This window comes from Plecotus auritus, assembly GCF_963455305.1.
Source record: "Plecotus auritus genome assembly, chromosome: 8".
Lineage (NCBI taxonomy): Eukaryota > Metazoa > Chordata > Mammalia > Chiroptera > Vespertilionidae > Plecotus > Plecotus auritus.
In genome coordinates this window covers 127504631-127648809 of record NC_137782.1, presented here as the reverse complement: position 1 = coordinate 127648809, position 144179 = coordinate 127504631, and the positions used below count along the sequence as shown (strand labels likewise).

The following is a 144179-nucleotide window of genomic DNA, read 5'->3' as shown; positions in this document are numbered from 1 at the left end:
AGAGAGATATGGAGAAAAAGTCATTGCTAGATCAATAGGGGCATACTAGGAACCAGGAGAAGTATTAATTTGCTCAAGCAATGAAATCACATCTAGTACAGCAGCTGCGATTGGAGTCACCACCTGGTTTCCCTTATGACAATCCACAGTCATTGTCCAAGATCCGTCTGTCTTCTGCACAGGCTAAACAAGCGAGTTGAATGGGCATGTGTTGGGAATCAGCACCCCTGTGTCTTTCTAATCTCTGCAGTGCCTCTAGGAATGCAGTATTGCTTTCCCCCCCTGTTTTCCTAGTAGAGTCAGTTCTAATGGCTTCCACTTGGCCTTTCCCACCATATTAGCTCTTCTGCCACAGGTCAGAGAACCAGTGTGGGAATTCTGCCAGCTGCTAAGTATGCCTATTCCAATTATGCATCTGGAACTGGAGAAACACCACAGGATGTGTTCGGGACCCACTGGACCCACTGTAAGATGGACCTGAGCAAAACTCCATTGATCACCTGACCTCTACATGCCCCTCCTCTGACTGCTGGGCCACTGTGATATTTTGGGTTTCTTGAAATTCGTGTTAATTCAGAACCAGTGTCCAATAATATCTGAAAGTTCTGATTATTTTTTTTCTCAAAATTTCAGTTACCCTGGTAAAGACCATAGGTCCCTTTGGTCTGAGACCTTGTAGACAGATATGATGCTCCCATCTTTTTAAGTTATTGGATTCCTTTACACAGGGAGAAAGATTAACAGTATACATATTTCATAGTGTATCAGGTCCTTCCTCAAGGACACCCAGCCTCATAACTATAAATAAGAAAAAGACAGGCATATCAATGGAAAACCAGGCAAAGTCTTAAACAGACACTTAAAAAGAGGGCATCCAAGTATCCAATAAGCAAATGAAAGGTGCTCAACATCATCAGATAAAGGCAAATTAAAGCCACAATGAGATACCTTTATGCATTCATGGGCTTGACTAAAATTAAAAAGACAACTAACAGCAGGCATGCATATGTACATATGTGTATCAAAAGATATGTACAAGTGCATTCACAACAGCAACATGTGAATACTCAAAAACTGGAAACAACACAAATGATATAACAATAAAATATGGTAAAGTGCTTAAAATAAAGTACTATACAGCAATGAAAAAGAACCAACCACAACACAACAATATGGATGAATCTCACAGACACACTGTTAAGCAGAAGAAGGCAAATATAAAAGTGTATAATTTCTCATTAAAATTTCAAAATCAGGCAAACTTATTCTGTCATGGTGAAAGTTTAAAGATAGTCATTAACTTTGCAGAAGGTTTAATGACTGTGAGACACCATGAAGGAGTTTCTGATGTGTGTATTAATATTCTGGTTAACATAAGGCTTATAAGGGTGTGTTCACTTTGTAAAATTCATGGGACTATACACATATACATTTTACTCTCTACGTATGTTATACTTCAATTAAAGTTTTACTTATAGAAAAGCCTGGGGAATATGTATGGGAATGAATTTTAAGACTATTAGAACAGAAAAGAAGTCATTTAATTTTAGATTGGGCTGGTTTTTATGGGCATACTTACTATATAGTTTGAATTTAAGGTACTAACTTGAGCAAATGAGACTGGTTTAAATTGTTTGAGCAATAATTTAAAATTCAATGTAGGCCACTATTGAAATCTAGACTCAGTAGTGGCCTACCTTAAATGAAGTTTGGATTCTATAAATTCATTTTGCAGTTGCATTGTGGAATTAACTGGGGAAGTTTGAGAAATACTTACATACTTATGCCTGGGTCTCACTTCTAGAGAGTCTTGGACAGGGATACAGCCTGGGCAACAGGATTTTTAAGAACTCCCCACCTGATTCTAGTGAGCAGTCAAGGTTGAGATGTAGAGAAAGGAATCCAATAACTTAAAAAGATGGGAGCATAGGATACGTTAGATTCATCCCCTAACTAAAACCCCCTCTTTTTCAAGAGGCCCCAGAAGATCTTCACTTCACAAGTGCTTGGAGAAATATACTTTAACAAAAGCTTTAGTGACTGTTTACTATTGATCAAGGATGTGGGTAGGTGATGCCACCATTGAAATAGACTTCATAAGCTTAATGGGGATGGTGAGATCCTGGAGAAGAAGAGATCAAAGAGTAGCACTTACTGCACTAAGACAAGAAGGAAATGGTTATCAGAATAGGTCCCAGGGATAAAGTTAACAAAATAATGAAATCCACACAGATCTCTAGTGGTAATTAATTAATTGATCATGAGACAATTAGAACTAAACCAGATGGATAATCTACTAAGGTACTAATTGATCTGTATAATAAATAAAATTTTAAGAACATCTATATCTAGCAACAGAGGTCTAATTTGAGCTGTGATAACAGTGAGTTTTTCACTGAATTCTCAGACTTGCATTGGTTCAGACACTCAGAGTCCCTTGAATGAATGGAAGCCTAGTATATTTGAGGCAATAACACAAGTTTGTATCACAATTTTCTCTCTGTCCTTCCCTAAAGGACCTGTGGCCATTTGCCTGTACACAGGGAAAAGGAAAACACGCAGCTATTTTGAGAAAATTTGAACCCTGACTTTGAGCTAACTGTTTGATTCCTGGTACCCAGGATGCCACTCCGGTCTAATAGTTATGTGAGTCAGATAATGAATGTTTAAGTTTTGTCCAGGGACCACACCATACTGTGAGTCTATTTGTCTAAGAGGTTTGCCTAGTAATTGGGAGAAGGGCCATATTAGCTCCCTGATCCATGGCAAGATTATAAACCAGGGGAGAACAAAGGAATTAGTGATATTGTCGATGGTCTGAAAGATTTAAAGGTGCTGATTCCTAGCACATCCCTATCTAATCTATACTGAACCAGAAATTCTTGAGGTGTTGTCTAACATGCTAGGCTTTAATGAGCCTCCTAAGTGATTCTGATGAACAGTTAAAGTTAGAGAATGGATATAAAGAGAGTGCTTATTGCTCTATCCCAAAAATGAGAGAACACAAGAAGCACATTGCTTTAAACTGGAAGGAACAGTACATTCTTAAGTAACCTGAGAGCTACACCAGTTCTTCAGATCTGTACCACTGTTTAGTCCCAGATACCTTGTTCATCTCAATAGTACCACAGGACATCAGCTGGTTCCCGTATTGGTGGTATTATGCTTGTAGGAACTGCAGCAAAATATAATGGAACTCTGGGTAATGTTATGAGTTACATGTCATCAGAAGACAAGACATAGTTCCCATAGAACTACAGACTTGAACCACTGCAGTGGAGTTTGTAGAAATCCTCAAAACCTAAATATAAAGGCATAATGTTACTGGATCTCTGGGTGTTGAAGTTAACAATGTAATTGTGTGTGTTGTTTCAATCTATTTACCAAGACTCAGAGGAAGAGGTGGGTCTCTAACTGATCCAGGTGGATATTTGGTGCTCAGGACCCTGCAGATTACCTATGGAAGGTCAGTGTGTTGGATAGAGTGCGTGACAAATCAAAGCAGAAAAATGAAAGCAGAGTTTTCTGATGGGTTAGGTATGCCTTCTTAAACAAATAACTATATTCCTCTTGAGAAACAGCCACTGGCTTGCTACTGAACCCTGGTAGACTGAACATCTAACCATGAAACACTTGGTGATCATGCCATTTGAGTGGCCCATAGGGTGCAGCTGCGGTTTTATGTGATTTCTCAAGTCATATATCCCCAGTGTGGGGCCAGCAGGAGATAGCTGATCAGTGATTCTCTCTCATCATTGATGTTTCTCTCTCTCTCTCTCTCTCTCTCTCTCTCTCTCTCTCTCTCTTTCTCTCCCCCCCATCCTTTCTGAAATCAATAAAAATATATTTTAAAAACAAAAACAAAAAAGTGAGTTCAAGCAAATCCTGGAGGTTCAAGTAAATTGCATAAGTATGTGAATTACATCCTGGTGTGCCTGTCCTACAACACTGCCATCTCTTCCAGTTGGCCGCTTTCCCCAGTTCTCTGTGTTTGTCCAATGTACTCAGTAACAAAACATTCATCGTACAGGGATGGAGGCTAAGTATGGACTCAGTCTTAAGAACTTCCCCTCACCAAGGCTGACCTGACCATCAGCACAGCTGAGTCCTCATCAGACCAGCAGCAATGACCACCCTTAGACTTTGCAAGGCTGCCAAAGCCTTGGGGGGTCAGCCAGCTGCCCCAGTGGTAGGTTGATTACATTGGACTCATTCCATCATGAGGTGGGAAATGATTTTCCCTCACTGAACAAACATTCATTCTTGATATTTATTTTTTCCTGCTTGCCAATTTTACATGCCAGCTAGGCCATCTGCAGACTTACTGATCATCTTATTCATCATTGTGAGATTTCACATGGCATTACGTCTAACAAGAGAATTCACTTAATGATCAGGAAGAAAGTCAGCAGGCTTATGCCTATGGGATTCACTGGTTTTAACACTTACACTGTTTCCCCAAACAGCTGGCCTTAGTGAATAGTGGAATGGTCTATTGAAGAGTGTCAGTCAGAGTGTCAGTGGGAGACCACACTCAGGGAGGATGGCATGCTGTTCTATATGGTATTTGTTCTTTCATAGTCAGAAAAAGTGGTTCCAGAGACACAGAAGAGGAAGTGGGGTGAAGCAGTAACTCTCACCATTTTACCAAATAAATCACTTTCAAAGCTTTTTTTTCTCCTCTCTCTAAGATGCCCAGCTCTAGAGGTCTAAGTATCAAGGAAGGAAACCCAATCTGGTAAACCAATATTACTTCAGGCTGTTTTCAGATTTCATTTTACCAGGCAAAAGGTAAACGTTAGAGGTAAGTAATCCTGACTATTACTAGAGGGTCTGGAAGAAGATGATGAAACCATTTGAACTTCTCTAATAAAAATTTTAAATGTTCAAAAGACTTGAAAAGATGCTTCACAAAAAGAGACATTTTAAAATTAATCAATAGCAGATGACAAGATGTTCCACATCTTTAGTCATGCAATGTAAATTAAAACCACAATACTCAGTGTTGGGGAGGATTTGGGGCAACTGGAACTCTCAGACATTGTTGCTAAGAATGTCAGATAGTACAACAAGCTTAGAAAAGAGCCTGGCCGATTCTCCTGAGGGAGAGCATGGGAGTTGACTGTAAAGGAAGGAGCCCAAAAGAACTTTCTGGGGTAATTGATATGTTCCATATTCTCCAAAACTCATAGAACTGTTCACTTAAAATGTGTGATAAGTAAAAAATAAATTGGATGTGCATTTTATTACATACTAGAGGCCCGGTGCACAAAATTTGTGCACAGGTGGAGTCCCTCTGCCTGCTGGCAATCGAGGCCGATCAGGGCCATCTTGCCCAGTCCCAATTGGGGCCAATCGGGGCCAGTGACTGGGGAGGGACTGTGGGAGGGTTCAAGGGCATGTCTGGCCCCATCTCGCCCAGTCCCGATCAGCCGGACCCCAGCAGCAAGCTGACCTACCTGTTGGAGCATCTGCCCCCTGGTGGTCAGTGCACGTCATAGTGACGAGTTGGTCCACTGCTTGGTCGAACACTTAGCATATTAGGCTTTTATATATATAAATGTTATGTTATACATCATTGATTTTTAAATTGAAAAAATAAAATATTTTTTGTTTGCCTCATAATTTTAATATTTTTTGCAAGTATGTTAGTAGTAGTTAACACTTTGGTCCAAAGCTTATGAAATATTAAAGCATGGAATGTGCCAAACCTGGAGGAGTAATAAACACAACCAGAGGTTCGGGACTTGAAACCCAAATTCAATATCTGGGTTAACCTCATTGAGGGAAGTGGCAAGTGAGTTGTTCTTGTTGTTGTTATTTCATAAATATTTGTATTGATGTCAGAGAAGAAGGGAGAGGGAGAAATAGAAACATCAATGATGAGAGAGAATCATTGATTGGCTGCCTCTTGCATGCCCCACACTGGGGATCTAGCCTGCAACCAGGTGCCCTGACCAGGAATCTGCGACCTCCTGGTTGATAGGTCAATGCTCAGCCACTGAGTCATACCAGCCAGGCAGTTTTTTAATGTTATGAGGAATTGTTGCATTAAGCTAGATGGTAGCATTTTTTAAATGTAAGAATAAAAGTATAAATTGTTGTTGGAAAGTCAGACAAATGAAATGTAGTGGAATTTTAAAAAATATCTTTTTGACCACTCACCACTTGGACCCTTTCTTTTGTTTGGGAAATTCTCCTAGCTTATACATATGAAAGTCCTTCAGTTATATGTTATTTTTCCCAGCCTGCTTTGCAGGTAGGTCATGGACATATGATGTAACTTAGGCTCCTCCAATTGGTGTGCTCTGCTCAGGCTTGGAATATGAAGGTGATGAGGAGGAGAGAATGCCAAAAGAATTCTCTCTTGGGCTGGGGTAGTAAGCAGTAAGTGCAGAAATGTCAAGTCCCCTTGCCAGTAGTAGCAAAGGTGTTAATCTGGATCCTGTGTCCAGCAGAAGTGAATTTGGTAGTGTCATCTCCAACATCTGGACCATTACCACATGCTATAAACTGAATTGTGTCTCCCCAGATTTCATATGTTGAAGCCCTAATCCAGTGAGATGGCATTTGGAAGTGGATCCTTTGTAAATAATTAAGTTTAGACAAATTTGTGAGAGGAGGGGGCTGTCATAATGGGGCCTTAGAAGAAAAGACACCAGAGAGCTTGCTCTCTCTCTCTTAACCATGTGAGGACACAGTGAGAACATAGCCATCTGCAATTCAGAAAGAGAGTTCTCAGTAGAAATCAAATCAGCAGAACCTTTATCTTGACTTCCCAGCCTCCAGATCTGTGAGAATAAACGTCTGTTTCAGCCACCAAATCTCTGGTATTTTGATGACAAACTGAGAAGATGAAGATGTTTCAGCAGCAGTGTTTTCCTCACTGAACCTTTATTTATTTATTTATTTATTTATTTATTTATTTATTTATTTATTGCTTTTTTTTTTTCTATTGTTCTTGACCATGTAGCCCTGAATCTGATTCTCAGAATCCTGGAGATTCCATAAGACACCAAACATTCATTAAATAAACTTTCTTCTTAAATGAGCTACATTTGATTTCCATTTATTGCACCTAAAACCATGCCTGATCAAAAGGGATTTGGAGAAGTATCCCAGTGAAGGTAGAACACAGCCTGAATTGTGTCTGAAAATATTAAATTTACAGAATAAAAATAGGAGATACAAGGCAGAAAATGATGCGAGGTAAGAAGAATGGCAAGCATTTGGGTGTGGGTGGGACATACATTTCAAAGTAGAGAGTCACTAAAGTTTAAGCTTCAGTGATCAGCGGGAGACAGATAATGTAGGAACTTCCATATTATATTAAGGAGCTTGAACTATATCCCACAGCTGATAGAATGCCATTAAATGTTTTCAGCAGGGGGCTGACATGGTCTCATTTGCATTTTAAATAGATCGCACTGGCAACTGTGTGGAGAATGGATTTGACTGAGATATAATTGGAAACAGCTAGAACTGTGAGTAGGTTCTTTCAGTAGTCCACACGAGAAAGGATGAGGTCCTCAACAGAGCAATGTTCACCTGGATAGAATGAGAAGGCACATTTAAGAGATTAGTAAAGGGGAAAATCACCAAAACTAGATGTTTGAAAGTGAGACAGTCAAGATTATGAAGAAATAAGGGGTAATAGCCAGTTTCCCCAAATGGCTATTGGAAATATCAACTGAAATAGAATATATCAGTGGAGGGTTAAAAGATGATAAAGTCTTTTGAATCTAATTGAGACTGAGGTATCTACGGTACATGTAGATATAAATTCCCAACAAATATCTGGGAAAATGCATCTGAATGCAAGATAGATGCCTGGGCTTGATCTGCTGACATAAGAACAGTGTGTTGATACAACTACAGGCTCAACCCATAATTGTAGGCTAAATCACAAAGAAAAGCATGTAGGGAGTAGGACCACAACATAGAGTCATGCAGGTTGTACAAGGTAGTACTGGTAGTAAGAAGACTTGTGGAATGAGGACAAAAATACTTTGCTCCTACATTTAAAAGACAGACATATTGAAGCTCGCAAAAAAGAGAAGAAATGGCACGAGAGGCATAAGGACCTTTGAAATGTTTTGCCCAGTGGGTTAGAGAAATGCTTATGTTATTTACATTTGACTGCAAATGATAATAAAATCTACTACAATGGCTTAAATAGATAGGGACTTAGTTGATCTCATGCAACAAGAAGTCTAGGAGAGCTTGGCCAGCATGGCTCAGTGGTTGAGGGTTGACTTATGATCCAGGAGATTCCGAGTCAGGGCACAAGCCTGGGTTGAAGGCTTGATCCCCAGTAGGGGCATGCAGGAGGCAGCTGATCCCTAATTCTCTCTCATCATTGATGTTTCTATCTCTCTCTCCTGCTCCTTTCCTCTCTGAAATAAATAAATATATTTTAAAATAAGTCAGGGAGAATGCAGTTCTAGATTATCACAGTTTCCCTCTACCCTTTTAAAAATATATTTATTTTTATTGATTTCAGAGAGGAAGGGAGAGGGAGAAAGAGCTAGAAACATCACTGATGAGAGAGAATCATTGATCCGCTGCCTCCTGCACACCCTCTACTGAGGGTCAAGCCCACATCCCGGGCCTGTGCCCTTGACTAGAATCGAACCCCAGACCCTTCAGTCTGCAGGCTGACGCTCTATCCACTGAGCAAAACCAGCTAAGGCTCTCTCTACCTTTCTTATCATGAAGCTTTTGTCCTTAAGGTTATAAGATGATTATTGTATATTCAGAAATAAAATCCTCATTTTAATCAGAAAAAGGAAGGAAATTGAAAGATAGGAGACTGAAAAGTACATGCCAACTATGGTAGATTGATTGCAAAAAAAGTTCCCCAATTATTTACCTCTCTCTAAATCCATATCTTTATAATATGACTATGAGTTTGTAAATAGTCTCATTAAGAGGTGGACTCTTGAATCTAACCTGGTCTTGTGATTTGCTTCAGACAACAGAATACAGCAGAACTGGTGACGTGCCAGTTCCCAGTGTAAGCCTCAGGCATTCTTTGTGCTTCCACTGCCTTAGGAACACCCCAGGCCAGCCTGCTGGAAGACGAGATCCCATGCCTCAGCCAAAGCCAGCCAACTCCCCAAAGCAGACTCATCTAATTGACCCTAACATCTATATATATAAAAGCCTAAGCGATCGTTACAACTGGATGACTGGATGACCGGACAGTAGCTGTGATGTGCACTGACCACCAGGGGGCAGATGCTCAACTCAGGAGCTACCCCCTGATGGTCAATGTGCTCCCACAGCCAACCTCCCACAGCTGGCCAACCTCCTCCATCCTCTCCCCAACCCCACCCCCACCCCGGCCGGTCTTGATCGGCCCTGATCGCTGGCCTGGCTGAGGGACCCCACCCATGCACAAATTTGTGCACCAGGCCTCTAGTAACTACATAAAGGAGTGCAACCTACCAGAACTGCTCAGCTGAGCTCAGCCTACATTGCTGCCCTACAGAATCATGAGCTCAATAAATGGTGTTGTTTTAAGCCACTAAGTTGTGATGTAGTTTATTTTGTTCTGTTGATAATTGGTATATAAAATGAGTCAAATCCTTTTAGAAATCTTTCCAAGGAAACTTCCAGGTAAAGACAGTGGATTGAACATACACATTTACTTTTATTTCCTCCTACACCCCCAATAAATGAAAATTTTAGAAGGGCATAAATCCACAAGGATAAGAAAAATAAGCAAGATGCAAACTTTTGGAAGCTGAAAAGCAAACAGTATAGGACATTATACTGAATCTCAAACCAGAATCAGGAAAATTTAAGAATCACTAATTTTTTAAACACAGTACAGGGTACAGACGATGTGTTGTGAAATTGTGCACCTGAAACCTGTATAATTTTGGTAATCAGTATCACCCCAATAAATTTAAGAAAAATGAAAAAATAAATACCTTAGACTTGCATTTTCTTTTTGTGCTATTTTTGTCACATTTTAGTATCTAATATCATACTAAAAAATCCCTCTGCAGCCCTAGCAGTTATAATGGATCTCTAGTTAGAACAACAAACAAATTGGGGTTTGGCTCAGTGGCTAGAGCGTCGGCCTGACTGAAGGGTCCCGGGTTCAATTTTGGTCAAGGGCACATGCCTGGGTTGCAGGCTCAATCCCCAGGAGTGGGTGTGCAGGAGTCAGTGGATTGATGATTCTCTTTCATCATTGGTGTTTCTGTCTCTCTCTCTCTCTCCCTCTCCCTTCCTCTCTGAAATCAATAAAAATATACTTCAAAAAATCCCTCTGCAGCTCTTTGAGTCTTCTATGTTAATCAGTCTCTTTAACTTTGTAATTTCTTTGTGGCCAATTTTTATATTTTTCTCATCAATATCTCCTACAAATGTGGGTTTTATTTGAACAAAGTTGCATTAAGTAGTCTCATAGTGTTTTCTCTACATCTCTTACTCCCCTTTTATTTTGAATGTATCTACTTTCCTCTTCTCTTATTAAACTTATTAAATCTGTAATTCTGCATTGTCATCATTATTTTAGCATTATTTTTCTAACTTCATTTAGACACCTTGCCATTTATTTTTATGCTCTCTTAATTAGTAATGTGAAGATTTAAGTCTATGAAATTTGCTGTGAGAATAACATTAGCAATATCTTATTGATTTTGATTTTTTATTTTATTGTTGTAAATTTGTATTTGTTTTTCCATTTCAATTTTTTTAAAATATATTTTATTGATATTTTTACAGAGAGGAAGGGAGAGGGATAGAAAGCCAGAAACATCGATGAGAGAGAATTATCAATCAGCTGCCTCCTGCACACCTCCTACTGGGGATGTGCCCGCAACCAAGGTACATGCCCTTGACTGGAATCAAACCTGGGATCTTTCAGTCCGAAGGCTGACGCTCTATCCACTGAGCCAAACCAGTCAGGCCCCATTTCAATTTTTTATTTATTCTTTGACCCCAGAGTTCATTAAGAGGGTTTTTTTTTCCACTTTCCAAGTAGCGTGATGTTTTTTGTTTTGTTATTAATGTCTAATTTTACTGAATTGCAAAAACCCCTTTTCCAATTAGTTACCCAGGGGTTAGGACTTCAACATATAAATTTTGGGGAGACACAATTCAACCCATTACACTGCCCTTTCAGCTTCTTTGTCTTTTGTCTTTTCTACTTTTCCCCTGAGGTCTGCCCTCATTCTTAATCTTATTTGGTTGTCTCTTCATTTCTTTCTTAAGCTCTTTTATTTCTGCTTTTAGTCTTGTTTTAGAAAGGTAATATTTCCTTAATATTTTTATGCTTTTGGTCATAATTTAATTTACAACATGGGGATGTTTTTCTCATGTGTGTTCTTCATCTGTCTTTTGTTGTTATTGTCACTCTCCTACTAATTTTTTCTTTTTTATTTAATTTATTAAGGTAACATTAGTTAATAAAATGAGACAGCTTTTAGGTGTACAATGCAATAATACATCAATTGTATATTATATTGTGAGTTTACTACCCCAAAACAAGTCTCCTTTCATCATCATTTATCCCCCCTATATGCTCTTCTACCTGCCCACCCCTTTTCCGCTCCTACTATTTTATAATATTTTTGTGTAGCTCTGATACTGGCTTACTATTATTATTGCTCAGGTGGTGATATCTTCCTGGAATATCTGTTACGAGGTTCATGTGGGTGACAACTAAGTCAGTGTTTTGGTTTAATTGTCTTGCAATCAATTTTATGTGGCACTCAGTTTGGGGTTGTGTATTTAGCTTTTGTTTTTTTCACTTAGTAGAAATTAGCAGCTGCAAAGCCTTACAATTCCATTTTTGCTCCATGCTACCTAACAGTTTGCATATATGACATATATTTATGTCTCCACGTTCAGCCCTGTATTCTCTCCTATAGAAGTTCCCGTAGGTAGGCCTCACAACCTGACCCCTTAGGTCTAAATGACAGTGTGCTGCTGCTTTCTGCTGAGTGTGCTCTTGACTGTGGAGAATTCTGCCCTCTACTGGTTCTTCCTTAAAACTGCAGCAACTTTCTCTGTACATTGTGCTCTGCAAATAGAACTTTCCACCTAGTGGAGTAAATTCCCCAAATTCCTTATGGCTATTTGAATACATAAAAGGATATAATAAAATAGGTTGTGGAAGTGTATCTTATATATCATACTACTATAGTCCAATGGTTCTGGACCTTTCATTCATGTAATAAAATAATATATATAAAATTAGACTATATCTTCTAATTAATAGAGTCTTGCAATTGTTATTGGTACTGTGGCATGGTTGTCATTAGCTGTGCAAGCATCAACTTGGACTTTGCTCACAGTGTCATCACTTCTGTGGAATTATGCTCACTGCTGGTGTTCTATGCAATGAATTGAATTAAAACATAGAATGTCCTCAAAAAGAACACCCTCTGACTTGGCACTGAAACAATGAATTAAGTCCACAGAAAGGTATAGAAACAGTGTACCAGGGCATAAGTTTGTAAATACTCATCATTGTAAGGAAAACTGCAGTTTCTTATTTTCTTACAAAGCAACAATTCTTTATAAGGCCTAAAAAGGATGCTATCCAGAACTTAGTCTACCTATCACTGACTAAGCAGTACAGCTGAAGGCAGAAAAAATTGCTTCAAAATAGGGGTAATGTAATACTCTCAACAATAAAGATAAATTTAAAAAATAAATATTTTATTGTACTGATTGAAGAACTATTGTACGACTTCCAATGAAGCAGAGCTATTGGAATATGAAATAATGATGTTTTATTATCCTATCTAATAAAGAGGGAATATGCTAATTGACCCACACGCCATCACAAAGATGGCAGTGCCCACAGCCAATAAGGAGTGAATATGCTAATTGACTGTCACACCCTCAAAGATGGTGGCGCTCACAGCCAATAAGAAGGGAATATGCTAATTGACTGTCCTGCCCTCAAGGATGGCAGTGCTCACAAGATGGCGGCGCCCAGTCCCCTCAGCCCTGCCATGGTGGCAGGCATGCAGCAAGGCTGGGCCCGCCCCCAGGTGGGCCCGGCTGCTCCGCACACCTGCCTCTAGAGTCCCCCAGTCCCTCAGCCCCCCAGCCACCCAGGGCCGGCCCGAGGCACAGGCAAGCCTCGGATGGTGGCTGCCCAGCTGCCCAGGGCCACTGGAGGCTTAGGTAACCAGGGCCTGCCAAGGCTTGTGCTGCTGGCAGTGGCAACAGCAGAGGTGTGATGGGGCATCACCTTCCCCTGATCGCAGGTCTCCTCCTGCCCCTGAGGGTTCCCAGACTGTGAGAGGGGGTAGGCCGGGCTGAGGGACCCCCCTGCCCCCCAGTGCAGGAATTTTCATGCACCGGGCCTCTAGTTAAATATAATTTTTTAATTGATTTCAGACAGGAAGGGAGAGGGAGAGAGAAAGAGAAACATCAATGATGAGAGAGAATCACTAATCATCTGTCTCCTCCACGCCCCCCACTGGGTATTGAGCCTGCAACCCGGGCATGTGCCCTGACCAGGAATTGAACCATGACCTCCTGGTTCATAGGTTGACACTCAACCACTGAGCCAAGCCACCCAGGCCAATGTTTTATTATTAAAAGGATTGCCTATCACTGACTAAGCAGTACAGCTGAAGGCAGAAAAAATTGCTTCAAATTAGGAGTAATGGGAGACATCTGTAATACTCTCAACAATAAAGATAAATTTAAAAAATAAATATTTTATTGTACTGGTTGAAGAACGATTGGAAGACTTCCAATAAAGCAGAGCTAAAGCTCTAGAGTTACGTTTCAGCATAGATTATTACCTTAGCAGTTCCATTCCTGTTGCTTTGCAAATCACATGCTCACATTACACAGCCCAGTGTTTTTTCATATATAAACTTACTTGAAATTAAATGGCCAAAAACATTTGAAATCATGTTGATATTTACATATATCTGTACTATTTTTCAGCTTGAAAAGTATTTTAAACACAATGGTTTCATTTTGTTTACTAAACAAATCAAGCTATGTGGTAGTATAGAATTTCCTGCATACTTTAAATATTTTTTACTATTGCCGATTTGGGATATATAGCTTCCTTGCTCTGTCCCACCCTGGTAATGTTTTTTATTCATATCTTAATGAAAAAATACAGAAAAATACCTTCATCATGCCTAGTAAAGCAATTCATAGGAATGAATCACTGACATTCTCAAGTCTATTTTTATCTATGTTAGCTTTGCTCACTAATGGTGTTGAAAAGTCTTAAAACTATGAATAATAAGCAATCCATTCAAAATATTCATATAAATAGATAAATGCAAAAAAAAAAGATGAAAATCATTTCTAATTAGGGAGAGGCTGTGTGACCTACTCAAGCCTTGCATAAGACTATTATTAAGGCATCAAACATCATTTGTTAGAAGTTTCCTACTGTCACATTTATAACACAATTTACTTTACTAGACAGCTAAAGAGCTTTCATCCATCACGAGTCTCTCCTCTCTCTCTCTGTCTGCCTCTCTTTGTCTCTCTCTCTCTCTCTCATTTGAAATATAAGCCTCTTCTCCTTTTTCTAGGCTAAGGCATACTCTTCTCTCTTCTCATGTGTGTCATGACCCTTTCTCTAGAATATGTGTATATTACAAGCTTTATCTATCAAATTATTGTTCTTCTTTCCAAAAAGTCTCCCTTCGTCTTGATTTAAATTATTTTTATTGGGCATTCTGCTCTGTCCTGAGGTTTCCAAATGTTATTGTCAACATATAGTGTAATTATAGAGGATTGTCATTAAAATAAAATGTAATGAACTATACAAACATGCAGAAAAATATTAGAATTCCACCCACTCATCCACCATTTATTTCCAAGGATTTTAATACCATCTTAAGGCAGAATAATTGGAATGCTTATCTGCATGTAGCTTTTCCTTTTATGTTTTGCACTTTTTCTAGAAAATTGTTTTAGAATATTCCTGCTAATTACCATATGTCTCTGCCTTGTGTGTTTTTGGCTCCTATGAAAACTCATGAACATATTTTATCCTATGGAAATGTTAAACACATTGAGATCTGCAGAAGGAGAATATCATCTTGACCCTGGAAAAGCTGGAGTTTGTCTTTCAGATTTTGTGTCTGTGTAAACCTAGGTCAAAATGAAATACTTTGACATGAACTTAATTAAGGTCTCTCATTACCCTTTCCTGTGGAGTCTCTTGTCTTTATCATCTATACTAATAATAGCCTAGGGTCATCACGACCAGACAGATGACCGGTAACCAAGAAGTGAATGGAGCACCTCTTGGTCCCTCCCCCCCACTCCCAGCTACTCCCTGCCCGCGGGCTCCCATCAGGCTGGATGGCCAACGGAGAGCCATGGGGAACCAAGCTGGGTGGCAGCGAAGTGGGACTGCGGATTGGTCAGCAGGCGCAAGGCAGACCTCCTGGTCCCTCCCCCGAGCCAGCATTCTTTTGGAAGGCACGTGGCGCCTTCACTGTGCAGCCTCCCTGGACGCAGACTCACCGCTGTGAGAGGCTCCAGAGCGGAGACTTCAACAAGGACTTCAGCGCTTTCAGCGCGGGGGGTGGGGGGGTGGAGGGGGGCAGGGGGGAACCACCACCTCTCTACTCCACAGCTGCTTCTGAGTCTACAAGTAAATGTGCATGCTCCACCCTGTGAGATGGGCGGGGCCAGAGCCTGAGTTGCACAGTTCCGAGATGGCGGCTGGGCCAGTGCAGGGATGGAGGAAGGGAGGGCGGGGCAGGAGCAAGGGGGAAGCCTTGGTTCCCTGCACCTCCTCCCACAGGCATAGCCCTTCCAGGTGTTATGATAAAAAGAGTTGTGTTTTTCTAAATCTGTCCAGGTAAAGGAAACAAGTGTCTGTTGACTTCCGATCTTACTCTCCAAGCTGCCAGTTAATCCCGCTGGATGCATCATATCCAACCTCCAAAGGATCCGAGGCAGGAGGAGAGAGGGGGCTGGGTGAGAGGAAGTGTATGGAAAGGCCTGGCAGTAGGAACAAGAGGGTGATATGTGGAAGGTGGGCCCCACCGGGTGATGACAAGGGGCAAGCCTGCAGGAGGTGGCCAAGTGCCCCCACCTCTGCTGAGGGGTGCATGCGTCTGTCCTGGGAGCTGCGGCTGATGGAGGAGGAGGCTATGGCTCTATGTGGATGAGTTGCCAATGAGAGCCTCCCTGCAGCCACAGTACTTTGTGTTCTCAACACGGGGGGAATGACATAACGAAAGAAAAAGCATCCTATTCCCAACTTATTCACAGACTTCTATTTCTGGTATCTATATTCCCAATGTGTCCACAAGTACATTTGGAAAAAGAAAAAAGATTTATACATGATATGACTGCATCTTTAGAAAACCCAAGTGATCACAACCAGAGCACTTTTAATACCTAATGAGCCAAATACACTAATGAACAAAAATAGATGCAGAGACACAGACGCATGAACAGACTGTGGAACCTCAGAGGGAAGGTGGGGGAGGGTGGGAAGAGATCAACCAATGGCCTATGTACATATATGCATCACCCCTGGACACAGACAATGGGGTGGTGAGGGCCTGGGGGGGTGGGGAGTAGGCTGGAAAAGGTTAATGGGGGGAAAGGGGACCTATGTAAACCTCTCAACAATAAAGATTTAATAAAAAGAGTAAAAAATAAAATAAAAAAGTAAAAGAAAAGAAAAGAAAAGCCAAGAATAACTGCCCTGGCCAGGTGGTTCCGTTGGTTGGAGCTTCGTCTTGCACATTGAAAGGTTGCAGGTTTGAACCCATGTCGGGGTGTGTGTGGGAGACCACTGAGCAAGTGGGCCTGGAGGAGGGAGGCTCCTCGGACCTAAACACAGTCCAGGCCTTGCCCGTGATCCCAGGCCGGTCCTCTGCTGAGTGAGACCGGACCTCCCAGCTTCCTGTCAAGTCCTTGGTCCCTGAGTCATAAGGCCGCTTCCCCATGTTCCCCAGAATGCACTGCTCAGTAACCATCTATACTAATAAAAGGGTAATATGCTAATTAGACCAGGTGACTGGACATCTTCTGAATGTCCAACTTCCTTCCAGACAAAGCCACAGTGGTGGGGGCTGAAGCAGAGGCAGTTAGGGGTGATCAGGCGGGCAGGGGAGGGCAGTTGGGGGCCATCAGGCAGGCATGGGAGGGCAGTTGGGGGCAATCAGGCCAGCAGGGGAGCAGTTAGGCGGCAATCAGGTCGGCAGGCAGGTAAGCAGTTAGGAACAGTGGTCCCGGATTGCGAGAGGGATGTCCAACTGCTGCTGCCCTTCGGGATGGAGCCTAAACTGGCAGTTGGACATCCCCCGAGGGGTCCCAGATTGGAGAGGGTGCAGGCCAGGCTGAGGGACCCCACCTCCTCCCATGCACGAATTTCGTGCACTGGGCCTCTAGTAGTCATATACTTACTCAGTTATTATAATCAAGCCTTACTTTGTCTTTTTTGTTGTTGTTATTGTTGTTAATCCTCACCCGAGATTTTTCTCCCTATTGATATTTTTCTAGAGAGAGTGGAAGGGAGGGAGAGAGAGAGAGAAACATCAGTGTGAAAGAGACACATTGGTTGGTCGCCTCCTTCATACACCCTGACCAGGGCCAGGGATTGAACCTGCAACCCAAGTATGTGCCCTTGACCAGGAATCAAATCCATAACCCTTTGGGGCACTCGGCCGACACTCTAATCACTGAGTGACACCGGCCAGGACTACTTTGTCTTTTTTTTTTTTTTTAACTCACCTAGGATCCTAAAGGCATCCCACATTCTATAGTTCATTACAGTTATATTCCCTAAGTATTTATCACCACTCCCATATGTGTGAGAATTCTCTCCTGAGTATGGCATTGTCCTCTTTTATTCCATTCAAGACTTTACAGAAAAACTCCTGCCTTTTTACTCTTACCATCTGGGGTGTCAGCCTAACCTGACAATAGTGTGGAATCTGTGTAAGATGGCTCAGCTTTTTGTGCTGTAGACACCCTTTCAAAAGGACTCTACAGGCAAAAAGGTCAGCATACCTTCAAAATGTCCCTGCCTCTCATTCACGTCAGTCACTGTCATAGTACAGAGAAGACCCTTTCATAGTTTAGAAGTTGAGTTTGTAGAAATGTGCATCACACTTCAGTTGCTGCCTTTTTGCTTCTTCATCCATTTTCTGTACCAATAATTCATTACCACCTGTCCTTTCATCATAAAGAAAAATTCACATTGTGAGAATGACATGAGGGTAGTGACATAGTTCCTTACACTGATGGGAACGCTCTCCCAGGGGGCGAGGAATCTCCACTCCGTGTCTCTGGGCACCAGAGACACCCTCCCCACGGGCGGTGCTCTGATGCACACTGCGATGCCTCACACCCTCTTCTAGTTTCCTTTCTTTCATTGACTTTATAGGAAATGGAAACTTCTCACTATATCTAAAGGTACTTAAAAATAAAGATTTTATTTTGATCATTTTTTAAAATGTACAGAAGGAGCTCTTTCTAAATGAATTTTCTACATATTTCTAACAAAAATTATAAAGAGTAAATGAGAATGTTTGAAATTTGTTAAAGGTTTTGTTTTTACTCTTAAAGCCTAGACTAGGTACAAATTTATATGCCTCACTGAATTTTCTAAAATTACATAAGCATTTTATTTAGCAACAAACCTCCATCTCTCAGCTACAAATGTAAACTAGTGACTTAAAATTTTCAGGTCTTCCTGACCTTAATGGAAGGTGCCTACAAAAGTAGTTTAGAGCTTTTTAAGTTCACAGATTGCCTGGCTGTAAGAGCCAGTGGGATTTTCATTCATGGTATCCTAGCAAGCAAAGAAGTAGTTGTTAACAGGGGCAGCAGCACCCCTGTGCAGCTAGCACCTTAGCCCAGCACAGAGGCAGCAAACAAAAACACCGTCTTCCAGTTTCTCCCTGAGAGAAATTAACTGCGTACTTTCCCAGCGGCTGTTTGAGGGTCCAGAATCAGCCTGCGGCTAGGTGCTGACCACCATCCTCCCTTTTGGGACATTGCTGGATCTTGGAACACCCTTAGCTAGAGGGAACCACTCAGAACAAAGGAGGCTGGGACCATCACAACGGTCTGAGGGACAACCAGGAGCTCAGGCCTAGCTGATCAACAAAGTTCACCTCCCACATGCGACCATAATGCCAAGACTTGGAAAGGTGGCTCTTTTATCTAATGCATAGAACCCATACGGAGAGTGAAGAAAAAGGAAGAAATAGGAGTATTTTCCAAACCGAAAAAATAAAACTCCAGAAACAGATCTTAATAAAATGAAAATAAGTGATTTACCTGATAGAGATTTCAAAGTAGGGATGATAAAAATGTTTACAAAGATCAGGAGAACCATGAAGGAATGAAGTGAAAACTTCAACACCACCTCCTGGATGCCTGCAGGCATTCTGGCATTCCAATCTATGAATGAGCCAAGAAGCAAAAGGGTTGTCTTCCCACTGGGCCTTGACCAATGGGGGATAGAAGTTGCTTGATAAATATTTGCCTCTAAATTCCTGGAGTGAATAATTCTTAAGATGAATTCTAAACATTTCCTCAGATGCTCCTAAGTGAATAAATCCCCAACTGTTCATAGTGGTGAAAACTTTGATAACACACCCTTGGATTATTTTTTCTTCCTCCCTTATCTTTTACTTTTAGCCTTCTGATAATTTCCCCACATAAACCATCTACATACAAGATCTTCTCTTAGATTTGACATATTGGGAAAATCTAAGTCAACTTGTACTTAGAATAATGGAGATACTTTACTCCTTTTAAAAATAAAGAATTTCAGGTATTAATTTAGCTGCTTTTTCTGCTTATAAGGCCAATTCAACTGTAGAATTGACATTTAAAAACACATGCCCACAAAAAACTTGTATGCATGTATGCATAACCCATGGATACAGACAATAGCATGGTGAAGGCCTGGGATGGGGGGTAGGGGTGGGCTGGGAGAGATCAATTCTTCAACAATTATCAGACTGTCAAACCTCAGAGGGAAGGTAGGGGAGGGTAGGGGGAGAGATCAACCAAAGGAGTTGTATGCATGCATATAAGCCTAACCAGTGGTCACGGACAACAGGGGGGTGGAGGCATGCATGGGGAGGGGTTTGGGATGGGAATGGGGGGATGAGGACAAATATGTGATACCTTAATCAATAAAGAAATTAAAAAAAAAGAATTAAAGAATAATAAATAAATAATAAAAACACACGCCCAGCCCGTGTGGCTCAGTGGTTGAGCTTCAACCTATGAACCAGGAGACCGTGGTTCGATTCCTGGTCAGGGCCCATGCCCAGGTTGCAGGCTCGATCCCCAGTGTGGAGCATGCAGGAGGCAGCTGATCAATGATTCTCACTCATCACTGATGTTTCTATCTCTCTCTCCCTCTCTCTTCCTCTCTGAAATCAATAAAAATACATTTTTAAAAACCACACTGTTAGTAAGAACTGAGCATTGGCCTCTTCCCTTAGCTATGTTCCCTTACAGAAACTGTCAGAATGACATCAGTGCAACTCTGAGCAATGGAGCACTTATTCCTGGCCGAATTGGAAAGCATACGACACAGTCCCCCTTAGAAATGCTTGTAGTACAGGGAGCAGAGTTAGTGAGAGAGCCAAGAAATAAAGCCGATTTGAGGTTGAGAAGAAACTGATCTCATCAGGGAACCACGTACCCCCTGAATTTTTAAAAAGCAAAACATCTATTTGTTTGTCTTAAAATCTCATATCATAAGCCCTGAGTAATTTATGCAATTATAATATTCTACATCCTAAATGAGATTTCACAGCCCCTCATCCAAGAGAAACAAGTCTTGGAATAATTTTACTCTGAAGTCCCTAAATAACATAAAATGCAGTTCACAGAACCACATTATTACTGGGAGAATCAATAATTTTTCCAACAAATGAGTTTAACGAAAAGATTTAATTTAATCTCCAAGTATATGAGGGTAAAGCTTGCTTGTTTTTTTGGTAACTATTACCATACTTATTTCAGGTTAACTGCATGAATAATGTCATCTAAGCTGCTTCTAATGATTGATCTGTGTAATAAAAAAAATTCGTGTATGCGCCTTTCCTTGGAAGATATTAAAGAACTTTGCCGGCATTCATCAAAGTCCCACAATTTGTACCACGAAATGCTCAGAGCAGTCAGCTCTGGATCCACATGAGAACACACAGTTTGTACAAAACCCCAACACTCTGTGTAGGCACAGGTGTGGCAAGATTTCTCATTAGACCTTCTGACCTCTCCTTTTCCTTCCTGCAGGTCCTGTGCTCTCAGGCTCTTTCCCTGGCTTTTCTAGTCTATTTCATCTCCTCCTCCTCTACCTTCTTCCCTCCTCCCCACTCCACCTCCTAACACTACTTGTCTGTGCTGCATACTGTCATCAGCTGTGATTGTGTAGGAGGGCAATCTGCTTAAACAAAGGCACCAATTTCCTCCTTCCAACAGAAAAAAAAAAAAGAAAAGAAAAAGAAAGTCCATGATCCCAAGGTCAGTATTTTTTTAAATGTTTTTTTAAAATATATTTTTATTAATTTCAGAGAGGAAGGAAGAGGGAGAGAGATAGAAACATCAAGGATGAGAGAGAATCATTGATTGGCTGCCTCCTGCATGCTCCCCACTGCGGATCCAGCCCACAGCCTGGGCATGTGCCCGTGTCCAGAATCAAACCTGGGACCCTTTAGTCTGCAGGTCAATGCTCTATCCACTGAGCCAAACCGGCTAGGACCAAGGTCAGCATTTTTGAAGGAACCACTGTTCTTTGGCAAAAAAAACAACACATGCACAAAAAGTGTCAGAATTTTCTGTGAAGCCTTCTGTTTAGGACTGTGTGAGCCTGTGGTAGAACCAGTGCAAAATGCACTTCCATTGTTGTCAGTCTATTTCTTGTTTAAGAAGCTGTAAGAGTGCGCGGGGCCCCAGGAAAATGGCAAAGCATGAGGTTATAGATAGCAGAGCTGACGTCTTCCATCATTGCTTCTTGACATCACAGCCGATGGCTGTGGAAGAAAAGTGGCTGCAATTTGCAATCTCTTTCCCATTCCCCCTTTGCTAAACATTAACCAATTCAAACACTCTCGAGCGGAAATAAGAAAGCAAGATCCAGTCCTCAAATATTGGGAAGGGAAACCTATTCAACTTGCTCAACTTGATAACTGCCCCACATTACTAAGAGCAAACGATCATTTCTCCTCCTGACAGGGATGAAGAAGCCTTGACATTTTGGCACTGAATCGAGTTTCTGTTTCTGTTAGGAGAGATTTTCTGCTCATGGGGATGCTTAAAACCGGTCAGTGACTTGGCAAGCCACAATTCACTTTTATTACTATCAACCTACATAATCTTACTATTTTTATTTTAAAATAAACCTTTCAGGAAAACCATCTGCTTGTTTTTCACTCATCTTGGAATCAAAAGATGTGAGGTATAGCTGAGACTCTCAAAAAGACATAATCACCTGCCTGTTTACTGCCAGGAAGACAGAGCCTGTGAATCCTAAACCCCAGCTGGCTTGAGCTCACATAGCAAGGTGTGGGCAATAAGAGAACATATGGTGTGGACAGTTCTATGTGAGCTTAGTGACAGCTCTATACACACAAGCTGTCTTCCTTTTTTTTCTTTATTTATATTTTTAGTGATTTCAGGGGGGAAAGGAGAAGGAGAGAGAGATAGAAACATCAGTGATGAAAAATCATTGATCGGCTGCCTCCTGCGCGCGCGCACACACACACTCACACACACGCAAACACACACACACACACATTCCCCATCCATCACCCACTACTGGGGATAGAGCCCACAACCCCGGGCATGTGCCCTGACTGGGAATCAAACCGTGACCTCTTGGTTCATAGATCAACGCTCAACCGCTGAACCACACCAGCAGTCTGCCTTTCTTATTGATGAGAACCCTTAGCAGAAAAATCGAGTATATTTTACTTCCATCCATCAGTGAAAGGCCTTGACATTTGCATGTTTCTCCTTAACCCTTACTCTTAAACTATCTCCATGCGCCTATAAAAACTCTTATTTAGGTCTTTTACTGGGACATTGGAACAGTAAGAATTGGCTTTTAGATTGTGAGATGCCCTCTTTGGCCCTGTTCATTTCTTCATATAATAAAAATTAAAATAGAAAAGTATACATGCTACAGTCTAGTGGGAGTTATCGACATGTAAACAATAATTTTAATTAGAAGGGGTAAGTGCTATAAGAAAGATATTATTGGTGTCACGTTGCCATGGGAAGCATACCTTTCTCCCCAGTGGGGTTTCTCCACCTTTCTCATTCTAAGGCGTTGTCATTGCTAGGACTTAAAATTCCATTCAAAGTTACTGAGCAAAAGCCAGCCAGATTAACTTCTAAGGACATGGGGTTTTTTAAGAGTTAGAGGACTATGTTTCAACTAGATAATCTTTAAAGTCCTCACAAGATATATAAATAAAATGAATTGGTTTTGTAAGAGTGAGGTCCAGGTCCTACGCCTGCCTTATGAGACTAAGATAGTATGTGAAAATGGCCTAGTTTCTTTCCCTTCCTTTGGTTTAGATTGTTAAAAAAATCATACATAAACAATTGCAGAACCTAAACACACACACACACACAAAACCTGAAAAATGTTAGAACCAAATAATAGCGCAATCTCACTTTCAATAAAACACTAGCAACTTAAATTCAAGTACATTTAAATGTGTATGCACCATCATGTAGTATTTTACTGCAATAATGCAAAGTACTTTGCTATGAGAATATCCTGAAACATAAAATATGATACAAAAAGGTCTAATATGAAAATTTATTTGAAAATCTCAAGAGATACTGAAAAGCATCTGATAACTTTTATTTTACAATTTTTGAGGGGAAAAACATGTTAGAAAAGTAGGAATAAATATGTAATTTTTCAATATGACTTCTAAAAATTCTACCAGTGGTTATATATAAGATGTATGTCTATTAAAATTAGGAACAAGGAAATTACCCATCTCATCACCATTATAAGGAAAATTTTCCTATTGAAGTTTATGGCTAATTCAGTAAGACATGATATATATAGCTAGCAGGCCCAAATACAACCTTTTTCAACTTTCCACTTAAACATCTATGAGGGCACAGGTGGAAGAAAAGATAAAATTTTACAGAGTTAAAACTATAAAACTCTAGCCCATCTGATCAACCTATGAACCAGGAGATCATGGTTCAATTCCAGGTCATGGTTTTGGGCTTGATCCCCAGTGTGGGGCAGATATAGATGATTCTGTCTCATCATGATGTTTCTATCTCTCTCTTCCTCTCCCTTCCTCTCTCTGAAATCAATAAAAACATATCTTTTTTTAAAAAAAACTATAAAACTCTTAGAATAAAAAGTAGGATTCAATTGTTATAACATCCAAATGTCAAATAAAATATTAGCAAATTAAACTTTTAAAAATAGTTCCAAGGACCAGATGAGAAAATAAACATATAATCATCTGATTTGATGCCAAAAAAATAAAAACAAACAAACAAATAAAAAACAATTTGAAACATTCAAGAGAAAGAATAGGTGAAAATTTGGAAATAGCAAGTGGAAACTGTTTTGTCAACCAATTTGATTGTTCAAGGAAAGATAGATGGTATAATAGTTGAAGGAGGACACAGGATCCAGGAGGAACGTGTGGGGTGTGTGTGTGTGTGTATGTGTGTGTGTGTGTGTGCATTTTAAAGATGGGATGCCCTTGAACATGTTTATAGGTTGATTTGGAAGGAGCAATAGATAGAGGAAGGCGAAAGAGAGGAGCTTTTGATGGAGTGAGATTCCAGAGGAAATGGGGAAATGGGAGGGAGTGGTATCAAGTATGGAACTTTGAACAAAAGATGGGCTCAATCCACAGGGAAGAAAGAATGGATGATTTTAGGATAGTAAGTTGAGAAAAGTCAAGTTGGTTCATATATATTTCCCTCTGAAATAAGATGTGAGATCAGAGGGCTGAAAGTGTGCAGGGTTAATTCAGCCATTAGGAATTCAACGGTGACCTCTGAAGTGATGGTGACACAGGATCCAGTGAGCAAAGGGGTGATTGGGTGTGGGAATGTGACAGCAGGTGCAGATTTTTCTTTCAGAGACCAAGACTGAAAGGGGATTAGGGAAATAGAGTGGCAGCTAGATTTTCAAAGAAAAGCCCTCAAATTTTAAAATAATTTTTCAGTATTCAAGAATCACCATACACTATGGGCGAGGATATGTCATTAGCTGACATTTGATGCAATTTGGGGGTTTTGTTGTTAACGGAGACACCAGGCACTGCATTATGAAAGCACAATCAACTAAAAATTACCTGTCTCTCATCCAAAGGAAATGAAAATTGGCACCAGAATTCCAGCAAGTACATAAATGTAAAAAGCTAAAGGTTTCTGAGCTTTCCTTTCAAATCAGAATTTTTTTCTAAGAAGAAAGATAAGTACTGGATGAAGCTCTTCATTCTCTATAATAATCACTTCCATTTAGCCCTCTTCTACAATCCATAAAATGGGCTTGTCTGAATAGACAAACATTGCGGGGGGAGGGAATCAAAGACAACAAAACAGGGTTTTGAAAGCTACAAAATTTCAATTTAGCAAGCGATATGGATCGCTAGCAGGCCCAAATACAGCCTTTTTCCACTTTCCACTTAACGCCTATGAGGACACAGGTGGGAGAAAAGATAAAATTTCATCAACTTGGATTGAAAATCAATCTATCCCAAAGATTTTAGAAGGATAGAATTTGATGGGGCAGCCCACATAAGCTTTATCAGAAATAGAGCAAACCTGCTGGCAACAGAAAAAGTCGTGGGAAGGGAGTTGTGGCCTCTCTCGCCACGGCCTGTGTCTGTATTGGAAAGCTCCAGGTGAGGATCTGAAAACCTAAATTGCTTTACCTCTGCAGAGCTGGGCTGATTTTTGAGGCTCCTGGAATGCTGTATTCCCCTCCACCCCACAACTCCACCAATCCCCAAACAGAGTCTTCAGAGTCCACGATTCCCTGAAAACAACAGTCTAAATGTATGACAGGGGCCAATTATGGAGAAGAAATCCTGAATGGTAGGTCCATGGAAGCCTAGTGAAAGGCTTTTGAAATACCAAACGGTGTAGTTACAAGACTATACCCTAGTCCCACAGAGACACCCGGAGTGGAGAGGGCAATGCTATGAGCTGGCACCTGACAGTGCCCTTGTGCCAGCTTCTTATGGTTGTTAGAAAAGGTTGCTCCCATCATGCAAACTGGGCAGAGGAGCAATGACATTAGCATGTCAATTCTGAAGTCTCCCAGTCTCACCAGGGCGGGGCTATGGGAGAGGAGCCTTGGAAGACCTGAGGCTTGCGAGGAAAGCTGTTATGCTGCAATATGCCTATGCCGCCATACTTCAGGGTTGTATAAAGAGGAAGTGTGGGGAAGGGGTGGGCAGAGAGCCTAAGATGATGCTTATACCTGTGAAAAAGGAAGCTCTCTAGAGCAGCAATTTTCAACCCGTGTGCAGCGGCAGACACACTAGCGTGCCGTAAGAATTTTTAAAACATGCAATACCTGGCTATTTAGTTAGGGGCACTGACCTCTTTTCCCTTTGATTTTGAAATTTAAAGAATGACCACAGCCAACAGTAATAGCCATCCAGTGTATATGAATCAAAATTATACCTACTTTTTTGTCAAATCAACAAACAACATATCTTTTTTGGATGTGCCGCAGAATTTTAGTAATTAATTAATGTGTGCCATGAGATGAAAAAGGTTGCGAATCGCTGCTCTAGAGTAAAGCAAACAGGCACCTTAAATAGAGAGCCCCAGATCTGAAATTGAAAACATCTCCCAAAAAAGGCAATTTTGGCAAAATGCTGGGAACCACACACAAGGCTTGATTCGTGTCCTCATAGGTACATGCTCCCTGCCTTACCTGGAGCCTCTGGCCAAATGTTTCAGGGGCCTCAGCAACATTGATAGGTCATATCGGTGACACTGTTGAGCTTGGAAAACAAAGCAGCTCAGCAGACTTGGCAGTGAGCCCAGCCAAGACTCTGACCAAATGGTGCCCACCAGCCCAAGAGCAGTCCACTCACACAGGCAGGTGGAGGAGGTATCCCTGTCTTCCTTAAGTCAATGTACATGTGAATGCTGCCCGGTGGAGCAGTCCTGTCTGTCCCACAGTGGACAGACATCTCCTGTTGAGCACACCAGGATTACAAGTAAAACAGAAATGGGCTGATTGCAATTCCAACTCTTTTTTTAAGTTAACTATATTCTAACCACAAATGCTAAATACTCAAACTTAGGAAGCACAAAAAGGCACGGAGAAGCTGTGTCTGTGGGAAGCTCCACCATTGACCATCTTGTCATTTTCCAGCTCGTACTCTCACCTCCCATTGTTACAGAAGACCAAAGAAAACCAAGGACGCTTCAAAGAAGAGGAGGGACACTGTTTAATATACCGGTGGACTCAGGGAACAGCCTTCCAAATCTGAGTGAAGGAACATGCATGGGGCTTTCCTTTATATCTCCCTGTGGTCTTTTGTCCCGCAAATATGGATTATGCTTCCGGTCCTTTTCGCGGGCCTTGCAAGAGGCCTTCAAGAGTTGGAGGTCTCCAGGCCATATCTGATGGTCTGGCCTGACACCAGCGTTAATAACCCTCCCTCTGGGGCAGTGCACTGTCCAGAGCCCCATGGCCTCTGTAACCGGTTCTGCAAGACCAGTATCTGGGAAGGCAGTGACTTAATTATAGGTTATCAAGAACGTACACTGAGCTTGCTGGCATGGATTCAGATCACTAGCCTCCAAATATCAGGGTTACATTGGAATTAGCCCTTTTTAGCCTTCTCACCATGAGGTTGGCTTCCCAGGGCCGCTGCTCTACAATGCCCAAAGGACTTCAATGCCAAGAACTCCCCACTGCTCTGCAATATGCTTCCCCCTCCACCTCTACTCCTTCCAAATTAGGTATATTGATTGGGCTCTACTCTCGAATGTGCTCTACTTTCTCAAGTAGGAAACTTGAGGAATGATCCTTACTGTCTTTCATCTATCTCAGTTTGTCTATACTACAGGTGGTAGAAATTCTTTTATTAGTTACTGATACCAAGAAAGGCATCCCCTCCTTATCTTCTGGAAGCTTGACAGAGAGGAAAGGGATTTTAGGCAAAAATAATGACACAAAAGCATGAAGGTATGAAGAACATGGTGACCTGGGGAAGGATGACTAATTTGGGGTGAAGAGACTATATGGTGTACAGAGAATGGAGCAAAAGGAAGGAATGAGAATTAAGGAGAAGGTTGAAGTTAATTCAACCTGTTGCAGCAAATTGAAACAGAATTTTTGGACTGGAACACATGATGTTCCCCTGGGCAGACTGGTTACCGGGCTCTTTGTCCGCTGGAGTCAAAGAATGAATCCTCCAGCGGAAGATGGTATAGCAAAGGTGGAGATTTCTTGAAGAACAAGTACAGACTCCCACATGGGGAAGAGGAAAGAATTTCACAGCAGACTCCCACGTGGGGAGGGGGAAAGAGTCCCACTGAGTTCCTTTTTCCTATGGCTTATAAAGGCTGTAGATATTTGTGCCTTGATATCCCCTCTGATTGGTCACTATTCCCTTGGACTGGTTACTATAGTAACTCCTAAGCACAAAGGTTGAACCTCACATGGGACATGTGAGGTTCTCCCCCACCCCCCCTCCTTCCTTATTGTTTTAAGGGCAGAGATTTTAGGGGAGACCCCAGGGAAAGATCTTAATAGAATATTTAGTAGCTTTCCAAGTGTGTCCATTCAGGGTTGTGGTCTCCACTGATTAATTGGCTGACACCAGGGCATTATTCAATGTAGCTGGCCCTGAGGCTGGTTTTGTTGCTTATCTGGGCCTGAAGCTGAAATACAATTTGAGGTTTAGACATTATTTCTAGGGAGGAAAGTTCAGGGGGTCCAAACCACAGGACCAGAGATATGCTAGGGGAGAGAAGTCACTCTGGGGGCGAGGTCACCCTACAATTGATTGTCCATTGCTAGGCCCTGGGGCTTTCCTTCCTGGTGAGCTTCTGTACCCAGCTCATCATTCTTGCTCTGCTCATGTCTGTCTAACTGCTTACAATAGTCTGAAAAATATTGGATAGAGAGATAAGAAGAGCACCAAATACAAAAGAAGAAGAAAAAAAACATAATATGAACTTTTTAGACTTGTTATTTAAACAGTTTTTTAATTGAATTTATTGGGGTGCCATCTATATATATAAAAGGCTAATATGCTAAGTGTCTGACTGTCCAACCAGTCGCTATGACATGTACTGACCACCAGGGGCAGACATTCAACACAGGAGCTGGCCAGCACCACAGACCTGGTGTTGACAAAGCAACACTCGACTTCCCCCAAGTAGGACACAGGCCCCACCACCACCCCGGAGTGATATCCCATCAAATCACAGCCAATGCTGTCAAGACCCCATGGCACAAAATGCGGCCCACAGCCCCGTCCAGCCTAGAAATGGTCACTGTGGGCTCAGGGTAATGACATCATGTAGCAACGCCCGGCTTCCTCTCCCTAGCAACTAGTCTCCTTGCAGTTTCTTTAGCCCAGGAATACAGGTGGAAATATTTTACACTTTAACCAAATATCTGTGAAGTGTTTTTCTGTGCCTCATCTCATTTGATCATCACAGAAGTTCTGGAATAGGTAGAGAGGAGACTTGGTGGAATCCTGTTTTCTTTTCATTAGCCAGAAAATGGAGATTTAGAAGGCTTAGAAACTTGACCCGACTGAAAAGAAGTAAGAAATAGTGGACTGCCCTAACCGGTTTGGCTCAGTGGATAGAGCGTCGGTCTGTGGACTAAAAGGTCCCAGGCTTGATTTTGGTCAAGGGCATGTACCTTGGTTGTGGGCACATCCCCAATAGGAGGTGTGCAGGAGGCAGCTGATTGATGTTTCTCTCTCATCAATGTTTCTAACTCTCTATCTCTCTCCCTTCCTCTCTGTAAAAAAATCAAGAAAATATATTTTTTAAAAAAGAAATAGTAGACCTCGAAAATGACTTCAGGTTTTCATATTGTGCAGAATATAGTCAAACACTGCTTCAGTTATATATTTTACCCTTAGTTCTCCCTGTGTGATCTATAATAATAATCTGCTTCGTGTTGATATTTACTACTGTGTTGCTAACAATTACCTGAAAGAGAAGTTGGGGTGCTTCACTGGGCTGGAAAAAGTTTAGCTAAATCAGAAAGCAGGTCTAATTAAACAAGTTGATTCTATATCTATAAAAGGCTAAGTTTACTCACCCATGCGTGATACATATAAAGCTCTCACTGGCACCAATTGCACACGTGTGTTTAGATCTGTCATTGTTGATCATGAATTTAGTTGACACTTCTATTATAGAGAAAGGGTGAATAGTGATATTAAAATATTTCTTCTAATTAATTTCCTTTCAATGTGTATGAATTCATGCACCAGGCCACTAGTTGGTTAATAAAATTATATAGGTTTCAGGTGTACTATTCTACAGTACTTCATCTGTATATTGTATTGTGTATTTATCCCCCAAGTCAAGTTTCCTTCCATCACCATTTATCCACTTTACACTCTTCTATCACCCCTTACTCCCTTCACTCTGACAATCACCATACTGTTGTCTGTGTCCAAGAGTGAGTCTTTTTTTTCTTAATCTCTTCACCCTTCTCATCAAGGGCTCCCCTCCCCCCTCCCTCTCTTCTGGCAGCTGTCAGTCTGTCCTCTGTACCCATGAGTCTGTTTTGTTAGTTTATCTTATTCATTGTGGTAGGGATAGAAATAGAATATTGGGGACTAGCTATAGTTATAAGAAATATTAACCATGCTCTGTTACACCTTGATTGTTTTGTTCTAATTAAAGAAAGCATATTCTAACCTGGCTGGGAATTGTATGCCCCCAGGACCTGGGAGTTAACCTTGGACCTGGGAGTCAATCTTGGAATGCAGTTCATTATAATGGAAAGATTAACAACCTCCAAACAATGGAGTCCCACCCCAGCCCACAATGCCTGTAATACCCATTTTGCATACCTATTCTTATTTCTTTTGCCTACTTCCCCATGTAATCCTAGTCCTACACAATATAAGCAATTGGCTTATGGGGGATGAGGAGAGCAGATTTTTGTCGATGGCCTGCTGCCCTACCATACTGCCAGCATCATTGGAATAAACACTCATGTATGATTCAACCCATCTCTGCTTAATTGGCTCAAAAAGTGACAGGCAGCCTAGACCCATTGGTTGTCCGGTTTCAATTGGATTCCACAGTTTTTAAAAATATGTATCATTCATGTGTTTTCTAACAAAGTAATATGTGTCCATCACTTGGAAAATGCTGAAAAAAGTATGATAAAGAAAATCAAAATGGCTCATGCTCCTCGAGCAGGGTTTCTCCATCTCAGCACTACTGCCATTTGGGGCTAATTAATTCTCTGTTGTCCTGAGGGGACTGTCTTGTACACTGTAGGATGTTAAGCAGCATCTCTAGCCTCTTCCCACTAGATGCCACTCCAGTCACGACATCCAAAAATGCCTCCAGAAATTGTCAAATATCATGGGGGCAGGGGTGGGGTGGGGAGGGGGAGGAACGCAAAATTGATCCAATTGAGAACCACTGCTCTAGAATATGGTAAATATCACTGTTAACACTTTGGTCATTTACCACCAGTCTTTATGTTTTTATAAGTAGATTTTAAAGTCTGTGCTCCATTCAGGCTCCTGCTTTAATTCTCTGACAGCACATTGGGAACAAATCATATATTATTATGGATATGTCATGGTTTATGGAGCCATCTCCCAGTGTTGGAAATTAAGGTTGTTCCCAATTTTATACTATTATAAATAATGTCATGATGGCCATCCTTGTGCATCTATCATTTTCTGTAACTCTAATGGTTTCTCTAGGATAGATGTCCCAAAACAGAATTAGCAAACCAAACGGAACTGAAATGTCTTTAAAATGCATGAGCAGAAGTTGAGGGTGGATCACACAGGCTGGGAACACAGTGTCCAGTTGACTCACTGCTTCTCAAAGCACACTTCTAGAAACAAAAGACATTCCTGAGTTAAAAGTTTATTTTTTAAAAACTCAATCTTTTCCTAATCAATCAAAAATTGAATAGATAGAATTTCTCAATTTTAATTTTTCCCAGTAAATATTAATCTTCAGAACTTGCCTCTGTTTGCTAATAAAGAGCCCTAGCTAGGATCAAATGAACAATTAAGAGACTGGTATTCATAGGGGATGAAGAAATGTTTTCTTTAAATAAGTAAACATATACACATACACATGTAAATCATGACCTTAAACTTTTCAAATCTAAGATATTCTGACTTGCAGGTGCTCCTGACATTGGAATCAATTGGAAATTATACATATAAATCTTTTTATTTGACATCTATCTATTCCTTGAGGTCATGGAATACACTAATCCAAACTGGGCTACATTTCACAGGGAAGAAGCCAATACAAGAAACAACCCAAAGGGAAAGTCAACACAAGGCAAGGAGCCTCCAGAACTGACTGATGTTGGAGCAATCAAATGTCAGTGCTACTGTCATGTGATCAGCAAATGCTGCCAGTAGGTGAAAGCAAATGGCATTTCTGGCATGTGTTTGGCCTTGAATGTAATTTTTGGGTTACAACCAAAATTGCATGTAAAAGCATGTGCACATGTACACACACACACTACACACAGTGTGACAAGATGAAACATACTCTCTTTCTTAAAAAATTTTCTTTACTGATTAAGGTATTACATATGTGTCCTTATCTCCCTATTGTTCCCCCACCCTCCACCCCGCTCATGCCCTCACCCCCCTGGTGTCCATTGGTTATGCTTATATGCATGCATACAAGTCCTTTGGTTGATCTCTCTCCTTTACCCCCAATATACTTTCTTTACTGTGAATCTCAGTTAAAAATATTTCAAAGCCACTGATGTATAAAAGAAAGAGATGCAGTATTTTACTTCACTTTCTCCAAGAAGTAGATGTCAAGACAGAATTAAACATATGGGAGATTTATTGGTGGAAACAACTGTGCAGGAGAGAGAGGGAGGGAGCAGGAGAAGGCAGGGTTCAGACTGAGATGCCAGTCTGGCACCCCAAAAGGAGAGAGGGCAGGAAGGTGGTTTGGGCAGAAAGAGCTTCAGCCCATAGTGCAGCTTAAAACAGGTAGTCTTGGCTAGGCTGATGAGGATGGCAGAGCAAATGTTGTCTTCTAGAGCAGCCCTGTGTTGGGTAGGAATGATCCAGCAAAAATTACCCCCAAACCTGGAAGGACATAATCTTGGCATGAAAGAGATGGCAGATTCTGAAAGTGACTTTGGAGACTGTCTACCAACTAAGCTTCTGACACCAGGTTCTCCGGAAGGTAGATCTGTGCCTGTCACAACGGAGGTCAAGGGGAAACTGTCTCCATGTGTAGATACTTCTCTGTGGCATTTGCAGGCACCACAGGTAGGAGTCTGTGCTCTGGAGACTCCATGGCTTCAAATTCCACTCCAAGGCCAGGACTCAAGTGAGAAAATTTAAGGAGGCCCTGACTCCCTGAGAGTTACTTGTGTAATTCTGAGAGTGAATACTTCCTTAAATACTGTGTATGTGTGTGGGGGTGGGGGTGGGGATAAGGTGGTAGGCGGGGGGGGGGGGGGGGGGGGGGGGGGGGGGTGGCTTACCCTAATCCAGGCCTTGCTTACCTGGGTCATTTACTAGCTATGTGACCTGAGCCAGTTCCTTACCTACGGTTTCTTCATCTGTAAATTAGGGTGAAAAAAGGCATCCTACTCACAGGACTGTTGTGAATATTAAATAAGTCAATGAATATGAACACTTTGGACAGTGCTTGCCATCTAGTACTGATATTAAGAGTTGGTTGTTGCCCTAGCTGGTTTGGCTCTGCAGATAGAGCATTGGCCTTTGGACTGAGGGGTCCCTGGTTTGATTCCAGCCAAGGGCACATGCCTGGGTTGGGGCTCAATCCCTTGTAGGGGCGTGCAGGAGGCAGCCGATCAATGATTCTCTCTCATCATTGACATTTCTATCTCTCTCCCTCTCTGAAATCAATTAAAAATTAAAAAGAGTCGGTTGCTTATATTATCCTCAGTATTACATTCAAGTTTAAAATTAAGATTTTCAGGCACACACCCCCACCCCAAACAATTTTGATTCAGCAGGCCTGGGGTCGGGTGGAAGAGTGTGTCTTTGCAACATGCTCCCTTAGTTATTCTTACCCGTGCCTGTGTCGGAGAACCACTGACCACTCGTTTCTTACTCCTCAGCCACCTGCATTTCACTTATCTCATTATTGTCCAGGTACCACATCAATGGCCATGAAGGCAAACTGTGCCAGGTGTGTGTTTCAGCCCAAAGGAAGCCACCTGGGAAGAACCCGAGAAATGCAGGGTCCATCCTCCCACCCCCAACATGACCTTGAGCAGATTGAAGTCACTTCATCTTCAGCCATTAGAAGTAGGTGGCCTAAGGTCCCTTCCCAGGGGGCATGCCTCAAGTCTGTGTTACTGTAGTTCCATCTGAATTGAACTCTTCAGCTTTATCCTCTTGTATTTCTCAGTCTCCCCGTCTGATCCTCTGAAACCACCTCACAGAAGCTCCTGGAGAATGCAATCACTCAGCTATTCATGGTGCTCCAGATCAGGACAAGGAGGGGCTTTGTGAGTGGCACCTTGCTTTCACACGTAGAGATGCTTCAGGTACATGGCTGTGAATGCCTCCAAGCCGACTGACATCAGTCCCCCAACAGTGCCCTCGCCCACAGCTTTGTAGTCTGACATCCTTGCTACCTGCCTGCAAGAAGTGCACAGGTGCAATTTCAATGGGGGCTTGTGTGGGACAATAGCTTCTGATTGAGGTGCCATCCCACCCGGGTGAGAAATCGGCTGCAGCATAATCAACAACTTTGTATTAAATGTTAGCACCACTCACCCACCGGCTAACTTCCATTCTGAAGGGGTCCTTTTAACATGGAAAACACAAGCCCAAACACTTGAGCAATTGAAATGCTCTGCCTGACTCTCTAAAAGGGGCTGAGGTCAGAACAAAAGCCACAGTTCCAAACACAGCCTGAGGAGGAAGTCGCTGGGGCAGAAAACACATCTCAACCTGGCCATCGATTCAAGCTGTCAGCCGGCATTCATTACAGGTCAGGGTGGGCTGGCATGTATGGCCTTACCATCCCCACCTCAGTGAGGTGGTGCTGGTCCTGGCAGGCAAAATGCTACCACAAGTAATTGTCCTTGTGATGTATTGATTAATGACTAGACACAGCATTTTACAAGTGCATTATCTCATTTACCATCACGACAACCTTAAAAGTTGGTGTTATTATCATTACATAGATGTAATTCCTGAGGCACAGAGAAGTTAAGTAACATGCTCCAAAATCATGAAGTCAGAAAGTAGAGATCCCAGGTCCATGTGGCCCCCGAACCACAGTTCTGTTGTAAAGGGGTGCATTTGAACAGAATAAAATAAAAGAGCATGACATGGTTCCACCTCTGTGTTATGATATACAGTTGTAGAAAGCATCAAACATACAAGGTAAAAATAAGGGGCTGGGAGTCAGTTTTGAAAAGCGCACAAATTCTGCAGGGGTAGAGAGAGCATCAAAGAGAAGATGTAATTTATGAGGTAGAGAGGGCATCCTGTTGCTGATCCATCTTGTTATCTAAGCAGGACCAGAAAAACTGTAAGACCTGGGGCCTGAAACTCAACCTAGGTCAAGGGGTGAGTAGCATCCAGACCCAACTGGGTATTAGCAGCTAGTATAAGGCCTTGTGATGAATAGACCTCGGCAGTGTCTGCCCAAAATGATGCAGCCCAAGGAAGCAGAATATCCTGGTGTAGGACAGGGTGTTCCACATGAAGGTGGATGAGAGGAAAGGCCGGTTTATCCAAGTTTCTACCCATCACAAGCTGTGTGATCTTGGTCACGTTACCTGATTCTGTTTCTTCCTCTGGAAATTGAAGAAAATAATGGCACCTAAGTCATAAACTTGTGGAGAAGAAGAAAATCATTCTTGGCACTGTGTCTGAAATTGAGAAGGCTAACCCCTATTTTGTAAAACTACTGGTTGGAATTCTCTGCTATTTTTTAGATGGCCTCTTATTCTAAATAATAATAATAATAATAACTTCACTTTCCAGCCTGCTTTAGCCTGCTTGAATAATAAGGAAGATAAACTTAGCTGTCTGACCTTGTAGGCCAGAGACTAGATACACCCATACTCTCAATGCCATGTCAGGTGCATTTTTTAATTGGATAGAACTGTGTTGTTTTCAAGGTCAGCAGTGAGATAACCATTAAGCACACATAGGGCTGTTTCTTTAATAAAAAAAGAAGTTCTGCTTGTAGCTTTGCTTAGAATTTGAATTCATTTTCTCTGAGCCCACTGGTGAATAAAGTGTGACTCCAAACTCTCTGAACATTGCTTGATTTATTTCAGTTTCATGTAACAAAATAGGATAAATACTTTATGAAGACTTGCTATTAGTTTAATCATGCATGGGACATAGTAAAAGTTTTCAGAACTGGAGAGGTCAGTAAGGGGGGAGGGAAGCAGATAAGGATGGCAGCCTGGGAGAAGCTGGTGGCAATGACTTGTACCTTGGATGGTGGATCACAGGCATGTGGTTGGTGGGGAATTAGTAAGTACTATAATAATTGATTCTTTAATATGTGCCAGGTTCTATTTTAAGCACTACATGACTTAATTCAATTATACCTCACCCCAACCTCTATGATGTAGGTTAGAATATAGCTCCATTTTACAGATGCGGAAACTGAAGCTCAGAGACAGGAGGTAACTTGCCCAAGGACATAGAGCGAATAAGGGGTGAAATCAGAATCCCAAAGAGACATCAGATTATCTACTATTGTCCTCAGGTTTCTATTAAATCCTTGATTCAGAATTATTTTGGTGCCTCTATCTGGTATTGGGAGGATTTTGGTCATGTCTAGACTCTAAACTAAAGTCTCTTTAACCACTAACAATCCCAGCTACCCAATAAATTGACATTAGTGTGTTAGGATACATTTGATCTAATCTCACCTGATGTATCTAGATTATGATCATCTCCACACACTTTACCCATCCCCACCACTATTCATTCAGTCCCTCATTCAGCCAATACCTGTTGTTACGCTTTTTTTCTACATTCTAGATACTATTCAGGCCATAGGGACTCAAAGATGAATAAAATGCAGAGGCAGAGAGCTGGTAAATAGATAACCTTAGAACATTCTTATAAATGCTGTGATGGGAGCATTAGAAGATTTTTGTGTTTATGAGGGAGGGTCTTATGGCGGGGGGGGGGGGAGGAGGCAGTCAAGAGCCCAACTGCCTGTACTTAAAAGCCACCACTCTTGGAATCTAGGATTAGATTAGCACCTGGACACTCAGTCTTGCCTCCATCTCCTGCCATCTCTGCCTGCTCTGTACCCAACCCTTGCTTCACCCTCCAGGCCTTTCATTGACGTCAGCTTCATCCCTGAAATTCCTATTTACATTCCTCTGACCATCCTATCTTCAAATTGACCAGTCAGTATTGAAGGTAAGATGTATCTCTTTCCCAAAGCTCAGACGTTGGACAATAGAGACATAGAAAAGAAAGACTAACTGAGGGAGAGGAAGGAAAAGAACTAGGGCAGAAAAAGTCTGTATAGCTTATTCTAAATTAAAGGCAATTTTTTTTTGTGTGTGTGTGTGGTTTTTCTGTTTTTGTTTTTATATTGTACTGGTAGTTAATATTGAATATAGCTCTGAATGGCATGTTAATCAGGGCAAAAGTTCATGACTACACAAATCCCTTTTCAATGACACCACAGGGGTCATTCTAGCCCACCGCCCCCCATCTTTATGAACTTCAACTTTTACTTGCTATAGTCATACATGTTTGAAGGGGATTGTTTTAGAAGTTTATATAACCTTTATAATTAAAACAATAAAATAACAGCGAAGATAGTATATCAATAAGTTTAACATGGTCACTACATTGGGCAAAGCCATAAGATAAATACAAAAGGGAATGAGACATATACCCTCCCTTCAAGGAATTTATAATTTTACGTGTGATGAAGCACAAAGTCAATATTGCCCCAGACAAGCAATTAAATATATGAAGATTTGACTTATTTATAGTCCTGATGGCTAATATGCTCCAAGTGCTTTTGAGCTACTCTGATAAAGGGTTCTTGGGGTTACCAGGACTCTCAAGCTTTCTTTTATTGTTTCATTTTATTGGAGCAGCAGACTCTCTGCCATTGGTTGGGAAACTTCGCTGCTCTTAAACAGAGAATAAGAAAGCAAGGAACTACTGAAAGCTCTTAATTTAAATTCTCTGAAGTGAGGCAGGAGAGAATTCATTTTCTGATGTTTGATGCTTTTTATAACTTGATCAGTAGCAATAAGCTATCCCACCGACTGGTGGTCAATGAACACTTGCTGAGCTTTTATATCCTGGTAACCACAGGAAAGAATGAGAGAAAGCCATAAATGCACAAACATGATTGGGACGACTACCATAACTGGTTCATACAATCTGTAATCAAAGTCAGGAGGCAAGCCTCTAGTAAGTTTGGGGAGAGAGACTCCTTCCTTTATGCAAAGGCCATATTTATGGTTCAGATTGACAGTCATTAGGAAGACTGCTTTGGCTCAAACATCTACTGAACTGCTGCTGAAAATTCCACAATTATCGTTTCTCCCCCTTTATATCATGCCCTTTTCCTCTGTTAAATTCAAGAACTTGAAAGCTGTAGGCAGGAAGTTATCTGTTCAGTTTGGGTCAATCAACATGTATTGAGTGCCTCTTGTAGACCAATAGTATGCTAGGCTTAGGATACAAAGCTGAGTTGCATTGCTTGATTAAAGGACCCCATAGTCTAAGCAACAATTTTCTAAAGCCAACCCAAGGAATGCAAAAGATTGCCACTGAGGTCCTTGTTAAATAAAAACAAACTTCCCTAGGCTTCATCCCAGAGAATTGATTCAATAGACGTTGTCCCCGTGATTTTGCTACACAGTCTGAGTTAGAATTCACCAATCTAGGAAAGAGACAAAGACATCCATAAAATAAGTTATTATAATTCAGTGTTGTAAAGTCTACAATAGAAGCACCTATAAAGTGCAATGGGGGAAAGCAATTAATACGGACTAGGAGGATGGAGTGGGAAAGCCACAGGTGAGACGTGTTGCTCAGGCTGTCAGTGATGGCTGAATGGCGTTCATTCCGTGAAGGGTGTGGGAGAGAAAAGCATTTGGGGCAGAGAGAAAAGCTTGCATGCAGGTGCTTGGAGGGAAAGTACTTGGCACGTTCAGTGGGCAATTTAGTGCCTGCTGTGCTGTCAACATAGACAAGCAGGATATGAAAGAGATGTGGACAAAGGGGATGAAGCTATGGAGAATTAACTGAAGGGCTCAGACAAGAAGAAAAAATGCATTAAGCTATTAATTTATTTTGTTTTTTTATATTTTATTTTTTTCAATCACCATTTATCCTCTCTATGCCCCCTTCCACCTCTACCCACCCTTCTCCCCCTCACTGCACAATCACCACACTGTTGTCTATGTCCATGAGTTCTCTCTTTTTTTCCTTTCAATTTAAATGTAGATCTATTCATGTGTTTATTTTTTCACTTATTTGCTCTACAACTATATATTGAGCACCCACTGAACATTTTGTCAGATAAGGACCACAGGGCCGTAGAGGGAAGAATGGAGCCTTGGAGCATAGGAAGGAAAGGTAGGATGCTCAAAGGTGACCCACCTATTTAATGCAAATTTAAATGCAAATTATTGAAAATATTGGAATTAGAGGCCTAAGACTAGAGATTCCTGAGATGTGGCTAATTTGTATCTGAATATAGGAACTGGAATTAGATAGATAATGTATATGAAAATCATTTGTAACTATATATTGCTACACAGATATTTAGGTTGCTACATACATATTCAAACAAAAATAGAGTGATGTGTGAAGTGTAAGGGAAGATTGGTCCCAAGACAGGTTGTTTACGAAGGCTAATTTATTCCTGTCATATACAGAACCATGCACTTCTAAAAGCAAGAGTTGCTTCTATCTGTTTGTCAGAAAAGAAAGAAGCTTCAGGTCTAATGTTTGGTTCATTAAAGTCTTCCATTGGAAACCCCAAACCATAGACACTGATTCTGCTCAGAAAATCTCATTTGCCCCCAAGTGAGAGATTTTAGCCAGGGAATTTATGCTGCTAAGCATTTACCTTCCTTTTCTCTCCCTTCCTTCCCTCCCTCCCTTCCTTCCTTCCTTCCTTCCTTCCTTCCTTCCTTCCTTCCTTCCTTCCTTTCTTCCTTCCTTCCTTCCTTCCTTCCTTCCTTCCTTCCTTCCGCTCCTCGTCCTCATCCTTCTTCTCCTTTTCTTCTTTTGTTGTGTTCTGTTTTCTGGTTTGAACTGTTCAGGATACTCTGTACTGTTCCTTTTTTATTTTCATTTTTGTTGTTTTGCTTCATTTCACTGTTTTTCTTTTGTGGAGAGGTAGTGTAGGCTTTATTGATTGAACTGATAGTCCATGACAAGGTGGGTCTCTGAAGCCCTCCTTTTCTTCAGGGTACCTGGGATGGAAATGTGTTGGATGAGATTCTCAGTGATTAAGGATTACAGCTGGGCCAGTGTCTAAGGTAACTTGAGCTACCATCACAAAATAGCATAGTCCAGAAACAATAGAAATTTAAGATATGACAGTTCTGAACATAGTGGAGAGAGTGAAACATGGCTAAAGAAGTTCCCAGGGACAAAGCATGCCACCCCTTATGGCTCATAGGAAGGTGTTTTGCTTGTCCATAGAGGCCATTGAAAGGTTTTAACCAGGGGACTGATATGTTGGATTTCTATTTTAACCGATTAAGAGACCAGGTAAGAGACTGGGATGGGGGTGCTGACAGTAGAAATGAAATAAAATGGACGGTGTAAGGAGCGGTTATAGGGTTAAGCCTCAGACTGACCTGCTGGCAAAGCCGCAAACAAGTCCCAGCTTAGAGGGCACAGCCCTCTTAGCATAATTAAGCTTGACCTTTACGCTCCCTAGATCCTTCCTGGGTAGCTAATGGGCTGTGGTAGGTGCAGCAAGTGCTGCCAAAACAAGTGAAACTCACAAGAACATTGTAACTATGGTGACCACTGCCTTGTTTACCTCTGACTATAAAATAAAGGCTCAGCTTGCAGTCTGGATCTGTTCTGTGGTCTCAGCCAGGCACAGAAGATCCACCTAGACCCAGCTTATTCTCTTTGTCTGTCTTTTCTTCATCCTTCGCCGGCCCTCCCTCAGGCTCCCGAACCCTTGGCTATGCTGGCACAGCACAGGATGGATTTCCCAAGTATATTGAGTGTACCAATGATAGGATTTAATGTCAGACTGAGTGTTAAAAACAGCTGATTCTGGGTGGTGAAATGGGAGGATAAATTTTAGTCACCTCTTTTTTTCTTGGATACATTTTATAGTTTTTCTACAATGAACATTGATTATTTCAATAATTCCTTTAACATCTTAAAAACTAAAAAAAGCAAGTTCTTCCTAAGTACACCAAAAAGGGACAATGAGATTGTGTACAAGGCACATCCTGGAGAAACAGCTACCCAATAAGAAGAGTACTCGAAGGAAGAGCAAAACGGGTGACACAGGGAAAGACCAGCTGTTGGCATGTGTAAGCAATAGGAATCTCCGCGTCTCTGTGTGTCGCTAGGGCAGTACTTGCCAGATTTTTGTTTTTGGCATTGGAATTTATTCTTCCAATAAAACCTGCACAGAAGCCCTGTGTATAACAGAGGTCACAGGAGCACGGCTCTGGTTGAAGAGCTAGGAGGCCCTGAACCCCAGGTGCTGCATTTACGCCTGAGGGATCCTCCTCTATCTCACCCCCAAAGGAGATTAATGAGATCAACAATGGTTAGGCTTTTTCTCTTCTGTTTGTTTGTTTGTTTGTTTGGCTTTGGGAGGTGAGCAGAGGCGCCTCTGTTTGATGCGTAGGATATGTGGGTGACAGACAAAGCTAAGTGGAACCCTGGCTTCAACCGTTAGTCCCTCACAACCTTGATTGTGCCCTGACTAGAACAATGGCTTTTGAAGGCACTGATTAAACAGATGTCTTAGCTGGGAGAACAGGAAAAAGAAACCTTTCATCTTTCAAGGAAAGGAAAGACAAGTGAGAGAATGAGAACACGAGTTGCAAGCAAAGTGCCCGCCCCAGGTTGGGCTTAAACTAGGTGTTTCTTTGATCTTTTGTTTGACACCTGTCATTGCTAAGGACATGTCCTCTAGTCACGGTGCTAAGAGAGAAAGAGCCGTCCAGCCAAGGTGAATGGGCTGGGCCATGTGGGCAATCACTACCTTTGTCTGTTACTGCTCAGACAGTGAAGGGATGTAATTGTTTCTGCCAAACTGAGTTTGCAGCACAGCTCTCCAGCTTATGAATTAAGGACGGGGAGCCATACCTTTTAGACTGATTTATCTGGGAAGGGGTTTGATGAACAAGTTCATGGGAGATTAGGTTAAGAATGCATTATAGTTCCATCTCTCCCTCCTTTTCCGTCTCCCTCCTCATGGTTTCTGTGGCAGCTGCCCTGTTCTCTCATGACTCTGCACTCCTGGCTTCAGGTGATACACCAGGGCTGAATATGGGCCCAAGCTGGACCAATCCTAACATTTTAAACACAATCATAGTCTATCTCTCCAGAGATGGCAATCTAATCCATGTTGATCCTATGAGTACCTCGCAGGGGTTTCTAGAGTTTAGGCAATGAAAGAGATAAGCTTTAAAACTTTATTTCATTGTTCAGTAGGTGGATGGACGAGGTATTCCTCCGGTGCATCCACACAGTGGAATACTATACAGATGGAAAAGGAAGACACTATTGATGCACACATCAACTTGAGTTCATTTCAAAGACACTATGGTGGCTGAGGGAAGCCAGTCCCAGAAGTTACATATTGTATAATTCTGTTTATATGACATCCTCAAAAAGGCAAGCTATAGTGATGTAGACAGTGGTTGCCAGGGGTTATGGGTGAGATAGCATAATGCAGTTAGGGGGTTAAGAAACTGTTTTGTGTCCTGATTGTGGTGGTTACACAAATTTATACTTGTGTTAAAATTCACAAAATTCCTAAATATTCTTCACAAGAAAATTTTACTGTATGATACTTTTTAAATGTATTGGGGTGACATTGGTTAATAAAATTATGTAGGTTTCAAGTGTAAAATTCCATGATATGTCATCTGTATATTGCATTGTGTTTACCACTCAAAGTCAGATTTCCTTTCGTCACCTTTACCCACCCCTCCCCTTTCCCTCTTTCCCTCTGGTAACCAAACATCCTGTTGTCTGTATTTATAAGCTTTTGTTTGTTTGCTTGTCCTGTTTGTTCATTTGTTGCTTTCTTTTTTAAAAAATCTTTATTGTTGAAAGTATTACATATGTCTCCCTCTTCCCCCATTGACTCCTTCTAGCCCCTGCCCCTTCACCACCCTATTGTCTGTATCCTTGGGTTATGCATATATATATACAAGTTATTTGGTTGATCACTTTCCACCCATCCACCCTCTCCCACCTTCCCTCTGAGATTCCACAGTCTGTTCTATGCTTCTATGTCTCTGGATCTATTTTGTTCATCAGTTTATTTTGCTCATTAGAATCCACATATGAGTGATATCATGTGTTACTTGTCTTTCTCTGACTGGCTTATTTCTCTTAGCATAATATTCTCCATGTCCTTCCATACTGTCTCAAAGGGTAATGGATCCTTCTTTTTTACTGCTGCATAGTATTTCATGGTGTAAATGTACCACAGCTTTTTTATCCACTCATTTACTGATTCCAGATCTTAGCTATTGTAAATTGCCCTACCATGAACATAAGGGTGCATACCTTCTTTCTGATTGGTATTTTGGGTCACTTGTTGCTTTCAGTTTTATATCCCACATATGAGTGAAATCATATGGTTCTTGACTTCTTCTGTCTGACTTATTTTGTTTAGCATGATATTCTCAAGATCCATTCATGTTGTCACAAATATCAGCATTTCATCTTTTCTTATGGCTGAGTAGTATTCCATTGTATATACCAGTATGAAGAAGTTGTGGTATAATACTTTTAAAAATAAAATTTCAAAACTGTTAAAAAGAAAAAACTTGCTCACATACAAGGAGAGATGGCTGATCCACAAAAGATACAAAGTAGAGAAGATTAAAACTGCAGAGAAGCAGGAAGGTACAATTGGTGAACCAGAGCCCTATTGGGCATGGTCATTCCAGTCACTGCATCCTCATTCTTGGGTTCCATGAGACAGTCTGACACTCTTGTAAGAATTTCCCCTTCCGTATTTAAGCTAGTCTAGCCTGGCCATCTCATTAGCATGCCAGAGTCCTAACTGACTTAGTGAGAATTCGCTGGTTCGATTTGGGGTTGAAGGGTAGCTTTCCTCTCTACAGGATAGGGAACAAAGAGCTGCTTCACAGATAATGTCACCTTGGCATTCAGAGGTTTTGCCACATGGATAATAAAACCCACACTCCAGATTGCTGAGCCACTAAGCCCTAACCCTTGCCAAAAAGTCTCTCTCCCTAAGGTTGCCATATAACGCTGTGGGAGCTCATTAAATCTAAGAAATGTTTTAAGTGGCATTTATGGTTATACACAGTCTAGCCAACCATATGGGGATAGTTTCCACAAAGCCTGCCAGGAAAAGCCCCACCTGAGTAGCCTGCTGGCGGAGTTTCCTTCCAGGGTGAGGATGGGGGCGAGGAAAGTCCAGTCTGCATAGAGACCACTCGCTCTTCTTTTCTAACTCCCGAAGTGATAAATATCTGGGGCATCCTACCAGCTTATGTTATTCCTCATGGAGATCTATTCTATCTCACCTTTAATTCCACTAGGACCAGATGCAGTGACCATATCCTGTTTTCTGGACTGCACTTTTCATCGCTAGTACAACAGATAAAACAGGGTATTCATTTACATGCTTATTAATTTATACACCAACCATTAATAAATTGTTGTGTCCTTCAGTGAGGTCAGCACTTTGCTAGGAAACCAAGATGAGTGAGACAGTGGTAAAAGAGATCACAGCCACACGGGGAAACAGATTTCCCAATAACTATCTCCACACAGGAGGCAGACCCATATTCCGAAATGACACTCAACTACAACAAAAAATCCTTCACATCTATTTAGTTCTCTCTAACTCCACTGCCACTCCTACCCCAGGCACTGTCAGCTGTCCCTCTCCTAATTGATCCCTCTGCTTCAAGCTTGTTCCAATTCGGTCATGCTCCTTCCCAGAAAGTGACCTTTCTACAATGTAAGCATGACTGTGTGAATCCCTGGATGTGTTTCTTGATGAAAATTCTATGGTGTCTCTTTGTTCTTATGATAAAGTTCAAATTCCTTAACATGGTCACAAGGTCCTGCAGGATCTATAGTCTAATTATGACTCTAGCCTCAGAAATTACAACTTCCCTTTTATACTCTACACTCTAGCTAGAATCAACTTCTTTCCCTTCTAGGGACAGACTAAGCTTGCTCTCACCTTCTGGATTTTGAGTAAACTCTTCCTTATTTTCTCTCTTTTTTTTCAAAGTATATTCTTATTGATTTCAGAGAGGAAGGGAGAAGCTAGAGATAGAAACATCAATGATGAGAGAAAATCATTGATCGGTTGCCTTCTGTATGCCCCACACTGGAGATTGAGCCCACAACCAGGGCATGTGACCTGACTGGGAATCAAACTGTGACCTTCTGGTTCATAGGTTGATGCTCAACCACTGAGCAACACTAGCTGGGCTCTTCCTTATTCTTGGTACACTTCCCCTACCCACCCCATCAATCCCCCAAAATCATCTTCTCTTGGATTACATTCACTTATTCACAAAACACCTGCAGCACTCCCATCCCATGCTCAAAAGAGTTCCCCAAACACCCTGCTGCATCTTCCCTTCCATCGCTCATTGCTCTGTGTTATGACTATCTGCTTATAAGGGCCAGGGCAGCTGCCCACTCCTGGAACCTGACAAGAGTGCTTTCTTGGCACGTTGGATGAGTGAGCAAAAGGAAGTGTCCCAGCGCAGTCTAACAACAAATCCTCCTTTCCAGGAAGACAATCTTCCTCACTTCCTTGAGAGTGTTACTTCACTGTTGCTCCAAGTACTGCTACTCTGGTATGAAGACTATTCCCAAAAGCCTGCAAAGGCAGCCTATCCTGAAATTTCTTCTTACCATCTACCCTTTCTCCCACATAAAAAGAAGTTTCAGCACCCTCTTTTGGTATATAATTGAGTCCACCATGAACTGGAAATACAAATTTTTATTTTATAGCCATCTGTCATAATATCGGAAGGCACAGGGTTTCATCTAATCCAAAGGATTGTATTTTCCATCAGAAAAAGTGAGGCATTCTTAGGTTAATCTATTTATTCTACACTGTGTGCATAGTCTCTGGTCCACAGTCAGACAAAAAGAGGTTTGTCATAAACATTAGACTTACTTCTATGGTTTAATGCCAGGGTTCTTTGATCCAGCACCTAGAAAGGTTCAGCAATCTGGAGAAGGGACCTTGCATAAATTAATCAAGAGTCCAGAGACAAAACATAATTTTGAAAGGCATTATAGGGAGTCAGAGAAGACTTAACTAAAGGAACTAAGTTCTCCTTTTCTCAGGACCCCTTGTTTTTTATTAACACATTTTGTCCTAAGGCAAGGTGGAAATATACACATCAAAGGGTAGGGTTAGGTACAGAATTCATTGTCAGATTGGAAGAGTTACCTCAGGCTGTTCAGGTGTTTGGCTAGGAGGAGGCAATAACATGTAGATTAAGATGCCTTTAGCTGTCTGACAGAACAATCAATCTATGTAGCCTTTTCAGGTTTGGAGAAATCCCTTTAGCCATTCCCAGATGATTCAGCCCTGCTGACATGCTGGATCTGGCTTCCGGCAATGGTTAGACAAGGCATACTAAGGAGAAGCTGAGCTGTTCCTGCCAGGCTAGGAACTCAATCCTTACCATTCTCAAAAATCTGCCATAAAAAGAACTAACCAGGTAGTGGTGACTCTAGGAACAAAACAACAGAAATGGGTTCATTTTCACTGACCAAACCCTAATCTAGACCCCTGTCATTGTCTGTCCCGAGAGCTTACTGACTTTTCTCACAAGGTCGCATAAACTGTGAGGGGTTTTAATTCATTGCCTAAATTTAAAAAACAAAAATAGATTTGTTTGAAAAAATTGCTTGCACCTGGCCACCATTGGCTGATAATATTATAGTTGTGTCCTTTGAATGGGTCCATTTCTCTCCCACCTCCACTCAGCTGTTTGGGTCACTTTCAAATCTACCTGTTTCATGTGGGCTTTTAAGGTTGTGACCCTTGTCTCAGGATGAAGTTCAAAGTCAACCTAAAAGCCGTGCTCAGCCTGTACCCAGCTCACCTCGCCAGCACTCTCTTCTGCATCCCAGTATTCTAGTTAGTCTGAGTTCATGGAAGATGGCCACAATATACCCAACTTGTTCCTACCGCTCAACCCATAAACATGCTGTCCCCTCTGCCCAGCCAACACCTGCTTGCTAAGAATGAGGAAAAAGAGTTGTGGGGGGAGAGGGAAGTCATGAGAACAAGCTGTAAAAAAGCTACAGAATTTCTCCCTGGACAAGGCATTACAAACACTGCCCTGCATTAGGAAGCCACGGAACTCAGCACCCATCTGAACCGGTGCATAGCCTGAATTTACAACCGAATCGGCTCTAGAATAAATTTCTTCATTAAGACCAAGTTAAGGGCACTTTTCCCTGCCTGCTGGGTCTGCATCAGTTCTTCACATCATTGCATCGAGAAAGCTGACAACAGCCTGGTGTTGTTTTCGTCCTTACCACAGTGGGCCATTGTAAAATTCATGCAGCTGCTTTGGCCAAAGGAAAAAGGAAAGCAGAGAAGGAGCAGAGACCTGGTGGCAATTCATCCTAGAGCAAGACCAACTGTCTTGTTAAGCTTTATTTTTTTTCCCAGAGACATAAATTATTTTCCCTTTCAATATAGAACATAAAAACAAGTATTCTTCATTCTAAATATGGGCGGCAGTTGCGTATCTGCCCAGTAGAGGGAGGGCTCTCACTTGCTTACAAAGGTACTATTCATTACGCAGTAACACTTAGGTTTACAGCGGGGAGAATGAGAAGAAGCACTTGAAAAACGGTTTGGTACAAAATCATGTCAACTAGGGTTATTGTTGGCCTGAAATCTACCTAAATATAACAGACAGAAAAGGAAACAGAACAACACAGCAATGAAGCTCCCGGAGGTCCTTGCAGAGCTCTCTTCAGTGCAGAGAGAGTGCCACAGCTGCAGAAAGATAGTAGCATCTACCAGGGGTGGGCAAACTTTTTGACTCGAGGGCCACAATGGGTTCTTAAACTGGACCGGAGGGCCGGAACAAAAGCATGGATGGAGTGTTTGTGTGAACTAATATAAATTCAAAGTAAAGGAGCGGAGGGGAGAGCAAGAGAACCGGATAGAACAACCGGATCCGGCCCGCGGGCCGTAGTTTGCCCACGGCTGATAGCCCCATCTGAGGGAGGACTGGCCAGCAAAGGACCAGGTCTCCAGCCTAAGAAGTACAAGCTAATGAGATCTAGAAGATTCCCACAGTCAGAGACGGTGGTGGTCAAATGCATTATTTTACTACAGAATATATTCTGTGAAGAAACATTTTGAATATTAATGTCTTGACTAGCACCCAGGCCTCTAAACCTACACACCCTATAGAACAGCACATCCTAATTGTCTGACTGCTTCAACACTGATTCCTGGTGAAGTAAGCTGACTTCATGGAGTCCCAAGCCAAGGGTGAGGACAAACACAGGTCTAATGTCTTCCCTGGTCCTTTTCTCCAAAGGGTGTAACCCTAATTTCAGTCTTGTTTCTCTGATGGTGAATAAAGGTGAACCAAACAAGAAGGAAACCCAAGGAAAGCACACACCCAGAGTAACAGGGAGATAGCTGCTCCCTAAAGATGGGCACAGCTAAACCATTCCACAGACACAGCGCATGTGGTCCAACGGACTTTTCAAGGGCCTATTATAAAAAGTGTGTGAGAACGAACTTGAAAATTGTATAGGCTCTGAAATATGAAGAGAGAACTACAAAATGAAATTGAAATGTTGGCAAACAACTCTCTATGTACTTGCTATGCCCCGGGCTCTGTTCTGAGAGCTTCTCTCTCGCTAACTCATTTGCTCCTCAGCATCCCTCTGGTCCTGTTACTTCTATCTCCATGCTACAGTTGGGGAAACTGAGGCACATCATGGTTGGTCACTCTACCAGTAAAGTGGTTGGGCCAGGATTTGAATGCAAGCATCTGGTTTCTGAGTCCTGGACTCTGAATGGTAAGCCAGAAATACTCCTCTAAATAGTGCATTTTTAATTAAAATGTCTACAAAATGTGATTCGTGTTCTGTCACCTAGGAAAAACTGCACTCCCATGCAACTCTGAAGTTGCATATATATTACATTTTATTAATGTTTGGTGTGGTAGAGTAGGAGGGGCTGGGGACTGCAAAGGTTTTTAAATGGTTCTGACCCGAGGCCCTTAGAGCCCCAAGAGCCTTATTAGAGACCTTGAGAAGAAGGTGGCACGAAGTCACAGGGGAGAGTCACTGTTCGGACTCAGGCCTCCGGGAAGGTGCTATCTCTCGCTCCGTGGCCCAATAACAGCCTTGCCAATCACCCTAGGCCAGTGGTCGGCAAACTCATTAGTCAACAGAGCCAAATATCAACAGTACAACGATTGAAATTTCTTTTGAGAGCCAAATTTTTTAAACTTAAACTTCTTTTAACGCCACTTCTTCAAAATAGACTCGCCCAGGCCGTGGTATTTTGTGGAAGAGCCACACTCAAGGGGCCAAAGAGCCGTATGTGGCTCATGAGCCGCAGTTTGCCGACCACGGCCCTAGACTAAGGGTGGCAAACTATTTCAGCAAAGGGCCAGATAGTAAATATTTAGGCTTTGCAGGCCATACAGGTTCTGTTGCAAGTACACTAGTTACCCCTATCTGTGTGGGGGTGGGGGGGTGGGGGGGCGGTACATTCTAAGACCTCAAATGAATGCCTAAACCAGTGGTCGGCAAACTGCTGCTCGCGAGCCACATGCGGCTCTTTGGCCCCTTGAGTGTGGCTCTTCCACAAATTACCATGGCCTGGGCGAGTCTATTTTGAAGAAGTGGTGTTAGAAGAAGTTTAAGTTTAAAAAATTTGGCTCTCAAAAGAAATTCCAATCGTTGTACTGTTGGTATTTGGCTCTGTTGACTAATGAGTTTGCTGATCACTAAACCACAGATAGTACTGAACTAGATAGAAGATTCATTTTCCCTGTAGATCTTAGCAACCTCAGCATATAACCTTTTTTCTCTCTTTATTAAGTTGGGAACTTTCACCTTTTTATTTAAAGAAAGTACTTATTGCTTCTCTTTGTCATATCCAGATTGCCAGTATCACTACTCTTTCAACTTTGGGGGCTTTTTAAGTAAAATAAGGGTTGCTTGAACACAAGCACCGTAATACTGCGACAGTGGATATGATAACTGAGGCAGCTACTAAGTGACTCACAGGCGGGTAGCATACACAGTGTGGAGACACTGGACAAATGATTCTCGTCCCAGGTGGGATGGTGGCATGAGATGTCATCATGCTGCTCAGAACAGCATGCAATTTAAAACTTATTCATTGTTCATGTCTGGAATTTTCCATTTAATATTTTCAAGTCATGATTGATCTGAAATTGCGGAAAGCAAAATCGCGGATAAGGGGCATTACTCTACTCAGCTCTGCCATTGTAGTGCAACCGCTACCACAGATAATACATACACAGCTAATGGTACACAGATAATGGGCATGGCTGTATTCCAATAAGGACACAGAAATTTGAATTTCATATAATTTTCATGTGTTACAAAATATTTTCTTCTTTTGATTTGTTTCAACCATCTAAAGTTCATTTAAAAGCCATTCGCTGCTCACAAGCCATACAAAGACCGGCCATTTGGCCCTGGGGTTATGGAGTGTTGCAAGTCCTACTTGGAAATCTGAGCCGTGAAGTGGTAGATGGGGAAGGGAGACGCCTGAGCGCCACCTAGAGGCCATAAAATCTAATGTCACTCCTAGAACGATGATGCATTTTGCTCAAGCTGAGTTAATACTGTGGTTCTCAATCCTGGAAGTACAACAGAATTATACAGGACACTGTTTTTTGTTTTTGTTTTGTACATATATATACATATATATGTACAAAACAAATGTATATATATGTATATATATGTGTGTGTGTGTGTGTGTGTGTGTGTGTATATATATATATATATATATATATATAAATAATTGATTTCAGAGAGGAAAGGAGAGGGAGAGAAAGATAGAAACATCAATGATGAGAATCACTGATCGGCTGCATCCTTCCTGCACACACTCTACTGGGGATCTAGCCTGCAACCCTGGCATGTGCCCCCTACCAGAATCGAACCTGGGACCTTTCAGTCTGCAGGCCGACACTCTATCCACTGAGCCAAACCGGCCAGGGCCAGGGCACTGTATAAAAAACTTTCAGGCTTCATCTCCAGAAATTCTGATTTAGTCAGATGATGGGATCAGAAATTTATTATTTTAAAAGAATATGAATGGGCAATTCACAGTAGAGAGACCTGGACAGCTAATAAATATGCGAAAAGATGTTCAAAATCCCTAGTAATCAGGGAAATGCAACTTAAAATAACAAGGCTCTATTTCATATGGTAGAGTGATAGCATTAATGTAGCTGATAATACCATGTGTTGGCAAGGGTGGGGAGAAAGGGGAACTTTTCTTTGCAGATGCTGGGAGTATAACCTGGTCCAGACATTTTAGAGAGAAATTTAGCAATCTCTGCTAAAGTCCAAGAGGCACATTAATCTTGACACGAGGTTTTCAAATGGGGTTTGCACTCTTTGGGAGTGTAAGTATCCACTAAGCTGTGGGGAGAAAATAGTCTAACTGCTTTCTATATTATTTTTATTTAGAAAAGAAAGAAGAAATTTAAGCTTTATAAGTACTTATCACATGAATTGATGATGGCTCCCTCACTCGATCTGTGTATCAGTGGTCACGTGTCACAAGCAATGCATGAAGTTTCCTGAGGAAAAAGTGGAAATTCTACCACATGAAGAAATGGCCAGAGGAAGACCTCACTCCTTGGTTTACTCTCAGTGCTTGCATGAAGAAGAGGCAGGACCAAGAACCAATGAGACAATTTTGAAGAAGAAAAAAAAACAAAGGGTAACACTGACCAGTGTGGGTCCCCTGCAGAGCCCTGGGAGAAAGGATAGAATAGTCAATAAACGATAAACTAGGACAGTTGGTTATCCCTAGGGAAAAAATGAAGTTAGATTCCTTCTTCGCTTTAGCAATGAAATTCACTCTAAGATAAGTAAGGTATGAAGAATAGCATTTTTAAACTTTTAGAAGACAATATAAGAGAATATTATTTTGGTCTCAAGGTCGGGAAAGATTTCTTAAACAAGGCACAAAAAAGTACAGACTGTAAGAAAAAGACTGATAAATCCGAGCCCACTAAAATAAAAACGTATATTCAACAGGAACACGCAAACAAATTTAAATTCAAGCCACAGACTGGGAGATTTACAAAGCATACAACCGACAAAGGGTTGCATCCAGAATTTGTAAGGAACTACCACAAATCACAAAGAGCAAAATAACCCAGAAGGGGAAAAGGGCAAAGAATATGAATGGATAATTCACAGCAGAGGAGCCCTAGATGGCTAATAAATATGTGAAAAGATGTTCAAAACCACTAGTAATCGGGGGACATGCAATTTAAAACACGAAGGCAGCGTTTCATACACCAGAGTGGTGACATGAATAGAGCTGATAATACCCTGTGTTGTCAAGGGCGGGGAAAACAGGGAACTGTTCAATGCAGATGCTAGGAGTGAAAGCAGTCATTTTAGAGGGAAATTGAGCAATATCTGCTAAAGTTAGAGAGGAGATGGAGCTTTGAACACAAGAACAGAGGTGGTTTTAAAGAAGCAGCAGGAGCTTGGGGAAGGCAGACCTGTCCGGTCCTGGATCCTGTGCTTTCCATACCTGGGAAGCCAGGCAGCCTCCACCCAGGGCGGCAGCAAGAAGGGGCGCTCCAGAGAGAGAAATTAGATTTCCATTCCAACAAGATGTGCAGGAAACCCTCGGGAAAGAGGTTGATGATATGGGATAAACTGTTTTTACCTTATAATGGGGCTTCCATCGGGCATAGGAGAAAAGTTTAGAAAGGAGAGAGGAAAGCCAGCAAGGACTGTATGGGATCCGAGGGCTTCATTACAGGCGTTGGAGGCATTTGGTGGGGGAGGGGGAGGTACCTGCCCTACAGATCCCCCGGGTGTGCCCTGGCCAGTTTAGGCTGGGTTTCCAGAGTTCTGGCATCTGGTCCTCAGTTGCTGAGGTCTGGGCTGACTAGCGCCCAGTGGGAAGCGGGGAGGGGGAAGGGGAATGGAGGGATGGTCCTCTCTTTCATTTCCAATGTGTGTGTGAATCACAGGAAGGATTGAGGGTGAGACAGGAAAGTTGTGTAGGGTAGAGAAAGCACAGGGAGGAAGGGGTGCGGGGCGGGAGGGCAGAAATGGTGCCTTTGGGTGGCCCACCCATGTGCCTCAAGTTCCTAAGAACGTGGACATCGAAAAAATGATCTGCTGTCTACCCACTGTCATGTACGTGAGAGTAGGAAGCAGGAGCGTTGAGCCAGAAGCTGGTAGGAGCCCCGGCCTCTCCATGAAGTACGGCACAGCCTTTGTCCATGTCCTCCCAGAGCCAGAGTGGCTGGGACTTGGGTTTGTACTCAGTGCCCAGATCCCGATGTGATCTAGGGCGGAAGCCAGCCAGAATCCTTTCACTTGTGACCAAAGGCAGCCTCACCTGATTTCATCGTTGTTTTTAAACCATTTTACAGCGCAGTGCGCTGTCAAGGACGTCAATTTTAACCTGAAAGGGAAGCCTGACCCCATTCATCAATAGCCTTCTCTCCAGCTTCCCACACCAGGCAAGATTCCTCCAAGTGTGGTCCCAGGACCACCCACGGGAGAGAGCCCCTGCTCCCAGCCTCGCGGCTGGAATGTTTATCAAGTCCCCCCTGTGTTCCCCCGCACTGTTAGACAGCACACTGTTGGAATGTCCTCACCGCTGTCCTTTCTCCTTAATAGATGGTTCTTACTTCCTCCATGACCTTCAGTCATTCACTTACCAAGAGCCATGAGAATGGAGGATCTACAAGGAAAAGCAGATATGTCTGTTTTATTCACTGATAGATCCAAATTCTTAGAAGAGTACTCACATAGTAATTGCTTAATAAATATTTGATTTTTGGATTTTTTTGTTGTTGTTGTTGTTAATCCTTACCGGAGGATATTTTTCCATTGGTTTTTAGAGAGAATGGAAGGGAAGCGGGGAGACAGAGAGAGAAACATCAATGTGAGAGAGACACATGGATTGGTTGCCTCCCACACGCATCCTGACCTGGGATTGGGGATGGAGCCTGCAACCAAGGTACACGCCCTTGATCAGAATCTAACCTGAGACCCTTCAGTTCTTGAGCCAACATTCTATCCACTGAGTCATACTGGCTAGGACAATAAATACTTGTTAAATAAAATGCTTTTTGAATGCTTACTTTGTGCCAGGCACTGGCCTAAGCGCTGGGGATGCTCCACAAACGAGGCTGGCCCATTGGGTTCATGGCCTTGGGTATTTGGGGGAGCTTAGTAGGGGACAACAGCCTTAGCAGACTAAACCAGCAATTAGTATAAAGTGTAAAGAGTATGATGATAAAAAGTGGTGAGAATAATATTAGGGTTTGTGGATGTGAATCTGAAGGCCACTAGGCTCTTGCCAATATTGTGCATGGTAATTTTGTTACCGATTGACACTCTCATATTTATCATTCAGGTGCAGATGTCCCCCCACCTTGCACTGGTACAGACACATGGGCACTCACACACTGTCAGACCCTAGAAGACTCAGGACAGGGAAGGTGTGAGGCAGACTGGACCACCCCCCATGAGATTAACAGAGGGATACAAAGGGTGCAGAGAGCTGTACACCATCCACAGCATGAGGAGATGAGGACGGAAGTCCAGGACCATCTTCATGTCAATGTCAGCTGGAGGTGGGCCACTTTCCCAGTCTCTGTGGCATTCGAAGCCTCACCCAGAGTAACAAGCAGTAAAAGCCAGAAAGTCAAAACGGAGGTGGGCTTGCTGGGAGCACAGCAGAAAGGGGGTCGTAAGAAGTTGGCATTGCCACGGTGCAGCCAGCAGCTAGAACGTTTATGGCCAGAAGTGAGCATGAGTGTGGAGCCCATGTCACAGGAAGAAAGAGACATCTATGTGGTGTGGTCCTGCCCACTTCATCCCTCAATTTCCCTTTGCTGTTCCTCTTGGTACTCCACCTCTTCCTACAGGCAGGTTCCCTTCTCTGATTTTTGAGTTAAAAAAAACAACACCTGGTATTTAAGCCTTTTGCTCTCTTTGACTGCCAGCTATGAAAATTGTCCTCTCCCATGATCCCCTTTCCTTGACTACTAGGAAATTCAGAGCTAAGGTCAATGTCCAGTTAAAATAATCAGATTTTCCTACATATTTTGTTTCCTGTTTCTTCTTCTTGTTTTAAAACATTTTTTTAAATTTCTATTTTAACAGCTGTACTGCAACTGTTTCTATTCTTGAAAGCTGCCTTAAATTTTTGGAAGTTTTATGCAGATATAAATTATGAATAAATAGAACACACGTGTCCATTTTTCTCCCACTTGGCAATCCCTTAACTCTCCTGCAACTGCAGTCACATTGCCATGTAAACACTGCCTTTTCCTTTGGCCTTCCCCCAGTCTCCATAATAATCCTTTGTTACTCTTCACTGTAGGCACCAACATACTCTTGGAACCTCTAATTACCTTCATTTTCTCCTTGCTTCCCACTTGCTGGCCTTGCTATGGCTCCCACCCCTGCCCTGGCCCCTAAGTTTAGTGTTCAGCATTCTTCCTGGCTCTGATGTTTCACTCTGCCTCCCAGATCTTGGCCACCACGACACCTGTTCCATTTGAATGGGATCAGAGTTACCTTTCTGTCCACAAAGGATTCCTCCAGGGAAATCAAGCATTCAGTTAGGGGAGACCTAAGTGGGACTTAGTTCTGGGATTCTTACACTCTGGCTCCCAACCCCAAGCAATGAAATAACTCAACTGGGGCCTCCCTCTGTGTATTTCTGTCCTGCTACTTGGTAAATGTGTGCTCACTCATTTATAACGGAGGCTTTCAAGCCCAGCATCGCTCATCCTGCTGTTTGACAGTTGTGCCTCCCAAACCCTTTGAATCTTAAATTAGTGTCACTACAATGGTATGATTCATTGCTCTCACTCTCTCTCAAGATTCTGGTTGTTGTTTTTAAGCAAGTCTTCCATTAAGGTGGAAGAGCCAGCATACAACACACACAATATGTGTCAGCCAACCTTCCCGTCTCTGTGGGTGGTCCAGCCTTGTGCTCCAAATACAGCCTCTGAGACGGGGAGGGAAGTTATGCTTGTTTATCCTTTCCTGAAACTTAATTTTCAGTGGGTGTCCGTACTTGTTCACTTGGGTTATAGGGATTGTACTCTCCTTTCCTTTCACTAAAGAATAATAAAAAAAATTTTAAAGGGGTGCAACTGTCCATCTACTATACTGACTTGTGAGTTCTCTTGTCTCAAAGGTAAATTTTGTCTTAGCCCAATTTGACTAAAACAGAGCATGAAAATCACTCATTCATTCAACAAATGTTTGTTGAAGAGGCTCTATTTTAGGACCTGGGAATACACCAGTGAATTCTTTGTGGATCTTATATTCCAGTGAAGAGAAGACAGACAATAAAACACGTAGGCATGAGGTAATATTGGCTCACACTGAGTGTTCTAAAGAAAAATAAAATGATAATTTTAGATATCATAATCAAGGAAGACCCCTCTAAGGAGGTGTTATTTGAGCAAAAATCTGAATGAAATTAGGGATTCTTCTCCTTTCTCTTATCCATGGCAGACACCAATAATCAATCACAGCCATCAATTCTTTTCCAGGGATTCACACAATTCTCACAGCAATCCAGGTCATCACTGCCATTTGGCTGGTGACAAGATGTAGAATTAGACCTATTTTCCACCCTGTTCCAAAAATGCCTTCCTTTCTAAAACATGGAGAAAAGTGTAAAATAGAGAATGATTTACGGACCAGCTTTTACGGTACTCATCCTTGTTCAGAGCTTAAAGATGTAGGACTGATTGTCTTCTTCCCTTCTTTTGTCATAAATACAAAATGTTTCCATCCCTGTCCAATGCTTATTTTGTATGTCTGAGTCTATAATTCAACTCTCCAGTGTTTTTTGACCTGTTCACATTCACTGGACTCTGCAGTTACCTCGGCTGATTAATCCTAACTACTGGCCTTAAATCATGGATGTTGTTATGCCAGAGGCGTATTCTCAGATCTCAACCTGAAGCACATTGTAAGTAGCATGTTTTCCCTGACAAAATCCATTTTCACAAATAAAACATTCTGTGCATACAGCTGCATTTTATTAATTCATTTATGGAGCACCTACTGGATGTCAGATACAAAGCTTTAAAGATTAATAAGATAATAATGTCTTACTCAAGTCTTATACAAATGCCAATGGAGGTTAATGTGTTATAAAAGGGGAGATCCAAATCTTATCCTCTTAAAATAATAATTTTTAAGATCATGACTACAAATCACTGCCTCAGTGACAGCCAATGACTTCCAGTTGCCACCCATTGGCAATCTTCATTCTATTTGACCTCTACTTAACTCCAAGGACCATTTCTTTCTTCTCTCCAGTGGCCTCTGCCAGTTCCTATGACTAAGCATTATCCTGCTCTTTGTTTTTACTCATCTTTCTCCACATCCTTTCTCTTGTGGACCTCAGTCACTACCAGAGATTTAATATCATTTTCATGCAAATGGGTCTCAAATATTTATCCCTGGTTATAACTTCTCTCCTGAGTTACAGTTCACCAAAATATCATTCTGGAAACAGAGATTCTATATGTTTGAAGTCAAACACACCACCACTGTATTTACCTAATCTTTTGTATTGCAAATGAAAAATCTAATTTAAAGTAGCTTAAGTGGGGGATGAGGAATATTTTCCTCTGTAACCACAAGAGCCCTGAGCTCAATCTAGAAACTCAAATGGTGTTGTGTAAAATTGAATCTCTTCTCTTACCTCCCCTCCCTTCCCCTTCTTTTCGCTCTCCTCCTCCCTTTTCACCCACATCCCCTATCTTGTTTGTGTGTGTGTGTACATGTTGACTTTCTTTTTCTAAGTCAGGCTCTACTCTCACTGCCTTGGTAAACCTATAGTTAAATTTCATTGGGCTAACTTGGGACTGGCCATCCTGTACCCAATCACATAACTAAAGTGTGGAAATATGTTAAATATTTTTTAATAGAACAAAAAGTGTATTTTTCCCAATCAGTAGTTCCTGGGGGCTTTGATGTTAAGTCACACATAATTCAAAAAATATTTTTAAAAAATGTTTTTATTGATTTCAGAGAGGAAGGGTGAGGGAGAGGTAGATAGAGACATCAATGATGAGAGAGAATCATTGATTGGCTGCCTCCTACAGGCCCCATACCCAAGCATGTGCCATGACCAAAATCAAACTGTAAACTCCTGGTTCATAGCTCAATGCTTAACCACTGAGCCATGTTGGCTGGACTCAAAAACCTTCTTAATCTCAGTGACCACCTTTAGCACCACATCTACTGGTATGAAAATTGGCTAATTATTGAATCTTTGAAGCTATGAATTAGCTTCAATCACATACTCCAATATAGAAAAATTGAAAAAAGGGAGAAATATATTGAATAGACAAAAGCAACAGATATTAATTACAATCCCCCCCCCAAAAAAAATAAGTTTTCCCCACTGATTTACTTGTGTCTGTTAAACAACATAATGTATGTAAAAACATTATTTAAATGAAACTATCCTCAAATGTTATTAATCTTACTACTATTTTAATGATATCACAAGTTTAAATAATTCGGACTTCAACAACTTCATTTCTCTTTGACTTCCTCTTCCTCTCCATTGTCTCCCATCCATCAACAGTTAATCAGTTGTCAGACCTTCTAGATTCTGTAACAAAACTATAGCAAATATTTTCTGCCTAAACCCATTCCCACAAAACTCTACCCTTTTAAGCCAGTGTCTCTCATATCTGAGAATACCTTATATATCTACAAAGGACTTTGCTAATTTATTGATCTCATAGAATTTATAAACTACTGGAGGAGACAGACAGTTAAATAAGAAATTACCTGTCAAATATCCCTTACATACCAGGGACAGAAAGCAGTTAAACTCAATTGACAAATTGCCTATCTCTCTACTTGAATATGTCAAGGTTGATTCTTGGGACTCTATTTCATATCCAATTAGGAAACACTGGCATTCTTACAATCCTTCACACTTTCAGAGTTAGACAAAGGGGCAGCATTGCAGCACCTGCTGCCTTCCTGGTCCCTAGAGAAGTCTTGCCTATGGTCCCCATCACCTAAAAGAAACTGGTGTTTGTGGCCTGCAGGCATCTTGGGAAAAGGGACATTGTGGGTCCTTGTACCCACATGCAAGTTGGTTCAGAAAGTTTGAAACTGACTCAGATATTTGGAGAGAACATCCAAAAGTATCTTGGTATTTTCATGCTTTTAAATTCACATTGTTCATAAATAATTTGAATTGTGGGATCTGTTCCAGTATAGACCACAATTTCTGAAAACGCCTCAGGAATTCCAAGGTCTGGAACACAAGCAGGAACTCACTCCAAATTTCAGTTTCAATCTGTGTTTTGCATTCAGTTTTAATGATTTAAGAACGTGCTTTCCCAACTGTGTTCTGTGGACTCCCGATTCCAGGGGATGGTAATTAGGGATCTGCAGGACATAATTTGAGAAATGTTGTCTTAAGAAATATTTTCTGTTTAGTGAATAGTTTCTGGAATAAGGACATAATTTTGAACTCTAAGGGTTGTATCTGCAACAAATGACTGGTTGCCAAGGATACCACAGTATGCAAATGACAGAAAATACAATGAACAGATGGATTCTTAGTTGGAGGGATGAAAATTCATCTGAACGTAAGAGGCAGGTGGAAATAAATATTCTGATTGGAAGACAATTCACAGGGTTTATATGGCTGACAAAAGCACACCCTTATAACTACCTATAAGGGCTTTCTTTCTCTCTCTTCTTTTTCCACTGGAGATATTAAGTTCAGATAGACACCTGGGTGGAGTCCATTTGAAACCTGACTCTAGTTACTGCAACTATGTCTCATCTTCCAGGTCCTCAGTCATTTAGCCCTCCTTCCTTTCTCCTCCCCGGCTCCCCCCCTTGACTTTCAGCCACATTATTTCTTCCCTAAGAGATTACAACTGACTCCTTGGGTGCCTTTTCCAAAAGCTTTCTAACACATCCTTGTTCAGAGAAAACTCCAATTCTGCAAAGTATCTGTAATGTCATAAAGAGAAAATATATTTCTGTTCATGCATCTCTCCTTTCTATCAAAAGTTCCTAATTCAGAAATGCATTCTTTCTATTCAAGGAATTCACTCACAAATATACAGATATTGCATGGAGTGGTAACAGTTTTTCCATTCCAAAGACATACATAAGACTTGGTGTCATAACACGGTATAAGACATCAGATACCCTGCAAAAAAGATGAGAAACTATGAAAAAAAAAAGTAAATTAACAGGAGTACAAAGGAAAATTTTTAGCTCGTCACCACATCTTTTTGACTATGTGGAGCTGGCTGTGCAATTCTGAGTCTGAATGGCCTCCCCGATATGGGGCCTGGCTTTAGGCCCAGATAAATCTTTCTTCTTAGTGCCTCTGAGTTCCTTGCGTTTTTCAAATTGGAGTTGGAAGTGCAAGTCACTTTTCATTTTATTGTTGTCACTGTTAGTCCCAGATCTCTTCCTACTGCCGAAGGAAAGAAAACAAGAAGGAAAGATGGCCAGGAAAAGAGACTTTCATCTGGCAGGTCCCTCTTGCACTGACTGAATGATTTTTTTTTCCAGTACAAAGGAGATTTTAAATGCATCTGAGGGTCAAGTGCCTCAGATCAAGTGAAACTAAGATGATCTTGAAAGTAGGAATAAAAAGGATAAATGATGTGACTATTTTGGAGGAACAAGAGGCACACTCCCAATGGTTAAGCTTTAAAACATTCCCTTTATTTCTTCAAGCTGGAGGAACTAGAAAACTGATCATCAATGAGGTTAAGAACAGCCACTGTAACTTCAAGAAGGAACATTCAACCCTTATAAACCTGTAAGAACTTTGTACGACTCTCAATGCTGAATTGAACTTGAAAAGGATACCACATGGTCACATATGAATTGATGTAGAAGAAGATGGGAGACTCTAAAGTTGAAAGACACAAGGAAATGATTAACAGTAGAGAAAGCAGTAAATGTCACTTAGGGAGGACTGCTGTAATCCATTGGGCAGAACTTGGTCACATGGCCACAGCTAACTACAAGAGAGACTGTGAAATGCAGCCCATCTATGTGGCGAGGAGGCAGAGGAAATAGTGTTTGGTGAATACATCATAGGCTTTACTACAGTTCAATAAGTAATTGCTGAAAGCATATGACATGGCAGGCTCTGTGTATCCTGCTCGGACCCAAGAGAATAAGACAGAGTCCCTGCCTTTGAAGCACAGAGGGATAATTTCACAACGACGTGGTAAGGGCAATGATCATAACAAACACAATACATGGAAACTTAGAGGATGAGACTTAGTTCCGCTTGGAGAAGGTTTGGCTGTGTCTCCCTGGTAGGTGAAATGCTTTTGCTGAATCTTGAGGATGGGTAGAAGAGTGGGAGAAATGGATTGGGGGAAGGTGTTTTAGGCAGAACAATGATCAGACTAGATCATTCTGTGTGGAAGAGGACGATAAGCAATTCAATATCATTAGAGTGAAAGGAATGGGCAGGAAGGAGGAGCAGGAGATGAAGCATGGGGACCTGGCATGATATTTAGAGGCATTTGAAGAGTTTCAATAAGCAACGGGAAGAAAGTTGGGTGGGGAAGGGATGGACACATGGGCAGTGACACATTTAATAGAGACCACTTTGGTATCTATATTCAGGATGATATACATAGAAGGAGGCAAGACTCAGAGAACAGTTTAGAGGTTTTTACCAGTGTCTAGGCAGGAAATAATAAGGGTTTGAATTAGACTGTAAAGAAATGATTGATGCAAGAAATACAAATAACTTAAAATTGGGAAAATTTGCTAATTGGTTATATGTGAAGGTTAAAATAGAAGAGACTGGAATCAGTCCCAGACTTCTGACTTGGGTAACTCTACAACTTGTCTTATCATAACTGACATAGAAACATAAACCTATAAAAATATAGATAGAGCAGTAGGTCTTGGAGAAGGTGAGTGCAGTCTGGAGAATTGTCCAGTCATATATTGCCTGGCAAACTACTTCGAAACTTAGTGACATAAAACAACCACCAATTTATTATGCTCATGGATTCTGCAGGCCAAGATGTTGGACAGGGCTCAGCAGACATGCTTTATGTCTACTGTACCACATCTGGGGCTTTGTTTGGAAGAAAAATATGGCTGGAATCATAAGGAGATTTTTCTCACTCACAGGCTGGGGCTTTGATGGGAATGGTTCAGCATTATAGAATGGTTAGCAGCATCCTTGCCCTCTACCTACAAGATAACAAATGCATCCCACCCACCCACTTGTGACAACCAAAATATCTGGCATTGCCAATATTGCCTGAAGGACAACTATCTCCTATTATAGCCATTTGAGGACCAGTGAGCTGTATGTGTCTGTAACTTAGCCAGGACTGGAGAATGACTTTGTAAATCATCAGCATGTAGGCAGTCGTTAGAGCCATTGCAATCTATGAGATGTCTTGGGATATTTGGAATGAGAAAATTAGAGGGTCAAGACTAGAAGTACAGACCCATATTGAAGAGGGTAAGAAAAAGGGATAACAGTAAGAAAGATAAAAAAGTGCTCACTTTAGCAGCACATATACTAAAATTGGAACAATACAGAGAAGATTAGCATGCTCCTGCGCAAGGATGATGCGCAAATTCGTGAAGTGTTCCATATTTTTACGAACATAAATAGATCCAGAGACAGAGAAGCATGTTACAGACTGTCAGACCTCAGTGGGGAGGGAGGAGGGGGAAAGGAGTGGTAGTGGTGGTGGTAAAAGATCAACCAAAGGACTTGTATGCATGCATATAAGCATAACCAATGAACACAGACACTGGGGGGCAGGGGCGGGGGGGGGAAGGGCATGTGCAGGAGAAGGGGGTGGCCGAAGAGAGGTCAATGGGGGAAAAAGGACACTAATGTAATACTATATGTAATACTTCAAACAATAAAAAATTAAAAGAAAGATTTAAAAAAATCAAGAGAGATAGTAGGAGCCAAGAAAGAAAGGAAAGGGTGATGCAGTGGCTATTGCTAGTGTCTGCCCAACACCTTATCTCTACTCTCTCCTTAGACAGACCCATCTGCTGGGCCACAGTGGTTGGTCCATGGATGGCCACACTACAAAAGATAGGCCAAGTAGTCCTTCCCTGTGATTTTAATTTCGAACCTTGAAGCACGATGTCTCTTTCCTTATATTGGAATGATGTCAATAAACCCAGAAGTGCCTATGGTACACTCCCTGCCAATGGCGAAGGTCAGCTGAGTGGGTTTACATGTGCCATGAGTTAATAATCACCACTTGCGCCTTGCAGCACAGGAAGAGGCTCTTAAGGGAAGTTGGTGGGAGCTTTCTAAGGCACCTACACTTCCTCACGTCTTCTCAGATGTTGAACTGTCAGCTAGTGCTTCTCTGTGGAATCATGGAAAACAATCAGGGAAGCTGCACTGAAATCCCTTTCATGCTATCTTCTGAACTAAGTAAACTGTGAATCTCTCTCTTCTCTCTCTCTCTCTCTCTCTCTCTCTCTCTCTCTCTCTCTCTCTCACACACACACACACACACACACACACACAGAACATGTGAGCTGTGTGGGAGCTTGATCAGTAGCAAACAATCCAACACAGTATACTGGTACACATGTTACAGTTTCATCTGAAGTAGTAGAAGATGAGATCAGCAACTGAGAGAAGCAGAGCTGAGAACTGAGAAAGACTAACCTTTTTGATAGCATTTGAACCTTAGGACCCAGTCATCCCTGAAGCCAGATCCTGGGCTTCCCTTCCTGGTTATATAAATCAACAAATGCTCTTAGGTATCTTTTTGTTGCAAATTAAAGTGTCCTAATATAGAAACTGGAACCAGGGGTGAGTGACAGACCTAAATTATAAAACTGCTTTCATCAAGACAGGGAAGATAACAGTGGAGGTTTCCCTATCTTTGGCTGAAAAGCTGGAATCCCTGGCATCTAGAAGCAGTGGGTGGAACTGCTACTTAGTGCATTTTCCCCCAGTCAAAGCCCCCAACACCCTAAAAACTGAAACCTTATGAACTTGGTAGAAAGGCATCAGGATATTGGAGAACTGGGAAAGCCAGGTGCCCCAGAGTCTCCCCAAACACCTCCACCACGGCAGTCCCAGTAGCCGCTGCTTTACAAGGGCCGTATCCCTCCCCATTGCCAGCTTTGGGTGCACCCAGGGGATGGCGGCAGCTCCCCATTGTTTCATTTTCCTAAGAGCTAGAGGCGAAGATAGATCTGTTCACCTAAAGCCCAGGGGAATGGGATGGTTCCTGCACTGCTGTCCAGGGACTGAAACCACAAGGTTGGGACCCAGATTCAGATATGCTAATTTTGGTAGTTGTTACTAGCCAATGGAGCCCCCCAAAAAGATATAATTGGGCCAGCCACTGAGGGCTTCAAGCACACTGTATTGTCCCCTTGTCAAATAGAGAATTGTGATTGTTCACTTCGAAGACAGCCCTCCAAGCCTTCAAGCCCCTGTCTCAGAGAGCCGGTTGCTAAGGTAGTAGACACCTCAGAGACTCCTCGTTAAGCAGGGGCCATTGCTCCATTTTCCGGTTTCTCCATTTCTCCCAGCAGAGGAAGTCTCCGGTCCATCCTCTGGCATGGTGATGAAGCCAATGGATAGTAGGAAGGCTCTGAAGCATCCAGATAGACTGTGGAACCCACTGCATGTCAAGAGAAGGGAGTGAGCAGACAGAATGCACGATTCTATCAGGCTGGTGGAGGTGTTTTCTCTTCCTTCCCTACCAACTTCTCTCCATGTGGGAACACCATCTTATTCCAGCATTAGGTAAGTCTTCTAGTTCTCTATCTGCTTAACAATTACTCAACTGGACTGTAACCATAACATATAACAAACAAAAACGAAAAGCCCCTAATCACACAGGGGCCATTGCTCCATTTTCCAGTTTCTCCATTTCTACCAATTCTCCAGTTATTTGAAGGGTCTGACAAAAGGGATGCCACTGAAGATAACCACAGAGATAGGCATGAAACAAAAAGATTTTATGTAACATTTATTTTTTTTTTCTCCCATTCTAATTTTGACTTTATTCCTCACCTCCCATTTCAATTCTTTTCTTGGAAATCCAAACTTGTGGTGTTTTATTTTTTTAACAACATGTTTAAAATCATGATTCTCTAAAGTCATAACAAAATTTTCTGCTCTCCAAAAGTGGGGGAGGGGGAAACACAGCTTTTATTCTTATGCAGCATTTTCAAATACCCTTGATAATATATATTTTTAATAAACTATTTAAAATAAAACCCTTCATCCTTTGAGGTTACTGACATTTGTCTAGTTCACTGACACATCTCCCATAACACATTAATTCTATTCATTTTCATGAATGAAGTGGAAACTATACTAAAATATAGGATTTTAATCCCTGAGGTGCCAGTTAAAACGGACGAGGTTGCAATTGCAACACAGGATTTTTAAAAATCAGCCTTAAATAACGAGCATGGCTCATGCTATCTGCTTCAGAATCCCTCCCCCCATGGAGTCACTTAGAAAACTGCGTTTACTGGGTGACGTTCACCCTGCAGCCCCTAGCCCTCGCGCTAGGCACATCTTTCCTTTTGTAAAGGAGTAACACGTGGCAATGAAGTCTGCAGAAACTTCTGGGATCCTCAGAAATCAAGAGAAACCACAGTCCTGTTTCTCTAACCTCCATCCACATTGTTGGAGAGGGATTTTCAGCACCATTCCAAGACCCGGAAAGGTGGAGGGACCGACTTGGGTTTTCTACTTCGCCATACATTTAGTCAAAAGGAGGAATCAGTCCTCCTGGCTCGAAAGCGGGGGTGACCTGCTTGTCTCTGGCGTCCGCGGTACCCTTAGCAGAACTGCGTTCAGCTCTGCGCCCACCCTCCCTGCAGCCCCGCTCCCTTCCTTCCGGCGGTGCGGGGGCCTGCTTCCAGCGGTGCGGGGGCCTGCTCCTGCCCTAGTAGTAGCGGTTCAGGCTCCGGGTCCCGGGCACCTCGGGCTGCCCATTCATCCAGATCTCCCTGATGATGCGTTCCCGCTCCTCCAGCCGCTGCGCGCGCTCCAGCTCCTCCGCCGACGTGAAGACGTTCTTGTTCAAAGTCCTCTCAAAGCGGCGGTGCCTCCGGACCGAGATGTCAGAGCTGCCATCCTCGCTGTCACTGCTGTCGCTGCTGTCACTGCTGCTCTCTTGGTCCGGCAGGAACTTCTTCCGGGAACGGGAACGCCGCTGACAGTCCACGCGGCAGGAGAGCCTCACCACCAGGGCAGCCAGGGTGAGGACCAGCCCGATGCACACGCCTGAGACGAAGTACAGGGCTGCACGCTCAGGGTTTTCTGCAGGAGGAGAGAGAAGACAGCATTTGAGAGGTGGCAACTCCAGCCCACCTTGTACACCTCTCACCAGACCCCAACGCCTTTAGAGTTACAAAGCTTGCCTTCCCATGTGACAAAATGCATAATGTATTCAAAATATAATTATCCACCAATGATGAATCTGGGTAAAGAGTGTATGAGATTCTTTTCATATTCTTGCAACTTTAAAGTTGAAATTATTTCAAAAAGTTAAAAGAAAGAAAAATATTTAACACCATGATAAGCAAGCTACTGTGCTTAGATATCATTTCATGAAGAGGTGTACCTGTCTAAAGTTTTTTAGCCTATACTAGAAAAATCTTTGCCTTTGAATTTACTCCTGCAACCCCTTGAATAACATATTAATCACATTTTGGGGGCTTCTTCTTTCTTCTCCCCCTCCTTCATCCTTCTCCTCTTCCTCCTCCCCCAACCCGTCCTCCTCTTTTGATGACAAATCTATACTAATAAAAGCCTAGGTGGGCCTTGCACCCTTGCAGGAGGCCCTCATGTCATCACAAGATGGCCGCCCCCATGTCGTCACAAGATGGCCACCACAAGAAGGCTGTCACAGATGGCTGCCACAAGATGGCTGGCAGGGAAGGGCAGTTGGGGGTGATCAGGCCAGCAGTGGAGGGCAGTTGGGGGCGATCAGGCCCGCAGGGGAGCAGTTAGGTGTCAATCAGGCTGGCAGGGGAGCAGTTAGCGGGTGATCAGGCTGGCAGGCAGAAGCAGTTAGGGGCAATCAGGCAGGCAGGCAGGCGAGTGGTTAGGAGCCAATAGTCCCAGATTGTGAGAGGGATGTCCAACTGCTGGTTTAGGCAGTCAGACATCCCCCGAGGGGTCCCAGATTGGAGAGGGTACAGGCTGGGCTGAGGGACCGACCCCCCCCCCAATGCACAAATTTTGTGCACCAGGCCTCTAGTTTATAAATAAAGGCAAGGTCAAACTATCTTTTTTATTCTAAATATAGCATCATAGGCCTTGTCAACAAGTGTAGGCAGCTTATAGGATACCCCCCAACACCTGATGGTATTCTGCTCTTATGCAAGCACCTCCCTTTGAGGGCTGGACCTATTGGGCTAGACACAGTGTCTTACTTCCAATAAATAGAACATAGCAAACATGATGGATGAGTCTAAGATTAGGTGACATAAGGCTAACTTCTAATTTGCTCGTGCTCTTTCTCTGGCTTTTCTTAGTTGCTCACTCTGATGAAGCCAGCTGCCATGTTGCAAGCTGCCCTACAGAAGTCCACAAAGCAAGGAACTAAGCTTAGACTCTGGCCAACAGCCTGCAAAGAACCGAATCATGTCAACAGCCATGTCAGTGAGCTTAGAAGTGAATCCCCTTCTGGTGGAGTCTTGAGGTGGCCACAGCCCTGGCCTTGAAAGCAACCTGGTGGGAGACCTTGAACCAGAGAACCCACTAAGCCAAACCCAGATCCCTGACCCACAGACACTGAGAGATAGTAAATGTATGTTGCTTTAAGTCATTAAGTATTGAGGTCATTTTCCATGCAGTAATAGATAATTTATACAATCACACATTGAAGCCAGTGTAGGCATTTTGGAATGACCTCAACAGGTTAATTTTCAGAGGAGGAATTTGAGTCCTTCCTTGGTGAGAGAAGAAAATAATCATCCTATAGATAAGCAATAGGCTTAGTGTGTCCAGTGATGATCACTATATGATGTACTCAACCGAATGAGAGCCTTTGGGTGAAGAGCTTTCCCTTTCTAGGTAAGTATGAGAACATGGGACATGCCTGGCCTTGAGTCAGAGGGCATGGTCAATCTGTCAGGACCTACAACTGACACCAGCAATTAAATTTTCCATAATCTATATTCACTGGTAATTATGAATTAAAATATACATTGTTTTCTAAATTTAAGAATGTTTCTTATAGAGATTTCCAGACAAATAAACAGCATTCTTTTTTAAACTTTTTTTTTCATCCTCACCCGAGGATATGTTTATTGATTTTAGAGAGAGAGGATGGAAGAGAGAGATCAATGTGAGAGAGAAATATCAATTGGTTGCCTCCAGTACCTGCCCTGACCAGGGATGGAACCTTTGGTGTATGGGACAACTCTCAAACCAACTGTGCTACCCCCCACCAGGGCAGCATTCTTTTCGCTTGCCACAATAATGTTGTTTATGTAATCATTTTCTTATTGTTTCAGATTTTACACTATTATGATCAATGCTAGAGTCATACATCTCCTATGTACAAGCAGAATTATTTCTACAGGTTAGTTATCTAGAAATAGATGCATCAAAAGGCATAAGCATTTCAAAGTTTTATGCTTTCTAAACTGTACCCAAAAAGGTTCTATCAGTCTAAACACAGCATATTAAACATACGTTGTTTATTATCTCTCCTTCTCTCTGAAATCCCCACCAAATGATAGAAATATAAATAAAATAAATAAAAATTATAGGTACAAAGAGAAGAGCAGATAATAAAATAGAAAACATAAATAGTCAATACGGAAACTTGATCTATAGCACCACCTTCTGGAAAATAAAAGAAAGGTTTCCAGCAACCAGCGAGGTGAGTTGTAAAAAGCAGAAAAGACATAAAAACTTAAGAATTTTGCTACAAGAAGAAGCAACAAGTGCAGAACAGGTGTATAAATATAAGGTCAGAGAGTACCCCAGATATAACAGGATCAACAAACAGTGTACTCCATGTGAAGACAACTAGTAAAGATTTGAGGAGGTGTCCACTATATCAAAAGCAAAATCAGCAATGCAAAACTAAGGAACATGAAGAATATATAAAACACGTCATCACCAAAAAATAATAATCTTCCAAATAACTGAGCTCAAAACATAGAATCTTGCAATCTAGTGGATAAAAAAATTTAATAGCTGTTTTGAGAAAACAATGAGAGACAAACACAAGAGACAATTCAACAAAATCAGGAAAATACATGAACAAAATGAGAAGTTTATCAAAGAGATAGAAACTACAGAAAAGAACCAAACAGAAATTCTGGAGCTGAAAATTTCAATGATTCAAAAAAATTCAATACAGGGAATATGCAGCAGAGTAAATCAAATGGAAGACAGAATAAGCAACCCAGATGACAGAAACCTTGAAATAAGCTAATTAGAGGTGAACAGGGAAGAAAAAAAATGTAAAACAGTGAAGAAAGCCTACATGATCTACGGGATTCAATCTTATAAATATTAACATAATTTATGTTCCAGAAAGAGAAAAGAGGATGAAGCAGTCAGGAAGTTTATTTAAAGAAGTAGTAGCTGAGAACTTCCCAAACCTTGGGAGAGCCTTAGACATTCAAGTTCCCAAAGCTAATAGATCACCCTTCTACCTCAACGCAAAAAGACCTTCTCCAAGATACATTATAATGAAACTGTCAAAAATCGAAGAAAAAGAAAGAATCCTGAAAGCAGCCGAGAAAATATTGCAACCTCCAAAGGAACCCCCATTAGGCTATCTACAGATTTCTCAGCAGAAACCCTACAAGCTAGGAAAGTAGAATGACATATTCAAAGTGTTAAAAGAAAATAGTTGTCAGCCAAGAATACTCTATCTGGAAAAGCTATCCAGATCTGAAGGAGAAATACTTTATCCAGAGAAACAAAAGCTGAGGGACTTCATCACAAGAAATGCTGAAAGTTCTTCAAGCTGAAATTTAAAAATGCTAATTAGTGACATGAAAACATACGAAAGTATACAACACACTGGTAAAGGTAAATATACAGTCAGATTTAGAAAACTCTAGTTCTGTAATAGGATAGTGTGTTAGCCACTTAACTATAAGATAAAGGTTAAGGGAAAAGAGTAATAAAAATAACTCTATTGCTATAATCTGTTAATAAATATACAATATAAAGAGGTAAATTGTGACAGCAAAAATATAAGGAGGGAAGTAAAAGGGTGGAACTTTTGTATGCAATTGAAAGCTTTCACCAATGCAGATGATGTTCGCTGAGGGTTTGGCATTTATGATTTTACTAGAGGTCCGATGCATGAAATTCGTGCAAGGGGCTCAGCCCTCGCAGCCCCTCGCAGCCCCAGCTTCGTCTGGAAGATCGTCTGTTCTGCTGTTTGGTCTAATTAGCATATTAGCTCTTTATTATATAGGATTATATTGTGGTATGTTCCTTTTATACCCAATTTGTTGAGGGTTTTACCATCAAAAGATGCTGTAGTTTGTCAAATGCTTTTTCTACGTCTATTGCGATGATCAAGGACAAAGAAGGAGAGGAAATCACTATCACAAAGAGACATGTCCATTCCCATATTCATGGCAGCATTATTCACAATGACCAACACATAGAAACAGCCTAAGTGTCTGTCAGCAGAAGAATAAATAAAGAAAATTCAGCCATAAAAAGGAAAAAATTCTTCCATTTGCAACAACATGAATGGACTTGGGAGCATTATGCTAAAATTGAGATAAGTTAGCAAATACAAATACTGTATCATATCACTGATACGTGGATTAAAAAGTTAAACTCATAAAAACAGAGTAGAATGCTGATTACCAGGGGCAGGGGAATTGGGGAGATGTTGTTTAAGGGTACAAATCTGCAATCAGTAGATAAGTCATGGAGATCTAATGCATAGCATAGTGATTATAGACAACAATATTGTATTACAGACTTCAAAGTTGCTAAGAAAGTAGATCTTAATTGTTCTAGCACGAAACAGTGATAATAACTGTGTGACAGGCTAGAGGTGTTAGCTAATGTGATGATGGGACTCATATTGCAATACATAAATGTATCAAATCAACACCTAGATCTACACAGTATTATATATCAATTCTATTTCAATAAAAATAAATTAATGAATGCAGTGAAGGAGGCTGAAACTGACTCTGCCCAACTGATATTCAGCAAACACTGGGAGGACTGAGAGAGTTCTTGCCTCGAGGAGCTTAACATTCCAGCAGGGAAGCTGACCCGTCGGTTCCAGTACCAAAGGATCTCTGAAAACACAAAAGTGAGTAAAAAAGTGAAGTTGAGATATGGAGATCTGAGAGGGCTTTCTAGAAAAGATTTGCAAACCAATGCTTTTACCAGAGTGGAAACCCACCAGGCAGACCTGCATTTGAAGCCTCAGCTCAGCCTCATCTTTCAAACAAAAATAACACTACCTACCTAGCCTGCTGAATTGTGGTAAAGGTTAAAGATATGACAGGTGACCAGCATAAAGGGATTATCCGAGATCCTGGCAAAGAGAGGCATTAAATAAAGAACTCACTGTTTTCTTTCTTTCTTTTTTTAAAAATATTTTTTATTGATTTCAGAGAGGGAGAGGAAGAGATAGAAACATCAATGATGAGAGAGAATCATTGATCGGCTGTCTCCTGTACTCCCCCTACTGGGGATTGAGCCCACAATCCAGGCATGTGCCCTGACTGGGAATTGAACCTGGGATCCTTCAGTCTGCAGGCTGATGCTCTATCCACTGAGCCAAACCATCTAAGGCTGTTTTCTTTCTTTCATTTTTCCTTCCTCTTCCATCTTTCCTCCCTTCCTTCCTCCCTATATCTATCATCTACTAATATCTATCTATCTATCTATCTATCTATCTATCTATCTATCTATCTATCATCTATCATCTATCATCTCTATCTCCCTCTCTCCCATCCACCTATCTATCTAATCTACCTGTTTTCCTCCCTCTTTCCCTCTCTACTTTCCTTCCTTCCTTTTCTCATCCCACCCTCTCATCCCTCTGAGTGTCTGTCTCTGTCTTCTTTCATACCCTGTCCTCACCCCACCTATTATAAAGGTTAACTTTCAAGATGGTTACTAAACTGAACCTTGGAAACCACTGTTCTCCCTCTAGCTTAACTAGTCCATCCTGTCCTGCTAGCTGATCAGAAAACATCCTCTTTTGCCTCCAGCAATCTCAGACATGGATTCCCAGAGAAGCCCGATAAAAGCAACCCCAAAGGACCAGGGAGTTTATGGGGCCTCACCGGGTTCTGCACGGTGACTCAGGGCTCATTTTCAGAGCTAATATAAACTGTCTTGTCTTTCTTTGTCATTCTTCTGCAAACATCAAAACTGTAGCTCTATCGTGTTGTTTTTCTCTTCTCCGCTCCAGGTCACTTCCTCTTGGCCAGTGATCTACCCTGGTCTTGAGCAGATCCAGACAGCTGTTAATGGCCCAGGAAGCCGAGTGGGGAGGGCTATTGTCGTTGTTTTCCCTCAATAAATAAAAATAAATGTATTGCTATATCTTGCTTCCTGCAGGGTTATTGTTTTCCTGGGCAGGAAGAGGCTCTCTGTGGAGGTCCTGGGCTAATATCATTTGCACCCCCAGGGTCAGACCAAACCATGCCCTGCAGACACTAGGGGGCAGAGAGCAGCACCAGTCCAGACCAGGTCTGCCGGTGGCCCTGCAGGTGGAACATGTATTTCCCTCCCTGAACTTTTCTTGTTGGCCCCAAAGCTTGTAATCCCTTCAGTGGAAAGAAAAAAGTGTTAAAAATAGTCCTTCACGATCATAATGGGAGCCTGTGTGGAATCAGGGAGTATTCAGCATAATCCCTTCTCTGAACTTTTAAGGCACTACAGGATGTCTCTTAATGGGGTTCTGCCCCTCCGCACAGAAAAGTGAAGACTCCCACTAACCCTCCTGCCCTCCCTGGAATACTGGAGAAGCTTCTTTTCTTCTCCTCCCATCCCTGGCCTGCTGTTTCCCAGGAAGAAGGCGTGTTGGAGAATCGTTGTCCCCATAGGCAAGCTGTGGTGTACACTCCTTTGCTTTCACCTCTTTCATTTTCCCCTCTCTTCCCTTATCCTCCACCCCTCATACTCCAGCAAAAAGCACCCCAGAAGAGGCTGTCCACTGCCCGGCCACCCTCCTGACCCACCCTCTCACTTTTCTTCCCCTGCAGTGGGACAGACCTGCAGTCCTGCAGCCCTCGGACTCAGGGGAGCTAGACAGAAGCCCTGACCCATTCTCTGACCTGGCCTAACCACTGCAGAAGCGGATACTGTATTCTGACGCTTTTCCCGCTCCTTGGAGTCTGAAAGGGAGGAAGAGTGTGATTAATTAGTCCCTCCAAATTAGGCGGCACTTTATGTAGCTGTATTACAATTAGTTATGTAATCATTATTTTCCCCACATAAACAGTGAGAAATTTGAAGGCAAAATCCATGAGTCACATTGGATTTCCAGAGCATCCAGCACAGTGCCTTGCTTATGGAGTATCTCTCTTTAATTACTGAATTAAATCATGAATAATACACAAGTTCTAAAAGTCCAGTTAATAGTGTTATTACATGCGGGTAAATATGTGTATAGATGTATGTAGGTGTATATATGCATGTGCATGTATATATAATACATATATTATATATAATAGTGCAACATTAAAAGAGTAGAGGATGGAAAACATTTATAAAATCACTATAATCTCACAAACTGAATAGATAGTAAAGTGAATTTCCTTCTCTTCTATTTTCCCTCATATAAATTTGTAGATATTAATTTATATCTACTTGATTATAGTACAGATATTTCCCACATAATCCCAGCCCCACACATGTCTAGCCTCTACCATCATCAATATCCCCCTGCCAGAGTGGTACATTTGTTGCAATTGATGAACCTATATGATGCATCAGTATCACTCAAAATTCATAGTTTGCACTAAGATTTCCTCTGGGTGGTGTACAATCTATGGGTTTGGACAAATGTATTAGTATGGTGACATGTTTTCATGTCACATAGAGTGTTTTCACTGTCCTAAAAATCTCCTGCGCGCCACCTATTCCTCCCTCCCTGCAGGACACACGTCTCCTACAGTGTCCAACATCTTTCTTTACTGGCCCATCACCTTCCCCTCAAGAGGCCTAACAATGGCTACACAGCATTCTACCCCATGAATCCACCCCAAGTTACAAAAGGCATTTTCTATCTTTGATTATTTAGGGTGGCTACTTTTTTAAAACTAAAAGTAATGATGGAAGAAATATTTTTGTGCTTCACACACTTCTAACTTTGCTTGTTTCTTTTAGTTACTGCCTTATAATGGATTCTCAGAAAAGGAATCTCTGTATCAAACAGGATACATACTTTTATGCCTTTTGATAGATATTGCCAAGTGGCTTTTCAAAAGTGATACATTCATTTATCTTACCATTAGTTGTGTATGAAAGCACCACTTTCACCAAACCCTCTCCAGGAGGGGATATTCCACTGCTAAAATTTCCCCCCAAGATTTTATAGATCAATAAATGGTTCCTTTATTTATTCCATAAAAATTTACTGTGGGTCTATAATGCCTTTGGGGCTAGAGCCATAAAGGTTCTCAGCCCTCACAGGATTCCCAGTATAAAGGGAAATAATATAAAACAGAAACTACAGTACTTTCTAAAATCCCCAAATTTGAGACCATTGATTGAGTTGTGGTGGGTTGGGTCCCGAGGAGATCACCTTATTCATGACAAGCTCATAGGAAAAGTGATTCATTTTCTGGCTAACTGCTACATGCCCACACTGCTGCATGTGCAAAGAATATTGGCTAAATTAAAAAAAATGAATGATCCCCCAAAACTTCTGAATTGAAAAAAATTACTGTAAGCAAAGTCAAAAGACAAATGCCAAATAGGAAAAATATTTGAAATATGTAACAGAGGCAAAGGACTGATATATAAAAAGCACTTAGGGAGAGCATTAAGAAAAAGACCAACAACCAATAAAGAAAATGGACAAAAGACATGGATAGTTCACAGAATAATAAATACAAATGGTCCTTAAACATATGAAAAGGCGCTCACCTCCAGCAGGGGATGGCAAACTATGGCTCGCAAGCCAAACCTGGCCAGCAAGTTGCATTACTGGCACAGAGCCATGCACATTCATTTATGTTTTCTCTGGGCCTGCCTCAGGCTACACTGCAGAGATGAACAGTTAGAACAGAGACCCTACAGCCTGCAAAGCTGAAAATCTTTAAGATCTGACCCTTTACAGAAAAAGCTTGCTGACCTGTGACCTAGAAAAACAGAAATTAAATGACATTTGAATGTTATTTTTCTTCCATCAGACTGTTGAAAATTCATCAGTTTGAAAATACGATTGTAGGACCTTCTCATACTTCTTATAAAGAGTAAACTGATAAAACTCTTTAAATGGCAATTTGGTAATATTTATCTTTTTTAAACTTTTATTTATTTTAGTTAATCTTCACTGGAGTATATTTTTTCCATAGATTTTTTAAAAAATTAAATTTAAAAAAAGCAATCATTCTATTTAAATTTTCTAACAACCTTATTAGAAGTTATTGTGGTTATTATTATTAATGAAATGATCACTTTCATTAGAAATTATTATAGTACGATCCCAAGGGGTAGCTTGCAAATTGTTGAAACAAGAAATGCTAACTCCTCCAATCCATGTGCTAAGGTAGAGGGAAACAAAAAATTGTGTATGGAGAACACAGATGGGCCCCTAAGCCAAAGTGGGGAGTGAAGGGAGAATATGACCTGAGAGAGTTCTGAAGACTGGGAGCGAGTTAGCCGGTCCAGGCCTGGAGGGAAGAATTCTTAGAAAAGAAAATGATTGTGCAAAAGCAAAGAGGAGAGGAAAGCTCTGGCAAATGGTTTAAAAGGACTAAAGTGAGGCCTTGGTCAGGGAGGGCTGTAAGTAAGGGCATGGAAATGTCAAGGTCAGACACGAAAAGCTCTGGGAAGGCACAAAACAAACCGCACAGATTGGAGTACCTCAAACCACCCCAAGCCCCTTCGCCCTGGCTTGCCTCTACTCTAGAGCATGTTTTTTCAACTGCAGCACTATTGATATCTTTAACCAGTTAATTCTTTGGTGTAGGGGGTTGTTAAGTGTTTCTCTACCTGCTAGATATCAGTGGCAGCCCCCGCTCCCTGATCCAGTTGTGACAACCAACCATGTTTCCAGCTGTGGCCTAAAATCCCACCATAGGGAAAAATCACCCCTGGTTATGAACCACTGGTTCAGAGATTTAAAAAATGAAAATTCTCATTTTTCCTGCCTCTCTTGCAGCTAGAGATGGCCATGTGACACAGTTCCTGCCAATGAAATCTGAGAGTAGATCGACTGGGACATACTTCCTGTTACTGCCTTCCATTGCTCTTGAATGAAGACAACAGCAGCAGCAGCAGCCACTTTGCAGCCAGGAGATGACAAGCATAAAAGAAAGGCCGTGAAAATCACACTGAGGTCCACCCCTACATATGTGAGTCCGTGGACTAAGGCTAGCAAGCACCCACCTCCAGACTTCTTGTGTCATGGGTAAGATCACTCCTGTGTGTTTGGGCCACCAAGTTAAGGTTTTCTAGTATATGTAGCTGAAAACAATTCTATAACTGTGAAATCACAGATTTCATAATTGGGTTTTATCCCAGAGAGAGTGAGGATCCACTAAAGGCTTCTAAACAATAAAAAGAATTGGATCATCACACCTACATTTTGAAAAAATAATTTTGCTACAAAAGACAATCTATGAAGCAAGATTGGAGGCAGGTGTCCTAGGAAATGCCATTATGGCCAGGCGGACAAAAACACGATGGGGATGGAACCATCTCAGTAGTGGTGAGGATAAAGTGGAGAGGACACATTCCAGAGACATTAAGAGGCAAAATGGACCAACCCTAAGCAATTGGATATAGGCAGTAAAGAAGATGTATCAAAGGCTAAAAATCATATTTCTTGTGTAGGTAATGCCCTAGATGGTACACAAAAGAAGGAGCATGTTTAAAGAGAAGAACAATAATATTCCATGCGAGGCTAGTTTGAATTTCAAATGCTTATGGCACATCCAACTGGTAATGTAAAAGGCATTTAGATACACAATTTGAAAGTCAGAAAAGAGTAAGACAGCAGTAATTTTAAAAATATGTGTATGATAGAACTCAAAAATTTAAGTGCCAATAAAATAATATCACTTATGACTTAAGTAGTATCAATGAAGTATAGAATACTTAAAATATAGCTAAGCAAAAGAAAATGAAAAATACACAGACAGATACTCACACAAACCCAGCATCCAGGTATAATTTACAGTAAAATGTGGTTACATATACATGTAAATACACACATATAAATGGTATTATACCTCAAATGCTGAATGATAACAGGCCTTATTCAGTTAACAACATATCATAAACATCTTTCTACTTCAGTTAATATTCACTCAATTTTCTGATATTTTTACTACTATAAACGGTTCTGAGATCAACTGTCCTCATAATAAAATTTTTGCCCATACCCCTAATTGTTTCCTCAGGATAAGTTCTGAGATGTGGAATTGCTTGCTATATGGCATATGTGTTTTTAAGGCTTTTGACAGATGCTCCTAAATCATTCTCTAGAGAGGTTATAGCAATTTACAATCCCATCAGCACTACATACAAGTACTCATCTCCCCACACTTTCCCCCAAACAGAAGTTAAAACTTAATCACTCAAATCTTTGAGAAATTTGTAAAATAAAATGTTAATCTGATTGATGTTTTCATTTTGCATCTGTTTAAGTGCTAGATTTGAGCTGTTTGTGTTTTATCGACCATTTGTATTTTTTCTTTGGTAGACTGCTGATTCGTGTCCTTTGTCCCCTTTTCTTTTGGTATATTTACCTCTTATTGATTTGTAAGAGCTCTTTATATATTATAAACTTTAACCCTTTGTCAATGCTACCTTTCTTAGTTTGCATTTGCTATTTAATTTGAGGTTTTTTTTTGATCAGCAGATACTTAAAAGTATCGGAATGTTCATGGTTTGAATTGGCTATTGTGAAGAATGGGAACAGGATGTATCCAAAAGCAAACAGAGAGACTGAAGCCCTATTCGAAAGGCTCAGCTGAGGTTGGACACCATGCATTTCTAATGAGGTCAATCTGCAAAGCTGGGCCAGCATTTGGTTATTTGAGTGCAGAGGGAGAAAGGGGAGAAAGTAAGATTCACGCAGAGTTTGTATTTGCTTGATTTAATCAGACCCTGCACTAAGGAATAAGGGAGTTATGTGCATTAGCAAGTTTGTTGCTGAAATAATGGGTCACATGGGACAAGATAAGAGATAACGGATGTGCTGGGAAGGGTCAGGGCTCCCCTGTAGTTGAAAGCCAGACACAGCAGAATGAGATCATGAGAGAGCAACAAGGTTAGGAAATTTTCTACAATTTTCTTCCAGCAAACTTTTCTTACTGCTTCTGCTTCATTTATTCTATTTCTTCTTTTAAAACAACAATGTATTTGTATCTGTCACATTTACCTTCGCATTTTACAGTTTCTTTATTCATTTCCTTTACAGTCAGGCAGTGTTCCCCATCAAAATCAGAATCGATGTTCACCCATCGCATCTATTGATTGAATTGAGCACATTTTATTTCAGCCACTCAACTTTCCTTGGCCTTGCATGCTCTTTTTTATCTTAGCCCCTACTTACTTAATAGAAGCATTGTCTTCCTGCATCTCAAGCAATATTTAATTCCAGAATATGGGGTGGGAAGGAGAAAAGTTGAAGAGAAAGCAAAACAGGGCCAAGCACCCGTTCAGCCTTAACAAGATCACAAGACACCCGGTAAACACCAAGCCATTCAATGAGTTACCACGCTCGATGGTCACAACTCAGGGTCATGCTGGCCAAAATGGAAGGCTGCCAGGAACCTCCTGTGCCCAGAAGAGTTCCAAAGTCCAGTACCCTGTTTGCTCTCACCAGAGATATTTTCTTGCAACAGCTGATTTGCAAGTGTCCTTTGAGGCCTTGAAAATTCCAGACCCTCTCTGACACACTTCGTTTCGGGGATGTCTTCACCATAGAGTTGAGGGACTCAACTCTAATATTCAATTGCTTGTAAAAACATGATACGAGTTTCAAACATCTCTTTTCCAGCCCCAGTGTCCTTTTCTCCAAGAATAACCTTGAAGCAAGAGCAAAGCTGGGATTCCATGGTGGGTGTCAGGGAAGGGAGGCCCCAGGTACCGAGCTTCCTTCCCGAGGGAGGCAAGGAGCTGATTGAGGGCCCGGGTCTTTGCTGATCCGAGAAGGGAGAGGCCTAAACTCAAGGCACGTGTGGACTACATGTTGCATCTTGCGATACAGAAAGGGGCCAGCCCAGTATGCCCTGAGAAGCCCTCCTTTCTAAAATCAGGTTGCACGTCATCCAAGATCATCTCAAAGAGAAGCCACGAGCTTCCCTTATCCTCAGCCCTGGCTCCCCGTTTCCATTGCAAGTAGAAATGCCAGGCTTTGCGTCTGAACTCCAAAGTCCCCACATATCAACCCCGGTTAGAGAACCAGAAAGCAAAACCAGTCCTTGCCCAGAGGATATCAGTTGGAACTCCAGCCCCTTTCCTTCTAGACAACATCCAGAGACGGCAGGTGAAGCAAAACGAAGTAAAAACAAACCAGCAAACAATTAAAAATGCACTCAAGCAGTAGAAAATCCGTTTGGTCATTCAAACCAGTAAGCATTTTCATGTATTTTTTCTAAGTTTCAGCTTGATTCAGGTATATTTCCATGTATTTTTAAATGATTCCAGATGAAGAGCATCTGTTCCCAAGAAATGATCTTGAGGAGAAAGTCAGCCATCCTCCAAAAACAGCACAACTTTGACCCAGGGGTGGGACAAATGGCAGACTCTTCCAGACCCACACTCCTTCTGTCTCCGTGTCTCCCAGAAGGTTATGAAACACCTCACACAGCCCTGGAATGCAGGACACATGCGCGCGTACACACACACACACACACACACACACGCACATGCACGTACATGCACACACATGCACACACACATGCACATGCACGCACATGCACACATACATGCACATGCACACTGGGTGGGGTTGAGAACCACTGCACAGAAATGGCCAGGCTGAGTATACTCTATCCGGGTCTTTCACATCAGAGTTAAATGCAAAAGATGCACACAATAGCCCCAAGCTACTTCATTCACTCTTTTAAGCCCAAAAGGAAACCAAACGTTTTCGAGCTCTTGTCACCTCCCCATCTGCCCAATTAGAGAATGCCATACTTCACTCTCAAACCAGAGGACCTTTCATCTCAAAACTCAGCTCAGCAGAGCCCCGCTGCTACCATTGCACAGCATTTCTCTCCTGGATGCACCCTGGGCCCAGCCCCAGGCCTCAGCCCTGGCCCAGCTGAGACCGGAGAACTACCTGAGACAAAGGAATAGGTGGCTAGGATGTTGCTGAGTAGAGCCATGTCCATGCGCTGGGCAGTCAGAGGCTCCGTGCTGCGGCGGAAGGGCAGCCTCCACGTGGCATCCAGAGGCGCCTCCCAGAGATGCTTCAGCTGGATCAATGTGGCCCCTCCCTCTCTTCTCTTCTGTTTGGGAACACAAAGTGAGTGGTGAGAACACGTTCCGCTTTCCTGAGGCTGTGCTCCAGGTAGCCTGGGCCCAAAACAAAGAGCTAGTCTCCTAAATGCCAGCCAGCCTCCCACCAGGCATCTAGGTCCTATTCTCTTTGCTCTGGCGAGCTTCTTGGCTTTCCAGGAAGAAGCACCTCCTTACACCTCTGTTTTTCCTGGCCTTTCTCCTTTCTCTTCCCCCTTATCTTCCAAACTTTACATTTTCGCACTCCTCCCTCACCTTTTCTGGTACTTTTTATTGTATTCTCCCTGTTTGCCTTTGTCCACGGTCACTTTAATCACTGCCCTGTAACCCCACGCCCAGCTGGCTCTCAGCCTGGTTCTGCTTCCCCTGCACCCACTGCACCTGTGTACTTTGATCAGCTTGCCTCATCCCACAGATCACTAAATGTGTGTCCTTGGCAATGAGTCTGAGCTGGCTACTCCAGGCCTGCCAAAGTGGTTCCCATTCTAAAATGCCCCAAGAACTTGGGAGCTAGGGCCTGCCCACATTTTCATGATTCCACCTGTAGTGGGACGAGGCTATTTCAGATCTGTTCCCTCTTATCTCTCCTCATTCATTCGCCATAGAGCAAATCTCATCATTTCATTTCTGGGAGTTGTGCACCCGTCTCCTCCCTAGTCCTTCGGCCAACACCCACTTCCTGCTCAATCTAGCACTCACTCTCACCAACAGGGTCATCTTGATAATGTGTAAATCTGACCACTTTGCTCCACAGCCCGACCCTTTAACGAATCCCATTACACTTAATACAACACACATCCACTTCCACAAAATCTGATCCTTACCTCAGCTCCCAATTCATCTCCTACCAGAGTCTACAGCTACGCACATATATACAGAGATACAAGCATGCCTAATGCTCCAAAAATATCAGATTTTTTTAGTGCCCCAAAAACATCAAGCCCTTTTATTTTTTTATGCATTTCATTGTGCTCTTTCTTTGGCCTAAAATGCCCACCTCACCTTACCTGTCTGGCAAATGTCCTATGAGAATTCAAAAGTCCTATGGCAGTTCCCAAATACCAATGACTTCTTTTGCAGAAATAGAAAAGTCCATACTAAAATTCACATGGAGTCTCAAGGAATCCCAAATAGAAAAACGATATTGAAAAAGAACTAAGTTAAAAGTTTCACACTTCCTGATCAAAACTTATTTCAAAGCTATAGTAATCAAAACAGTGTAGTACTGGTATAGACAGACATATGGTTCAATGGGATAGAATAAAAAGTCCCGAAATAAACCCTTACATATGTGGTCAAGGGACTTTCAACAATGTGCCAAGACCATTCAATAAGGAAAAAAGTCTTCTCAACAAATGGTGTTGAGAAAATTGGGTATCCACATGCAAAAGAATAAAGTTGAACATTACCTTACACCATACTTAAAAATTAACTAAAAATGTATCAAGAACCTAAATGTAAGAACTAAAACTATAAAACTCTTAGAAGAAAACAGCCCAGCCAGCATGGCTCAGTGGTTGACCATCGACCTATGAACCAGGAGGTCAACAGTTCGATTCCCAGTCAAGACACCTGCCCATGTTGAAGGCTTGATCCCCAGTTTGGGATGTGCAAGAGACAGCCAATCGATGATTCTCTCTTATTATTGATGTTTCTATCTCTTTCCCTTCCTCTCTGAAATCAATAAAAATTAAAAACAAAAACCACAGGGGGAAAGCTTCATGGCACTGAATTTGGCAAAAATATCTTAGATATGCAAGGCAACAAAAGTAAAAATAAATTGGACTACATCAAAATAAAATTTCTGTACATCAAAGGACACAATTAACAGAGTGCAAAGGCTACCCATGGAATGGGAGAAAATATTTGCACACCATCTACTATATAATAAAGAGCTAATATGCAAATGGTCATCATGCCCTCATGCCCTCATGCCGTAAAGGCTCAGACACTGAACACTGGGGAGACAGGAATGGGGACCAGCCAGGCTGCAGCCCGGGAGAGGAACAAGCCGCCTGCCCCATGGTCCGTGCACCAACAGCTGCTCCTGAGCTTGTGGTCTGGGAGAGGGACAAGCCACCCCCCCCCCGCCCCCGCAGTCCTGGGCGCCTGCCACGGTTCCCTGCGGCTGTGGCCAGCCCAGGCGAAGCCAGCCCAGGTCTTGGGTGCCTGCAACTGTCCAAAGGAGGGAATCCTAAGTCCTGGGTGCGGGGCGAGGCAGAGGCGGTTAGGGGCAATCAGGCCAGCAGGGGAGCAGTTAGGGGCGATCAGACAGGCAGGCAGGCAGGCAGGCAAGCGGTTAGGAGCCAGCAGATTGCTAGAGGCAGTCGGACATCCCCCGAGGGGTCCTGGATTGGAGAGGGTGCAGGCTGGGCTTCTAGTATATCTGATAAAATGTTATCATCCAGATTATGTAAAGAATTATAACTCAACGACAACAAAAACAAACAACCTAATTTAAAAATGGGCAAAGAACTTGAATAGACATTTCTCCAAAGGAGATATACAAATAATCAATAAGCACATGAAAAGATGCTTAACATCACTAATCACTACAGAAATCCAAATCAAAACCACCTCACACCCATTAGAATGGCTACCATCAAACAAACAAACAAACAAACAACAACAAGAAACACACAAAGAAACAGAAAAGAAGTGCTGGAGAGGATGTGAAGAAATGGGACCCCTTGTATTAGTTGGGGAAAAGATTAAGTTGTGGAGGCGCTATAGAAAACAGTATGGCGATTTCTCAAAAAATAAAAGTAGAATTACCATGTGACCCAGCAATTCCACTTCAGGGCATATATCCAAAAGAACAGGAAACAGGATCTCAGATATTTGTGCACCAATTATTATGAAGCATTATTCATAGTAGCCTAAAGGTAGAATCAATCAAAGTGTCCAGCCACAGATGGATGAATAAGCCAAATGTGGTATATACAGACAATGGAATATTACTCATAGCCTTAAAAGGGAAGGAAATTCCCTACATACAAAATGGATGAACCCTGAGGACATTGTGCTAAGTGAAATAAACCAATCACAAAAGAATAAGTACTGTATGATTCCACTTATATGAAGTAGTACCTAGAATAATCAGATTCATAGAGACAGAAAGTAGAATGGTGGTTGTCTGTGGTTAGGGTCAGAGGGGGATGGGAAGTTATTGTTTAATAGGTACAGAGTACAAAGTTTCAGTTTTGTAAGAAAAAAAGTCTTCTGGAGATGGATGGTGGTTGCACAACAATGTAAACGTACTTAATGTCACTGAACTATACATTTAAAAATGGTTAAGATGGTAAATTTTATGTTACATGTATTTTCCACAAATTTTAAAATTAATAAAAATAAGGTGTTGATGATGCACAACAGGAAATTTTGAATGTTAATTCATATAGTGAATCCTGATATCAAATTTTGGTGTTAATAGGAATGGTAACAGAATTATTTTGTAGTGATATTACAGTTGAAGACAATAACATTCTAATTTACATCGGACTATGAATATGGCTTAATTTTTAGAAAAAGACATTATCTCACATATCAAAAATTGGATAGTAATTAAAATCTATCACATTTATAGATTAATAGATAAAAACATATTGCATCAATAAATGCAAAAATGTGTTTGTGTAAAATTTAATAAAATTTCATAATTTAAAAGAAGTCTATTGCAGTGAAGCTCTAAATCCTCCTAACACTTTTTTTTTGCTATCAAAGTATCCAAATATTCTTCTAATAGTGCACCTATGGCATACTAATTAGAATGATCAGTGTATATGTCTGTCCCCAAGACTGAAGAGGCATCATATAAATCCTTGTTACCCAAGCACCTAACTCAGTGCTAATGAAAGGAGGTTCTAAGTAAATTCTGGCTGACTTGCTGGCTGAAAAACAGAAAGAATAATTAGGCCTGAGCTGTGTATGCTTAAGTCTCAGAGCATATTTCTGAGCAGGTCTGAGGGTGGGCTGCCTTGAACTCTAAAAGGATACCGGGGCTGACTGGCTCTGAGCAGGGTGCCAAGCAGAGCGCTTCCTCGGTCTATGAGAGGACCATGACCATGTTCAAGATGGAAGCTTTAAGTGGCACAGACATTCTTCCTGCCTCTCCTCATGGCCCAGGTGCTAACCGAGAGGCCTGCAAGAGCCAGAGGCAAGAGGAAGAGGGACAAGAAAGCAGGCCAAGGGTGAAGAAAAACAACCTCTAGGTGGTCCACCCTAAAGACAATCAGGATACAGTTGGCACAAGTCAGCCTAGAGTAGGGGTCAGGACATCTTTACTGTAGGGCCAGAGAGTAAGTATTTCAAGCTTTGAGGGCCATGGAATCTGTGTCAGCTACTCAACCTTGCCATTGTGGTACAAAAGCCACCATAGACAATATGTAAATGAATAAGTACTGCTGTGTTCCAATAAAAATTTATTTTTGAAAATAAGTGGACCCAATTTGGTCCACGGACCATAGTTTCCAGACCTCTGGTCTAGTTCTTACTCCTCAAATACGGTTCAAGGACCAGCAGCATTGATGCCACAGGAGAGCTTGTTAGATCTGCATAATCCTAGACACCACCCAAGACCCTCAGAGTCAAAATCTCATTTTACAAGATGCCCAGCAGAGTTTGCCCAGTAGGTCTGTGATCTGCTTCAGCCTGAGCACTAAAATGCTGTAACAGCACAGACCCAGGTGGAGTTTCGCTTAATGCCTCCTTTATAAATCTGATCGAGGGCAGGAGAGCACTCCTTGCCGGCCCTGCCATGCAGTCCGTTCTCCAAGTGGCTCAGAGCACCTTAGTGAGGACACCAAGACCAAGGGCAGGTCTGGGCAGAGGAGATCCTGTTCGAGAGAGCTGCCAATGAGACAGGTCTGCAGAGTCAGAGAAGTGAAGAACCTCAAACTCTGTGCCTCAGTCCTTCTCCCTGAGCCCTCCCTTAGGAGTGGTGGAACAGCTCCAGGTAGCTCTGGCGGTTTGTCCTCTATTTAAGCCCTGGCTGGTTTGGCTCAATGGATAGAGCATCGGCCTGCAGACTGAAGGGTCCCAGGTTCGATTCTGGCCAAGGGCACATGCCTGGGTTCTGGGCTCGATCCCCAGCGGGGGCGTGCAGGAGGCAGCCAATCAATGATTCTCTTTCATCATTGATGTTTCTATCTCTCTCTCCCTCTCCCTTCCTCTCTAAAATCAATAAAATATTTTTAAAAAAACAACAAACAACAACAACAACAAAACATTATCCCACCTCTTACTGTGATGGTTAATTTTATGAGTTAACTTGACTGGCCATAGGGCGTCCAGATCAAACATTATTTCTGGGTGTGTCTGTGAGGGTGTTTCCAGATGAGATTAGGATTTGAATCGATGGAGTCACGAAAGTAGATGGCCCTTGCCAGCGTGGTGGGCATCATCCAATCTGCTGAAGGCCGGCATAGATCCAAAGGTGGAAGAAGAGGGGATTTGCTCCTTGTTTCCTGCCTCACTGTTTGGGCTGAGACATCCCATCTCATCTCATCTTCTCTGGCCCTCAGATTGGGCTTTATGCCATCAGCTCTGCTGGCTCACAGGCCTGTGGACTCGGACTTGTCAGCCTCTGTGATTACATGAGCCACTTCCTCATAATAAATCTATAGATAGCCGAAACCGGTTTGGCTCAGTGGATGGAGCGTCGGCCTGTGGACTGAAGGGTCCCGGGTTCGATTCCGGTCAAGGGCATGTACCTTGGTTGCGGGCACATCCCCAGTGGGAGGTGTGCAGGAGGCAGCTGATAGATGTCTCTCTCTCATCGATGTTTCTAGCTCTCTATCCCTCTCCCTTCCTCTCTGTAAAATATCAATAAAATATATTTTTTTAAAAATAAATAAATAAATAAATCTATAGATAGCCCTAGCCGTTTGACTCAGTGGATAGAGCATCGGCCTGCAGGCCAAAAGGTCCCGGGTCAATTCTGGTCAAGGGCATGTGCAGGAGGCAACCAGTCGATGTGTCTCTCTCACATTGATGTTTTTCTCTCCCACTCTCTCTAAAAATCAATGGAAAAATATCTTCGAGTGAGGATTAAAAAAAATAACTATAAAACATATATATATATATATATATACAAAATCTCCATCCCACGGGTTCTGTTTCTCTGGAGAACCCTAATTAATACATCTGCCAATATAAAGGTTAAGGGGCATGGAGCACTGATCCACCCCAAAGCACAGTTTTGTGCTCTATTCCTCAAGGAAGCTCCTTGTCACTGGCTATAGCTCCTACAGTAGAACAGTGATTCTCAACCAGTGAGGGTTGATGTGGCATCTAGTGGGTAGGGAGCAAGGACACTTCTAAACATCCTACAATGCACGATAGCTCCCCGACCCCCAACAAAGAACTATCTGGCCCAAGATATTAATATCTTGAGGTTAAGAAACCCTGTTCTAGAACAAACATCATTACTTCACTGACCCCTCAGTGTTTGTGAACCTCATGCACATCACCAATACAATCAGAGATGTGTCAGAGAGACGGGCTGCATGGCAGCTCCTGGCAGCCTTGATAAGGGCATCACAAATCCAAGCCCTGGGCCAGCAACTCAATGTTCCCAGTGACCAGAGTGAACAGGCTCTGGGAGAACAATCCACATTAACCAAGCCCTCAAGAGAACATAACATCAACCAATACCAGCTTATTCATTCACTAGAGGCCTGGTGCACAAATCTGTGCACAGGTGGGGTCCGGCCGGCCCGCCAGGGGAGGGGCTGTGGGAGGTTGGCCAACTGCCCCCGCCCCCTAGTTGAACTCCCAGTCGAGGGGACAATTTGCACATTAGCCTTTTATTATGTAGGATAACTGGAGAGCCACGTGCCGCAAGATCTAGATCAGGTCCTCCTCCAGGCAATGTGACCCTGGGGATTATCTTGGTGATGGCAAAATTAAGACTAAGGAGCTGTAAATTTCCAAAGCTGGGGCTTTCTTCTTCTAGTGACAACCCCTTGATTAATCTTACACTATTCTAGGGAAAATGAGGTCTAGAGAAAACTCTAGGGAGAGTCAAACAGCATCGCAGCACGCTCTCATTGGACAGAGCCTACCAATTCTTATAAGTCTTCCCTTCCGACAGCTTCCTTTCATCTGTGACCCAATGCTCCTTCGCCTAATTGCTGACAAACTGCAACATAATTGGAAAGAGATGGCTCCTGTCCATGACTCACATCTCAGAATTTTGCCTTCCTGAACACATGCTGGTCTCCTTGATGAAGATAACAACCCATCCTATGGGTACTGCCTTCTAGATTGAATGGCTAATTGCATGCATTGTATGCTATCTCTCACTGGCTTTCCTGTTAAAGGTAACCTCATTTCCAGTGCTGCAAATCCATCTTCTCTGGATCCCATTTACATCGAGGGTAATCACTGAATGTATAAAATGAAATGTACCTCGTGATGATACAGTTCATCTTAAATTGCGGTATCAACAGTGAGCACCCCTGGTATGTAAGCCCCCATGCAGGGGACTATCTTATTACATGATAGTGTGCAGAGGCTGGTAAAAAATCTCATTACCCCTTAGCTACCTGGGGAGAGGTGTGCTGTCAGGAACAGAAGAATCTCCGGTAAGAACAGTTCATCTCTGGTGACATTAGCATCCAGCAGTACAGGTCCCGAAACTTGGTTGGCCCCGGTTGGCTTCTCGGGCTCTGAAAGAAAACAGAAATGGCACAACCATCAGAGAGCATCACATGCCCGGGAGGTCACAGCACGTGTTAGACCCGGTGTCATCATGAACCACTGAGCAGGGTGCCTTGGTGATGTTTGTCTGGATCCCTCTAGAGATGGAATACCATCCCCTGAGAGGGCAGAGCCCACTGCCAATTAAATCTGGAATGTGAACCAGACAGCCAGAGAAACCGACCTCCCAAGGCCATGGCAGAAAGGAAAGCAACGGGTAGAAGATCAAAGACACATGCTTCCTCTTCCCTCCCGTCAGCCAAAACCCACAAAGCCGCTGGAGTGGGATGTGTCCACATGGGCCGTCATCAGTGAAGTCTGAGGCCAGCCTCTCTGAAACAGGAAGGGAGGGAGCTCGGTTCCCAGATGGCAATGCCCAGATGGGCTGTGAAACAAAGTCTCGTGAAGTCTGTGTGGGCATGAGAAACCTGGAAACGCCGACGTGTGGATTCCTGCAGCCTGTGCCTGCCATCCAGAAGTCTCAAGGCCTCTGCTCACCCAGCAAGGGAATCCAGTGGGGCCTCTGGGAGGCCTGGGTCCCACCCAGACACACTCATTCATTTGTCCTCACTGCTTCCTGCTGACTCCCACAGCATCCGACTGCTGATGGTTTGTTTGCGTCTTTACAGGTACTTAACCCCGCTGCCTCTGCCTCACAAGGACCTGTGGCACCTTCCTATCTCCACGTTACTGGGGAAGAAATGAAGGAAGAAAACTGGCAGCACAGCCCTGGTAGTTCTTTGGAGACGCGGGCACCAAAGTGTGGAAGCAGGTCTCAGAGCCGTGCTCATCCTCCACCCCACACTAAGGAAAACCACCCGAAGGACTGACCCCAGCGTGGCCACACAGAGTCTGAGATTCAGGGGCTTCAATGGAAAATAGCTCCCACAGCACAGGATGGAAAGAGGATACACGTGGGCCCCAACTGAGCAGAGCGAAACCCGATTTTCTCTGTGGGACGACAAACACCTGTGGATGACACATCCAACATGCTGGCCGCCAGCTGCTCGGCCCCCTTGGCTCGGCCAACCTTCTCCCCAGCCCATTGCAGCAAACCATTTCCAGGGACATATCCTGGACCATGTCGTCACCTGCAAAGTGCTGACTCTGGAATTGGGGTTGTGAACTTCTTCAGGACAGAGACTGTGTTTTTGTTCATCTCTATGTTCCCAGAGTCCCCCACAGTAAGTGTCCAGAGCTGGCGTTGAGTGACCGTTGATGAATGAATGACTCACACTTAGAAATCCCTCTCTCCAACCAGAACCTCCCATCCTTCTGCCTTTCACTCCTGGAATCAAAGTAAACATGCTCCCAACCTGTCTGAGATCTCTGGCTCCTTATAATCTCCAGCTCACCCAGGATACAAGTCTCATCCTACAATCACTTTTCTCTGCACAGCCTGGCTACTATAACTACACCACACTCGGCTCTTACCAGGCCCTTTCTGCTGCCTTCCCCCGACCCCCCAGCCTAAGCACAGGACTCCTCCAGCCCTCATCTGCCCACTTTCCTGCCCACAGGCTGAGTGCTTCTGAAAAAAAAAAAAAAAGATCATTCTTATTAGCATCATTGCATACGTTTGGCTTATATCCTCAGTGAGGCCCTTGTGTTGCTAGGAAACTCTACATGTCCCTGGCATGGCACTTTCTCATTTTCAAGAGGAAATGTACCAAACATCTACGTCTTTCTTCCAGTCCTCTTCTCTGATGTGCCCCATCTTCCCAGAGAAAATCGGGGCCAACCTCCATGAATTGTAACTTTCCTGTTCCATCTGATCCTGACCTCTCTCCCTCCCATCTCTAAGGAATATTTTACCTGTGCTTTTAATCAAATAATTTCCTCCTTCCTCCTATAAGATTCCATTCCATCAATGATTTATCTTTCTTTCACCTTCCCTTTATTGAGTGAACTCCATCTCTTTCTATAGTGACAGGCAGACAGACAGAAAGATAGATAGATGATAGATAGATAGATAGATAATAGATAGATGATAGATAAGAGAAAGAGAAAAGAGATTTCATATATCTATATCTATCTATCTATCTATCTATCTATCTATCTATAAATTACCTCAAACTTTGTCTCTCCCTTCCTTCTCTTCTTGTCCCCTTCTCTCTGTATATGTGAAATACATATACACAGAGGAATGTATATGCATAAACATCCAGAAAATGGGAAAAAAACACACAAATAAAACACATGGAATTCTCAGCAAGGAAATAAAAGAAATCCCAGTAAAGAAATAGGAGACATTTTAAAAAATTAAAATTTTAGAATTAAAAAGTATAATAACCAAAATAAAAATTAGCAAATGGACTAAATAGCAGAATGGAAGGGACAATGGAAAGAATTGGTAAACTGGAAGATAGAACAATAGAACTTACTCAATGGGGCAACAAAGTGAAAATAGATTAAAAAAAATTTAAATAGAGACTTAGGGATCTGTGAGATTATATTAAAAAAAAAAAAAAGATCTAACATTCAGATCCCCAGAGGAAAAGTAGAAAATAGGCAGAACTGAAAAATCAATAAAAGAAATAATAGCTGTAAATTACACAAATTTGACAAGAGACATAAACCTAGAGATTCCAGAAGCTGAGCAAATCCCAAACAAGCTAATTAAACTCCTGAAAATAAGAAACAAAGAAGAAAAATCTTGAAAGCAGCCTGAGGAAAATGATGTCTTAGCTATAGATCAGAGAGAGATCAGAAAGAAGTAAAACTGTCTCTATTTGCAGATGACAGGGTGGTCTATATAGAACATCCCAAGGACTCTGCCAAAACAAAAACAAACCAAAAAGCCCTAATAAGTAAATTCAGTAAGGTTACAGGAGAGACAATCAAAACATAAAACAAATCAAATTTACTTCTGTATACTAGCAAAGAACATGTGGACAGTGACATTTAAAGTATAATACCATTTACAATTGCTCAAAAAATGAAATACAGCCGATCGATGTTTCTCACATCAATGTTTCCCTTCCCCCTCCCCCTCTCTCTCTGTAAAAATCAATAAACGTATCTCAAGTGAGGACAAAGAAAGGAAAAAAACTTAGATCTTATATAATAAAAGGGTAATATGCAAATTGATTGAACGGTGGAATGACCAGTTGCTATGATGCACACTGACCACCAGGGGGCAGACGCTCAATGCAAGAGTTGCCCCCTGGTGGTCAGTGCGCTCCCAGAGGGAGGGCGCAGCTCAGCCAGAAGCCAGGCTCATGGTTGGTGAGCACAGCAGCAGTCGGACATCCCTCAAGGGCGCGGGCCTGGCTGAGGGGACCACCACCCCTCCCCCCGCCAGTACATGAATTTTGTGCACCGGTCCTCTAGTATAAATATAACAAAACATGTACAGAACTTGAATACTAAAAACAATGGTGTGGAAATGAAAGATATAAACAAATGAAGGGACATACCATGGCCACAGACTGAAAGACTCAACATAATAAAGATGCTATTCTCCCCAAATTGTTAAACAGGTATAATGCCATTTCTGTTAAAAACACCAGCAAGATTTTTTTTTGTAGCTATAGATAAGATTATGCTAAAATTTATATAAAAATGCAAAGGAACTAGTTTGAAAAAGAATAAAGTGGGATAAGTTAGTCCACTCAAGTTCAAGACTTACCACCCAACTAATCAAGACTGTGTGTTATTGCAGAGAGATAGACACACAGATCAATGGAACAGAGCAGAGAACCCAGACATAGGCCCACACAACTATGCCCAACTGATATTTGACAAAGGCGCAAAAGCAATTCAATAGAGGAAAGACAGCCCTTTCAACAAATAGTGCTGGAGCATCCATAGGCAAAAAAAAAATAAGCCTTAATCTAAGTCTCACACCTTATATAAAATTAACTCAGCATGGACCAGAGACTGAAATGTATAATGTAAAACTATGGAACTTTGGGGAAAAAATAGGAGAAAACGTTTGGGACCTAGGGCTAGACAAAGAATTCTTAGACTTGACACCAAAATCACAATCCAAAACAGGATTTGGACTTCATCAAAATTAAAAACATTTCATCTGTGTTAAGAGGATGAAAAAGACAAGCTATAGAGTGGGGGGAAATACAGGGGTGGGCAAATGTAGGTTTACAATTGTGAGTACACGAAACACAGAGTTAATAAAAGTATTCTGAGCATCATAACCTGCATGTCTTTTTCCATACGAACGACTGTCTACTTTTGCCCACTTCTATTTGCAAATCATACCTACTAAAGGGAACAGAATCCAAAATACATAAAGAGCCTTCAACACTCAACAGGAAAAGAGTGAACAACCCATTTAGAACAGGGACAAAATTGTGAAGAAACAGTTCACAGAAGAAGATATACAGATAGCAAATAAGCACATGACAATATATTCAACATCATTAGTCACTAGGAAAATGCAAATTATAACCACAATGACATACCACTACATAACTATCAAAATGGCTAAACTAAAAACTAACACCACCAAATATTGACAAGAATGGGGAGAAACCGTATCATCCATACATTGCTGTTGGAAATGTAAAAAAAAACAAAAAACAAACCCAGCTACTCTGGAAAAGTTTGGCATTTTCTAAAAAAAAAAAAAAAAAAAAAACAACAAAAAACAAAAACTAGACATGAGACATGAGATTATCATGCAACCTAGCAATTGCATTTTGGGGATTTGTCCCAGAGAAATGAAGATTTATGTCCACATAAAACCCACACAGATATTTATAGCAGCTTTATTTGTAATAGCCCAAAACTGGAAACAACTCAAACTTCCTTCAATGGGTGAATATTCAAATAAACTGTGGTACATCCACACCATGGTACACTACTCAGCAAGAAAAAAAGGAACATACATTTAACACATGCAACAGCATGAATGAATCTCTAGAAAATTATCTGAGTGAAAAAACTCAATCCCAGAAGGTGGCATATTGTATGAGTTCATTTATATAACAGTCTTGAAATGTCAAAATTATAGAAATGGGAACAAATGAGTGGTTTCTAATTTGGTAACAAATGAGGAGTTAAGGAAAGAGTGGGATTAGAAGGGAAGGTAGTGTAGCTATAAAAAGGCAACAGAGAGATCTTTGTGATGAAGGAAGTGTTCTGTATCTTGACTCTATCAAGGTCAAATTACAGTTGTAATATTGTACTATAATTTTGCAAGATGTTACTATTAGGGAAACTGGTTAAATGGAACATAGGATCTCTATATTGACGCTTGTAAATGCATGTAACTGAAGTTATCTCCCCCCACCAAAAAAAGTCTAATTAAAAACAAGTGTGCATGATCTCCAGCGTCATCCGGAATCATAACCTTCGCATTAAAGTTTAAAAAGCATTCATCTAGAATACTCAATCGGGATATTAGGGGAAACTCAAAATTCATTTTCATGAGGAACAGTTGAAGGGAAGAGAACATTTCATCTTGGGAAATCTTGCAGATTATGAAAGTTTTCTTGTTCCAGATTCTGACGGGATTAAACAGGAAGGGTTACGCTTGGTTTGTGTGGCACCAGGAGACTGAGAGGCTGATGTAGGGGAAAGGGCACACGCTTCAGGCCTGAGCTTAACCCCCAGGGCCGCTATTTCCTATTTTAAGACTGGGCACGTCAGTTAACACTGACCCTCTGTTTTCTTGTCAGAAAACCAGGCTTATGATTTCTATCTCAATCCATCAATCAGCGGCTAAGCGGAGAAACAGAAACTGCGCCAAGTACTTGCAAAAGAAGGAATGTAGTGCAGGGAACCGATTGCAGTGATAAAGATAGAAATGCATGTTGAAGGTGATAGAGAAGCTGAGATTTGCAGATTGCTGCGATGATGGCAAAACCAAGAGTTTAAAGATCTCAAACTGGATGGCTTTAAAAAGACGAATTCGTTGGAGTAAGGTCGTACAGGATAGGACCGTGAGGTAATCCACAGATTAGCAACAAGCAGCAGGCGGCTGAAGGAACAAAGGGAGGGGGCAGCGTTACCCAGGAGCCAGGGTCACCAGGTAACATGGAGACTCAAACAGTGGGAACTGGAGCCATGGAGAGGCAGTCACGAATGGGAGGAGATGCTCCATGAAGAGAAAGAGGGAGGATGTGCTCTACCTTCCTCCCTCCCTCTACCCCAACCTGCCACTGGTGCCTCCATGGGCCAAACCCAACAGGAAGCCAGAGCACCCCTGAGCCTGAGAGGGGCAGCCTCCAGGTCAGCCCCTGCTCTCCAGGGCAGAGCAGGGTCAGAGGCAAACAGACCCAGGGCTGGCACAGTCACAGGAGGTTTGTGAGGATGCAGAATATGTAAGATGCCTAGCACATAGTAGGTGCTCAATAAATAAATGGTAATTATAACTTATATGGGCCAGACTTTTATAATGGGCATTCTGAACCACATTTTCTCATTACTTTGTATCTGAATACATAGAAGCTCAAGTGGGGATATTTGGCTCATGCCACAAGCACTCTGCCAAGAATGCTTTTTTTTTTTTTTTTTCCCAAATGAGCAGCATATCTGAGAAACGTGAAAAGCAGCCCTGTCCTAGAGTTTCATTGTATAAAGCAAATGTTGAGTTTTCACAGCTGCTGGCTGCAGTCTACCCAGAGGAATCGTTTCAGTGAAATATTAATCTCTGAGAAAGCCACACTAGGGTAAGACTACACAGTAATTCAAGCAGCATGTGCAAAATGTATTTAGTGTTGGCCAGGAACGGTTTTAATTATGTGAAGTCTTCGGAATGAGAACAAAGTGTTGAAGATGTTTGACTACATCACAAAAGCTCTGGGTGCTCCCAGCTCTCTCGCCAGTTTTGGTGTATTTCTGCAGCCCCCAAACCTTAAACACAAGGAAGCTCCCATGGAGCTGGATGACGGCACTGTCAGAACCACAGTGCAACCAGCAGAAAAACAACCAAGACGGAAAACATCAGCACCAGCAGTCCAAAGACCTCCCGTGCAGCGTGAAGGTCCGGTGTCCAGTGTGGAAGAACCACCAAGGTAGGGACAGGAGGAGGGGTGAGACTCCAAAGGAATTTTCAAAACCTGGGAGGCAGGATGCAAGATGTTTTCATCAGAGGTCACAGGTGAGTGCAAGATGCAGTGTTTGCTGTGCATTCGCAGAACACCTAACATTTCCTTGGAGTTTCTGATGAAGTGCTGGACTGAAGCAGCACCTGGCAGTAAGGAGAAGGCCAGGGCACATCCCTGAGGATGATATAGGCACTGGAGACGGGTCCTTGAAGGTAAAAGTTGAGCTAACACTATGGGTCTTAAAACTGATCAATGAGTAGAAGCCATAAGGTATCCCCTAGGTTGGCAGAACAGACAAAAAAACCAGGAAGTTATAGACTAGCTTTCAGCCTCTGGGTTCTGTCCATGGGTGTCAGGAGGCCTCTACGAAGGAGAACATCAGAAATGGATATGAGTTTGGAAAAGAGACAAGCAAAAGCTGGTCCTGTGAGGCAAAGCACATGGTTGGAGGTGGGCAGGAAGGTTCTCATGACTAGCCCTAAAGCTTTGGGTTGGCCCACCAGCACCGATGCCCTGATACCTATGCCCAGAAGGTCAGGTCTCAGGGATTTACTGCTTCAAGTCAGATAAACTCAGGCAATAAGATGGGTCTGGTTCTAGCTGGAAGAAGTAGGGCAGAGAGCCATACCACCCTGACCTGAAAGGGGAGTCCAGAACATTGAGGTTGGACAAGGGGAAGATGGAAGACTCTACATGGATTTTCCAGAGATCTTTCCAGTCCAAAGTGTCCTAAATTCATTGCCCCCACCAATCCACTTTCTCTGCTCTCTACAGTGTTCATAGTATCCTGAGCTTCCCAATCACTCGGGCTCAAACTTGGGGGTCTTCCACTCTCTTGGCCTGAAAATTCTATCTCATGTCCATTCTAACTCTCCATCTCCACTACCACTCACCTAACTCAGGAATTCCTTCCCTTTCTTCTCTCCTTACCCCAATATCATATACTGGTGACAGAGCTCTACCTTCTGAAACAAGTGTTCTAATAATGCCACTATTCTGTTCTAAAATTGTCACCTGGGGAGTAAAATTCAAATGTGAGCCTGCAGATCAAGGCTCTTCATGGGTTCTTCCCAGCCCTTCCAACACAGCCCAGTGTCCAGGCCAATGGAGTTATTCTCTTCTCCATACACTTCCCACCTGGTTCTACCTCAGGGTTTTGCTCTGCCAAATGTACTTCTCTACATGATTGCATTTCTGGATCCTACCCATCCTTCAAGATCCATGTCACGTCCCCTCCTGCAAGAACATTTTTCTGATCTTCCCCTACATATATAATCGCTCCCTCCTTTGGACTCTCATAATCCTGTGTGCCAATCTTTTGAAGATAGTAAGAGTCCATGCTTTTTATCTATTTGTATTAGGCTATACACTATTTGAGAACAGGGGCCTTATATCAGAGTCTCTTTCATGGAGGAGGCACAGGCAGACCCAGGAACACTGAGTTTGGCCAGCTTGTAAGAAATATAAAGAAGTTTTGGGGAAAAGCTTTGGAAAGGAAGCTTGGAGTCATACTGAGATCCTGGAGTGATAATTAAAGCCATTTCAGAGTCATTATCTGAAGTATGAAAATAGATGAAGTAACCCTGACAAAGGCCAAGGCTGGACCCTGGAGAAGGAAGAACGCGTCACGGAGACTGGCAGGAAGTGGTCAGACAGAATCACAGCCTTCAGACCACACTGGGCATGAAAAGAATTTCAGCCCCATTGGTTAGCCCCACCATATGTGCTTGAATAATTATGACCAATCCTGTGTGGCTTTCTCTCTAGTATTGCAAGTAGGGCAGGACATGTTGGCAGACTTGTGGATCCTTATTCCAGGCCATTAAAAAGGCGACTCACTTGCCATTTTATTCCTAACCAGTATTTAAGCAAAGGCTACATTCATTCTACCACCAGGGAGGCCTCCCAAGTCCAGCATATCAGAGGCATCTGCAAATGTGGACGCAGAAATAATGCCCAACCAGGACCGTGCAAAGGGGAACAAGGAGCATTCTGGGTTCTGATGCTTTTCTGTTTTGGCCTACTAGTTCCAAGCTAACTTCTAAGCGTATTACAATTATAAAAACTAGAGCATAAGCACAGGGACCCTGCTGAAGTCAGAAAGATGGATCAAAAGCCCTGACTATATGCCCAGCTGGCATGGCTCAGTGGTTGAGCGTCAACCTATGAACCAGGAAGTCATGGTTCAATTCCCGGTCAGAGCACATGCATGAGTTGTGGGCTTGATCCAAAGTGGGGGGCATACAGGAGGCAGCCAATCAATAATGTTCTCTCATCATTGATGTTTCTATCTCTCTCTCTCTCTCCCTCTCCCTTCTTCTCCGAAATCAATAAATATATTTTTTAAAAAACCCTGACTATAGGGAGTCTGGACGCCCAGCAACCCCTCACGGAGCAGGAGAAAAAAGAAATCCTAGGTAGCGGGTACCAGCCTTCCTGCAGGAACTGTGTGGATCCTGGGGGAGGCGGGAAGCTTCCACCTGAGACTCCTGCTGGCTCCTCACCAGGGGGAGCTAGTCCCACAGCCATACAGGCCCGGCTCTGCACCAATTCAATTCAATGCAGACAAGGTGCTGAGCACCTGGGATGTGACAGCCCTGAGCTGGGCAGACACCCAGCTCTGAGTCTAACAGGGAGGCCCCATCAAGCCAGCTCGGCAGCTCCCCTGAAACCACAATGATCTTACACCTTCCCCCAACACAATGGAGTCCCACCTGCTTGTCTCTAGGGTTCTACAAAGGCTTGATTTAAATATCATTTTAAAAGTCATTTTTAAAACTGCAAACAGACACACTCACGTGTGTGATATGCCAAATGTGAACCATCACAGACCCCACGAACTACAGGTTAGTATAGTCATACCTACCTCCTAATACAGGCTCTCTTGCCAACGCCGTGAATATGTCTGAACACATGTGGATAGGGCATGAATTAGGAAAGCTGTAGTTCCAAACATGTCTTCTAACAGTTCACTCCCATACAAGTCTCCTCGTGCTGTGAAACTGTCCGATCAAGCGCGCTTCCACCACCCAGGCTCACCTGTGCCACACTCAGCTAAATGCAGGCAAGGCCCGGAGTACCCAGGCTCATGTAAAGATGTAATAACACACTGGACAGTAAAAAGTAACATGTGGCACAGTGGTAAGTATTGTCAGTAGCTTTCATGCTTATTTAATCCTTAAGAGTGCTTGTCAGGCTTTTAAAAATCCAAACAAGACCAACTCGGAAGTGCAGGGCCATGCCACGACCATCCCTCCTCACCCCACAAAGTGTCCTGATGAGTTTCAACTCAACATGTCAAATTAAAATTTTTTTTTTTTTACTGTGTTAAAGGTTTTAAGTGATTACTACAGAGAAGCAGGCACTGAAGCTTCTGAAAATAATTTAAATAACATAATTCCCAACTCATAATGGCACATATATTTTGGGGAAGTATTTTCTGTCAAACAAAGATATAACGTGGTTGAAGAATCTGTTCATCTATTCATTTCATTTAGATGCTGTATAATTAAGACATGCAAACAGTCACATAGCATTAGTGAGTCAATTTTAAAACCAAATTTTGCTATATTCCTCTTTCAAGTTTCTGGATCACTTAATCAGAATAACCTGACTCTGCAAGGTCTCCTACTTAAAAGCGTCATCACTCCCAATGTCTAGCTGTCACAATTTTCTCCAGGCTGTCCAGCCAGCACACAAAATACAGGGACACATTAAGAGTGAGGAGGCTACGAGACTGCAACCGTCATCGCAAACCTTCAATTTCAAATTTTCTAGTTCATCATAACAATCTCATTGTTTTCACTCATTAACTGTATGTTACCAATTAGAACTATCAAATAAAATTATAATGTATACAAAAATATTTGTTTCTTCTGCTTTCCTCGTTGATATTCCATGTAAGATTTCATTTGAAGAGTTTTAAGACTAAAGAATTGAAAATCAGCTCTAGTCAGTTTTGCTCAGTGGATAGAGCGTTGGCCTGCGGACTGAAGGATCCCAGGTTTGATTCCAGTCAAAGGTGCCCGGGTTGCGGGCTCGATCCCCAGTAGGGGGTGGGCAGGAGGCAAGCAGATCTATGATTCTCTCTCATCATTGATGTTTCTATCTCTCCCTCTCCCTTCCTCTCTGAAATCAATAAAAATACATTTTTTAAAAATTGAAAATCACTGTGTTTTTCAATACACCAGAGAAAACCAATATATTAAGCAAGAAAAGATAAAAGAAACAGATCTTTTGGTTAGAAAGGAAGAAACCAGATGTGAGTTAGTGTGCTTCACACATAGCCCCAGATGCAAACTTGGGGGCCAAAAAAAAAAAAAAAAAGCTTGTTGAATTAATCAGTGAAACAGAACTAGTGTGTTCCTTGCTTTTGGAGTTGGGGTGGGGGCTTTGGGAAATGGAGAAACGTAGAAGGCCATAGAGGAAGTTCTGCTTGTCCTATGAGAACTGCTTCCCCACAAGTAAGTCCGCAGGCCTTTCTCTGTGTGAAGCAGGGCAGACCAAAGAGATGATGGCCAGTGGGAAACCGCATGTGGCCGCTGACCATTAGAGCCAGCATAGCTGAGGTGTCAGCAAAACAGAAAGAATGTCACGAGCAGTGAGGCCTCTGGATTTGTGGTAGAGAAAAAAGTGGCAGCCAGACACATGATTCTGAGGGGAAGCCGCCAAGGGAAACGTACAGCCTGAGGGCAGAAGCATAGCACAGGCTAGGAATCATTCATTTCCTCTTTCATTGATTAAGCACCATCAATACGGGCATGATGCTAGTAACTGGAGTTATGAAGAAAACAAGCCCTGGTTCAGTGTCTCTTTGGGGGAGGGGAGCATAGAGGAACTAAGAGAGGATGTGGTATGGGGCATCGCCAGCTTGTTGGAAGAGGCAGCCCCAGAGATGAGTCTCTAAGAAGAAACAGGAGTTCATTAAGTAGATAATAGCTGAGGATAGTGAGGGGGAACGCATTCCAACAGAGAGAGCATTCGTGTGGACAAGACTGGAGACGGAAAACGGTATAGTTGGGAATGAGCGAGTGGATCAGAATTGGGTATGGCATAAAGTGAAGGGGGAGGAATGGCAAGAGATGAAGCTGCTGACAGGGCTTCATGTGCTCTGCTAGCTTGAACTCTCTCCTGTCAGCACTAGGGAGCCAAGGGAGATGCTATGCTGAGAACAGCACAGTAGAAATCTTTTGCTTTCAATTGTGTCACACTATTTGCTTGTGTGGCCTCCCATGAAAACTCCCTGAGAGCATGAACTGTCTTTTCACCTTTATATCCTCAGAGCTGAGTGCATGCTTGGAATGCAGAAGGAACTCAACACTTGCTGTTATGTGAACTGGAAAGTGAATGAGTAAAGTGAAAAGTAGGGAAAGGAGGGGCACAGATACAGTGTGACCTGGAGAACGCTGGCAAGTGCCACGGCTGCAGTTAGGACAGGAAACCATCTGAAATATGATCAATTATGACTAAACAGAGACAGAACCCCCATCTCCCGAGCATCATGTGGAGGAGGTGGGCAGAAAATGACCACAGATGGACACACTTTGAAGTAGGATCCAAACTGAGTCCACTTAGTCACCTCAGTCTGAGGAAGCAGTCTGAATTCTTCATGGGAAAGGACTTTGCTATGGGTTGAATTATGTCCCTCAAAGAAGATATGCTGAAGTCCTAATCCCAGTATCTCAGAATGAGGCCTTATTTGGAAATAGGGTCTTTTCTGATTTAACTCAGTTAAGATGAGGTCATTAGAGTGGGCCCTCATCCAGTATGACTGGGGTCCTTATTAAAAGGGAACATTTGGACACAGACACACACACCCAGAGGGAAGATGATACTAAGAGCCACCTGGGGAAGACAAAATGCCAAAGGCTACCAGAAGCCAGAGAAGTGGGACAGATCCTTCCCTAGTGTCTTCAGAGGGAGCACGGCCCCACTGATACCTTTTCTGGCCTCAGGACTGTGAGACAATACATTTCCGTTATTCTAAGCCACTAGTGCTTTGCTATGGCAGCTTAGGGAATTTCTAAGGCTGGTAGTCAAAACAGACCAACAACTATGGCAGACACTGACATTCATCCCCCAAGAGGCATCCCCCTCCTCGGTGCTGGGCGAGCTCCACTTCTGCAGTGTATCCAATCTCCCTGGCCCAAGGTGTGGGTCACACAATTGATTCACATCACTCACGGGGTCTCCTTGCCATCGGTTTATCATGGGACCCAATCCTAGCCAACAGGTCTCACTAGGAGGACCTCTGTCCATGATATAATTCAGTTGTTCTCGAATATTTCTATGTCTCTAAAGTCCTGTTTAAAACATTCAGCACAGAGGCCGTCTCTATTTGAACCTGGACAGACACTAAACTAATAATCAGTGGGGTTACTAGACAACCCGATGGACAATGGTAACTGAACTGACTTCCTTGAAACTTGTTAGATTTGTCTTTTCAGATGCTAAACCTGACCTCCAGGATTTAAACCTACAAATGTTCCCATTTCTGATATTATTACCTCAATTTGACAAATATCTCCTGTGCTTCTGTATTACTCAGGGAATAGGACAATGTTCTAATCTAGGCACTTAAATTCAGGGATTCTCTAATCCATAACCTAATACCACACTATTTTCTCCAGATTGTAACATGAACAAAATCGTCAGGTTAGAACTACAAGTCCAGGTATGTCCTTCATCAAACACACAATAATTCACACCTAACCGTTTTTGTATCTAAAACAGAGGTTCAGTACTTTTTGTTTTGTTTTGTTGTTGTTAATCCTCAGCTGAGGATATTTTTTCCATTGATTTTTAGAGTGGGGGGGAGAGAAACATTGATTGGTGTGAGAGAGACAGATTGATTGGTTGTCTCCCACGCACACCCCGACCTGGGGGCCAGGGGTCAAGCCTGCAACTGAAGTATGTGCCCTTGACCAGGAATTGAACCTGAGACTCTTCAGTCCGCAGACTGATGCTCTAACCACGGAACACAATGGCCAGGGTTCAGCTTCACTTCTTGCTATGCCAGAGACCTATTAAGAACCCTAAATGGCTAGATGGGTCTGAACAGGGACAGAGAAGGGAGAGGAGGGAGCTGCACAGGCAAAGAAGGGAGAAGACTATGTTTTAGGAATGTAGACACTAGACTGGATTCGGTCTCAGTTCCACCATTTACCAGCTATGTGACTTTGGGCAAACGACTTACCACTTTGAAACTTCAGTTTGGATAGAAACACCAATCAGAAAGGATATATGCATCCCTATGTTCATAGCAGCACAATTCACCATAGCTAAGATTTGGAAACAGCCTAAATGCCCATCAGCAGATGAGTGGATTAGAAAACTATGGTACATCTACACAATGGAATACTACGCTGCTACAAAAAAGAAGGAATTCCTACCATTTGCAGCAGCATGGATGGACCTGGAGAGCATTATGTTAAGTGAAATAAGTCAGGCAATGAAAGAAAAATACCACATGATCTCAACTCATTTATGGAAAATAAAGAACATTATAACCTGATTAACAAAAAGATAGATACAGAGGCAATAAAGCACCGAACAGACTGTCAAATTACAGCGGGAAGGCTGCGGAGTGTTGGGGAGGGAGGGAAATAGATCAACCAACGGACTTGTATGCATGCATATAAGCACAACCAATGGACACAAGACACTGGGGGGTGGGATCAGGGCATGCGACAGGGGGTAGGGAAGGCTGGGGGAAGGTCAATGGGGGGAAAAAAGGAGATATATGTATTAATATATGTAATATTTTAAACAATTAAAAAATAAAAATAAAATAAATAAACTTCAGTTTGGAAAATAGCAAATACAACTTAATATCCTTAAGAATTCTGCTTGACAATGAGGTCATCCATGTGATGCACCCAGTGTCCTGTCTTGTGACCAGCAGGTAATCTCCCAGGATGTACACATGGTTCTGAGTCACACATCCAGTACGGCCACAACTTTTTTCTTCACTGGAGGAATCAGTCCACTAAGCATTAAAGAAACAACTAGACATGTTCCCTTCAAATTGGTCATGTAGTCCTGTCATTTTTAAAAAATATATTTTTATTAATTTGAGAGAGAGGGAGAGGAGAGAGAGAGAGAGAGAGAGAGAGAGAGAGAGAGAGAGAGAGAGAGAGAGAGAGAGAGACATTGATTGGTTGCCTCCTGTATCCCCCGAACCTGCAATCTGAGCACATGCCCTGACTAGGAATCGAACTGGTAACCTTTTGGTGTAAAGGCTGTCACTCAACCAACTGCGCCACACCAGCCAGGGCAGTCCTGTCATTTTAATGTTGAAGCATGTCACAGGTCATTTCTCCCATGGTCTCTCCCTTAGTTTCCCTGAATGAAAGCAGCATCTCCTAACTGCCCCCCCCCCTCCAGTCTCTCTCCACCCTGCAATCCAACCTCCGCTGGGCCACCAGAATTATCGTTCCTGAGCAGGGCCTGGTAAACTACAGCTCACAGCTAAATCCAGCCCATGGCCTGCTTTTTGTACATACAGTTTTATTGGAACAGAACCATGCTCATTCATTTACATACTGTCCTTGGCTGCTTTCGCCCTATAGCGGTAGAACTGAGTAGTTGTGACACAGCCAGCAAAGCTTAAAATGTTTACCATCTGGTCCTTGACAGAAAGTTTGCTGGACCCTTGGTAACGTGCCTTGCTCGCTCATCCCTCCCTCCAGTGACTTGTCTCTAAGAGGAAGTCTAAGCCATGTTCATGGGCCCTCGCTCGCTCATCCCTCCCTCCAGTGACTTGTCTCTAAGAGGAAGTCTAAGCCATGTTCATGGGCCCTCGCCTAGCTTTCCTGGCTCATCTCTCACCACTCCCCCTGTGCAGCCTAAACTCCGTCCTCGCTGAATGTGATTCCTCCAAACACCTTGGGCACTGCCACCCCTTTCCACACAGAGGACTTCTACCTATTCTTCAAGATTCTTCTTAGATATCCCTTCCTTTTTGAAGCCTTCCTGAATTGCCCCCTCAGTCCTATCCAAGGGTCAGGCACTAACTCATTAGAGGGTGATATCCCACCAATAAATGGCAGGTCACATACTGTAAATATGGGTCTACATAACAGTCTTCCTCACTAGACACCTCATTCTAACTGTTCTCTCCCATTCCCTCCCCTGTTCTTTTCCAGCATAGTACCTACAACAGTAGTTTGTAATCATGCATTTCCTCGTGTATTTATTTCTTTAATGTCTTTCTCTAACAACTGTGAACTCCAGGAAGGCAGGCACTAAGACTGTTGTATTTATCACCACATTACCATCACCTGTCTGGTGCCAGCCACATTGTAGATGTTTTATTTGTTCAATGAACAAATGGATGAATGAAAAAAAAAATGAATGAATCAGATACAAATGAAAGAAGCTAAGGTATGAAGCTGTTATTTTCTGAGCATGCTGAATTCTGCCTCTGAGACCCTCTTGCAGCTCCACGGTCCAGAAGGTTGGATGGGAATAAGCACCACAGATAACTCTGGAGCATGTATACAGCCTTAGTCACTCACTCTTGAATGACCCTCCCTTGCCTCGCACAGTGTCTAGTACCCAGGGAAACTTCACGTTTGAAATGTGACCCTTGAGAAATGTACTATTCACTTTTTTTGATACCCAAAGCTCAAGATCAAACGAATAATTCAGCTAAGTTGCTGCTTCATATGGAAAATATATATATAGGGTGTCCCAAAAAATGTATGCACACAATGTCTGTAGATTCCATTTTTTTAGTGAAGTGTATTTTAACAAACACTGACTTTATAATTATTCAAAGGGTGTATACATTTTTTTGGAAACTATATATATATATCCCAAGGCCATTTTCTGTGTGGGCCTTTCTGAGCCATCCCTGCCCCTGGAACTGCTGAGAGAAGAAGGCACCAAGTCCCCTCAGCAGGAAAGTGGCGGTGCTGACTCCCCACGGGCTCACTGTCCATCTCACTGCAGCAAAGGGAGCTGCTGTCAGGGCTGCTCAGCCATGTGGCACAGCACAGGAGCTTCAGGAAGCAAACGTACGTGTCTGCCAGGGAGAGCCCTTCCTACCCCTCCCACGGGCAGCTGGGGCCTGTCTTGTCCTAACAAGATGAGCGAGTGAAAGGACAAGCCAGCCGTGTCTGTGTGCGTGCCCAGGGCAAGACGGCCTCAGGCAGCCCTTTTGATCGGGGTCCCTGTGCAGAAACAAGATCCCCTGAAAGCTGTTCCCTGCCGGGGCCGCTGTCTGAGTGACACAGGCAGGAGGGCACAGGGCAAAGTGGAGAGGCTTAAATTACAGCAGGTGTTCAGTAAAAGCCTTCTTTTCCTCCCAAGTTTATGGGGACTTCTCTGCTGAGCGGCATTTCCGCCTCCTCTGGGGGGGGGGGGGGCGGGGAGGAGGGCAAAGTGCAAGCAGCCCAGGTAATCAAAGAGGGGTCCGGAGGAGGAAACAAGAGGTGCTGAACCCCAGAGCAGAGAGCTTCCAACTGCCCCAGGGTGGACCTCAGACATCAGGCAGGGGCGAGGGGAAGGGGGGAACCTGGGAGGAAATAGCTGTCTCCTCCCTGGCCACAGCAGCCCGCACACCTGGACTTTCCTTTCTGAACACTAGATTTTTCTAAAAGCATCTTTGATGATAATATGGCCATCCTGAGACTGTCTAGCGCAATGGTGAAGGGCTGGGAGTCCAGTGGCCTGAATATACTCCCAGGTCCACCTCTGGGCTATGGGTGGGACCCTTTTTTCTCCTCTGATACCAACCTCAGAGGGTGGCTGTGGGGGATCGCTGCAAAACAGGCACATAAAGCCCTCAGCAAGGGGCTTGGCACCTACCCCAGGTGTCACTACTGTAAACCAACACTAGGAACCACCCACGGGACCACATTCCCTGGAGGGAGGATGCTCGGAAGAGACCACCTTTCCCTCTGCGTCTATTCCTGCCTCCTGGCTGGATTGGGTCTTCCTCTGACCTGGCCCTGGTCCACTGCGCTGTATTGGTCTGTTTTCTTGTCTGTCTCCCCATTCAGGCCACGAGCACCTTGAGTCAGAATGTGACTTTCATGCTAGAACATTCATTCGCTCATTTGTCACTCACTATGTACTAGCAGGTCACTAAGTGGTGAGTAAATGAATGAAGTCTGGGGACAACCTATAGACACACCTATATAGAGCATCCAACCAACAAGCATATGTAGTCCTAGCCAGTTTGGCTCAGTGATTAGAGTGTCGGCCTGCAGACCAAAGGGTCCCGGGTTTGATTCTGGTCAAGGGTGTGTACCTTGGTTGCAGGCTCCTCCCTGGCCCGGGCCCTGGTCAGGGCTCGTGCAGAAGGCAACCAATTAATGTTTCTCTCACATCAATGTTTCACTCTAGAGTATTTCCCTCTCTCTTCCTCTTTCCCTAAAAATCAATGGAAAAATATCCTCAGGTGAGAATTAACAATAAATAAATAAATAAATAAATAAATAAATAAATAAATAAATATAAAACAAGCATATGTACCTGTCACCTGTGGTGAAACCTATGCAAAGGTTTTGGGTTCAAAGAGAAGAAATGCAAGTGCAAATGTGACCCCCCAGGAAATGTGTCCATCCTGACAGTTATCTGCTGGGTCACATGCTGAGTTTAAGACAGATCTGATCTCTATCTATCTGTGTGTATGTGTACATATCTTTCTGTCTCTGTCTCTCTCTCTCTCTCTCTCTCTCTAATCTGACTCTCCCTTTCTCTCTCTCTCTCTTTCCTCCCTCCCTCCTTCCATTACTCCCTCTCTCCCTCCTTCCCTCTAAGTCCTGAAAAACTTTTCAATTACTTAGCAATTCATCCAGACTTTTGGATGCTCCAAAAGTAATGTTCACAGTCCACACTGGGAAGGGGCCATCACAGTTCATCAGCCAGGGCTTTGGAAAGAAAACAAAAACAACAGTCCCCAACCGTGGAGCACAGCTGCTTTGTTTGTGACTGTGGCTTCTTTGCTTACTGGAGACAGTGTCCCGCCCCTGGCCCCTGGGCTCCGGTCCCACTGCCCCAGGAGGAAACAGGCCAGCAGAGACAGGAGGCAGGGCCACCATTCAAAGAACTCAGCACCCCTGAGCTTTAAATGTCACCCCCACTGTCTCCCAACAGCAGGAACAGACGCCTGGGCCGCTGAAAAGTCAAAGCCACCTCCCCAGGCCCATCTCCAGCGTCCCAGTCCCACCATCACCCCCACGTCTGCCAGGCTCTTCCTTGGCTCTGTGAGTGTACATGCAGATTCCTCCCTGCAACAGCCACGATCGCCAGTCCCACCAGACCCAGCAAGCTCCTACATTAAGAGCTAGCTCAAACATCCTCTTCCCTCTAAAGCAGCAGTCGCCAACCGGTGGACCACTGGTGGTCCGTGAGGTCCGAAAGGTTGGCGATGGCTGCTCTAAAGCCTTTCCTGACTCCTCCAGCAGAGACTGTGGCTGGTTCCTGTGAGCTCCCAGATCTCTCCTATTCTGCTTAATACACCCTGGTCACCTGTTCATGTATCCATCACATGTCATGGACCGTGACCCTGATGATAAGGACCATGTCTTCTTCATGTTTGTGTTTCTGGCATCCAACACAGAGCTACTCATCCCCCAAGCACACCCTAACACCTCAAGATCCCATCACCACTCTAGTCTAATCTGGTCTAGAGCAGTGGTCGGCAAACTGCGGTTCGCGAGCTGCCGTTTGCCGCTCTGTTGACTAATGAGTTTGCCGACCACTGGTCTAGAGCAAATGCCCCTTACAGCACCAAACAGGATTTCACACAGAGTCAAACCATGAAGGTCCGTTTCACAGGGAATAGTCCAAGACCTAACAGGGTGCGGTATCTCTCCTAGAACCAGACACACAAGCAGAAACCAGCTTCATTAAGAACCTGGTCAGTGAAGTGGTGCTTCCCAAGACGGCAGCCAACAAAGTGTGACATCAGAGGCCTGGAAGCCCGGCACCAGGCCTGACATGCCCTGCTGGGCTAGTTTATCTTCTGGACCAGGCCATAAAAGCCTCCCTGAAAATGCAAGTGATGCCCAAAGATCTTGGGTCTGACTTTTCGTCCAGGCATTAGCACCCCAGAGAAGGGCAATTTGTTTCTCAGATCAGGCAGCTGGTGACTCGGGAGATCAGGATAATGCCAACAGGCAGTAAGAGTCTCCATCTGAAGGGAAAAGGCATGGGGGGTGGAGAGGGAGGGAGGGTCTGAAAGTTCTCTGATGTGTTGATGGGCAGGGAAGTCTGACCCTGTCCACCCTCAAAAGCAGCCTTGCTAGAGTATTTCTGCAACCCCGAACAAAACCAAAAGGCCTTGCATGCACCAGGGACCTTCATCCCACTGAAGTTTGGGGGGTAATCTGCCAAAAAAAGCAAATTCGGGGGATCACAGCTGTGCAGAGCAGCTGTGGAGGAAGCCAGAATACTCAGAGGTGCAGGTAGTTTGGCAAGGCAGTCTGGCCTCCCGAGCAAATGGCCAAGGCACCAGCAACGAGGCCCTCATCTCTCAAAGCCCAGGGCTGCATTCAATGAAATAAAAGATTCCAAAGTGGTGAAGTGATCAGCCATAACCTAGTATCCGGTGTCACACACCACTCACACAGCGGGTCAGTGACTGGTTCAAACCCCATATGGGTCATTAAATCTTCTTAACAAGGTTTACCTTTAATATATACATGTTCCTCGTAATACTTGGAGAGAAGGCGTACTCTGCACCTGATCAAGTATAAGGTAGGAGACCCAGCTGGTGGCATTCACCCACCCATCCCACTTTCGCTGATTGATGTCACCAATATTTATGTGCTAGGTGCACACTGCAGGGGGCACGTGCTTGGAAAGGACAAGGCTGGAGTCGGGTGGTTCCTGCCCCAACTTTGCACCTCTCTCCTCCACGCAGCTATGTTGACTCCACACCCCAGCTCCAAAGGGTTAATGCTCTTCTGACCCTGACCAGGCAAACTTAAGGCTCCATTTAGCATCAAGTTCATTGGTGCTGGCCTGGCACTGTGACAGGGAACTGACCCTAATGTTCTGTTCCTCTGTGGCTGAGGGCAGGGTAAGGAGGAGAGGAAAGGAACAGGGATTGTAAAAAAATAATGCCACAGTGTTAGATCCCAAGGACGGCGTAGGTGAAAAGCCCAGTGGATTTCAGCTCTTAGTCATGCACATAACTCTCAGCTCACGTTTATTGAGCACTTACTATGTGCAGAGCATTGGGTTATACCCTTTACCTGCATAGTGTGAAGAGATGTCTGTGTGAATCCTGGCCCTGCCCCTCATTCACTGTGTGACTTTGGCCAAACTGCTTAGCCTCTGTGCCTCCATTTCTTTGTCTGCAAAATAGGGTAATAACAGTACTAACTTTCGAGCGTTGTTATGAGGATTAAATGAGTAAAAACATAAAATGCTAAACCTGAATCATGTCCTGGCACAGAATAAGCACTCAATACTAAAATGAACAATTATTATCCCTTTAGTTAGTCACACTACTTTGCAGAGAAGGCAGGCTGTTTCTGCTTATTTTACCAATAAGGCTTTGAGAGACTGAGTCAACTTGCTCAAGGCCGCAGAGTTAATAAGTGGCAGAGCTGGGACCTGAACCCTGGCAGCCTGACTCCAAAGCCCACAATCTTAAGCACCACCGTGAGCATGGCACTGTGCTAGGTTCTAGGTACATAAAGAGCCATGGGAGATGAACTAGGGATCCCTATGCAGTGCAGTCCACACTACACGAGAGAGATATTGAAAGAAAAAAGGGGGAGGAGGGCTGGGGCTCCGGTTACAGGGAGCAACAGTCTGCAGGACCTGAAGAATGCTCCACCCACAAGGGGGCTTGAGTTCTAGCCCCAAGAATAATGAGAAATTTGCCAGCCAAGGAGGAAGGGAATTCCAAAAACTTAGGACCTAGAATAGCAGAAGAATTGTGAGTTGGGCCCTAGCTGGTTTGGCTCAGTGAATAGAGCGTCAGCCTACGGACTGAAGGGTCCTAGGTTTGATTCCGGCCAAGGGCACATGCCCGGGTTGCGGGCTCGATCCCCAGTAGGGGGCTTACAGGAGGCAGCCAATCAATGATTCTCCCTCATCGTTGATGTTTCTCTCTCTCTCCCTCTCCCTTCCTCTCTGAAATCAATAAAAATATATATATTTTAAAAAAGAATAGTGAATTGGGTGGTATGGTAGGGCATTCACATACGGCATAAAGTTAGGCTGGGAAGGTAAGTGGAGGCCGGTCATGAACAGCCATGTGTGCCAACATCAGAGGTTAGATTTCATCTGTGAGACAGTGATTCATCAACTTTATTATGGACAGGATCTACCTTTGTAAAACAGGTGTAGATTCCTACCCCTGCTGTTAGCTCCGGGGGAGGAGGGGCAACAAGGGTCTTAAGGGACTGTAGTAGCAAGGCCTGCTGGGGTTTTAACAACAGAATTCTTGCCCAGGAATGAAGGGAGATTGGGGACAGAAGCTCATATAATTGTCCAAACTGGAACAGATAAGAGGATGAGAGCTGGAAATAATAGCGCTCTTCATGAACTGCTACATGATATCAGGGTTTCTCAACCTCAGCACTATTAACATTTGGGACTGATCATTCTTTGTGCGCGGGGTGTGGGGGTGGGAGGGGGGTAGAGGCTGTCCTGTGCATCCCAGGAAATTTAGCAGCATCCCTGGCCTCTGCCCACCAGATGAAGAGCATCCTCCCCCACTTACACGTAGACAGCCAAAAATGTCTCCAGACATTGCCAGATGTCACTTGGGATGCGAAAGCAAAACGCTTGCTGAGAACCACTGCTTTAAATCCTCCCATTCCTATTTTACAGATGAGGAAATTCAGCCACAGGAAGGCCACAGCCAGGATTTAAACGCTGGTGGTCTGGCTCCAGGGCCCACACTCTTAGCCACCTAGCTTGACTGCCTGTCAGGGAGGGAGAGACCAATCCAGCCTTCTGAAGCAGAATTACAGATTTGGTGACAGACTGGATGAGGAGAAGAGGATGGAAGAGTGAGGTTCAAAGGTGAAATCTCAGTGCTGGCCACTGAACTGGGAGAATAGTAGGTACTAAATACCTTTTTCAAGATTTGAATAGAATCAAGATGTATTGGCTCAAAAAGGAAAAAACTTGGTCGTGCCCCGCCTCCCTCCCCTCCCGGTAGAAGCCAGCAGGACGTGGTGGGTTCCTGCTCAGACTGGAGAGAGGAGACCTCTGTAGGACTGGGTGTGAATATGTTCTACAAACCAGCTGGTACCCAAATCCTGGCTGGGCCCCTTCCCAGCTGTGTGGCTCTGGCCCTGGACTCCTTAGTTAACCGCTCTGCGTCTCACTTTGCCCTTTGCAAAACAGGAATGCAAATTCCTACTCTTAGACTTGATGTGAGAACTCAGGGACTTAGAAGCAAAATGCCAAGCTTCACACGATGTGGTTGCCCACCCCCCTCGCCTTAGGGAACCATGCTTATTACCTCCACGGCCCGGTGAACGTCTGTATCCAGTACTCCTCTCCACCCCCACCCCACCCCACCCCGCAACGCAACAGCCCCAACCCAATCATTGTGAACCTCAGAGCGGCAGGGAGCCGACTGCACCTCTCTCCACCAGCAGAGCGTCCCCCCAGGGCTTTAGGCGGCGCCCACAGCCTATTCACTCCCCAATCTGCTCTGATTGCGGTGTTCTGGGAGTTGCTAAAAGCGCGTGGAGAGCTGGGTGCCTCCGAAAGGAGCCAGATAACTGAGTTCAACGTGAGCCACGGACATTTCAGGCAGGTCCGCACCCGGCAGGCGCGGTTCAAAGCCAGTCACCCCCGCTGGCCGGCCAGCCCAGTCGCTACCCCCGGAGACCGAGGGCAGAGAGGCGCCGAGATTTGGAAAGCACCTACCCCGAAGCCAGGCTGCAAAGGCAGTGAGCTGAGAGTTATTGGGTCAGAAAGAAAGAAAAAGAAAAGGAGAAAAAAAAAAAAAAGCAGGGGGCGGGGGAAGCAACAGGAAAGTAGAAGGAAGAGGAGGCAAAAAGAAAGCGCTGGGAAGCAGAGTTCGCGGGGTGGGGTGGGGTGGGGGGGAGGTGTACCCAGCCTCCAACACCTGGGCAAGGATGGGGACAAAGCTGCGGCTTCAGGTCAGACGTGCTCGGGGCGTTTCCGCAGAGGGGGCGCTTGGGAGTCGCGGGGGGCTGGGGATGCGGGGCGTCCCAGCGCCCCAGGCGCGCTCTTGGGCGCCGCTTACCTTCGCCAGGGCCGCCCGCACGCACTTCCGGGGGCTGCGCGCGGGGGGCGCGGGGCCGTGCCGGGGGACCGGCAGCGGGTCCCCCAGGGAAGAGCGGGACTAACCGGTGCCTGGGGCTTGGGCCGGCGCTGGCGCCTGGGAAAGAAATCCCAATGGAGGAGCCGCGGGGGACTGCGCGGAGACTGGGGTCCCGCCCTCGGCGCTCGCCGGCGATCGTGCCGAGTCCCGCAGACGCCGGAGGAGCCCGAGTCAGTGGGAGGAAAAGGTTGTCTCATTTCCTTCGGTCTCCCCACTCCTCCGCCCCCTCTGCTCCGGACCTGCCCTCCCTCTCCCCCGCCCCCTTCCCCTAGCCTGCGGCCCGTGTGGGCGCTGGGAAGACGCGAAACCTGAACGGCTGCAGCGTGCGGCGCCTCCCTCCCCGCCAAGTTAGTTCACGCTCCCAGCCTCCTGCCCGCCTCCCCGCGCTTCCGACAGTCCCCAGGGCCCCGAAAGTTGCCGGTCGGCAGTGCCCCCTGTCTGGGTGCTCTGGTCTTTCCCCGCTGGGATGAGCCCAGATTGAAAAGCAGACCTCTCAGCGCCTGTCAGCATCCTTCCTCTGATGCCTGTGCCGCTGCCTGCTTTGAGCCTGTATTAAACCACTCTACCCAGACAGGAAATAAATACTTACTTTGTTAAATTTGATCAACTTTTTTTTTTCCCAGTGGGGAGTTTAAAACCTGATGTATAATCTCTAAGGAGTGTTCATTTTGATTGGAAGGAGAGCAGCTGAGGTCTTTGGCCTTGCTCATTCGAGTGGGGTTTTGAGTATTGAATGAGTATTGAAAGCCTAATAGGCCCTGAGCTGGGCAGAGATGACCCAGAAGGGAATATCGTTCCTAAAATCGTCATAGGTGGTTAGTACAGACAGAGAGTAAGTCCAAGGGTGCTGTGGTCTGTTAAGAGATAGGTCGAGAACTGGAAGAACTTTCTGTGGAGTAAAGACAGCCTGGGCAGAGGCAAGAAGGCATGAGAAAGCCCCATGGGGAGGCAGTCCAGCAGAGAACCCAGCCAGGATGGGAAGTGATGGTGGGCAAAGAGGGAAGAGGATGTTGAATCAGTCCGTCAAGAGAGGATAGAGCAGCAGGGAGCAGTAGGGTAGCATTGATAAGACCTAGTGACCAAGACCCTAGAGGCTCATGGTGACAGTGGGTTACCAGAAGCCCAGAGCATCTCTGGAGCTGCTACTCCACGTGTGGTCCTGGGACTGGCAATATTGACATCAACTGGGAGTGTTAGATACGGGGACTCTCCAGCTCCACTTGTTTAATGAGTCAGAACCTTCATTGTAACAAATCCCCAAGGATTCAAAAGTTCATTAGCACTTTGGAACCACTGCTCTTTACACCACTGACTATGTATTAATGACTGCATATTAGAAACACCTGGAGAGATTTAAAAACCAATACAAGGCCCCTGCTCCACCCCCACAAATGCGTATTTAATTGGTCTGGGATGGGGCTACAACATCAGTATTTTGTAAATGCTTTCCAGATGACCTAATATAGTCAGAGTGGAGAACCACTGTTCTAGACTTATTCAAAGAACACCTGTGTGTGGGTGAAAATACAATGACAAGTTGTAGCCCTAATACAGAGGCAACCGTCACCTGGAAAGGGCCTCTGTTTAGGATACCAGATTCTAGCTTCAGATGGCCACTAAATTACTGTCTGAACTTGGACCAGTACTCCCTTATCAGGCCTCAGTTTCCTTATCTATAAAATACACATCTGACTAACTTTACACTCTACCTCCTGGGGTACAAGGTGCCATCAGAGCTTCCCTGACTCCCCAGCTTTATCAGCAACCAAGGAAGCGGTGGTGTTGAGAGGAGGGTTTTCCTGGTGTAGCATTGTGTGTACCTGCCATGTACACAGCCATGCATGAACACCAGAGATCAAAGGATTGTGTGCCAAGCACAGGGCCACACACATAATTGGTGCTCAATAAATGTGTACTAAATGAATGAATAAATAAATAGGGCACAAATGCCAGGAGGTGGCATAGACTTTCTGTGAACTGGCCCCAATCCAGAGCCTATGCATTTGCCCCCTAAGCCAGAGGAAGGATATTTGGAAGCACTGTGACCCATAAATCTAGTTTGGACTTAAAACTACTGCATTATGAACTGCTAACACTTGTTGAATTCTTAGCACATACCAGTCATTGTATGTACTAATTTGTATGTACTCATCGTATATAATAAAAGCCTAATATGCAAATTGCCACACACACACCCCCGCCCCTGACCAGGAGTTTGACCACTCACTATGACGTATGCTGACCACCAAGGGGCGGCCTGGAACAAGGCAGGTGTTGGCAATGTGGAGCTGGCAGCAGGCGGCAGTGGAGGTGCTGCCAGCCCCAGCGGCTGCGGGTTGGGGGGTGGAGGGGGGCATGGGGCTGCCACCCGGATCCCAGGTACTGAGGGAGCTGGGCGGGGGCCGATGACTCAGGCAAAGGGGGGCGTGCGGGGGGCCGGGGGCCCAGGTGCTGCCCAGGGCCCAGAGGTCAGCTAGGACCTGCCCTTCCACACCAGACGCTCACACTTCAATTGCCGGCCAGGCCTCGGGACCGCACCCGTGCATGAATTTCATGCACCGGGCCTCCAGTTTCATTATAGTGATGAAGGTACTGTTGAACCCTTGCACTCCAACTGGCTTAAAGAACCACAGAGATAGAGCATGTGAACTGCCATCTAGAGCAGCCTCTGCCTCTTGTGCAACTGGACACAGGTGGCCGGAGAGCCCCACTGGAGCGTCTTACAGGTCATTCTCTAGAGCATGCATCCTTGAAGGAAGGGTTATAGAATGACTATTCCAGGGCCCTCCAGAAACAGATGCTCCCAGAAGCTATCTGGGAACCCATGGGTCACGGAAAAGCCTTGGAAAGGGACTCCTCAAAGCTACCCACTTCAGGGGTGCATGTGTGTGTGTAGCTACATGAGCGTGCACATACTGCCTTTTAACCAGAGCCTCTCAGGTGCCAAACCCCAGGCCTTTTCAGATATATTTCTTTTCATCCTCACAGCATCCTGACAGGTTAAGCATCCTTGTTTTCTTACTTTATAAATAAACTGAGACATCATGAAATGAAGATCTGTTTGTCGCTGCAACCCCAGTTTCGTGTGTCCGAGACACCATAGGCAACCTGCACATTACACTTAATCCTTACCTGGGGAGTGTTTTGAAATAACACGTTGGGCTCCAGACCAGATCCGTTGAATCAGAATCTCCAGAGGTGGGGCTTTTTTCTTTTTTTTTTCTTTTTTTTATCGTCTGCAGGTAATTACAACATGCAGTGAGGTTTGAGCACTGCTTCTATAGGAAATGCAGAGACAGAGCCTAGGTCCTAACAAAAGGAGCTCATTCTAGTAGTGATCTCCATAAGTCACCAGAAAAAGTAAAATGTCAAAATCACTCCCTGGCCCAAAGCATCTTAAGACAATGCCAGACTGAGGAAAATTCTTGGACTTATCTCAACCTTGAGTGAGGTCATCCCCACATGGTCAAGGGTAGGAATTCTCGTTCCATCTCCAGAAAGTACAAATGATTGAAACCAGAATTCTTGCCCCTTCTCCTATGGCACTGCTATTTACAAGAAGCCTTCAAACAGTCAGAGCTTATGAATTCCAGAAGTGGCCAATGATCTCCAGGAGCAAGACAGCCATGTGAACCGAATAATGAAGGACCAAGGAAAGTGCCTCATGGCCCAACGAGAGGCTAATGGATGTGCAGACAGAGACCAATGTGTCACCATTAGTTATGTCACTTCAGGAAAATCAGGAGGCCAGGATTTAAATGTTTTGCCCTACGGTCATTTCATATTTGTTCACCTTAGCAAAAGTAAGCTTGAAAAGAAAACAGGTACTTGTTTAAAATATTAGAGAAGCAGGACCATTTCTCTCTCCCTTCCTTCCTTCCTTCCTTCCTTCCTTCCTTCCTTCCTTTCTTCCTTCCTTCCTCCTTCCTTCCTTCCCTCCTTCCCTCCTTCCCTCCTTCCCTCCTTCCCTCCCTCCCTCCCTCCCTCCCTCCCTTCCTTCCTTCTTTCCTTCCTTCCTTCCTTCCTTCCTTCCTCCTTCCTTCCTTCCCTCCTTCCCTCCTTCCTTCCTCCTTCCTTCCTTCCCTCCTTCCCTCCTTCCTTCCCTCCCTCCCTCCCTCCCTCCCTCCCTCCCTCCCTCCCTCCCTCCCTCCCTTCCTTCCTTCCTTCCTTCCTTCCTTCCTTTCTTTCTTTCACTTTAACCCACTGTTTCACTTTTGCCATTTCATTCCCTGGCCAAGTAATGGGATTTCTGTTAAGGTCCATGGATAGATGTTAACCAGGCGGCATTTAAATTCATTCATTCCATAACAGCCTGCTGAAATGAAACTGGCCATTTGATAGTCTTAGCCACTAACACCTCCTAGACACCAAAGGTCGAAGAAGACAGCACTGCACATGTACAGTCCAACTTTTTACAAGGTCTAATGGATGCCTTTAATCACCAAATAAATCAGTGTTGACGGTTGTGCCCCTTGAAGTTCTAGTTTCCAGATGTCGACCACTAAATTATAAAATCCATGTTCACCAGGCCTTCTGTTCCTTTTCAGAGAGCGATGTCTTTCCTGAACTGAGGTATATGAGGGGATGCTGGGAACACCATGTCACTTGTTTCAATGAAATTTTAATAGGAATAAAAATCCCAGAGAATGTAAGTGCACAGCCGAGTCCCCACAGTGTTCTAATCACCTCCCCGACTTTTCTTAAAATGTTGTGTGCCCAGAAGGAATGAGATAATGAGGAACAAGCATCAGTTAAGCATGTCTTCAATCTACTTGGAAGTGGAAGCTTATCTCTCATTGAGTTATTTCCTCATGGCCCCAGTCGGTAGTCCAGAGACCTAAATACTCTTGGCTAAACCACTTTATCTTGCTCGGGGGTAATAGAGTAGAAATCAAAATATTTCTCTAGCCAGTTGCTGCTGCCCAGTACAACGTTACCTCTGATTAATGACAGGTTTTAAATCAAAACACACTCCCCAGTTAAACTATAAACATAGCTGAGTGTAAATTTTGCTTCTTTTCCCCCCTTCATGTTCCACAGGGAGATTTTCATGCCCAGGCTGACACCTCCTCTACTTTTTCATCTTGGCCAACAAGGTTAAATAAGCATAAACGTCACTTTAATAAATCATCCACACAAAACACTCCGTTATAACCAACAGGAAGCCACTGTAAAAATGAGAGGTTTCAATCATAAAAAAATGAGGCAATGGAACAATAAAACATGCCCAGTGAAACGGCGAAGAGTTGATCTTTAAGAAAATGCATGTTAGATCCCTACCAACACACGTATGACCCTAAATAGCTGTCTGTTAGATAAACATGTCTCCTTTTATATTGAAAATACTATTGATTCTCATAAAATTGAGACACCCATGACCCATTAAAAACTCTACATCATAGGTAGCAAACTATGAAAAGTCACATTTTTAGAGGAATAAGGAATACTAGCAACCATGATTAAGTATAAACTTTGAATTAAAGCCGCTCCACCTAACAGCATAACTGAGCCCTGTTCTGAGGCTGCCTGCAGCCCTTCCAGCTTCCTCAGAGACTTCTTTCCTGTAACTGTGGAAGGTGTGAGCTTGAGAAATTAATCGAGTGGTTTGTTCCGAAAGATAAATGGGCAAACGCAGGACAGAAGACAAAACATACCAAACTATTCATTTCCTTGAAGGGTGTGCACTGACTAGAACAGATGGTTGTGGCAGGCGGTGGAACGTCTGAAAACCCCACAGAGCACCCACTTCTCAGATTCATAAATTTCATGGTAGCAAGTTCTGGAACACGGTGTCCTTATGCACAGGTGTGTTAGACCTGATCGAGCCAAGTGCACGGCACTCTGTTCATTACCCCAGCGCCCGAATTGGAGTGATTTCCATTTGCCACCAGCAACCACTCAGCCCTCTGTGTCTGGACACAGCGATGGAGTTTGAGATCTACTTAGTTGGTTTTGTGTGTGTGTGTGTGTGTGTGTGTGTGTGTGTGTGTTTAATCCTCACCTGAAGATAATGTTTTTATTCGTTTAGAGAGAGAGAGGGAGAGAGAGAGAGAGAGAAAAAAAAAAAAAAAACTACTGATGTGAGAAAAAATGGATCAGTTGCCTCCCGCACAGGCCCCTGACCAGGAATCAAACCCGCAACCTAAGTATGTGCCCTGATGAGGAATAGAACACACAACCTTTTGGTGCAAGGGACGATGCTCCAACCAACTGAGCCACTCAGCCAGGCTGCTTTCTTTGGTGGCGGGGGTGGGGAGGTGGGGGGGAGGGAAGGGGAGGAGGGAAAAAACAAGGGGCATATACTTTGGATGTGAACAAGGAGTCTAAGAGTATGGTCCTAATCAGAGAATGTCGTAAATGAAAGTCTGATTCATTTGCTTCACCAATAGGTTCACACTGGGAATCCTTTAAGTTAGCTATTAAAGTATTTATAATATGATGCTTTGGGTTTGTTTTTAATGGTTTACTATACTTCTCAGAAGCAGAGGGTTTACTTTGCAGTAGTCTTCCCTTATCTGTAGTTTCACTCGAGGTTTTATTTACCCGTGGCCAACCGCGGTCCAAAATATTAAATGGAAAATTCCAGAAATAAACACTGTGTAAGTTTTAAACTGTGTGCTGTACTGAGTAGCATGCTGAAATCTCACCCAGCCCCACTGCTGCTCACCCAGGATGTGACTTGCCTGGCATATCCAGGCTGTATATGCTTACCTGCCCATTAGCCACTTAGTAGCCATCTAGGTTTTCCAGTTGACTGTCTCAATATCACAGTGCTTGGGTTCCAGTGACCCTTATGTTACTTAACAATAGCCCCAAGGTGCAAGAGCAGTGATGCTGGCAATTCAGATATGCAAAAGAAAAGCCTTAAGGTCTTCCTTCAGTAAAAAGGTCCCTACTAGTATAGTGCAATAGGATCTTTTGAGAGAGAGAGAAAGACCACATTCACATAACTTTTATTAAAGCATATTGTTATAACTGTTCTATTTTATTATTGTTGTTGTTAATCCTGGACTGTGCCTAATTTATAAATTAAACTTTATCATGGCTTTGTATATATAGGAAAAAACAGTATATACAGGTTAGGTACTCTCTGCGGTCTCAGACATCTACTGAGGTCTTGGAACATATCCCCCGTGGATAAGGGGGACGATTATAATGAGATGTACAGAGTGACAGAGCTTCCACACAGATGTGTGACCTCAGACTCCCCAGCCCGGGCCACGGGGAAGTTTGGTCAGGTCAGGGGTCTTCTCTGTGCCTCAGGCCCCTGCTTGCTGGGCCTTTCTTCCTCCATCCACTTCCTCATCCCTTGTCTTTGATCTTCCCGCTGCCTCCTTCCCCTCAACCTTGAACTTGCCCAAACCTGCCCCATCATTTAAAACACATTAACTAATTGCTATTAAATAGGTCTTCCACGTTTTCCATCTTTATTTCTCTTCATAACCAAACCTCAAACAAACAGGTGTATTTATTATCAACCACTTTCTTAACGTCCATTCAGTCATTCAACTTACTGTAGTCTGGTTTCTGTTGCCAACCCTCCAAGGAAACAGCCCTCATTAAAGTCCCAAATCGCTTCCCAATGTCGAAATCCAGCGGCTGCCCCGGCACTGGTGTCGGTGACCTCTGGCAGCGTTTTCATTGCTAGCCTGTGGCGGTGACCTCTGGCAGTGCTTTTCCTTGCTGGCCTCTTCCCTGTTCCCAGGCTCTCCTCTCTTCACAGTGCACTTCCCCACTTCCCCGCCCACCGCTGGGATCACTCCTCCTCTGTGACCTCCCATAAGTGACTTTGCTTCATAGCAAAGGCATCTGTTCACATCACTGAAACTTCAGGGGTCAGCCACTCTCTCACATGATGAAGTCTAGACTCCTGTGCATGGGTGCACAGCCCTTCTCCTTGGCCCCTCCTGCCTCCCCCACCCATCCAGTAACAACCTGTTTTACGCGTCGAGTATCCATCTCTTCCCAGTCTCCCAAACATGCCAGGCTATTTCATGCTTCTGTTCCTCTGTACAGAATGTTCTCGACTCCACTCCCATCCTCCCCTGAAGAATGTTCTCAGCTCCACCCCCATCCTCCTCCAGCTCATCTTTTAAGACTCAGAACAAAGGTGAGCAGTTCTGGAAGCCTTCCCTGTCCCCAGACAGAGGCGGTGCTCCCTGTGTGTCCCTGGCATCTGTGGCATGTCTTCACTTTGAGATCTGCACTGTGTCACCTCACCTGAATCTGAGTCCTGTGAGGGTAGTAGGTGCTCGTTTATCTGTTTCGAATTTGGTAGAGTATGCAGCACTTAGTAGGTGCTACTATCTGATTAGCAAGAAACCTCACACTTCTTGTATTTCTCTAAATTGAATTGGATTTGCCCTGAGCTCTGTACTCTCGCCCTTGAAATTTAATCTGTCATTATTGGGGCACGCCTCCTCCCCAGGGTCACAGGGAGGTCTCTGGTGACTTGTGCCAAATACAGCATGCAAAGAGGGCTCTCCGGACTCTGTCTACACCGGCACCTCCTCCGGGCTTCAGTCCAAGCCGGCCTGGAACCAGGAGGCAGGTTCTTCTGAGGCCTGAGCCTTGGGATCCCCCCACTCCCCACCAACTCCCCGCCCCCCCCCCCCCCCCACACACACACAGGATTTTTAAGGCCACAGCTCTTAATTAGTCATTTCTACCCCACCCCACTCCTGCCCCGGTTATGGGTGTTGTGGGTCAGGTGCCCATACCTCATGAATACCCCCAGGGATCCTGCTCTTTCTTTCCTTCTCAGGGACTCAGTCTTCGGTCAGGCTGCGCACCCTCAGAAACCCACAGCCCCTTTCCTGCCACTCCCTCAGTGAGTATAGGCAGCAAAGACAAAAGCAGGAGGAAGTATGTCTTCTCCTACTAGAAAGTCTGTTTTCAGCTCTGCAACAGCACAAAGACCCCAAAGACAAGGGCACACCAGAGTCTTACCACCTTCTTGAGGCCGAGGCGGGAAGGATACCTGTTGGGAAGAGAACAAGACACAAAAGAATATCTCAGGAAGCTATTCTGCCCCAGAACCTTCAATGAATTTGTTCAGTTATTTAATAAAAGCTGAAATGTCCATGAAAAAAAATGAATGCAATTGCTCTCCCCAAGAGAGACACCTCCTCCTGGCAGGACTCCACACTCAACTGCAGCCTTCTCATTGTATCCCCGGGAAAGAGGCCCAACATGTGAGGCATCCTCCCACCTGTGGCCCAGGAGGGTCACTCACGTGGCCGGGTTTATTTGAGCTGCTGACTTGGGTTGCTGACGCGGGCATTTGCCGCAGCTGCACTAACCCACTTTCTCCCATGGATGATTTTAATCTCTTTAGTTTTTGCCCAGCCTGGGAGAAAACTGAAAGCCTGGTTCGGAGGGGGCAGGAGATAGACATTGCCGGTCAGGAGTTGAGCAGTGGGTAAATCCTATGGGAGGAAGCAAACGTGTGTGTAATCCTTTCAGGAAAACAAGCATTATTGGAGAGGAGAGAGCTGCCAATGTAACTCTGTTCCAAGAATAAATAGCACATTTTTCCTCAGTGTTTGCTTTTCTCTCTTTGATCCCTTCGAAACCCTCTGGAAATGCCTGGCTAGCAGTTTTGCTCCCCTTGGAGGCTGGGGAGAAGGGGCCCCAAGCACTCTCTTGAGATTCCTCCAATGGAGGCATCAGCAGGGCTCCCGGCAATGCTGGAGCCACAGGCCCGTGGAGGGAGGAGGATCTAGACGTTTTCGTAACGTTTAATCACCACAAATATGCCACAGTGTTTCCAAACATGTCATCATGATGCCCAGAAGCTGTTTAAAATGGAACCATAATGGAGAGGGTCTGTGACCAAAGCCACTGGAGCCCTGGGAGCTGGAAAGTTAAGGAAAAGCAGAGCTCAAGGGGGGTTAATGTTTAGCTCTGTTCCCAGGCGGTGGTAAATGCCTGCACGCAGCGAGGCTGAGGCGAGCATGCCCTCTCCACGGGGAGTTTATGGTTCACATGCTCTAGAAACCACAGTCCATAGTTACACAGGTTTCCTGTCTTTCCCCAGACAGCTTTATTTCCAGGGAGTTTCAGGCGGGACAACACCAATGAAAGATAAGGGCCTGGGCATCAAACAGACATGCGATTAGTTTTGGTTCTTCCACTCACTGGCTGTGAAGTCAGGCGAGTGAAGTACTTGGTTTCCTAGTCTGCCAGGTGGGAATGGTAATACTTGCAGGATGCTCAGGAGCAATATGAAATGATGCATGTGACTCGGTGTTCAATAAGTGCCAGTTTCCTTCCACCACTGCGTCCACACTGCATAGCATTCAAATCAGAAAACACTAAGCACTGATTAATGGTAAGACTGGTACCAGGTTTATATGGAAAGCCGAGACATATAAAAACCACTCAATGGGAAACTACATACAAAATAAGGAATCAAGTCTGGAAAGTGTCAAGTCACAGGTACATGTGTTGTCATAAATAAAACTTCACAGGAGGCGCTGATCAATGGCCAGTGCTGATAGTCAGTGCTAGGGGCTTGGGCGGGAAAGCTTTCTGGAGGGGGCTGGACTTGCCCTGGACAGAGAGCCAAGGAACAACCAGACATGTTTTGGAAAAGCTAACAGACTTACTGTGTTTCATAGGCTCCCCTTAGGGATAACTTGGGAAATATTTGGAAAGGAAATTGGGGGATATAGTAAAGACAATGGCAGATTCTTTGTCACTGTCCCAATCAAGAGGGAGACTTGACTTCCCCTACCCTTGAATCTGGGCAGGTTCCATGACTGATTAACAAATAGAACATAGCAGACATACTACTGTGCCAGTTTTGGACCTAGTTTTTAAAAGAATCAGTAGCTTTACTTCCTGCTTCTTAGAACTTTTGCTCTTAAGACTTTGCCTCTTTGAATCCAGCTACCAGGCTGTGAGAAGCCCACGCTATATGTCGAAGCCATGAGTGGGCTCTTTGATGAAAACCCCAACTCAGCTCCCAGCCAACAGGCAGTATTAAGAGCAGCCATGTGAGTGAGCCGTCTTGCATATTCCAACCCTGTCAAGTTCCCAGATGACTGCAGTTGATACCCATATGGAGCAGAAGATCCACTCAGCTGATCCCAGTCAACCCACAGAATCGTAAGAGATAATACAGAATGGTTTTGCTCTTAGATATAAATTTTGGGAGTGATATGTTATACAACAGATAATTAAAACAGAAAGGAACTTGTGGGAGGCCTTGAATTCCGAACACCAAAGTCTACACTTTGTCATTATCATCATCATCATAGAAATCATTAATAAATTAAAACTATGTGACAGATACTCTGTTGTAAGTTTTTTTTAAATCCTCACCCAAGGGTATGTTTGTTGATTTTAGAAAGAGGAAGGAAGAGAGAACCCGAAACCTAGGTATATGCCCTGACCGGGAATCGAACCTGAGATGATGCTCCAACCCACTGAGCCACACCGCCAGGGCTGTGTTTTAACATGTTTTTAAATTTTAACCTGCTAATGAACCTGTGTGGTACGTACTATTATTCATATTTAATAGGCAAGAAAATGAAAATTTAGAAAAGTTTTAGAAATTTGCTCAAGATAATACAGCCAGAAAATACTAGAGATGGGATTCAACCAGTTACATTTTGACCACTCTCAAACTTGTCATCTTCTTTCTGCAAAGAAAATAAGCAATGCTTATTATCAGAATAATAAGCTGATAATCTTGAAAGATACAAGCAACTTTTCCAGCTGGAAACTGGCAACCAGTTTGAAAAACACAAGCTGCCTGGGCTTGTCAGATAATTCCAGGCAAGAAAATGACAATGGGTCTCACTCCCTTTGTTCAGTGACTGTATAGATACAGAAGACAATTTGGAAAGACTGAGAATTAGAAGGTTTTAATGGGGGTTTGGTAGGAAAATAGAAGCTACTGTATTATCTATTTCTGCATAATAACCCCTCCCCCCAAAAAATACAGTGGTGTATGACAATAGTCATTTATTATCTGTCATGGTTTCTATGGGCCAGGAATTTAGAAGTAGCTCAATGGGGAAATTCTAGCTTGGAGTATCTCAGGAGGTTGATTGGAGTGTAAGTCATCTGAAGAATGTCCTGGAACTGGAGGGTCATCTCCAAGGCAGTTCGCTCACTTACACCGCTGGCAAGTTGGTGCTGGCTGTTGGTGGGAGGGCTCAGTTCCCCATTAGGTAAGCCTCTCCAGAGGGCTGTTTGAATGTCCTCATGTCTTGAAAACTGGCTTCCCTCAGAGCATTTCTTTCAAAAGGTAGAGGCAGAAGCCACGATGCCTTTTGTGATGTAGCTTCAGAAGCCACACACCATCCCTTCCACCTTATTCTGTGGATTACACAGGCCGTCCTGCCTCAGTCTGGGAAGGGACTCCACAACGTCACAAATACCAGGAGAAAGAAATCATTGGCAGGGGGTGAGAGGGGTGGATTTTGGAGGCTGGCTACCACATTCCTCAAGCTACTTCAAGTATTAAAGGCTCTAAAAAAGGATATTTGAGGCTTTCACATCTGTTTGCAGGACTAGGAACAAAGGTCAAGGAGGCCATTTGTGATGATTTCAGCTTGCATCGTCATCATAAGAGGTTCTGAAGAGCTTACTTGAAAACTGCTTCAAATATTAGAAAACTTTGAGAAATTTCAACTATCCATCTCAGCCCGCAATTCTAAAGTGAGAGATTTTCTAAAGGCTACTTCTGGCTATCTCAACTGCCTACAGTACCAAAGAGGGCCACTCACTAGAGAGTACCCCGAAACTACTGAAAACCTCAAATCTGCTTATAGAGGGTGTGGTTTGTCCTATACATCTGCCTTCCAATCCCATGTAAATGCCTTTCATTGGCTGACACTACCCTAGGATTACAGAGAGAAGGGGATTCTGGGAAATGTTACTCTTGGCCTCTCTTTAATGATGTAGGGAGTCTGTGGAAACAGGTGGTGATAATGCTGAGCTGACAACAGATAATCCCTCCAAGGCTTCGGGGGGTTTTCAGTCAATGAAACATGCATAACACTATGTATTTTGGCTTGAAATTCACTGTTATACTCCAAAGGAAGTAATAAACACTTTTTAAATTTTTTAAAAAGATTTTTACAATTGATTTTTAGAAAGAGAGGAAGGGTAGGGTCCCTAGGCCTAGCTGGCAATTGGGGCCTATCAGGTTCCCTGCCTCCCTGCCTCCTCCTTCCCTTGCTCCCTCAGTGCCCTGCCGCCACTGGTCACCGGCCATGGTCCACGCCGCCCGCTGGTGGTCAGCGCACATCGTAGCAAGCGATTAAGCTACCGGTCTCACGGTCGAACTCCTGAGGGGACACTTTGCATGTTAGCCTTTTATATAGAGAAACTTATTTCTTTAAAAAGGGTGAATTTGAAGAAAGAAATGGAAGGTATATGGAATAATATTCTTATCAAATTAACCTATAAATTCTATGCAATTCTAATCAGAAGAACAAAAGGCCAAGGAAGAAATGGAAGATATCTGGTACAATATTCTTATCAAATTAGACTATAAGTTCTATGCAAGTCTAATCAGAGAAATAAAAGGCCAATATATAGCCAAGAGATTTCTGAAACAAAGAACTTACCCTACTATATAGACTTACTATAAAATAATATATCAAGTAAGATACTAAGATAATAACAGCCCAGACATGGACATCAATGGAATAGAATAAAAAGCCCAGAAATAGACCCAGGTATGAGTCCTTGTTATAAAGTAGATGATGCATTGTAAATTTTTTGGGGAAAGACAGACTATTCAATAAGTGGACCTGCCACAATATAATTTCCATATGGAAATCTGCATAGCTGAAAAAATCATAAATATCATTGGATCTCCACCTCACACCATTCAAAAAATAAATTCCAGATTGAAAAAATAATAACAATATCTATATGACCTTGGAAAGGGAAAGGGAACTCCTAAACAAGATACAGAGAGCAGAAATCATAAAGGGTTGATTAATTAGAACTAAATTCAAACTAAAGCTTCAGTGTAATAAAGGCCACTTTATTGAAAAGACAAGTGTTCCATTTTTATATTCACAGAAGAACATAAATGGATAATTAGTATATGAAAATGCTAGTAACAGAAAAATAAAACAACAGTGAACTTCCATGTACCATTTTTCAATGGGATAAAAGCTGAAAGTCTGACCTATTCTTGTTGGCCAGGATAGAGGAAAACTGGAACTGTCAAATACAGCAAATACAGTTATAATTTAGTTCAACCACTTTGGAGACCTGTTTCATAATCATGGGAACCTGGACGTTAACAACCAGCAATTCCAACTCTAGATTCATACCTCGGATGAACCTGTTCTCTAGAAGGGAGCACTATAATTACAAAGTTTGGAAATATCCCAAATGTCCATCAGAAAGAAAACAGATAAATATTGGTATATACATATGATATAATAACAGTTTAAATGACTGAACTGTATTTTTCATATATCAACAAAAATAAATTTTAACAACATAATGTTGAGTGGAAAAAGCTGCATAAAATTACATACCATATGATACCATTTATATAAATTCTATAACAACAATTATATATTTGTGAATATATATGTATTTATGCTTTTACATGACAGATTCATGATAGTTCTTGCTTCTGGTAAATGGAATTGGGGAGGTGAGCAAAGTAGAGTTCACCTTTATTGTAATGTTTTATTTCTTTAAAAAAATAAAGCAAATATAAAATGTTGGCATTTGTTATTTATTTTTGGAGTTGGGTATATTGATGTTTATTTTCTATACTTCTTTTGTTTTTTGTTTTTTCACCAATTAAAAAAATCAAAGAGCTATTGCCCTTTCTATCAGAGTATGTGTATCCATCAAAATGTTTTAATGAGGTGCCCTGGCCAGGTAGTTCAGTTGGTTAGAGCATTGTCCTAATACACCAAGCTTATGGCTTCAATCCCTGGTCAGGGCACACACAACCAGTGAATCAACCAATGAATGCATAAATAAGAGGAACAACAGACTAATGTTTCTCTCTCCCTTTGTCTCTCTCCCCTTTCCTCTCTTCCTCAAATCAATTTTTAAAAATTTAAAAAAATGTTTTAATGATTTTCTGTCTTAAGATTCACTGAGAGTCCAACAGAATAGCACTACACACTGAGGCTGAGCTCAGCTAGAAGCCCCAATTCTAAGGGAAAACAGTTCTAAGGAGTTGGTGGCCCAGATTGGTCAGAGGGCTCCATATCCTGCGAGAGCCATGATGAATGGCACCAACCTGTCAACGTTAGCTGCCTTCAAGGAGTCTTCTTTTTCCCAGAGCCTACCTTCCCCACATGGCCAGGTCAACCCATTGACAAAACTTAGGAAACCTGACCATGGTTGCATATAGGAGAGAGCCAAGTGGTTCATAAAATTTGCAGCGATGCTAACGCCTAAACTAGAGCATGCATTCACCTGGCAGAGTTCTCTCAGAGCCAGGATCAATAAGGAGAGGAGGAAGGGTTGTTTGTTTTCAGAAAATGCTGAACTCCATGGGATTTCATTACCCAATCTGGTTGGTTCCAAACTCTTTCTATACTAAGTTCTAACCCTAATTGTGCTGGCAGTAGTAAGCTGGTTCCAATTAAGTGAATTAATTCTCCAGCCCCAATCCATATCATGCCAGTGCCAGTTTGCTGAAGGAACATGCAGAATATGATCAAGAAAGTAGTCAGTAATCCCCAAGAAATCAGAATAGAGATTGATAAAATAATATCCAAATTTTCAAACAGAGAATAAAGTGGACCACAGGGATTATACCAATTGGATGGAATCTAGAACATATTAGTGACTATGAAAAAAATGAAAGTATGAATGAGAGGCAATGTTCACATGAGTTTTGGAATCAGCCAAGCCTGGAAGGCCTGCCCCACTCTTTAAGAGAGATACAGCCTTGAACATTTACTTAACATGCCTGAGCCTCAGTTTCCTTTTCTGTAAAATGAGGATATTAATAACTACCTCACAAGATTTTTTGTGAAGATTTAAAGTGGTGATGAATGTAAGGTATCTATATATATAAAAGCCTAAGTGACCATTATGATGGAACGACCAGTCGACCAGTCGCTATGACGCACACTGACCAGCAGGGGGCAGATGCTCAATGCAAGAGCTGCCCCCTGGTAGTCAATGTGCCCCCACAGCCAACCTCCCACGGTCCCTCCCTCTGGGCCCCTGGGGGGCTGGCAGGCCAACCTCCTGTGGTCCCTCCCCCTGGCCGGCTGGCCCCGGACAGGCCTTGATCGCCGGCCAGGCGGAGGGACCCCACCCATGCACGAATTTGTGCACAAGGCCTCTAGTTTACAATAAAACTGTACATACCTGTTGCCCAATAAAAAGTAGTGATGATGGCCCCAGTCAGGTGGCTCAGTTGGTTGGAGAGTCATCCTATACACCAAAAGGTTGCTGGTTCAATTCCTGGTCCAGCCACATACCTAGGTTGCAGATTATATCCCTGGTCTGGGTGTGTAGATGTCTCTCTCTCACATCCATCTCTTTCTTTCTCTTTCTCTTCTTTCCTCTCTCTCTAAATCAGTAAACCTGTTCTTGGGTGAGGATAAAAAAAATCCCATATAATAAAAGCCCAATATGCAAATCAACTGAATTGAGGAACAACCTGCGGAACGACCAGTTGCTATGACGTGCACTGACCACCAGGGGGTAGATGCTCAATGCAGGAGCTGCCCCCAGCCTGCAGGCCCCAGGCCAGCCAAGGCAGGTGCCAATGGGCCCCCTTCCCCAATTGCCCCACTGGTCACCCCACAGATCGGCCCTGATTGCCAGCCAGGCCTCGAGACCCTACCTGTGCACGAATTTCGTGCACTGGGCCTCTAGTGTAGTAATGATGATGATATTGACAATGATGATGATTTATAGGCTTTGAGAGAGAATGCAATGAGAATTAGGGACTGAGAAAGATTAATTAATAGTTGTTTTGGACTGATTTCATTTAATTTTGGTTATTAAATTGATTAACCAAGGAAATACTATTATCCCTAATCTGTCTTTATTTTATTAAAACATTTAGCAGAGTCTTTCATTGTATCATATTTTTAACTCAAAACAATATTATGTTATCCATGAGGAAGAATCTTTGATCTGTGAATAATTATACTAAGCCACTAAGACTGTCAATCTTGAGGATAGCCAAGATGTTTATAACCAAGGTGCTGCCTTGCTTAATATGTTTATTGTTTACTGATTGTTTGGATCAATTAATAACAAAGATATTTATACAGTTAAGCCTCCACAAAATTAAAATTATTTTGTCAGATTGGGGCAACCTGTGTTTTGTTGATAATAACTGTGTAACTTTTATCATCTTCCCTAAGGAAAACATTTTAATTTTATTTAATTTCCTCTGAGAGAAATTAAATACTAAGGAATCGGATTTTGTTTGGTAAGGCCAAGCTTTGGAGAGCCTTTAAGAGAGATACGGCCTTGAAATCATTGTAAGGTAGAGATTTTTTTCACTAATCACTCCTATTAAGAAGGCATGGGTTCAGATAGGATAAATAACCCACTAACTTTATTTTATTTGAATAAGGAATATTCAAATTCATAACACATCGTGAGCATTTCCTCATATTAATATGAACTTTTTATTTGGTGTTAACTTTTTATTTGAATAGACGTTCAATGTGAGTCAACAAAGAGATACAGCTGCTAAAGGAGGTATCATAGTCACGGGCTATGTCCCAAAGCCAAGTGTTGAATATGGTAGTGGAAATTCTAACGCACTTTGTGTTGGTGAGACTTCCTGACGGTGCCCAGTTCTAGCCAGCAGGCCAGCAGGAAGGCTCTGGCAAGCTGCACGCAACCAGAGCTGTGAAGACTTTGCCAAATATCATCACATGAGAAGCCAGATCACATGAGGAACCAGATCGTAGGAGGAAACACAAGGGATTCAGAATGATTAGACTGAAGAAGAAGAAACGTATAAGGAATATGATCCTTATAGTCAAATATTTAAAGGAGGGAAATTGTGATTCAAGAAGCCCACCCACAGCAAGGCTGTCATGTATGAGTTAGAGGAAGAGGAAGACAGCGTTAGTTAGGCAAGGACCCAGAAAACACACAACTCAGTTCCCTTTCTGAATAAACACAAAGTCTAATTTTAAATGCACTGCAGTATCCTTCATTGCATCCTGGAACAGAAAGAAGACGTCAGTAAAAAAACAAAACAAAACAAAACAAAACAAAAAACTGTGGAAATTTGAAAAAAGTCCACACTTGAGTCAATATCAATTATCTGAGTTTTGTTAAAAATACCATGGTTATGAAAATGTGTATTCTGATTTCCCTGTTTTTTTCCTCTTTTAAACTATCTGAACTTTATGTTGGTAAGACTACTTCTGAAGTTGTGAGTCTAATTGTAAGCAGTATGCTACCAACCTAGGAAAATAAATTTTAAAAGCCATATGCACAAAGATAGTCGTTACATCATTATGCACACTTATGAAAATCTAGAAGCAAAGTGTTCAACAATATAGGAGTTGTCAAAATATGCTACAGCTCTACGATTTAATGTCTCGAAGCAGTGACAAATGTTGATATTAACATGAGGATGTATTTATGATGAAATATGAAATTCAAAAGCTGCATGCAAATCTGACTTGTAACCCTAGCTTCTATTAAGCAATTATGCAATTTAAGCAAATAGAAAAAAAGGATGTGGAAAATACTCATTTCATTTTCTCTGGCTGTTAAGTTATTTGTCTTTGTCTCTATTTTCTGGTTTTATCTAGAAGGTATGTGTATATTACTTTCATAATCAAAGAAATCTCATAAAAAGATTTGAGCGAGCTTCATTATGTAAACAGTTTAGAGGTCGACCTCTCTCTTCTCTCCCCCAGGCTTTGCCTGACTAGAGAATTGTTAAAGGAATGAGCATGAAAGTCTGAAGATTGTACAGCATAAAGTAGCTCACAAGGATTTTTTTCAAAGAACATGAACTATGGCTTAATCCATTAGAGCTGTGGGGGAAAAAACCTGTCTCCGTGCTTCCAAGCAGTCATAAATGGCTTAGAGGCAAGAAAGCCATCAAGACTGAAGAGTGTGCCAAAGATATTTCAACTGCTGACGAGTGTCCCCTACAGAAAGACAAAAAACAAAGCGGGGGCGGGGGGAGGGGAGGGATTAGAATCTGTCACAGACCTTGGACAAAAATACAACACAAAATTACATCTTAGTGCAGACAAACGTTTGTAAAATAAGTGTGTGGCAATTATCCAAGCCCCAAAACATATACTTAAGGATGGCATTTATCCAGAACAAAGATTTAAGTCTCATTACCAAAAATGCTTCATGCAACCGTCAAGTACAGAGCAGAGAAAACCCACATCAGGGAGCTGAGATGCCACAGGCAGAACACCAAACACAAAGTGGCTGGGGATTGCGTTGCATCACAGAGAGCCTTTGCTGGCTGAGCCAGCCATCCCCTCTCCAGGATCCTTAAGAACACGGATGGCAGCAGAATCTCATGCCCCAAGATGAAAGAGAGCATCATCTCATTGATACAGGGAAAGATGCCTGACAGATGATACCCTCACCTGTGCCCATCTCGCAGTCATCCTCGGGTATTTAGGAAGACTGACTGGTGCAGACACCAGCTAGGAATTGGTCATTTCATTTTTCCAGTGATGAACCACGTGTGTGTGTATATGTGTACTCTACGTAAGTTTTACTGATAGCCTGTTTGCAAGCCAGAAATATGGGCTTTTTAGCTCCAATACCAAAGGGAAAAAAATTTTTTTTAATAAATGTTGCTTCTATAAAACATTTAAATGCCTGTTACTGGCCTCAGGTTAATTTTTTCCCTATTAATTGTAGAACTGATACCAACAGGCCTAGTTGTTATCAAACTTATGGGATATATTCTAGTTTAGTTTACTATGCATATCTCTGTCTCCAAAACTTCAGAATTATGACTTCTTCCCAGTGGATATAATACACTTTTAATCCCAATAGTCACACGGTTAACGCTGATGATCTGTAGTTCTGAATAACCTAAACTTTCCATTCCAAGAGCAACATTTAAGGAATGATTCGTAGGCACTAAAAAAAATCTAGGACTCTCTTCTAATACTTTGAATTCATTTCCATAAAATATCTACAATTTCTACAAGTTTGCATTCCCTCTGAACCTGGGGCAGTTTGACAAAGGAAAATATGTCTAGTTTTAATCTGAATACCATCACTTCATTCCATAAATTAGAGATTCTCTATTCTTGCCTCCCACAGTTTCAAGGTTAACATAATGTCTTATCATTTCACCAAGGATGTAAAATTCTCTGAGCCATGGAGACCCTGATAAATGAAGTCTCTCGGGGTATATTTATATCCCCCAATTTTTTATCTGAAAACAAATTTTAGTGAACCTCTTCTGATGACATTAAACAAAATAAGCTTTAATTCTCTGCTTCAACCCATTTAATTATCTCTAAGGTATAGTCCTGAAGAAAAGTCAGCCTTACTCTATTTTTCTCATCAGGTAAGAAAATCTTCATAGAGAAAATTTCCCGACAGGAGATTAATGGAAGCTGGGGTCCTCCACCTTCTCTGTTGACTTAAATGTAGATGTTAGTTCTACTTTTAATTGTAGTGGCTCATCTGTGATGTGACATGTGAACTCAATTTCTCCAAGGTATTGTGTATATTAATAAGGAGGGGCCAAACCCAGGCGGTAACACCCTAGGATCAAATAACACCAACATATATACAGATAACAGTTTTTCTGTATCTCTCTGTTACTCCCTCCCTTCCCCATTCTCATAGGTGGGAGGGAGAAACAGAGAGAAATCTAGGGCTGCTTGCTAAGGCCCACAGTCCATGAGCAGGCTCTTCCCTGCCCACCCACAGCAAGGCCTACTCAAGGAAGAGTTTCAAGGGCACATGTTTGTCAAGGGCATGAGCAACTTACAAAAATATTGCCCCTGAGCCACAAGCCACAAGCCACAAGCCAAGGCTGTTCTGTGAGATTCATGGCCAGTTTGTTTTCACTTCATTCAGGTTTGTTAGAGGACAGTTTTGTTCCCAGAGGACTTATTAGTGAGTCAAGGCTATAGACGCGTTGCAACTTGAAAAATGAGTAGGATATGAATATGTAAATTATATTCAAACACAATTGAAACATGCAGCTCAGAAGTCAGGATAGGGCCTTTGGGGAAATCCCCGTAGACAAAACTGTCAGAGATAAATTTGAAGAGAGATTTTTTATGCTGTCTGGGTTCCTTCCTTCTATCTACCCTCCTTAGCATATATAAATGGTTAGCACAACTATGGCGAGATAAGAATATTTACATTAGTGAAGCAACCCTCTAATCTTCCTCCGTTCTCTATTGCTCAAGAGAAGCATTTAATATTTCAGAGGCATCAGGCTGAACAGTGTCATAAACCAGGAAGGGTGACTTCTGATCTTCCGACTCAAGATGCTGGAAAGTCTCAGAGGCAACGCTCCCTTCACTCCAAATTCTCAGAAAGGATCATCTTCTCTGGAAAACAAGATGTACCCTCCGTAGACCAGAAATCGGGGAGGGGAATTCACCGAAACATGGAATACAGGTGGAATCGGATTGAAGAAGAAAACCACAACCAAAATGCACACAGGAGAGAGCAGCTACAAAAGGTGAAGTAAAGACAGGGTACAACCTACCAGGAGGGTAGAGAAGGAGGAGCCCAGGACTCCCTAACATGGTAATTATCCAAGTAAGAGCCAGCAGGTGTGTGCCATCCTTCCTATCCTTCCATCTTCCCATCTTCTACTTGGATTGATCCACTTGGATGTGGCAGCAAAAAAGTCATGAGCATGTGCACTTGGAGAGAGAAGCACTGTTGCCCTGGGCAACTTATCACCTCCTGCAGAATGAGGAACTCTGCTGCCTAAGAACCTCATTATGGAAGTAACTCACCTAGCAGCAATATGTCCCGCCCTAGACTCACTGTGCACACTAGCACACACGCACAACAGCAGGCAATGCCCCTCTCCTACTCTCACCCTATCTGATGCAGGCATCCAAGCAGGCAATGCAGGCAGAGCAGTTAACAGTGAAACACAAATACAAAGAATTACTCACAATCACAAATCATTCAACTTTTGAGGAAAGCTAATGCTCTTATAAAGAGGCACCAGACACAGGGAATAGAGGAACTGGCCAATGGAAAACAGAGATAAGGAGGCAACCAGAAAAAACAGCCACAAACAAAGTTAAAAGAGAGGTACTCAGGAAATAATTACAATAAATATGACAGATAGAGGATGAGTATGCAGAATAAAAAATAACTCCAATAAGTTAATAGGTAAAAAAATGAACAATCCAGTAGGAAACGAGGAACTATTCTAAAGAAGTAATCCTATATAATAAAGAGGTAATATGCAAATTGACCATCACTCCAACACACAAGATGGCCGCCTCCATGTGGACATAAGATGGCTGCCACAAGGCCAGCAGGGGAGGGCAGTTGTGGGCGATCAGACCAGCAGGGGAGGGCAGTTGGAAGGGACCAGGCCTGTAGGGGAGAGCAGTTAGGGGTGACTGGGCCAGCAGAGGGCAGTTGGGGGCAACCAGGCCTACAAGGGAGGGCAGTTGGGGGCAATCAGGCCAGCAAGGGAGAGCAGTTAGGGACAACCAGGCCTGCATGGGAGGGCAGTTGTGTGTGTGTGTGGGGGGGGGGTACCAGGCCTACAGGGGAGGGCAGTTGGGGGGAACAGGCCTGCAGGGGAGGGCAGTTGAGGGCAACCAGGCCTGCAGGGAAGGACAGTTAGGGGCGAGCAGGCCTGCAGGGGAGGGCAGTTAGGGGCAATCGGGCCAGCAGGGGAGCAGTTAGGAGTCTATCAGGCTGGCAAGGAGTGGCTAGGGTGTGATCAGGCTGGAATGCAGAAGCAGTTAAGGGCAATCAGGCAGGCAGGCAGCTGAGCAGTTGGGAGCCAGCAATCCTGGATTGTGAGAGGGGTCCCAGATTGGAGAGGGTGCAGGCTGGGCTGAGGGACACACCCCTCATGCACAAATTTCATGCACCAGGCCTCTAGTTTATACAAATAAAAATATAAAAACTGTTTAATCTCACTATTAATTGGAGAAATGCTAATGAAAGTTAAATATTGTTTTTACCTTTGAGAGAAAAGCTTCTTAATATAAAACGATGGCAAAAATAAGGGGAAATGGCAGCTTTTATATCAGATCCAGCCACTTGGAAGGACTTTGAGGTGTATCTACTAAGTGAAAGTTCCAGATCCTTTGAGAAAGCCATCCCATTTTTCTGTGTCAGCTCAAGAGAAGCACTGACATATGTACACAAAGTTATACATATAACAATATTTGTGGCCACGTTATTTGTAATACTAAATCTTGGAAATGACTTTACTGGTTTCAAATAGGGAAATTATTAAATATACTATGACACATCCTTATTATAGAAAACAAACAGAAAACAATGAGATTTCTGTATTTATACTTACCTGGAAAACTCTGTAAGATATGTTGTTAAGTGAATAAAGCAATTTATTGTGGACATACAATAAATTCCACATATGTAAAAAAGTTAAAACAAAAATATTATATAACTTTACACGTACATATTTGCATGTAAATATGTACATAAAATTTGAAGGGCTACACATATGCTTGAGAACAGCACTTTACCCTGAGGAGGAGAATGGGAAATGGAGGTGGCAAAGAGGGATTTCAGCATTATTTGCAATATTTAAATTATTATTAACAGAATGCATACACGTATTACTTGAATAAAAGGTTAAAGCTTCTAAATTCAGAAACAAAATTCAAATATTGATCTAGTAGATAGATACTTGTTTGTTAGATAATAAAGAAAACCCACCACCCAGGATTCCTAAAAGCACTGGTGACTATTTTTGCAGACAACATAAAAGAAAGCAGCCACTCAATTTCTGTCTTAAGGAAAAGAATAATAATCAATGACAAGTCACAGCTGCAGAGACAGAGCACCACGTGCTGGCTCAGGAGATGACACAACACCTCCTCTCTCTACTGCAAAATGAGAGGAAAATGATCTCTAAAAATAAAGTCTTAACATAGGCTCACCTTTGCTGAATGTAGGAAACCCATTCTCATTTCACCACTGGCTTTTCAGGAAAATTGTAAACATGCCTTGTGAGATAGCCTTTAGAGGGATAATATTTCACAAAGTATTTTATCAACTGTACATTTTCTTTAACTGACTTTATGCCTCACTATTCATAATTATCAGAGTCCCATGGGGTAGACAAACAAAAGCCATTGCCTTTCAACACATAACCTCATGTTCTCAACACTTATTGGCTGTTCTGAGATGCTGATAGGTCTCTGACTAGTTTAATGGGGAGGGGGGGGGGCGGTGCTCTTTCATGCAAGAAGGGGAATAGAACTTTGTGATTAATAAATCTCTGAAGTGGAAAAACATAAAAATTCAAGTTGGTTAGGGGGCATGCTCCTTCCCTGTAGACACAGAAGAGAGAGGCAGCTTCGTAGTGATAAGTTTACCATCACCGGCTATATCAGTCAGGTTAGGTTAGATTATGATACAATAACAAACATCCCCCAAATTTCAGTGGCTTCAAACAACAAAAATTCCTTTCTTGCTAATATCACATATCTGTTGTAGATCAGCAAGGAGGCCCTATATATCACTGTTACTCAGGAGCCTGTGCTGATAGAACCACTGCCATCTGGAACATCGCTACTCACAATGCAGATGGAAAGAGGGAAGATAGGATTCTGGAGAGTCTTACATTTGTAATAAGACACTCTGGCCCAGAAGTGACACACATCACTTCTGCTCATTGATGAGAATCCTATATAATAAAAGCCTAATATGCATATTGTCCCCTTGACCAGGAGTTTGATCGGGAGTTCGACCGCTCACTATGACGTGCACTGACCACCAGGGGGTGGTGCAGAACATGGTCGGCATCAGCGATGAGGCACTGGCAGCAGATGGCAGTGGAGGTGCTGCCAGCCCCAATGGGCTTCCAAGACCTCAGGGGCTGGTCGGGCTCACTGTGGGTTCGTGCAGGAGCCGGTCTGCTGAGGCTGGCTGGGAGAAAGCGCACTGCCCACTCAGCTTCCATGGGGCACCACTGGGTGACCCAGAGGCCCATGCTGCACCCTGGCCCACGGTGTCTAGCTGAGCTTATCACATCTCCATGTGGAGACTCGGGCGCCATGACTCAGGCAGAGGGAGGCAAGTGGGGGTACAGGGGCCCAGGTGCTGCCCAGGGCCCCGAGGTCAGCTGGGACCTGCCCTTCCATGCCAGACACTCATGCTTCAATTGCCAGCCAGGCATAGGAACCGTACCCATGCACGAATTTCATGCACCAGGCCTGTAGTTATTTATATGGTTCCACTCGATCATAGGGGCAAGGAATTTTAATTCTATTATGTGCCAAGAAGAGAACCATACGTATTTAGCAAATAAAACTAATGGCTGTCACCTTAGCTGGCATTGGAGTGTCAGAGACATCTACACTGGGGATCTCAGCCCAACACCAAGTTAAATGAAGGGAGAATATGTTAAAAAAAAACTTTGAGCTTCAGGTTGGCTTAACCAGGGACTAGAAATAATTCATTCTGCCTAGGAACCTTAACATAAATAGAAACATTTTCAGTAATATCCAGTTTAGGATAATTAATTTATGCATGTGGGTAATGCTGGGATATTCCTCCCAATTGTTCACTAACAATTTATGACCAATGGTTTCCAAAGTTGGCTAATCATCCAGATCATCTGGGTAGCTTTAAAAACTAGAAATGTCTGGTCTCACTTCTAAGGATTCTAATTCAATATATGGCTGGAGTGGGCTTCAAGGTTCTATATACTCACCCTCGGGCTCCAGGGTTTCCTATAATTATTAGGTTTGGTGACTTTTGCTGAAGACATTCAGTTCAGCAGTCTTCATGTAAGGCAATGCACCAGCCTTTCCAACTGCACAGACCACTGAGACTGGTGAATGACCTGGGTGACCCAAAGGGAACCACTGAGAACCATGGTATACACTAGAGAGAAAGAAACACTGGCTGAGGGCTGTAACACCTGCTACTTGGTCCTTGTTCTGATTATCTGTTGCTGCATAGCAAACCATCCCCAAAGTTAGGGGCTTAAAATAGCAATAAGCATTTCATTCACTCATAAATCCACATTTTTGGCAGGGCCCTGTAGATGGCTGTTCTTGTTCCAAGTGTTTCCAGCAAGGGACACTTGACCGGCCCTGGAAGATCCATTTCCAAGTTGGCCATAAAATGCTGACTGTAAGTAGGGGCTATTGAGCAGGAAGCCCAATTCCTCTTCATGTGTGTCTTTATGGAGCTACTTGGGCTTCCTCACAGCATGGCATCTGAGTTCCAAGAGTCCATGTTCACAGAGCAGAAAGTGGAAGCGGCCAGTCCCTTAAGTCCTCAGTCCAGAAACTGGCACAGTGTTACTCATGCAGCTCTCTAGTAGATAAGTAGCTACAGAGCCTGCCCAGATTCAAGGGGTGAGAGCTCTCACTCTCAATGGGAGATGTATCAAAGCATTTGCAGCCACCCTTAATTTGCCATAGTCCTTGCTCTGCCCTTTGGGCATCAGGCTTCTCACCTGTGAAATCAAAGAGTGAAATTGGATTATCTCTGAGGGCCCTGCCAATCCCCAAAGGCTATGAGTCACAGGTTCTGATGCATAATTTGCTGATTGACAAAGAAGCCCAGTCTGTGAGTCCTGGGTCTCTGTGGGCCTGCATGTGGTGACAGCTAAACTCAGACTCACTATTTTTCACTACAAAGCCAAAGCCATATCCTAATCTCCAGAACCTGACAGCAGCTGCCCTAACCATCCACATAATTATTACACCATCTCTTGGACAATAATTCATAAGCTACACATGCAATGAGTGGACAAGAAATTTCAACACAAGATTAGCAATGCTCAGGAATGCAATGAAGGGCTTCAATGAATGGGCTCTATTTCCAGACAGTTGGGTTCAAACACACCCACCCAACACTACATTCTAACTGTGAGAACTTGGGTAAATGACTTCATCAGTTTAAATTTCATTTTTCTGATTTTAAGTGGTGATATAAATAGCACCTACCTCATAGAGTTGTTGCAAGAGTTATTTACAATGAAGTGTATAAAGCACTTAGCACAGAACCTGATCCGTAGCAGGCACTTGGTAATAGGCAGTGTTTTTTTTATTGTCCTAATGCAATAGTTACTCTGGTCATTGTTCGTTGTGTATTTTCCAGAACCAGTGAAGACGGATCTTGCTGGAGTAAGCGATGTGAGGCCCAAGACATACTACAGTAGACCTGGCCACTGACCACTGGACTCCTCAGGGAAAAAGGAACTATGACTGTGCAAACATCTCAAGTCTGCTCACCCATTAGCTAAGCACCGCTGGTCAGTCATTTTCTGATCCCGGTGTGGACGAAGCTCTCACCTCCTCGGCTACCCAGAGCCTTTGTCGCGTGTCCACCATGAGCCTCCCAGATGCTGGAGATGCAGCAGTAAAAAGAGAGCAGCCAAGGCCCCTGCCCTCATGGAGAGCCCTTCCATTGTTCTCCATATTTGGAAAGCACTACTTTCAGAGCCCCGTGACTGAGCCATTCCGGTCTGCCCTGACCTTCAGTCTCACATTCTAGAATCTGCAACTTTTCTGATACCTGAAAGCTTGCCTTGCAGCCTCTCTTAGGGGTGGGGGTGGGGAGATTGGAGGAAAAGACTGTACATGCTCTGGACAGCACTTTTATGACCATGTGGGAGTATTTTGGTGAAGTAGTAAAGTGCAGTTCCTCAATGTTATTCCAGAACTGCCAGCTCATTTCTGAAGAAATGCAAAACACAAACAAGCTGGCCTTGTTTGCTAGATCAATGCCGTACTGTAGTGCTGGTTTTAGGGAGGCGGCTGCCCCAACAACAGCTTGTAATATCCCTGCTGCCTTATTCTTCCTGAATAAGGAAGAAAAGCTGTGTAGCATATGGGGGACACATCCAGACGTGAAAGAACCAGGCAACAGGAAACACAGTCTGGCGCTTCGGTGGGCCACAGTCAGCTCTTAGCAAAGGATGGATGCAGGCCAGTTCCATCGTGGCCACGCCCTCGGAGTCCCTCTCAGGAGCACACACACTGGCTCTTCCGTCTCAGGCACCCCCTGCATGGACTCCTCTACCCCTTGCAGCTTCTTAACCATGACCTTTCCCAAGGTTTCTATTCTTAGTCTGCTCCCCTATGTGCTGTGATCACCCCATGCTGTTGTCTCTTTGCTGGCAGATGCTAGAGAGAGATTTACAGCTCAGGCCTCCCTGAGCTCTCACTCACATCTATCCAGAGGCCTCATGGACATGTCCATCCAAACTCTTCAAACTCAGTATCATGGGGTGAATTGTTTCCCCAAAAGATGTGTTGCAGTCCTACCCCCGTACGTGTGACTGTGACCTTATTTGGAAACTGGCAGATATAACCACAATAAGATGAGGTCATTGGGGTGGGTCCTAATCCACGATGACTGGTGTTCTTACAAAAAGAGAAAAAATGCCATCTGAAGACAGAGACACACAGGGAGAAGGTCATGTGACGACAGAGGGAGAGATTAGAGTGATGCAGCTGCAAGCCAAGGAAGGCCAAGGCCTGGCGGCCACCACTGAGGCCAGAAAAAAAACACGGAAGGAAGGATTCTCCCCTACAGGTTCAGAGGGAGTATGGTCCTCCTGACACTTTGACTTTGGACTTCTAGACTCTAGAAATGTGAGGGAATAAATTTCTGTTGTTTTAAGCCCTTCCTTTTGTGGAATGTAACAACCCTGGGAAATAAATACACTCAACATGGCCCAAATAGTTTGTCATTTTCTACCTTTCTAGACTTGGCATCTCTTTTGGAAGTTCTTATTGTAATAAATGAAACAAGTTATCAAGTCAGTAGTCTGGGAGTCCACTTTGACTTCCTCCTCATCCCCACGCCAGCCCATCAAGCACCGAGTCATGTCAACCGTGACTGATTGATCTTCCTTCGAGCCCACTCTCTGACCTGGTTGCAGTAGAAGACTGTAGTAGCCGCCTTTCCATTTGGCCAGTCTCCCTCCATCTGATCATCTCCTGCTCCCAGCCCAACCCATCCTCCACAATCTGCCCCTGTGAGCTAAAACCCCTCATGTCACACCCCCACTTAAAACCTTCCCCAGTAAACTCTAAACTCATGGGCATAGCCTGCAGGGAACTTCCCCAATGATTTGGTTCCATTATAACAGCCTCCATTTACCAACTTTATGCTCTCTTGAGCTTTTCAGAATATGTCATGCTCTTTCATGCCTCCACGCCCTTGCTGGTCCTTGTGCCAAAAACATCCATCCTCTTATTTTCCTGGTAAATGACAATTCATCCTTCAAATCTCTGATTAAATGTTTTCTCAGTTGTGAAACCTTCCAGTCTTTCCCCAGGCAAGTGTGCGTAGCTTATGTTTCCTCTGTCCTGCAAGGATACTTATCTTCTTGTATTATAATGGGACTGTTTACAGGCCTGTCTGTTCACCACACAATTTTGAGGGCACAGAGGGTTTTCTTCTTTGTATCTCTAATGTTTAGCATCTATTCATTTCATTCCTCTTTCCTCTATTCATTAAACAAACATGAATTATAGTTAGCATCTGCAATGAGCTAGGCAAGGCCTGGGGACCCCATGAGGAGCACTACTCCTGCTCTCTGGGTATTTACTGTCCAGTGGGGGATAAAACTAAGGGAACAGACAATTACAGGGAAGGCCAGCAATGCCACCAGGGGCACATGCACAAGATGCTATAGGAATAGGTGGGCATGTACTTTGCCCAGTCTCAGGGATCGCCATGGGAAGAAAGGTTCAAGTATGTGGGGAGGGCAGAGACCTATCAAGAGTGCTCCTGGGCACAGACCAGGGGGACAAAGGGAAAAGGGTAGGACAAAGGAAAGGGACTCCGGTGCGGTATTCAGATCCCAGATCCCTTATAAGAGGACTTATAAGTCCTTTAAAGAGAGTGGACTTATCCTGAGAGCCCAATGAGTCACAGACATGTTTTAGGCACTTGTTCATTTTTCTCCCTTTTAAAATGGTCTTTATCCAATTGCTTTTCATTAAAAAAGAAGAAAGAAAACCCATGATTCTTATAGTAAGCAAAAAAGTCAAAGATATAGCAACAAGAAGTTCAAAATCACTCCCCGTCATTCCTATGCCCTGAGGTAACTTGTGCTGTTAAGCCTGGCTTCTCCAAGCTGTGTAAATACATGCAAACACAGAACAGGCATACGTATTGGGTTTTATTTGCTTATTCAGCTTTTATTTTATTTTTTTTTTTACAAAAACGGGGTCATAGTAAACACATTTTTTTTACAACTTGCTTTTGCACTTAACATATTAGCATCTCTCCATGTGAATATGTTAAGGGAGGTGCTATGTTTACTCCATCATTTTGTTACTGATGGACTGTCGCGAATTGCCCAATATTTTGCCTCAGCAAACAGTGCTTCTATAAACACTCTTGTCCTTATATTCTTAGGTACTGGGACTTTTATTCTTTTTATTTTTTTTAAAATATATTCTTATTGATTTCAGAGTAGAAGGGAGAAGGAGAGAGAGATAGAAACATCAATGATGAGAGAGAATCATTGATCGGCTGCCTCCTGCATGCCACCTACTGGGGATCCAGCCCACAACCGAGGCATGTGCCCTTGACCGGAATTGAACCCGGGACCCTTCAGGCCAATGCTCTATCCACTGAGCCAAACCAGCTAGGGCTGTACTAGGGCTTTTATATCAACCTGAATGATGGCCCAAAATGGGGCTGCTGAGGCCCTAGTACACATTGTGAACTTTAATAAACATTGCCAGAGAGTTTTTCCCTGGACGTTTCAGCGGCTCACACTCCCACTTCAACGTATA

At 43.2% G+C, this 144179-nt stretch overlaps 1 protein-coding gene across 8 annotated transcripts; it reads right to left on the bottom strand.

Annotated features, from left to right (window-relative positions):
• Positions 1-65618: 65618 nt before the first annotated feature.
• Positions 65619-120965, bottom strand: EVA1A (eva-1 homolog A, regulator of programmed cell death). 8 transcript variants are annotated; one of them, XM_080685915.1, is made up of 5 exons: positions 113307-113475; positions 88839-88961; positions 85767-85851; positions 81113-81281; positions 65620-66942 (listed from the first exon to the last, which is right to left on the bottom strand). In XM_080685915.1, the coding sequence occupies exons 4-5, from the start codon at positions 81162-81164 to the stop codon at positions 66566-66568; spliced, it is 429 nt and encodes a 142-aa protein (XP_080542041.1). In that variant the 5' UTR covers positions 81165-81281; positions 85767-85851; positions 88839-88961; positions 113307-113475; the 3' UTR covers positions 65620-66565. The 8 variants fall into 8 exon arrangements, with proteins under 8 accessions (XP_080542036.1, XP_080542041.1, XP_080542037.1 ...); XM_080685911.1 differs by having other exon boundaries at positions 113203-113456; XM_080685912.1 differs by lacking the exon at positions 85767-85851 and adding an exon at positions 110216-110317 and having other exon boundaries at positions 65649-66942; positions 113203-113457.
• Between the last annotated feature and the right edge of the window lie 23214 nt (positions 120966-144179).

Coding starts and splice junctions, on each gene's coding strand:
- EVA1A (XM_080685909.1), bottom strand. Junction 66,943..81,112: donor CACCTATTCCTTTGTCTCAG/GTAGTTCTCCGG, acceptor CTCCTCCTGCAG/AAAACCCTGAGCGTGCAGCC.